General features: G+C 53.4%; 5 protein-coding genes across 13 annotated transcripts; 2 read left to right on the top strand and 3 right to left on the bottom strand.

The window, feature by feature from the left end:
• Positions 1-901: 901 nt before the first annotated feature.
• On the bottom strand, positions 902-25,646 carry DRAXIN (dorsal inhibitory axon guidance protein). Its single transcript, XM_079931289.1, has 7 exons — positions 25,514-25,646; positions 11,982-12,442; positions 9,407-9,597; positions 7,970-8,081; positions 7,462-7,551; positions 5,620-5,709; positions 902-2,006 (listed from the first exon to the last, which is right to left on the bottom strand). The coding sequence occupies exons 2-7, from the start codon at positions 12,430-12,432 to the stop codon at positions 1,894-1,896; spliced, it is 1,047 nt and encodes a 348-aa protein (XP_079787415.1). The 5' UTR covers positions 12,433-12,442; positions 25,514-25,646; the 3' UTR covers positions 902-1,893.
• Positions 25,647-25,765: 119 nt separating this feature from the next.
• Positions 25,766-37,706, top strand: MAD2L2 (mitotic arrest deficient 2 like 2). 3 transcript variants are annotated; one of them, XM_079912788.1, is made up of 9 exons: positions 25,766-25,893; positions 32,970-33,021; positions 33,116-33,234; positions 34,673-34,744; positions 35,340-35,440; positions 36,248-36,342; positions 36,666-36,739; positions 37,237-37,329; positions 37,570-37,706. In XM_079912788.1, the coding sequence occupies exons 2-9, from the start codon at positions 32,982-32,984 to the stop codon at positions 37,609-37,611; spliced, it is 636 nt and encodes a 211-aa protein (XP_079768914.1). In that variant the 5' UTR covers positions 25,766-25,893; positions 32,970-32,981; the 3' UTR covers positions 37,612-37,706. The 3 variants fall into 3 exon arrangements, with proteins under 3 accessions (XP_079768914.1, XP_079768913.1, XP_079768912.1); XM_079912787.1 differs by lacking the exon at positions 25,766-25,893 and adding an exon at positions 32,293-32,543; XM_079912786.1 differs by lacking the exon at positions 25,766-25,893 and adding an exon at positions 32,293-32,603.
• Positions 37,707-38,262: 556 nt separating this feature from the next.
• Positions 38,263-53,214, bottom strand: FBXO6 (F-box protein 6). Of its 7 annotated transcripts, none has more exons than XM_079912750.1 (8): positions 52,895-53,114; positions 51,391-51,524; positions 45,590-45,842; positions 42,518-42,813; positions 40,273-40,399; positions 39,697-39,792; positions 38,678-38,813; positions 38,263-38,437 (listed from the first exon to the last, which is right to left on the bottom strand). In XM_079912750.1, the coding sequence occupies exons 4-8, from the start codon at positions 42,780-42,782 to the stop codon at positions 38,264-38,266; spliced, it is 798 nt and encodes a 265-aa protein (XP_079768876.1). In that variant the 5' UTR covers positions 42,783-42,813; positions 45,590-45,842; positions 51,391-51,524; positions 52,895-53,114; the 3' UTR covers position 38,263. The 7 variants fall into 7 exon arrangements, with proteins under 7 accessions (XP_079768876.1, XP_079768879.1, XP_079768878.1 ...); XM_079912753.1 differs by having other exon boundaries at positions 45,590-45,825; XM_079912752.1 differs by lacking the exons at positions 45,590-45,842; positions 52,895-53,114 and adding an exon at positions 53,184-53,214.
• A 1,161-nt stretch (positions 53,215-54,375) lies between these two features.
• On the bottom strand, positions 54,376-60,221 carry FBXO44 (F-box protein 44). Its single transcript, XM_079912745.1, is given in 7 exon segments — positions 54,376-55,572; positions 55,575-55,707; positions 56,776-56,911; positions 57,019-57,114; positions 57,262-57,388; positions 58,826-59,097; positions 60,060-60,221. Coding segments are annotated over 6 exon segments (801 nt in total). The 5' UTR covers positions 59,091-59,097; positions 60,060-60,221; the 3' UTR covers positions 54,376-55,528.
• Positions 60,222-60,495: 274 nt separating this feature from the next.
• Positions 60,496-66,451, top strand: FBXO2 (F-box protein 2). Its single transcript, XM_079912738.1, has 6 exons — positions 60,496-60,742; positions 63,741-64,115; positions 64,575-64,704; positions 64,777-64,872; positions 65,323-65,461; positions 65,677-66,451. Exons 1-6 carry the CDS (start codon positions 60,721-60,723, stop codon positions 65,809-65,811), a joined length of 897 nt encoding a protein of 298 aa, XP_079768864.1. The 5' UTR covers positions 60,496-60,720; the 3' UTR covers positions 65,812-66,451.
• Positions 66,452-121,896: the final 55,445 nt, after the last annotated feature.

Raw genomic sequence — 121,896 nt, 5'->3', positions numbered from 1 at the left:
GGGCCTTTCAGCTTTGTCCTGATCGGTGTTTTCCATCGTTGATGGCCCAGGGCTAGCCTAACCGCTGCCCTCCAGACAAAAGCAATTCTGGGTTCCCCGCCTGCAGCCACCCCTGCTAGGGTTCTATCACTATCTCGAATCTGCCACTCCATGTGAGGCACACAGTGTGGGCCTTGTCTGGTCTCGAACAGACAAAACTGCCAGTGGATTCAGTTTACAAACAGCCGGCTTTGATCTCTTGCAGTCCCCCTTCTCCCCAAGATTCCCATGCCCGTCGAACTTGAATAGGGCAAAAAGAGCCAGTGTATTTGGTTTCTCCTAGATCTGTCTGCTTTCCTTGGTGCCGGACCCTTGACCCCCGACTGATTTTCCCAGTGGAGTAAACAGCCCTGGCATCTCGTGGGCGTGGTCCCCCGGCTGGGGTCCAGGCCAGCAAGGACTCTGGATGGAGAAGGCTTGCAACCTTCTTTGCCCTGGACCTGAAGGTCCTGAGTGAGATGCCAGGTGGGGGGATTTAAGTGGCTCTCCTGAGGTGGTCACTAGAGTCACATCTGCTCAGAGAGGTGTTTGGGGTAGGCATCGTGAGTCTGGCCTGTGGGGAGCTGTTAGGAGAGGTGCCCCAACTCCTCAGTGGGCTCTGCTGCCGAAGTGTAGGCTGGGGGTCCTGGGATGGTCTCTGCGGGGCCTGGGAACCACTAAGACGTATGCAAAGTGGGTGCCCACGGGCAATGTGCGTACTTTTTGAGTCCATGCTTGCCTTAGATTCTCAAAGGACATGAACTACAAAAGCCAAAGAACCCCCCTGGGGTGGCAGCTTTCAGGCAACTCCGAAGTGCATGTCCCAGGACGGGGTGAGCGGGGCCATAGAAATAAGAGACAGCTTTACTGTCTACCCCAAACACTTCATGTCTCAGAATATCAGCTCCCAGAGGGCAGGGGTCAATCTGCCCAAATCATGCCTTATAGGCAAGCAGGTGTTTAATGCACATTTTCTCTTGTTTTTTAAATGATATACCTTTGTCCAGGGAAAGAAGAGAAGAGTCGGTTATTCCAGCCTTCACCACAGTGAAAGGAACAACTAGAGAACACGTCTCTCTCACCGAAAGCCGTGGAGAACCTGAAATGCGTCCTTAGTTGTGGAGGAGCAAAGACGTGGGCCTTGGAGCTGGTCGGACCCAGGTTCAGACGCCACATTCACCCTGACACTTCAGGACCTGGTGTTTTCAGTGGGGTCTTGGGTCCAGCAGCATTGGCATGCCCTGAAGCTTGTTAGAAATGCAGAATCGACTGAATTGGAATCTGCATTTTAACCAGATCCCTGGGGATTCTTACACAGGTGAAGGTTTGAGGAGAATTGATGTGGGACCCTGGACAAGTCATAAAACCTTGCCTCAGTTTCCTCCCCTGTAAAATGGTGATTATGCCTACCTTAAAGGGCCATGTGACAAATGAGATAATGTATGCCCTTCATTTAGCGCAGTGCCTGGTACATAGGAGGTGCTTCGTACTCGTCTCCCAGGGAGTTTCCATTCTTTCCCAGCTCGAAAACCTCTTCCTTTTTAAACTTGAAACAATTGCAGTGCTGCGGTCGGAGGCTAGAGGGCGCTCTCGACATTGCCATCGCGGAGAACGCGGACACCGGGATGCGCTGGCGGTGTGGGTCTCCCATTGGCCGGGTGGTGGCTGCAGGTGTGCTGCTGCTTGGCTCCTGGGCGGGGGCAGTTCGCCCAGGGCTCCCCTCCTGGGGCTGAGTGTCCTGGGTCTGAGCCTGCAGCCTCAGTCATCTGCCTCCCCAGTTGATCTGCCACCGCGAGTTATAAACAAACTGCCCGGCTTCTCCAAGCCTCCCGCGCTCAGTCCCCTGGCCGGTAGGGAGGCGCCTCACGCGGCCCGCTAGACGTTGATGAAAGATCCCTGGTCGCCGTCGGCCGTTTCGGGCTCCACGCAGCGCCCCTTTCTCCGGGTGACCCTGCGGTTCCGGTGGAATTTGACGTAGCAGCGCAGCCCTGGGTGAAGGGAGGCAAGGGGGTCAGGGATGTGACCAGCCAGACCCCTCCGCGCCCTCTGGAACCCCCTGCATCCTCTCACCACGACCCCCTTCTTTTTTCTGTCCTACAACCAACCCATCCCCCGCAGAGCAGCCTGAATGGGCTTAAAAAAGCGAATCACAGATGGAGAAGGCAAGAGTGAACAGATGGAGCACAGGGGATATTTAGGGCCACGAAACTATTCTGTGTGATACTATAATGGTGGGTACATGTCTGCACATTTGTCAAAACCCATAGAATGTGCAACACGAAGAGTGAACCCCTAATGTAAATTATGGACTTTAGTGAATAATGTATCACTATTGGTTCATCAGTTGTAAAAAGTGCACCACACTAAAGTAGGGTAATAGGGGAAACTGTGTGTTTGGGGGGGCATGTGAGAACTCTGCATTTTTTGCACGATCTTTCTGTAAACCTAAAACTGCTCTTAAAAAATAGTCCATTAAAAACCTTTTGTTAAAGGGATGCAGATTCTGCCCTCCCCTATAAAACCTCCCACGACTCCCCATTGTACTCAAAAGGAGATCCAAACTTCCTACCCTGGCTTATAAGACCCTCTGGGACCTGGACCTGCCTCCTGTCTGCTCTCTTCACCTCCCACTCCCCTCCTCACTCTCTAACTCCAGCCACACCCAGTTTTCTTGCTTTTCCTCATACACCCATTCATTTTTGGCTCCAGGGCCTTTGCACTTGCTGTTCTCACAGCCAGCAATGCCTTCCTGAAGTTCTTGGCATAGCTGGCTCCTTCACAGCCTTCAGGTCTCAAAGGGACCCTCCCTGACCACCCCAATTAAAGTAGTCGTGGCCCTCCTGGCCCACCAGTGGGAGGGGTTCCTGGCTGTGGCTCTGTCATAACCACATGTCAGGCATCCCCTGACATACATGGGTAGACATGTTTTTCATTTAAGGCCACAGAAGGCCACATCCTCCTGACTGGGGGTGGGAAGAGATTGCTCAGTGTGGCCTGAGCAATCCCTACATTTCAGTTTAGGAGTGACCACGGGGAGAGAGGAGGACATCACCTGCTTAAGATCTGCTTACGTCACTGTCAAGAGAATAAAGGAATTGCTGTGAAGTTTGTGCTTTGGGGTCTAGAATTGACACCTGGATCGCAGCTTTCAGACCTGTGGCCACACAAAATACACTTAGGAGGGGGGCAGTGGATTATAAGCAGGAGTGGTCGGTAGCCACAGAAGCCCTTCTGGAACCCTCCAGAATCCAGGCTGGCCTAGACTGCTGGACTTCATCCCTGGAACCTGAGTTCACCATTTTGGGATTTCTCAGAAGTCCTCAGGACTCTTGGTCCTCAGAGGGTTCCTGACAGCCTCTTCCTGGACCATCTTTAATGAGCTGTCATTTCTACTCAATTTTTTTTTTTCTGGAGCCTGAGTCTCCACGGAGGAAGCAAGAATTTTGGTGGGGCCGACCGGGGTGGGAGAGACCACGGGAAACGAGGGATGGGCTTTGGCTGCGCACATATCTTTTGGATGCCTGGAAAGCGGCCCCCTCCTACCTGAGGCCCTGGGGAGGAAGGAAGGACGCCTTCCTGAGCAGAGGGGCTGGGCACCAGCTGGGTGTGTGAACTCAGTCGGGCCACGTCCCCCTCACGTGGGCAGGATGGATCTGGAGGCCCTGGCGCTACTCCGGGCTTCCTGGACCTCCGGGCCATTCTGCACCTCAGTCTCCTCCTCTGCGAAATGGGCCGCCAGCCCGGCACACGGGGAACAGAAGGCAGCTCCCCGGCATCTCCACCCCTGCCTGCCTCCATCCCCTCACCTCCCAGCTGGTCCTCTGTGTCTCCACTCCTGCCCCCAACAGTACTGCGGCCAGAGTGAGCTGTTACACTCGTAAGTCAGACCAGGTCACTCCCCTGCTTAAAACCTGCCGACACCTTCCCATTATAACTCAAAGTCCTGCAGGATCCTCCCCGCCAGCTTCTCCTACTTCCCCTTCTGCCACCTTCCCCGTTGGCTACTGTGTGCCAGGCGCCCTCAAACATGCCAGCCTCATTCCTGCCCGAGGCCCTTGGCTTTGCTCTGCCGCTTGCCTGGGACTCTCTCTCCCTCCCCCCACCCCTCATTTTCAGGTGGCTGGTTCTGCAGTCCGCTCCTGCCCACCCTTTCTAAAACACCTCCCAGACTGCTCACCAGGCCAGTCTGGATTATTTTCTTTACAGCCCCTATCCCTTTCTAAAGACATCTTGTCTACTTATTTGCTTACTGTTGTTCATCTCACTAGAATGGAATCCATGGGCGCAGAACTTGCTGGCTCTCTTTGCCGCTGAATCCCCAATGTCCTCATCAGAGCCCAACACACAGTAGGCACTCAATAAATATTTCTTGACAGACTGGATGAATGAATAATTGGACCTAAGCAGCTTTATCGCTCTCACAGCAGATAATTTTTGAGGCTAATGTGAGAAAAAATTGGGCATGTATCTCAGAATGGTCAACAGAGGGACTGAGACCAAATCCCTTCACTCAGGAAATGTGCGCCCTGGATGTGGGATGACACTGAGTAATTATTGGGCATTTTTGGTATTTTGTTTTTAAAAGAGCACTTATCTCTTAGATGTGTATACTGAAATATTCACAGATGAAATATCTACACTTCCAGGAGTGGCTTCAAAATCCTATTGCAGGGACGTCCCTGGCGGTCCAGTGGTTAAGACTCTGCGTTCCCACTGCAGGGGGCGCAGGTTTGATCCCTGGTCGGGGTAAGATCCCACATGCTGCGCAGCGTGGCCAAAAAAAAGATTTAAAAAATCCTATTGCAACGGGGGAAGCAGATGGGAGGGGAGACAGCACAGATTGGCCATGAGTGAGCATTACTGAAGCTGGGAGACGGGAAATGGGAGTTCATTATACTATCCTGACGACTTTAATATATGTTTGAAATTTTTCAGAATACAAAATTTAAAATGTTCTCCCACTTTTCTAGCTATGTAGGTTTGGGCAAGTGGCTTAACCTTTCTGTGCCTCAGTTTGCTCTTGGGTAAAATGGGGAGAACAATTGCTCCCTTCCTGGGATCGTTGGGAGGTTTAAGGAGATAATGGGTAAAGGGCTTAGCACAGAGCCGGGTACACCTGGACCCACCTGGGCAGGAGGGCACATACCGCTCCACGTGGGAGCTCCGAGGAGTTAAAGAGGGAGCCAGCCGGGCAAGTGCATCCTTCCCTGGGACAGTGCTGGGAAACCCACCCCCCACTCCTTGTTATCACGCTTGGAATGTCTCCCCTGGGATAGAATTCCGGTATGAAAGCACCAGGCTTCTCAGGTTTGATCTTATTTTAAAAGATACGCTCCTCTCTCCTCCCCTCTCCCGCCTCCAGATCATGGGAGATCATGCCAGCTTGTATTTCAAGAGGTGAGAAAAGCAAATGTGACCAACGATGCCAGGAATCGAGACTAAATGAGTTCACAGATTGTGGGCGCCGAGCAAAGCTGCCCCTGCTCGCTGTCTTCAGCCCCCCAGGGGTTCTCCCACCCCCTTCTCCGCCCACCCCAGCTTGGAGGAGAAAGGGAGGTTGCGAGGTCTCCACACCGAGGGAGCCCCCGATGTCGGGCTCACCTTCCACACACATGCAGTCGTCAAAGCATTTGTTGTTCAGGCCTCGGTTGTGGGGCGTGCAGAGGTGCTCCCGGAGGTCGCAGCAGGTCCCTGCCCACACAGCAAAAGCACACGCGGTCAGCCACGCCGAGCGGACCCTCCCTGTGCCCTGCACACGCTCCCACTGGACAGGAGATACGTCATCTCCACGGTGGGGCCATCCCGGGCAGGATGGACCATCTGGTGCGCAAGGCTCCCAGCTGGAACCACTGACGAATGTCACGGCCGAGGCCCCTGGGGGCGGGCGGCAGAGATCCCCAGATGCCCCAGATGGGCAATTGATTGATCATGGGAGGAGCGAGGGCGCTGTGGGATTCCCCCCCTGGGTGGAACGGCTGGGGGCTGTCAGGTGTGAAGTTAGCATGGAGCTGGGAGGGGCCTCAGTGATCATGGAGCCAACGTCCTCTTTGGACAGATGGGGAAACAGAAGCCCCCGAGAGGCAGGCCCTAGGCACGGCCTCGCCCACCATGGAGCCAACTCTCAGAGCCACTGTTCAGTTGGCCCAAACTTGAGCCTTTTCCTTCTGCTCAGGGTGAAAACAATGGTTTGGAAAGAAAACAGCCTTTCAGGGAGCTGGCGGTCTGGCTTATCCGATGCCAAATGGCTTGTTGGGTTGCTGTTTTGTAGAATATTCTGGTCACTGAATTAACGAGCATCGTGGAGGTGTGCAACTCAGATGTCCCTCCGGAAGGCACTTGCCATCCATCGGCCAGGAGAGCAGTTAGCTGCCAGCCTCCAGCTGTTAACACCTGCAGGAGCCTCCTGAGCCTTCAATGTCACACTGTTCCGGAGCAGAACAGCCCAGGCAGTCACTGGCTCAGCGGGGGTGCCAGGGCCGGGCTACCTGCCCAGCAGGGGCCTCTTCTAACAGGGAATCTTTGCTCTGGAGCTCCCCGCTGGGCTGGCAGGCGACTGCATCACAGTCTCCTGTCCATTCCTCCTTCGTTCCACTTTTATCGTTCACAGGCCTTACCCTACCCCCCACCCCCAGAAACCTCCTGCCCTTCTAACTCCCCCTCGCTATCGTCTTCTCAGAAGTTCCGACTGACCCAATCAAGGGCCAGCAGTTTAGACGATCAATCAAAACCCCAGGCCTTAGGGCTTCCCTGGTGGCGCAGTGGTTGAGAGTCCGCCTGCCGATGCAGGGGACACGGGTTCGTGCCCCAGTCCGGGAAGATCTCACATGCCGCGGAGCGGCTGGGCCCGTGAGCCATGGCCGCTGAGCCTGCGCGTCTGGAGCCTGTGCTCCACACCGGGAGAGGCCACAACAGTGAGAGGCCCGCGTACCACAAAACAAACAAACAAACAAAACCCCAGGCCTCTGTTTTCAGACTGTCTTAATGGGCTCAGCTGCTGGACAGGTCAGGATGTCATCAAAGTATCCCAAGAAGCCCAGCAGTGTCATGATGGAACAAGGACAGAATTAAGCCCAAAAAGACGTTAGGAGAGAGAAGTCGAGAGAAGGATCATCATGATTTAAGGCAGCGTGGGGCAGCGGTTCAGAACCAGGCAGACTCAGGTTTGAGCCACTTCCTAGCTGTGTGACCTCGGCTGAAACACTTAGCCTCTCTGAGCCTCAATTTCCTTGCATGGGGAATGATAGGGTCTCTTTCTCTGGGTTGCTGTGAGGATTAAATAGAACAAAGTATGACAGCAACTCTCAGTAAAGTGGTAGCTGTGGTTGTTATTATTTACCATCCCTAAAGAGTCCTGCTCATGTGTCTGGGAACACCCGCCCCCATCCCTACGCAGGTTCCCCCAGCGCCTGGCCTAGTGCCTTGAACACGATGCTGGTTCGGTACCTGGCAGGCAGTCCTGGTGATGGTCGCAGGGCTCCCCTTCAGCCGGTGATGTTTCATTCCCATCACTGGAGAGTTTGCCCCGGTGTTTCTCTGGGGAAAACAGGATCTGTGGTCACAGGCTGAGGCTCAGCACGGCAGAGAGATTAAGCACAGAACACCAGGGCGAGAGCGCCCACACCGCCACTCCCACAGTGTGGCTTGGATAAGACACAATACCTCTCTCTGCCTCAGTTTTCTCTTCTCTAAAGTGGGATCAACAGCAGAACAGACCTAACTTTTTTTTTTTTTTTAAGGTTAAGTGAGTAGCTACGTGGAAAGCGTTTGCCGTGCGATGAGCACTTGAGAGCAGCAAGTCCATTTCAGTTGTCCGTGCCATTGTAGACTCCAGGCCCCCTATCCCACCTTGGACATATGTAGGTCAGGCTGGGGTCACCGAGGCCCCTACCCCAATGGATGGTGGGAGAGGGGAGGGAGCCCAGCAAGGGGGTGGCGGGGTGGGTAGACATACCTTTCTTCTTCGTAGACGGCCAGACCTCAGGCTTTAAGTCTTCATAATCGGTCCAGTCAAACAAGGCCATGTCCAGTGTGGGCATCACCTCCCCGTCGGGCCTGGGATGAGCCTGCAGAAGGGGGTAGAGCGGAGGGAGCTTGAAGAGCCCAACAGGTGAAAGAAGAAATGTGGGGCCCCAGGACCAGAGAGCAAAGGAGGGGCTCCTCAGAGGCCAGCTCACCCTGTGCTGGACAGCCTGCAATCCCAGCCCGGGGACATCGAGAGGGCCGCCCAGAGCAGCCACCCCCAGTGTGGGACGGTGCCTACAGGCAGCTGATGTAGTCGGGCAAGTGGTCCACCAGGCCCTCTGGGGGAGGCGGGGGGAGGCAGCTGTGTCCGCTCAGGAGGAAGCCCAGCTGCGTGTTCCCCTGCCCCTTCTCTCCCCTGCAGACGGCATCAGCTCTCTGTGGCACTGTTGAGGCCACGGCCGTGGCTCAGTTCCACTCACAGCCCTGGCCACAGTAGGATGTGAACCCACCTTCAAGGGCTGGGTTCTCAACACATGGGCCTCAGGGGCCCTGCGACAGCACAGGTAACCATGAATTCGTCGGAAATGGCCCACAGTCTTATCAGAATCTCAGGGGGGTGTAAGACCCAGAAAGAGAATAAGAAAGATCTACTGCTAAAAAAAAGTTTTATTTCTTCTACACATATATTTATTTTTGATCATTTTTAATGATTTTATTTTGAAACAAATTCCAAAGCCCCAGAAGAGGTGCAGTGATGCACCTCACGTTAATTGCAACAAGTACCCTCCCTCTAGACTCACCAATGGTCGGTGTATTTGCCACGTTTGCTGGCCTGCTCCCTCTCTGTGTATCTTTTTGTTTCTGTTCTTGTTTTCTTTGTCTGTGCCACGCGGCATGTGGGACCTTAGTTCCCCGACCGGGGATCGAACCCACACCCCCTGCAGTGGAAGCGCGGAGTCTTAACCACTGGACCTCCAGGGAAGTCCCTTCCATATATCCTTTTTAAAGGTCTGAAGCAGATGGGTCAAAGTGTTAACTAAAGCTTGTTAATTCTGGATCATGGGGACATGGTTTTAAAGATTATCATTCTCTGTACTTTTCAGCATGTATGAAATTCTTCCCCAAAGGCCCTGCCCTTCCAGATGCAGAGACCAGTGTGCTGAGCCAACACTTGCTTCCTTGGCATTCCCTAGAGTGAGCCCCCAGGACCACTGCCTGGACAGTGGCAGCCCTCCCTGGCCAGTGGGCCCACTGGCCTGAGCTGGGCTGGACGGGCATCGGGAGACCTGGATTCCATCCAGCCCCGCCGGCCTGGACCAGCTCCTTCCTGCCACTGTGCCTCAGTCTCCCTAAATGTACTAAGAGGGCTTTGCATGACATCATCTCAAGGACGCTTCCATCTCCGAGGCCGCCCCGGGCCCCTTACCTGGGGCCACAGGGATGTGACGGGCAGGATCAGGGACTCTTCTGTGGCAGGTGCTGCCTTAAAGGTGGTGAGGTAGAGTATGGTGGGGGCCAGGCTGGTGGAGGATTCCTCCATCGCGGCATCTGGGCCCTGGTCTTCTGACAGCTCCACCTTCTTCATCAGGGAGCTGGGACCTCTGACCAAGGCTCGGCCTGAGACAAGGAGCAGGAAACACAGCAACTGTATCTGCTTGCCACCCACCACCCCGTATCGGCCCACAGCTGGACCCACATTTCCTGCTGCGAACAGGGGGGCGGCAGGAACCACATGACAAGCTATTGGCTCAGTCGACATCGCTGCTGCCCACCCTCCTGTGGGGGTGGAAGCAGGAGTCTGGGGGCAGGACGAGGGGGGAAAGTCTTGGATGAATTTGCAGTGCTGCTGGGGAGATGGCCCAGGATTCTTGCTCTAAAGCAATATTCCAGCAAGTTGCAGCCAGCAGTGTAAGTGCAACGAATGGAACTTAGTAAGATTAACCATGGAAGGCTTCCTGGAGGAGAGTAAGTTTGAGTAGGGGAGCAACGTGATGAGGCCGAGAGGCATTGCAGGGAGGCAGAGGCCTTTGAGAAGGCTGGGAGGTGAGAGCTCCCTACGTGGTGATAATGACCGTTTTATTGAGTACATGCTGTGTGTGCTGGGACCATGTTGTACGCTGGGTCCTGCTTTACAAGCACTATTTCACCTAACCTTTGCAGGAGCTCTGGCAGGGAGGTACTCTTTCAGCCTCATCTACAGGGAAGGAAACTGAAGCACAGAGAAGTTAGGCAACTTGCCTGAGAGCACACAGCTAGTGAGTATCAAAGTCTGAATTCGAACCCAGGTCCATTTGTTGCAAAACCAATACTTTTAACCACTGAAGCTGCCTTCCAAGATATGTGGGCAGGATGGGGTCGGATGAGTGTGAGGGGGGAGAGTGTGCAGGGTTGGGGGGTGGTCGGGAACCAGGGGGCTTCGAGAAAAGCTAGAGGCCCCATGCTCATCCTTGCCTCTTTTTCTCAGGCAAGATCTGACTTTAAGGTTGGTTGGGTCAGTTGGGGCCTCCCCACCATCCAGAGATGAACCCCAGAGAGTAGGAAGGGGACTTGGGGACCACTGAATCTGCTCTATTCATTTTACAGAAGGAAACGGAGGCCCCATCAGGCTGAGACCTTACAGCTGGTCAGCAGGCCTGGGCCTGAACTCCAGACCTCCACTCACCCACTCTCGTGGGAGCGCCCGGCTGGTCCACGGGAGCTGGGGCTGGAGCTGGGCTGGGCTGAGTCCACGCCCCGTGTATGCCTGCTTGCTTGCTGTCAAGGCTGCCACTGCCCCCACCCCACCTGACACGTGATCCCCAGGGGCGGGAGGCTGAGAGTCTAAGCTGGGCAAACTCCCCTGTGTCCTGTCCACTTGGGGGGTCTCAGCGGGCCTGGAAGGGAAGCAAGTCCCAGCTGTTTGCAGGAGAAGGTGGGGCTGAGGCTCCACCACCCCCCTCCTGCAAAGCCCCCCGCCCCCATCCATGCCTGTGGCACTCGGTCTGCCCCTAGAGGCAGTCATGTCACATGTAAAGACTTGGAAGCCGAGGTTGCCTGCCTGGGCTCTGGCCAGGGGAGACTGGGGAGGAGCCTGCTGGGTGGGGCTGCTGGGACACGTTTGTCCTGGGGAGGCTGGGACCAGTGGGTGGTTCGGCTCACAGGGGATTTGGGAACGTGGAGGGAACTTAAAGGAAGGTCAGAAAGACGAGGAAGAAACCCCATCAAACAAACAGAGCAGAGGCAGGAGAAATAAGGACGTGACCGCTCTCCTTGGTCAGCCGTGTCCAGGTCGGAGGACGCGACTCAGCACTGAGAGAAAACTGAGAATTAACTAGTAACAACCACTGCCCATTGCCCCTGCCACGTGCCAGACACCATTCTGGGTGCTTCAGATAGCAAGCCGGCTCTGAATCTACCCTGAGGGCAGAAGGGGCCATGACACTCACTTTGCAGAAACTGAGGCACAGAAAGATGACTTGCCAGTAAGTAGTGGAGCCAGAATCAGACCTGGGGCAGATCTGGCTTCAGAGTCTAAGCTCTCGGCCTCTGCTCTGTGCCTCGGAGTTGATTAAGTGATGTGCTTGGAGGGCACCGAACTGTCCCATCTCTATTCAGGACTTACAGTAGGATGGATTTAGGTCAGATACGAGGTAGAACTTCCTGATTTAGGAGGACGATCTACTGATAAGACTGAGCTCCTATGGCCACATGTCCTTCTCTTCCTCCCATGCTCCACGCCCAGGCCTTTCCCAGCATCCACTTCTTACCAGATCCCTCTGACTTCAGTGAGACCCCTCCCTTCCTCTGGGGGTCCACTACCTGTCCCCTTTGGGGACCCTGGATGTCCTCCCAGGGACCTCACACCATTGACACCGCCACCCCCCACTCCCCCCCCCCCCCCCCCCCCCCGCCGCCCTGTCCTGTCCCTGAAGTCCCCTTGGCCCTTTGGATCTGATCCCTCTCCCCCACTCCCCCTCCCCCTTTCGTTGCAGGGCCCCACCCCCTCGAAGACCTCCAGCTACCTCTGTGCAGTTTCAACCTCTCCTTACGTCTCTTGTGCTCCCTGCCTCGTTTCTTCACCCTCTCTGACCCTGGAGACCGGCTCTGCTTCTCGGGGTAGGGCAGTGTCAGCCCCAGGAGCAGATCCTTGTCCTGCAGCAGGCCTGCAGGACTCTGCCCAGGCAGCAGCCCCCCTGCCCCTGGCAGCCTGGAGGCCTGCCTGGTGGTGGCAACCACAGCCCCATCCTGGGCCCGGCCAGGTGTGCCTGGGTCACGCTCCTTCTTGCCCAGGCCCTGCCGGCGGTGGTGGCTGGTCTGGGGCGTCCACAGTGCTGGGCCCGGGAGGTCGATGTGATTCTCCGGGAGGTTCCGAGCAGAGCTTCCGGGTCCCAGGGAGACTGCCAGGCTCAGCTCCAGTAGCAGGAGGAGGGCGAGGAACAGCATGGGGGCAACGTGGGTGGTGGGCCCAGCCATGGGCGTTTCCCTGCAAGAAAAGCAGGACTCTAAGGGGGCAGCCCTCCTCCTCCTGCACGGCCCGGCTCCCCAGTCCCCTCACCCCCACTATTATAGCCTAGTGTTCCTCAACAGGGATGGAGGGGGACTTGGCCCCCTCACCCCTCCAGGTGACATTTGGCAACATCTGGAGACATTTTTGGTGGTCAAAGCTAGGCAGCACCACTGACTTTACTGGGTGGAGGCCAGGGATGCGGCTAAACACCCTACAATGCTCAGGACTCCCCCGTGACAGGGAATCGCTGGCCCAGAGAGACTCCAGCGCTGAAGCTGAGAAGCCCTGGTTCCAATAGTTGAAGAAGCGCCCAGGTTCCAGATCAGTCTAGATTCCTCTTTCTTTACAAACCTCTGCCTTTGGCTAAGTTCCCCGGAATGAGCTGAGTCCCTCCAAGCTCAGAAATAGGCCGACAGTCCCAGAGACTTGCCTCAAAGCCTACATTCAAACAGAGGGAATAATAGCACGTGAGCACGTGCTGTAAGCAGGAATCGTGTTCAGCGCTTGGTGTGAATGTCTATCCCTTGGTCCTTTCACCGAGTCTCTGAAGTGACGCCTATTCTTTTCTGAAGTGGAAATAAAGGCTCAGAGAGGCCGCCACACGGAGTACGTGGTACTTATGCAGCTGCTAGGCCTGTGCTCTGAGCTCCCACGTGCTGTCCCAGGACAGCCCAGGCCTTGCCTTTTCTTTTCCTCCAAGCTCCAGGCAGGTTCTGACAAGGCAGGCGCTGTCCCTGCTGGGGCTGGGGAGCTCTGGAGGCTGGACTCTGACCCTGCAGGGTGGGGTGAGCTACCTCCGACCTACACTGGGGACAGCCCATCTTTCTGCACCAGAAGTGGTGTCTCCTCAGGGGACCTCACTGCTCCCCCCTCTGCGCCAGAGGAAGAGTCGGAACCCCCAGATGCTCCAGGAGCACTTGGAGCTAAGGCTCAGGAGCCTTGTGGCTGGGGGACAATGGGAGTGTCCCACCCCCTGGGGCCCCTCCCCCATAGCCCTCCCCCCTACACCAACCTCACTGCATCCGGCTGAGCCGGCACCAGGTTAGCCAGGCTGATGGAATTTTCATGGCCTCCCTGGGCCCCCTGCATATTCCATTAGGTTCACAAAGGTGCTTACACAACCGTCTCCTTGTGATTTGTGGCCTTGTAATTGCCCAGGGCTGAGGAAAGGCTGGTGGCCTGGGGATGACTGCTGGCTCCCTCCCTCCAGCCCCCTCAGGTCCTGCAGCCCCCGCACTGGCCATCCCACCCCAGGTTCACCGTTAGCCAACGCTGAGTGAGGGGCCCTTGAAGTGGCTGGGGAGGACAGGCTGACCCACCCTGGGAAGAGCGAGGGGTCTGGGGGAGGGAAGCGGCTCCTCCCCAGCTCGCCTGGTCACCAGCCTCCTGTTATCCTGCTGTTCTATCATCCCCCAACTGGCGTTAGTGGTCCCCCGGGAGGTGCGGGCCTCTACTGCCCTGGGCTCTGCCCCACCAGCCTCAGCCCCAGCCTTTCCATAATGAGGGCCCGGGGGGCCGGTGCTCAGGCCGGTGCTCAGGCGAGGCCTGCACTCCTGCGGCAGCCAGGTGGGAGGAGGAGGGGCCCTTCGAGAGGCCTGTCAGTCAAGCATTGTTCTGCCCCCGGGGACCCCTCAAACCCTATTTCCAGGCCTCAGGCAGATGCCAGGCTGCATTGAACAGACTCCACCCTCCTCTCCCTGTGGCTGAGAAAGGCTGAGTCTGTGTTGGATGCTACCCTGACCCAGCCCCGCCCTTCTGTCCTGCGGGGACATCACATCGATAACCTGGGAGAAACCCACAGAACACCATCAACACGGGACCTTTGGGACACTGGCCTGGTGAACAGAATCCCTCCACCTTGAGAGTAGAGAGGAGCAAGGTGGGACACCCAGAAAGTGCAGGCAGGGGCTTCCCTGGTGGCGCAGCGGTTGAGAGTCGGCCTGCCGGTGCAGGGGACACGGGTTCGTGCCCCAGTCTGGGAGGATCCCACATGCCGCAGAGCGGCTGGGCCCATAAGCCGTGGCCGCTGAGCCTGCGCGTCCGGAGCCTGTGCTCTGCAACGGGAGAGGCCACAATAGCGAGAGGCCCGCTTACCGCCAAAAAAAAAAAAAAAAAAAGTGCAGGCAAGGGACCAGATGAGGCTTGGCAGAGGGGTGAGGGGTGGGCAGCCCCACGTCGTGTATGGGCAGCGTGCTGTCCCTGTGGACACACATGAGGCCGATCAGTGACCCCGAGCCAGCCTCTGAGCTTGGTGACCAGCCTCGGCACTAGTCCCAGAGGACAGCTCCTCCCCTGCAGAGCCAGGAATTGAAGCCCAGCCCCATCCCAACCCTACACCCCCATGCATCATGACCCCACCCATACTTGCCATCTCTCCCAATGAAGTCCTCTTACCAAGCCCTTGCCAGTGGCCATGGGTCTGTTCATCATACCCAGGAACCCCAACTTCAGTGCCATCTTTGTTCCCTCCCACCCTTTGCACCCCACAAATCATGTACGCAGCCAGCCTGGGGCAGGGAGCGGGGATTTCAGCGTGCAGGCTGAAGCACCTGACAGGCCATCCCTCTCCTGGATGGATATCAGCCCCGTCCAGGCCCCGGACCCAGCCCACACTGCTGCCAAAGTGCTCTGATCCTGACCCTCTCCTGCCCCAAACTGTCCATGGCTCCCTATCCCTTTCCCATTTAACCACAGACTCCTCGCTTGGGTACTCAAGATCTCGTATAATGTGGGCCCAACCTAACTCTGCAGCCCTGACTTCTATTTCCTCCCCGTCACAGCCAATAGAGACTATGCCCTGGGCCTCGAGCACCTCCCATCTTTCCTGTCTCTCTCTTCTCGCTGAGGCTGTTCCCTCTGCCTGGAACAGCCTCTCCTCTTCACCCTCATCTCTGTCTCTGTGGAACTCCTGCCCATCCTCTGGGACTCGTCCCAAATGTCCCTTCTGGCAGAAAACTCCCCCCTCAGGGCTCCCACACAGCTCTGCCTAGCTCATTTTCTGCTGGGGCAATCAGCCTTTTTTAAAGTCCCCGACTAGGAACCTCCCTGCTGGTCCAGAGGTTAAGGCTCCACGCTCCCAATGCAGCGGGCCCGGGTTCGATCCCTGGTTGGGGAACTAGATCTCACGTGCCACAGATAAAAGATCCCGCACGCCGCAACTAAAGATCCCGCACGCCGCAACTAAAGATCCCGCACGCCGCAACTAAAGATCCCGCACGCCGCAACTAAGACCCGGCGCAGCCAGATAAGTAAATAAATATTAGAATAAATAAACAAAGTCCCTGAGAAGATCTGGGGAAGATCCCTTTCCCCTCTGTCCCTGTCAGATTTACAAGACCCTGCAAATAACAGGCACTGACAGCTACGGATCGGGATGGAATCAAACTGACACCCGAGCAGAAGATGGTAAAGAGTTCCCAGGGAGGGTGTGCGTGTGCATGTTTGTGTGTGCGACAGAGAGAGAGAGAAGGAGGCAGCTAAGTGAGGGCTGGGGATGCTAGCACCTCTTTGCCCTGAAGACCGCATGGAACCCTGTCCCCAAGCCCACAGCATTTGTACTTGAATCTTGGCACATTCCAGCAGCCAAGTTGCCAGCCTGGCAAAGAGCCACTCGGGGAACACGGGCTGCTAGAGAAGCCGCAGCGAGGATCCACAGCGATGCGGGCTCCAATCCACTCCGCCCGTCTGGAAGCCAGCTGGAGGCGGCCTCCCAGAGCACCAAGCAGCCGGGAGACAAGGGGCAGCAGGTGCCCCGCGTGCCCCACCCCCATCAGCCTGGGATGGTTCTGCCCGAGGTTTGCGCATAAAGCCTGCTCTCTGGACGCTCAACAGCTTTCAGTCGCCCGGGACAAGAGAACCATCCACAGCCCCGAGACAGCCGTCTCACAACAGAGATCTACTAGTGACTCCTTAAAAACTAAACTGAACAAGAGCAATCGTCGTCATAGGAGCTGCCACTCCCTGAGCAGTTGGAAAGCCCAGGCTCTTACAAGCCTACTTCATCCCTTTCTTATTGCATCCTCTCAGTTGCCCTGCACAGGGCAGGTTGTTCTCCATTATTTTTAAAATGAGGAAACCCAGGCTCTGGGAGGGTAACCCACAAACACAAGGCGACAGCACTGGTGAGTGACAAAGCCCCACCTCAAGGCCTGGGTTCTCTCTGCACCCCATCGCCCGTCCACTGAGCTTCGTCGGGGGTCGCCTACCTCCCCCACGTAACCTCCTGCCATTGCTGCGAGTGCAGTCAGGGCCCCGGAGCGGGGACCAGGCAGCTGGGAAGAGGAAACTGACAAAGGAGGGGAAAGGGGCTTGTCTCGCGCCCTTATCCCGTCCCCATACTGTGCAGAGTTGAACTGCCGGCGTGGTCTCCATCCAGAAGCCTGCGGGGAGGCAGTGTTAATGCAAATGAGGGCAGCTGATGGAGCCCGGAGCTCGCTTTGATTCCTGAGCCCCCTCCCCCCTCCCCACAACAGCCTTGCATTTGGGGGCCGGGCGACTAGGGGAGCTCCTGCCCACCTGCCTGGCAGACAACAGGGAGGCCTGAATTCCTCCTTTACTGATCAGCTCACCCGATGCCTGATGGGCTGGACGGGAGAAGGGGGCAGGTAGGGGGGTGGGAGGTGGGAGCAGTGCTGGCTGAAGGGGGTCCGATGGGAATCCTGGGCCAGGAATATCAGTGATGCTCTGATGGAGCCTAGGGATTACGACGCTCAGTCCAGGCTGTGAGCCAGACAACCACCCCCCAGGAGAACTTGGCCGTCAACCCCCCTCCCTGACCCTGCGTCTCCTTCTCGCGTGTGAAAGTGACGCATTTGAGCCACCATATTTGGTAGAGATGTTTCAGGGGTTCTCTAAGCATTTGATTCTAACCTCACTTTTAAAAAACATTTGTGAAGCTATTTTGAAAACTGTAGGTAAAAACAACAGACACTCTCAAATGCGTCCTCTACACACTTTTAACTCGGGTACATCCCCACAATAACCTGGCCTCCTCCCGGGTCACTGCAGAGTCTTCCAGGGATGCGAGGTGAGCAGTTTAAAAGAACTGTTGCCATTTGCAGCTACTTATTGACATGTTCCAGGATTTTCTGGACACCAACGACCAAAGCCTGTTAGAGGCTCGGTCTCATATCGACAAATGCAACTGACATCCATAGCCTGCTTTTATACCATTGAAGACAGCTTCTTTTTTCTCTTTGACTTACTGTAAAATGGGCAATATTGTACATTGGGGGCATAACAGTGGTCACACGGCATCCCCATGGAGGAGAAGCTGAAGAGTCTGACGGCATGTAGGGCTTGAAACTGTATCTGCACGAAACGGAAAACGTTTTGGTTTGGGGAAGAGATTATTGGTGGTGTTGGTGAGGTGCTACACCGCTCATAAAAGGCTGCCTTTATTGATTTTATATGTTGGGATTATGGATAAGATTTCATGGGAAATGATTCGTACTGCGCAAAAAATAATGGGGGGGGCACTAGGGGAAGACCACTGGATCACTGGGTTAGATCAGATGGTCTCGAGGGCTCGGTCTGCCAAGGCAGCCTAGGAATTTATGATCTATAGTGACAAGACTCCTCCATCTGTCTGTCTATCCAACCGACAGCCCCCTGTGGGGAGGGATGACACATCATATCCTCCAGGTTCTGGAGTGAGCCCCCAGGGACCAGGGACAGGTATTGTGAAGTAGCATGAATTCAGAGGACATATTTGTGAATGTTCAAAGACAAAACATGGGAATTCCCTGGCGGTCCAGTGGTTAGGACTCTGCGCCTTCACTGCTGAGGGCACAGGTTCAATCCCTTGTCGGGGAACTAAGATCCCGCAAGCAGCTCGGCCAAAAAAAAAAAAAGACAAAACACAGCCATGCATGATGATAACAAGCCCATTCCTGGGCCGTCCCTCCCTCTCTCTCGCTTTTGGAGGAGCTCTGCCTTGCTTTGGTCACCTCTCTAACTGTGACTGACCCCCAGCTCCCAGATGAAACCCTAACCCACCGAGCCGCTGGGATGGGCATCCTGAGGCCAGTACAGGGGTCTCTGGGATGACTGGCACACTTCTATCTTTCAAGGGCTCTTCAGAAAGGGGTGCACAGTGCTGGGGGTCAGGGATCTGAACAGGAAGGGGCGCTGATTCCTGCCACTCCCCTGGCCACAGCTCAGGTCTTGAAAGGACCCTCCACATGGAAACATCCTAACCCTCTTTAGCTCATAAGAAACTGGAAGGTAGCTGCCTTCTGCTAAACCTGGACCAGAAGGGACTTCCACACCTGAGGGGCCAAGAAACATCTCCAAGGGGATCTTGCTCCCTTAAGAGAACCCAGCCTTCCTCTGGGGCAATCTGGGAGCCAGTATTCTTAGCCACAAGTGATGAGCTCTCCCGGCTCATGGGGGAAGTGGGTCTGGAGTTTTGTGGCCTGCTGGGCATCTCTGGGGACCCTGACACTAAGGGCTGAATTCTGTCCTTCACAGTAGCTGCCTCAGGCCAGACTGGGCTCTGTGTAGATGCCCCCTTATCACAGAACTCTTGCCACATTCCCTGCCATGTTTCCAGTAACACAAACATCCTTCGGTGCTGCTGTCTGCCCAGGCCCCAGCTCATCATCCAAACATCCTCTACTTTGTGGTCAGAAGAACAAATCGGACACTAGCTTTCCTGCTTAAAACTCTTCAGTGGACATTTCTGCAACTCATACAGCAGACAAGAGATTAACTCCTTAATATATAAAGAACTCTCACTCCACTCTCATCCCTGGGAGCCCTGGGGGCAGTGTTTGTATGCCCAGAACCCCAGGTCAGTAGTGCTTAGGACAGATTTTGTGAGATGCAGGAATTCTCTCTGATTTTGTTTCCATACCGTGAAGATTTTAGGAATGCTCTAACTTGGAATGATCTGCCTGACTCTGCCCTCTGGCACCCCCTCATGACTTGACTGGACACTTCCTGGAATGGCTGGAATCAGACAATGGAGGTGGCCATCCCCAGGTACCCTCTTCTGCTCTTAGAACAGTGGACAGTGGGGCCACCTGGTAGTCAGCTCCACAAACCTGGAACTCCAGTTGGGGTCTTAGAGCATCTAAGACAGCAGGTTCCTGTCTTCTTTAGGGGGAGTGGATTCCCCCAGGGCTGGAAAATGAGTAGTTGTAATTGTTCAATCAAAATAGTTATGTCCCATAATTCAAAAAGAGTCATGTACCACAATGTTCATTGCAGCTCTATTTACAATAGCCAGGGCATGGAAGCAACCTAAGTGTCCATCGATAGATGGATGGATAAAGAAGATGTGGCACATATATACAATGGAATATTACTCAGCCATAAAAAGAAACGAGATTGAGTTATTTGTAGTGAGGTGGATGGACCTAGAGACTGTCATACAGAATGAAGTAAGTCAGAAAGAGAAAAACAAATCCCGTATGCTAACGCATATATATGGAATCTAAAAAAAGAAAAAAAGGTTCTGAAGAACCTAGTGGCAGGACAGGAATAAAGACACAGACGTAAAGAATGGACTTGAGGACACAGGGAGGGGGAAGGGTAAGCTGGGACGAAGTGAGAGAGTGGCATGGACATATATACACTACCAAATGTAAAACAGATAGCTAGTGGGAAGCAGCCGCATAGCGCAGGGAGATTAGCTCAGTGCTCTGTGACCACTTAGAGGGGTGGGATAGGGAGGGTGGGAGGGAGACGCAAGAGGGAGGAGATATGGGGATATACGTATGCATATAGCTGATTCACTTTGTTATACAGCAGAAACGAACACACCATTGTAAAGCAATTATATTCCAATAAAGATGTTAAAAAAAACAAAAAACAAAAATGGTTATGTCCTCAATGACAGTGGGGGAGAGGAGGGGGATCCTAAATTCTTGGGCTGGGCTCTTCCCAAGTCAATTTGGGACTAGATTCTGTCTCCCGAGCCCCTCCCACGATCCTCCCACCATCACACCTCATCATGAGTCATAATTTCCCTGTCTGTGAAATGGGATTATTAGCCTGTCATGAGATTTGACTATTTAGGAAATGAGGACTTCTGTGTGATTGGGGAAGGGGAGGTTTCCAGGTATGGAAGGAACTCAGGCAGTGGAGGTGGGATGGAAGGCAGCAAAGATGAGCTTCCTGGAAGGGGGGAGGGGAGATAAGAGTTGAAACATCTGCCCTGTGGGGTACTCATCAGTGGATTGGCCTTGACAGTCCTGAGCTAGTCCCTACCCATCTCCCCTGCCGCCCTGAGGCTCTGTGCCCCCAAAGTGCCACCTGGCCAATAGGAAGGGGCCTCTCAGCCCCCCCTAGGCCTCAGAACAGCCAGAGCCCCACCTACCGCTCCACATGCCTTTGTGCCAACCTGGCCTCACACAGAGAACTCTGCCTCTTGACCCGTGGAGCCCCAGGGTGGAGACTGCCAGGGACAGTGAACCAGGTAGTCACCACTTGCTGAGCTCCTCTGGGTACAGGACCTGGATGCCATGCAAGGGAAACTGCTCTAGTCTGAAGACCTTGTCCCTGCTTCTGGAAATTGCCAGTCTGATTGGGGACAATAGCCCTGGCCCTGGGGAGCTCCCACTGTAACAGGGAAGATCTAGGTCTTGCCTTGGAGGACTCTTAGACTGATGAGACGTGGCTCCTGTCCTCAGGGAGCTCTCAGTCTGAGCAAGAAAAGCAGCCCCTGCCCCAGGAAGCCTCCAGTGTAACAGGGGAGACCCTGTTGCTGCCCTTAGGGATTTCCCAGTCTGATAGGGGAGACACAGCTCTGGCCTTGGACATTCCCAGAACATGGGGAAAACATACACTTCGCTGGAGGGAGCTTCTATTCTGTGGGCAAAGACACAGTCCTTGCCCTCCAGGTGTCCCCACTCTGACCTGGCAGGGAGGCCACAGACCTAATGAAAGATTGAGGCACAGATGTAATTATTATTGATTCAAACACAAAAATGTCAGCCCAAATCCATTAAGCTGAGCCATGGGAGAGCACCCCCTGACCAGAGCGGAAAGAGCTGTGTGACCTTGGGCAAGTCATTTGACCTCTCTGAGCCTCGGTTTCCTCTCCTGTAAAATGCTGGAGAATGAGGGGAGGCAAAGGTATACAGAGTGAGTGGTACCCAGTAAGAGTGCGATAAACAGTAGCTGTTGTTATTATGAGGAGGGGAAAGAGCGGGAGTGGGGCTTGGGGGTGGGTTCCTGGAAGTGTTTGTGCATCTGTGCCTGCGTGTGCATGGGGGCAGGCACAGGTGGCCACGTCCTCAGTGCTCGGTGGGGTGATGGATGGCTTCGGTGGGGCAGGTCAACACAGGCCCAGGCCAGCCTGGAGGGGACCATTGTCTTAGCAAATGAGGTTTGCCTTTCCGCAGGGGCAGCACCATCTGCTTTTATTATTTCCAACAGCAGCCTCGGGAATTCCCACCCCCCTGAGGCCTCACACCTCAAAAAAACTGATGTAGGGCTATTGTTTTGGGGCGAGGGAGTGGAGTCCTACCTCCTGCTACATTACAGGTACTCGACACCCCTCCTCCTCTCCTAAGCCATCCTCCTGGCCCCCTATTCTCCAAATGTCATTATCTTGGTTCCCAGACAATTTGGTCGCACCCATCACTTAATCGAGTGACAAAATGCCCACTGTCAGTTCCGGCAGAGGTCAGTGTGGAGTAGAAAGACACCTGGAGTCAGACAAGCCTGGGTGTGAATCCTGGCTCCAGCATTCAATAGCTGTGTGACCCTGGGCAAGTCAATTAACCTCTCGGGGCTTCAATCCCACATCTGAAAAATGAATGTTTGCTTGGGTGTCATTTATAGGGTATCAACTACTCTAGGCTTAGAGCTTTATATATTATCTAGTTTATAATTCAGCCCATTGAAGTGGACAATACTTTTCAGGTAATAACAATAGTAACAATGGTTCAACATTGGGACAAAGATTTGAAGGATTTGCTCAAGGTTACACAGTAGAGTGAGTGGTAGAGCTGGGATTTGAACCTGTGGCCACCTGACTCCAAAGGCAGGCTCTTTGACCACGCCTCATGCTAACTCGGTAACTAGTACGAGTACTGACGCTGTGACTTTCAGGGATGACACGTGGTGGGGGCCTTAACCCAGAGCCTGGCACAGAGGGGGCCCCTAAAAACTTGAGGTGTACAATTACTTTATCCCAACTGCTCTGGATTCCAGCACCAGTACCCCTACACTCACTCAGGGACGTGTCCCAGACGGTCAATGCCAGGCCATGGTGTTGCGGGGTGCGAGGCTGCCAAAGCTGGGAACTGGTATGAGGGGGGCAGGGCCTCTAGTGGCAGGGTCCTTCCTGGGGAGGCCTGTGTTCCATTGGCTACGGTGGCCCACGTGAGAGGAAGGGCTGGGGTAGGACAAGCAGAGGGCCTGGAACAGCAGGAGAGGTGGGTGGCACCTGAATGGGCCAGTGGAGAGATGTTAGTATGACACCTCCCCACCCCGGGAACATGCCCAGCTCGTGCTCTTCCCAGGCTGTGGAGTCAGGGAGGCCAGGATGCAAACCGCTGCTCTGCCACATTTCTGGCCGAGGCAAGTGAAGGTCCAGGTCACGTAGCTGCTAAGCTAGTCTGCTGAACTTGGGCAGTCAGTTCCCTGTCTAGCCGATTTCCTCTGTTCGCATCAGGCACAGAAATCCTCCTCATCTTCTGGAGGCGTGCAGAGCCCCCAGTACCACAGGGACTTTCCAGGAGGCTTGCTCCCCGCTCCACAACCTCACCAGTCTGCCCTAGGGCCAACTCTGCCCCTGGCCTGGCCAGCGGGACCCAGTGGAACCCACGGATAACCTGTGGCTTGCAATTGTCAGTTCATTCCTATCTCCTTGGCCAAGGATTCCATATATTAGAACAAATACGGACAGAGCACGTGCTGTGCTGCTGTGTGCCAGCTGTGTCTCAGGCACTGGGACCCCAAGTGGAACAGGACCCAGCCCCGCCCAGGGAAGTACAGACCACAGGAGAGACAGGGAGGCAAGGGGGGCAGGAGGGCTCCCCACAGGAGGGGACATCTGACCTTGGCCTGCAAGGGGAGACATTTTAGTTAGAGGGGAGAGCCTAGCAAAAGCTCGGAGGCAGTCGGGGCGTGGAGATGATCGGCCCTCCGTCGTGGCTGAAACCCAAGATGCCGACAGGGGGTGTGATGGGAGGCAGGCAGCAGTTAATTTAGTGGAAACAGGGAGCTATGGAGGGATGTAGGGATGCGAAGCACGGTGAATTGAACGGTGGGAAGGGAGGCAGAGAAAGTGGCAGAAAGGATTGTGAGCAGGAGTCTGGATGGGGTGTGTGTGTGTGTCTGTGTGTGTGTGTGTGTCTGTGGGTGTTTCCAGTCCCATTCTTGCCTCTCTAAAGAGAAAGGCACTAGTTGCTAGCTCTGGCTGTGGCTGAAAAAAAAGCTCAGCTAGGGGAACCCAGAACTTTCCAGCCGGGAGAAGATGTCCCTCTTCCAAAGTTGCCCTCATTATGGCCCTAAGCCCACATCACTGCCCGACTCCTGGGGTGGTGTGTCACCTGTCGCGATGACACAGACGATGGTCAGAGGGTTTGGGTGATTACACAACAGGTGCAGGGTCCAAAATACAATCCCCCCCAGAGGAAAGGAAATGGCTCGTGAGCGAGAGCCATTAAAAAAGAAATGGGTGCAAGACAGAGATTCAGAATTGGGAACGAGCCACGTGGATGCCTCATGATCAATGACCAGCTGTTGGCAACATCGACACAGCCACATTGATCTCATTTTGAAAGCAGACACTCTTTTCTTTCTGATTTTTAAGCTCCGATTTTAGGACAAGCAGAGAGGAGGAGGGAGAGAAAGAGAGAAGAGTGCCAGTAACAGTGTGTAGGGGGAGGTGAGCATGATACGGGAGGGGCCACAGTCAGGTTTCTCTGCAGTGTCTCTAAGCCTGAATTTTTGATCCACTTCCCCCTTTCTGTGGACCCCCTATCCCCACCCCACCCCACCCAGGGACTGGGACTGTAGAATCCCCCGTGGCCACCGAGTGTGTGCCTCGCTGGCATCCGATATGTTTTTTTCACTGCTTTCACATAGATCCCTATAGGTAGGTGCTATTATCCCCGTTTTATGAAGGGGGCACTGAGGCTCAGAGAAGTGCGTCCCTTTGTCCAAGGTCACTCCCTCAGCCTCCGTCTGCCTGACCCCAGGGGGGTGGTACTGAACCAGTACTGGGACACTTCTCGCATGCCACCAGGCTGGGAGGTGGGCAGCATGGAAGACGGCTCCATGCAAGAGAGACCAGACAGAGGCGAGGGCAGAGGGAGCACGCAGTGCAGTAAGGCAAGACTTGGCGGGAAACCCAAGAAGTCTCACCACTCAAACCTCGGGTCCCGAAAGAGCCTGAGACCCCGGCGTGCGGTTGGAGAAAAGCCAGCAGTGGAGAGGGAGGGAGCCTGAGCCGGGGCCAGAAGAGCGAGGCCAGCGCTGTCGGGGTTGCTAGCGCGAGGAACTGGGCAGTGCTGGCGGGGGACGCAGCCGGAACCTCCCTCTACCTGCAACACACCCCAGCCCCGTAGGCAGCCTCGAAAGAAGCAGAGGGCACTCCTGCCAGCTCTGTCCGGAGCTTAGGGAATCTTCCAATCTTCTTCAAACGATGTCAGATTGGGGTCCCCAGCCTGAGAGACCACCGGGAGACTCAGAGACAGAGAGACAAAGAGAGACCGGGTCCCAGAGGGAGAAGGCTAGTGCCGAGGAGGAGAGTGGGCGAGAGCCGCGTCCGGAAGAGGGCGGCAAGGGCGCACGCTAGGCAGTGTCAGAACGTGGAAAAGTGAGTGTCCGGCGGAAGGCGGGCGGATGAGGGGCCCAGGAGCAGAGCCAGGAGCCGAGGGGAGACGCGGCGAGGAGCGGAGGCGGTGGACCCACTGACCGACGGGTCCGAGGGCCGGGAGGGCAGGGAGGAAAGCAGCATCCTCACCTCCATCCTCAGTCTCCAGCGCGCCCCGCCCCTGAGCGCTCCAGGTAGCCCACCTTTGTCCCGGCGCGCAGCCAGGTGAGGCGGGAGGGTGGAGCCAGGGGCGGGCCAAGGCCAAGCCTTACCTGTCCAACCGGCGGGGCAGGGGCCGAGGGGCGCGGGGCCGAGCGCCTGCGGGAGCCGAGCGCAGCAGAAGGCCGAGCCGCGAAGCCGGGACCGCGCGGAGAGGTGCGCGGGCGGCAGGAGGATGTGCCGAGGCTGAGCTGGGCTGGAGGGAAGGGGGAGGGGGCGGGCGTGAGGGAAGGGGGCGGGAGCACGCGGAGGGGACGGGGGAGGGGCGGCGGCGAGCGGGTTCCACTGCCCTCAGCCGAGGGGCAGCCCCGGGCCGGGCCGGGCCCCGCGCGCTCCCAGCCAGCGCGCCCTCGCCAGCTGCGCTCGGCGTTTCGGGCCCCCTCCCCAGAGGCCTAGCTGCTGCCGCCGCGAAGGCGTGGGGCAGACAAAGAAGGTAGACAAAGGCGGGCGCAGCCGGGCGGCCGTGCAGGCACCGGGAGAGGCGGGCCCACTCCTCCCGGTGCGGAAGAGCCGCCTCGGCGCGGCCCGGGGCGCGTGGGACGGGCGGGGCGCGGGCAGCGGTGGCGCATCTGGAGCGGCCCAGCAGGGAGCGGGCGACAAAGGGCCGCGGCAGGGGGTCCCTGGCGGACCCCAACAATGGATCGGAGCTGAGCGCTCAGCTGCGGCAGCGTCTGGCCGCGCAGAGGCCGGCGGTTCCCCAAAAGGATTATTCCGCCTAGGCTGTCAAATGGGACGGAAGAAATGCCCTGTGCGAGGGAGGAGGAACGGGGCACCGCGGGGCCTCAGTAGCCTCCGAAAGTGCGCAGAGTTGGGGGCGAGGTTCAGGGAGGGGTCGGTCTTCGACGTGGGGGTCCAGGGGGGTCTTCAAAGCGCTACCAAGTGAGACTGGGGAGCACTGACGGCTGCGCTAGTGTCCGCTCCCCACTCAAACACCCTGGGAGGGAAGGGAAAAAGACAATACCCCTACCCAACACACACACACACACACACACACACACACACGCGCGCGCGCGCGCGCACGCGGTCCGCCTCTCGCCACGCCCCGTCCAAAGTAGGTCCCCAACCCGGCCCAGGCAGGACAAAGCCAGCGCTAGGGGTGGCTTATCCATCACAGAGCAGGGTGCCGCGTCCTGCCGACCCTGGGAGTCCCGGAATGCTGTGTTATGGGTCCCGCGGCCCCCATAACTCACCGCGGGGTCAGGGGGGCCGCAGGCGCTGCAAAGATCAGAGAGCGGTGGGGCGGGCCCGCGTTCGCGGGAAGCAGCAGTCTTGCCTGGCGCCCAGAGCTGGCCCAGCGGCTTCCATTTCGACTGTTTTCTTCTTTCTCCAGCGTGGCAAATTATGGTTCAGAGTTTTAAGAGCTCCGCTCTGTAGTCGGGTAAGATGCCTGGGCCCCTCTTCTGCTGTCATTCATTCCCCGTATGCTTGGTCAAGGGGCCTAACCTCTCTGAGCTCACCGTTAGCCGTAACTCTCAGGGCTCGAGGATTAAGTGCAGTGGCCTGTGTAAGGAGATAATGTTCCTAAGGTCCTGACCCCACAGGATATGCTCTAGAAAAATTATCTGCTATTGTTATCGTAATATTATCAGCCTGATGGGCAAGCACGAGGATGGATTGGGTTGTGAGCAGAGCAGAGACATCATCTGACTTAGGTTTTAACAAATTCACTCTGATTCCCAAAGTTGAGAATAGACTGCATTTGGCAAGGACAAAAGCAGGGAGACCAGCTAGGAACAGTGGCAGAGAAGAGGTGATGGTGGCTTGGGCCTGGGAGGGGGACAGTGGGTATGATCCTCTCTGTCAAGGATGAAGCTGTGGCCCAGCATTTACTGAACCGGAAGCAAGTTATTGGATCCTCTGGTTCACATGCTGTTGCGATGGCTATTCGCCAGTGGGGCGATCTTTCGCCACGCTTGGACTCTCTGTTCTCTGGGTCCTCCCAGAGCAATGCTGCAAGAAAAGGTGGATGTTAGGAGAGAGGCCTGGACTCCTATCCCATCTAGGTTATGGTGACTCTGGGTCTCAGTTTCCCCATGTTTGAATGGCCTAAGTGGAAACAAGTCAAATATCCATCACCTGATGAGTGGATAAACAAAACATGGTATATTCATACAGCAGAATATTATTCGGCCACAAAAAGGATGAAGTACCAGTACATGCCGCAATTTTGGTGAACCTTTAAAACATGAATGCTACGTGAAACAAACCGGACGTAAAAGGCCACATATTGTATGACTTACATGAAATGTTCAGAATAGGCAAGTCCATAGAGACAGAAAGTAGACGAGTGGTTGGTTGCCAGGGGCTGGCAGAAGGCGAGACTGGGGAAGTGGCTGCCAATGTATGCGGGGGGTTTCTTTCTGGGATGATGGAAATGTTCTGGAATTAGATAGTGGTGATTGACGCACAACTTTGCGACGATATTAAGAACCACTGAATTGCATGCGTTAAAAGGATGAACTTTATGGTTTGTGAATTATTTCTCAATAAAGCAGTTATTTTTAAAAAGTGACAGTTGAGTTGGATCAAGGGTTCTTACCCTGTGGTTGAGGATGACTTCAGAGGTCCCGGCAACCCCTAAAATTGTGGAAAACATTTAGTGTCTCTGTGCATTTCTGTGGATAAAAGTTCAAAGTTTAAAAAGAGATGACCTGTCAGGTCCCCCTGACCAACAAGGTGTCAATGATACTGCGGAGTCAGCAGAACTTCAGGGACGGAATGGCATGGGGGCTTTGCCCTGGTTGAACTATTGGAAGCCGCCCAGTGTTACTGGCCTAAGGTCAGGGCTCTGACCTGGGTCTGAGGTCAGCAGTGGACCCCAGGATCTGGGGCAGCTGGGCAGGTCGGGCCTCACACCAGAAGACTAGATGAGCCGGGAGAGGAGCTGTCTTCAGCCGCAGCCACTTGTCTTTAGGCATCTCGGGCCATGAGGATGCATGCCCACCTTAAGGGCATCTTGGGGGCTGCCTGCTGCCTTGGGGAATGGAACTGGCAAGAGGGGCACAGCTCTGGATGTTTTGGATGGGGTTTTGAAAGGCATGATGGCTGGTTCAGAGTGTTTGCTGTAGGGGCTTAGATAGTGTGTGTCGATCTTTTTTTAGAATTTTTATTGGAGTATAGTTGATTTACAAGGTTGTGATAGTTTCAGGTGTACAGCAAGGTGAATCAGTTATACGTACACATATATCCACTCTTTTTTTAGAAAAACGTGGAACGCTTCACAAATTTGCGTGTCGTCCTTGCACAGGGGCCACACTAACCTCTGTATCGTCCCAATTTTTGTACATGTGCTGCCGAAGCTGGCAAGGTGTGTGTCAATCTGAATATCATTGTCATAACAGCCAGTAATTAGGCATTTATGTGCCAGGTATTGTGCACGTTATAGTTTTACAAACATTATCTCACTTACTTCTTACTCAACTCTATGGAATTGGTGCTGCCATGATCCCATTTTACAGATGAGGAAACTGAGAATCAGAGAGGGAAGGCCTCACAGCAGGTCAAGGGGCAGTGGTGGGGAGAGAAGCAGCAGCCCAGTGGGTGTGAGGGGCACCGTAGTGAGTAATCCGCAGCTCTTGCTTCATTTGTGAAAGCAGCTTTTCTCTGCACACCACCACCTAGAGCCCAAGCACTGAAATCAGAGGTCTTTGCCCCTCATCCAGACTAAATGAGGATTCATGTCAGGCAAGTGGCAATGAGACACTGCCCACCATCATTTCATGCCTTCATTCTTTCATTCGCTCATTGGACACACATTCATTCAGAACCTGGATTTGGCCAGGCACTGGTGAGGTGCTGGACTAAGAGAATGAATGAGGCTGGGCCTCTGCTCAGGGGGCATCCCAGCGGGTTCCTGAATATCGTGGTATCAGTGGGATTGTCACCGGGCTATACGTGCTGACTCTGTGGCTCCTCCCACCTCCGTGTTTGGTGTCCTGGGAACCTTAGGCAGGGATGGGATGGATAATGTGTCCTGTGATCAGGATGGTGAGAATGGGAGGGACTCTGGAAGCATCTTAGGGGTCTGGACACTTCCTTGCTTGTTATTATACCCCATTCACTCACTGTGTGCTGTTCAGTGAACCCCAGGAATCTTCCTTCACCCGTGCAGTCTTTGCAAAACTTTCTTGCATCTCACCTTCTCTTAGTTTCAATTTAAATGTCTCTAGGGAGTGATTTGCTCTCCGTTCCCATTGCAGACCCTCAGGAACCTGCTTCAGTTGGCAAATAAGCTCTCTCCCCTCCTAAACATCCATCCTTCCCTCCCAGATGCCCTCCTACACATTGTTGTTATGGTGAAAGATATGCAAATACCTTTGAAAAACAGTCTCCCAGCAAGTGGGTATTCAAAAATGTAATAAATTAACCCCATGATGTAATCTGGGGTTGTAATCTGTAATCTGTAATCCGTGACCATCCATCATGCTGATGCGATTAAGATATGAAAAACCAGATGCCGAATGGATGGAAGTAACAGATGACTTTTCACAGAGCTCCCCCATGGCCCCATGCTGATTCGGCCCCCTACCCCTGTCCCATGCCCAGCTTCTTGGCCCCCATGGAACCCGAGGCCATCAGAGGTTTAGGGAACATCTGTCCAGCCTGTGCATTTCACAAATGAGATGGAGGCCTTTTGGGGGCTGAGGTCGATCAGTTTGATCCCTCCTCATCTGTCTCCTAGCCCCCCTTCCTCTGTTTATGGCTGGCTCCGAATCCAAAGCCCCGAATGTAGGTGTTTTTATCCAGGTTACAGTTGACAGGGTGGGTGCCCCAGTGTCAAACAAAGGTGTTGGGACCTCAGTGTCCTCACTGGAAAAATGAGAGTTTTGGGGTGTATGTCCACCAAGGTTTCTCTGAAGTTCTTTAGCTCTGTGTGGCAGGAGACCTATGGGTGACTTGCACTGTGTCGTCTCAGGGCGGGGGTGGGGTGGGGGGCTGGGGCTTAGGGCCCATGAAGGAATGCCTGGCATGAGCCCCCAGGTTGCTCACACTGTGCCTCGGAGGCCACAGGAGTAGCTGGGCTCTGAGTTTCTCCACCCTAGACCCCAATCCTAAGGGACCCTTTACAAAGAATTGCCCCCTTAAGACTGCCACTTTCTGTTACCAGTGAAAATGCTGCTTGAGCGGGTTCCAGGGACGGGCAAAGAGGGACCCTCAAATCTCTCCAGTTTCCAAAGCATCCTCAGTGATTAAATCTCAAGGAGCCAGGGGACACCTGTCTACAAGCAAGTGAGCTGCTCAGCTCTTTCCATATGGAAATGGTCCTCTTCTATATGACATGGGCAGGGTCCCCAGGCCTTGGAAAGGATTGCCGTGCCCCAAATGTGCCGCCAGGTGCATCCATTTCTGAAATAAATCATCCATTCCATTGGGTTAAGCACTGCAATTTTATGAAATGCAGACTTTCCCTGGAAAAGCCCAAACCACTGTGGTTGCAATTCCCACACTTTCTTGGGCATCAGGGCCCCTGGGAGCTTGTTAAAGGGCTAGTGCCCTGCTGTGCACCCCAACTGATCTGGTAGGTCCGGGAAGCCCAGGTTCCTGACGTTTAATGGGCTCCCTGGGGATCCTGATGCAGATTTCCTAGGACTGCTTTTGAGAAATGCTCTGCGGGCATTCTTGGCTTAATGGGCTAGGTTAGTTATTCTCTCCCCTGCCCCCACCCCATCAGAAGTGTGTAAATGCAGGTTTGAAAGCATCTGGGGTGAAGGAGGTGCAGGTCTCCAATACTAAGCAGAAAACGGTAAACATTCCTATAGCTATATCTGTGTACCAGCAGATGGGCATGACTCCTAACCAGCTTTTGTGTCCCTGGAGGTCAGAGACAAGATCCCCGGACTTCTGGCCCTGATTTGTTGCCATAACTCCTCAGCCACTTCTCTGAACTTAGTTTTTCCATCTGTAAAATAAAGGGGCTGAAAATAAGGTGAAGCCCTGGAGTTCGAGTAGGAGTCAGAACTGGGTTTGTATTCCAACTGTGTGGTTTTGGCAAATTAGGGAACATCTCTGAGCCTGTTTTACCATCTATAAAGTGGGACTGTAAAATGAAGGCTTAGCTCTTAGGGTTAATGAGAGAATTAAAGAAATCAGTGCTTGAAACATATTAAGTGCTCAATGCATGTTAGTAATTATTTTAATATTAATATTATTATTTCCCAGGATCCTCTCAGCCCTTCCAGAGTCCATGCCTCTGGGGGACTTCCGAGCTACAAAGTGTAGTGGCAGAAGACAACTATGCCCACCGCCTCCCCCAATAGCTGGGTAACCGGGCAGGTTACTTCACCCCTCTGAACTTCACTTGGCTCATACGTAAAACGGGGACAATCATGGCAACTGTCGCGTGGAATTGTTTTGAGGATTTAGTGAGCTGATCCACGAACACACTTAGCCCAGTCCCTGGCACATGGCTGGACCTCTATAAATGTCAGCTATTGTTATGATGCACGGCCCGGGAAGTTTTTACCTTCTTGGGAGGTAAAGACTGGCTGCATTTAGGCTCCGGGTGGGGGTGGGGACGGGGACGTCCCCGGTGCTCGCCGGCCCTCCCCTGTCCCCGCCCCGGAGCCGGCGGATTCGCTTTCGGTTGGGCAGCTGAGGTTCCGGGGATGGTGACTGCGGAGCTAGCGGTAGATGTCGCTGTCCATAGTGCCCAGCTGTGATCTCGAGCTGGCTCTCACCAGCAACACGTACGCTACCTCTTCCCGCGCCTCCTAAAGCGAGAGAAATGCCCTGGGGGGAAAATACGTTGCGATCCGATGTGGAGACCAAAGTTGTCTCTTTTCGCCCCCACCTAAAATTGAAAGGAAGAGGCGTGGTGCAGCATCGGCCCTGGGATCACACAGGCGCCCAGGCAGGGCCCCGCCCCTCCCAAGCCCCGCCCCTCTGGCCGTCTCTCCCTCCTGCACCCGTGGTTGGCTGCGCAGGGGGTGGGCGTGGCTGGAAGCCGGCGCTAGGACCCGCCGGAGCGCCGCGGACGTCATGGAGCGGCGCCTGGGCCTCTGGTTGAGCGCGAGGCGCGAGTGATCGGTCGGTGGATTCCCTCGCGGGGGCCTGGCCCCGAGTCCGGAATCGAGGCCGGAGCCGGTACCGGGGAAGAGGAGAAGGACGGGATTCCCTCAGGGGAAGAATCCAGCCTGGCAGGAGGTGAAGTCTTATTCCAGCCTAGTTTCGCTTTCCGCGTGTCCGGCTTCACGCTACCGGCCCTGCGCATCCAGCTGTACCCTCTGCGGCGGTGCCCTTTATGCGGGCACAGCTCTGGCCTTATCTACTCCCAGGAGACTGCAGGGCGAGGCGGCTAGTGCGCAGAGGCTGATCGCGCCGCAGCTGATGCCTCCGAGCTCTGACGCCAGCGTGGGGGGTCCTTCCCAGCTGCTCCGGTTCTGTGTGAAGGGAGGGGCGGTCCTGCCCAGATTCCCCCCAGACGGAGGAGGGGAGGGGCAGTGGAGGTGGGCGGGCCCTGCGGCTATAGGGGCCTTAGAAACTAGCTCCCGCTCCTGCCCCACCCCCTAGGTATCGGGAAGGATGACCACGCTCACGCGACAGGACCTCAACTTTGGTCAAGGTAGAGAGGCTGGACCTGCGCACCCTGGCGGGGGGCGAGGGAGGGCCTGGGCTGGCGGACTTCCCCGAGCGCACTGGGTTCTGCCCCCTCGCAGTGGTGGCCGACGTGCTCTGCGAGTTCCTGGAGGTGGCGGTGCACCTGATCCTCTACGTGCGTGAGGTTTACCCGGTGGGCATCTTCCAGAAGCGTAAGAAGTACAACGTGCCTGTCCAGGTGAGCCCCACATCCAGACTGGGTGCACTGGGTCACCCCCGTATCACAGAGTGGGTAGAGAGGACATTTTTAACTTTCTTCCTTCTTCAGGCTCAGCCCTCTCAGTTCCCAGCGGCCTGGCCTTGCCTTCTAGTTCCCGGCAGCTGCTGCTAGCCCGACAACCTCCCACCCCTCGCCGCAGTGGCGTTTCCTTCTGTCCCCTCTGAACTGGGAGTTCCCCTTGCTAGAAGTTAGGGACCAGGCCCTCCGATTAGAGCCCCCCAGCCCCCCATCTTTGTATTTTAAAGGTCTCCTGAAGCTGGTGAATGGTTGGTTTGGGGAGGGGATTCCTATAAACCTCAGGCACTCCCCTCTCCCCTCATTTACCCTAATTGTAACGGTTGCTTTAGGTTAAAAGGCAGACAAAGCAGTAAATATATGCTACTCTATCCCCAGCCTCAAGAAGTACCTGTCCCTTAGAAAGCACTCAGTAAATATTAGAATAAATGACCGAATACTGGAAGGTGGTGGAAGCTTAAAAGATATATAGGGGGGAAAAATCCCAAAAAACAAACAAACAAAAAGATATACAAGGAAAAGGAAAAAAGAATCAGCACTTACTGAGCACCCACCGTGTACTAGGTACTTATCTCACTTAATCCTCACTTTTTTAAATGAGATCTTCCACAGATGAAGTAACTAAAGCACAGAGAAGTTAAGCCTGAGGCCACACAACTCCTTAGTTCCAGATTCTTTTTTTTAATAAGTTTATTTATTTATTTATTTATGGCTGCATTGGGTCTTCGCTGCTGCACGCGGGCTTTCTCTAGTTGGCGGTGAGCAGGGGCTGCTCTTAGTTGCGGTGCGCAGGCTTCTCATTGCGGTGGCTTCCCTTGTTGCGGAGCACCGGCTCTGAAGGCACGCGGGCTTCAGTAGTTGTGGCTCGCGGGCTCTAGAGCGCAGGCTCGATAGTTGTGGCGCACAGGCTTAGTTGCTCCGCGGCATGTGGGATCTTCCCAGACCAGGGCTCTCCCCTGCATTGGCAGGCGGATTCTTAACCACTGCGCACCAAGGGAAGTCTGTTCCAGATTCTTAATGTTCGAAAATGGATTAAATTTCTGGATCCCCTCTCTGGAAAAATGCCTGTATGCTCAAACACTCACAATTTAAAGACTTCTCAGACTCTGGAGGAGCTCAGTGACCCCGCGTTAGGAACTCCTAATGCTATATTAAATGCTAATGTTGAGACTGAATTCTTAGCATCTTCTAACTTCTCTCCCTCTGTGGATAATTCAGTTCTTAGCCTCGTGATGGGAAGTCTGTCTCTTGGGTGGGGAGCCCTAGGGAACTGCTGCGCCTCTCTCCGAAGGCAGACAGGCCCTTGGGCTGCTGGAGGGGGTCTGCAATGGCTCCCCCATCAGTGCTGCAGCCTCACCAGCCATCATGGGGTTGTGTGCAGATGTCCTGTCACCCGGAGCTGAACCAGTATATCCAGGACACGTTGCACTGCGTCAAGCCGCTGCTGGAGAAGGTGAGGGCACCAGGCCCCTAGCCCACCCCACCCCCAGTGCTCCTCCATGCTCCAGGATGGGGTGATGCTGGGACCATACCGGGTCCCCATGACTCTTAACACCCAGAAGCCTGTGTCCTGCGCTCTGGAGACCACCCCTGCCCAGGGACAGGCCCCAGGGTATGTGGGCACGTTCAGGGCGTGCCGGACCCGGGAGCCCTGGTTAGTGGAGTTGGCTGACTGGGGCCTGCCCAGAGGGGTTTGGGTCCTTCTCACCTGTTCTTTTCTCCCCCTCTGCCCCCAAGCTCTGTCTGAGCTTGGCCCCTCAGGGCTTCCTTATTCTACCTTGTTCTGCTCCCTGGGACACGCTGGGACCCCTGTGGGGCCCAGGCATCCTCTCCTATCCGCGGGTACCACTCATGTCTGGGGGCGCCTACTTCAACTTCTCAAACCTCTTTCTGGGCTCTCAGGGACTCTGGGCCTAGAAGCTGAGCAGGGCCGTGAGTGCACCTTTCCCATTCTTCCCTGGGCAGGGAGCAGGGGGCAGGGGCTGGGGGGGTGGGGTAAGGGGGAGGCGGGTGTCCAGTTCTGGAATCGGGGCTTCCTGTCCTTGCAGAACGATGTGGAGAAAGTGGTGGTAGTCATCTTGGACAAGGAGCACCGCCCAGTGGAGAAATTCGTCTTCGAAATCACGCAGCCTCCGCTGCTGTCCATCAGGTGCGCTGCCTCGTCCCCCATCCACGTGCTCACTGGTGTGAGGTCCCTAGTAACACGGCCACCCTCACCCCTTTAAGGCAGCCCCTGAATGCCTTGCTAGAGGCCTGAGAGGAGACATGGCAAGGTGTGCTGACCCAACGAGGCCTGTTAGTGTCTGAGTCACAGCCGGCCGCCCAGTGGTCTCTGTGGACATCACACAGGTTACACGGAGACCCTCCAGTATCACACCTGGAAAATCACAACGTTGGTGAATGGCTAGTCCCAACCTCATTTTATAGATGGAGAAACCAGGGTCCCGAGAGATGATCTTGACCTGGTCACCCAGAGCCAGGACACAGACCCAGTTTCCTGACTTCCCAGTCAAGCATCCATCCAGTCCCTAGTCAACCAGATGTTGACCTTGGATGGGCGTGTTGGGCTGGTCAGCTGCCAGCTTCGTGTGGTGAGGTCAGGGCACTAGAATCTGTCCCTACTTGCTATGTGGCCTCGGGCAAACCCTGTCCCTTCCTGGCTTTGTGTCCGGTTCTCAGACTGGGCTGCATATTAGAACCACCTACTGGGGTTCCCTGTGCCCCTTCCCCCCGCCGCATTCTGACTTAATTAGCCTGGGATGGGACTCGGCTTTGGTTTTAAACTCCCCAGATGATGTCAGCTGTGTAGAGACAGGTAGCCAGGGCCTCAGAAGTCAATACACTCAGAAGCACTAGGGGGACTCTGCACCGCCAGGGCTGCTCCCAGAGTTGCTTGCCTGCTGGTGGGAGGGGGACACCTATGTGCTGGGAGACCCTCCTCTTCTCTGCTTCCCAGCTCAGACTCCCTGCTGTCTCACGTGGAGCAGCTGCTCCGAGCCTTCATCCTGAAGATCAGTGTATGTGATGCTGTCCTGGACCACAACCCCCCAGGTGTGCTCACTCCCACCCCCTCTTCCCTGGGCATTTCCATGGCTACCTGTGTTGGTCTGTGTCCTCAGATCCCTACTTGGCTGCACCAAGCTCCCTCTCTTCCTTCCTGCCTTTTAGAACTCTTCTGAAAGCCCACCTCCTCCAGGAAGCTTCCCTGATGACTCCACCTGGGCTTTAGTCTCCCTGTTGACTGTGACTTTTCTGAACACTGGGTTTACACTCTGCTTTGCGGGGCTGCTGAGCCAGCTAGGGAGGTGGGAAGAGGCTGTGCCACGCGGCAGGCATGGGGTGGCCCAGGCTTGACCAAACTCTGGCCTCTTTAGGCTGTACCTTCACAGTCTTAGTGCACACGAGAGAAGCTGCCACTCGCAACATGGAGAAGATCCAGGTCATCAAGGTGAGATGAGACTGGTGTGGGAGGGTGGGCAGGGAGACCGCTGGGAGGTCTGAAAACCGGAGTTCCATGAGAGCGAGGGCGCTGCCTACGGCAGGGCATTCATTACACTTCTTACGGCAGCGCCTGGCATCGGTAGGCTCTCACTGTGCGCTGGCTCTGTGGCCAGCCGCTTGTCATCGCCCCACCTGGGCACTTGGCGCTGAGAGCAGGGGGAGCCACCAGCTCATTGGGGGTTCTCAAGGGAGGGGATCCTTGATCCAGTTTCAGAACTGGTGTTTGGGGCTTGTTAAATCACTGGGGCTCCCAGCCCAGCTCAGATCTACAGACTCAGCCTCTCTCCGGTGGGGGAACCTAGGAATCTGCACGGCCAGCCATTCCCTGGTGACTCTGATGCTCCCCGAAGTCTGAGGATGCCAGCTCCGGAAGGGGAGAGGGCAGCAAAGTGAGGGCGGGCCATGGACCAGCCCCCTGCCACCCTTCCCTTGTCCCCTCCCTAGGACTTCCCCTGGATCCTGGCAGATGAGCAGGACGTCCACATGCATGACCCCCGACTGATACCCCTGAAAACCATGACATCAGACATCTTAAAGGTAAGCTGCTTGGGCCTGAGTGTGCTTTATTTCGGGTGTGCTGAGGCCCTGTCAGGCGGCTTCTGGATCAAGGCTCGGGGGAGATGACCAGGGCATGCCTGGCTTTATGCTCCCAACTCCCTCTTTCCCTTAAACCCTGGCTGGGGCCACAGAGCCCACCCTTGTCGGAGACCCCGTGGGTTCTCCAGAGTAGCTGCCCTGGCTGTCCACCTGACCATGGTGTTCGTTCCTGTCCATTAGATGCAGCTCTACGTGGAAGAGCGAGCTCATAAAAGCAGCTGAGGGTGTGCCTGCCCACCGTGGATGCCACAACTGTCGGACTTTGGGGGCCCAGCCTAGGGCAGTGCTGCAGGGTCACTCTGATTCCAAGTGCTCTTATTGCCTCTGTGTATGGACCACCCACCCTCCAGCCCGGGGCTGCTCAGGCTTGGTTGCCTTCATGGAGGAATCCTCCCCAGGAGGGCAGGGACAGGTGCTGGGACCTCAATTTCTCAGCCTCCTGGGATTCCGCTGGCCAGCGCTGCCTCAAATACTGTGCTGTGAGTTGTTTCAATAAAGAGCCCCCAGGGCTGAGCTGGGCTGTCACTCCCTGGAGGGGAGGGAGGCTGCTTCTCTACCAAAGTGCCGAGGACCTTGTACCCCGACCCCTAGACCCGACCCCAGGCTGGTTTTCCTGAAAACATTTATTACAACAAAATGTCAGAGCTACGTGATAATTAAGTTCACAGAATGGTGGGTTTGCCCCAGGTGGGAACTGGGGCAGGGGGCCTCGCTGCCCCCTACAGGCTCATGCCTTGCCTGGAGGGGACCTTTGGCAATCGGCTGGCCCAGATGGAAGACGGATGAATGGCTGTCGGAGGACAGGCTGTCAGGAGGGCCTGTGGAGGGGGAGGGGGGAGGGCAGGCGGGCCACCTCTTCTGGCCCCTGCATGGTCTAGCGCGGAGCCACGGAGGGGGCCGGGCTCCTGGTCACCCTGTGGCTGATGACGATGCTGCTGTTGGTGACGCGGGGACCGTACCAGCCTGCCCAGAACTGGGTGTCCTTGCCCCCGTGCTGGAAGAGGATGTGGCGGACACCTGGAGGGTAATCCGAGAAGGTGTGGGAGACCTGGGGGGAGGAGGGGAAAGGAAGTGACCACCAGGACTGAAGAGGGGATGAGACAGGATGACCACTGAGCTGGAGAGGGGACGGCTGGAGTCAGGTCCTGCAGGGGAGAGCCTCCCGGCCAGAAGGCAGGAACTCCAGACAGAGGACTGGTGCATTCTGGGCCCTGGGGCTGCCCCAGATTTCCTGCCATCCTGGCCTTGGGAGAAGTGGACGGCGAGGGGCAAGCAGGTGAGGCCTCACCTCTGTCCACCTGGCATCGTTCCACTGATGGACGGTCATGGGCGGGGGCTCGAAGGAGGCCAGGACGATGTAGTCGGCCGAGGCCAGCTGCACTCGGAGGTGGTAGGTGCAGCCGCAGTCCGCTCTGGCGGCGAACCTGGGGGAGGGGAGGGCTTGGGACTGTGCACCCCAGTACAGAGGGGGCCCTGGAGGCCACCATCTCTGGAGGCGGGCAGGCAGCAGGCCCACAAATCGGAGCCCCGAGTCTCATTTCCCTGCTCTGCCCACGAGGCCCAGCCGGCTCCAGGGCTCCCTGTGCCCCACTGTGCCCTGGGGCAAGCAGTCTGTCTGCGCTGGGCCTCAATAATCCCATCTGAGAAAAGAGGCGACCCTCCTGGGTGTTCCAGTGAAGATGTCACCGTAAAAAGCAAAGGCTCTCTACAGAGATAAAGTCCTGGGCTGTAGGATCTGTGTCGCCGCCGGTACATTACAATGGAGGTTCGGGAGGGGTGGCCTGTGTGATGGGGGCTGCACAGGGCTCCCCCTCTGGTCAGCCCTACTGCAGCCCTGCACACCTCTCAAGCCCCAACCCCCCACCCTCAGAGTAGTGGCCCTGGGGCCTGGCGGGCATTAGGGTCCTGCTTCTGCCCTGGGCCAGGCCAGACAAAGTTCTGGGCACAGAGTAGGAGCTTGGGATAGAGTCGTGGGATGAACAGTGAAAGGGGTAGGGGAGGCAGACAGGCATGTGAGTATCTGCGAGGTCCAGGGAGGCTGGGTCCTGGTGTCTCTTGCTCCAGGGCCTGTTAGTGACAACTCATCTGTAGGCCTCAGTCTCCCCATCTGTAAACTGGGGCTAACATCTGCTGATGCAGGGTTGGGGCAGGGGGCAGTGTTGAATAAGTGCTGGGCCTGTCGGTAGGGAGGGGGGCAGCCCTCGCCCCAGGACTCCGCCGGGCTCAGTGGGCACTCCCGAGAGGGGTTCTCAGGAAGAGCAGAGGGAGGGATGCAGAGTGTGGGACTCGGGCGCAGGCCCCACTCACCAGTCCTTAACCACGATGTCCGGCCGGAACTTGTCCAGTAGCTCCTCCCAGTAGCCCTCGGCTTTGAGGTCTATCAGCTGCGACTTGAGACACATCCTGCGGAGCAGAGGCGAGGCGTGCGTCCCCAGGCGTGGCCCGGACCCAGGGAGCTGGTGCAGGGGCTGCAGGACAGGACTCTGGCTCCTGCCTCCATGCAGGCCCGCGGGGAACGTGCAGGGAGTTTGACCCACTGGTGCCTGGGTGGCGATCATCCCAGTCCTTAGGCCCAGTGTCCCGGGCACCCAAGGAGGGCGCTTCCGTGAACTCAGGCCCCTAGACTGGGGACAACCTGTACCATCCCTGACTTACCCCAACCACTTAACGGGCTCCCAGCCTCCTCAAACTGCTCGCCTCCACCACTTGCCTCAACCCAGCCACTGAGTTGCCTCCTGCCCCAGGAAGAGGTAGGTGCTGAGCTGGCTTTGGAACCCCCTTTCTGGAGCTTCACACACAGGCCCTCACTTAGGCCTGGGATTTGGCAAAAGGTTGTCCGGACCCTTTTCCCTCCACACAGCTTCTCAATTCAGTTCGTCTTACTCATAGGACGTGGCAAAGTACTTCTTGACTTTGGGGTCAGGGAAGTCTGTGCCGTGCGCCCCGGGGAGGCTCTCCACCTTCCACTGGTCCCCTCCGTTGGAGTCGATTTTCCAGGATCTCATATCCTCTAGGGAAAACAGAAGCTGCAGTGAGACCCTCTGGGTGAATGTTCAGCCTGGCCCTCTCCACCTGGTCCTGGGAGGGAGCGGGTAAGGCTCAGATCTCAAGGCATGCACCCCACGGCACCTTGGAGCCGCCCTACAAGCCCCCCTCCCCGCCTTCCCACCTGTGCCCACCACAGCAATCCTGATCTGGGCCCTCTGCCTCCCACTTTGTCCCTGAGCGGGTCAACACTTAACGTGAAGCTGGAAAAAAGAAAAGAGTATGACCAGAAATTCTAAATGAACCTTTCCTCACTTCCACATTGCCCAGGGGCTCTGGAAATACCCAAGTTTCAGTTCTCGAACCATTAAATTATGAAGGGCCTGTGTGGGGAATTCTGGTTTTTTTTTTTGGTGGTACGTGGGCCTCTCACTGTCGTGGCCTCTCCCGTTGCGGAGCACAGGCTCCGGACGCGTGGGCTCAGCGGCCATGGCTCACGGGCCCAGCCGCTCCACGGCATATGGGATCTTCCCAGACCGGGGCACGAACCCGTGTCCCCTGCATCGGCAGGCTCTACTCTCAACCACTGAGCCACCAGGGAAGCCCGGTAATTCTGTTCTTAATGGCTAATGTGAGTTTGTCCCAACTCAGACCACTTACTAGACGACTGGCATTCCCCTGACGTCGACGTCCAGGAGGTTAACTACATACTGGGATCTGGGGGGCTTTGCTGGTGGGTCATGGGAACCTGCTGTGCCCACTCGGACCCCCTCTGCCCAGGGCAGGAGGGAGGACTGGGGGCCTGGGCATCCTCTGGGTTGGTGATGTGTAGTAACCCTGTATTGGTGGAAGGGTCCCCACCAGGTTGCCTTGGCAGGTCTGTAGGCGTAAGGCTGTCCCTCCCATCTCCCCCTTCAGACTGAGCTGAGAGGACCTCAGGAAACAGTGCTTCTCTACCCAGGCTTTCCAGAACAATCACCAGGAGAGCTTTTCCAAATTATTCCTTTGCTCCCTCTACTAGGAGCCCACATCTATCCCCCAGGTGCCCCGGGAGCCCCCCAGTAGAGAACCAGAAGAGGAATTCAGAAATCCAGAGCGGGACAGTACCCAGGGCAGGCGCAGGGGGAGAGCTGCGCAAGGCTGGGTGGCCGGCTCTGCAGGGCTGTGTGAGCTGCGCTGATGGCCCGGCCCGGCTGGGCAGCTTCTGAGCAGGATTTGGGGCAGGCCAGGAGACTGAGTGTCTGGGGCACTGTCTGTGGGGCCTCGAAGAGGGGCCTAAGGGCCTTCAGCAGTCAGGACTGGACCCCAGAAGCTGGGCAGTTCTAGATCTTTGAGCAAGACGCTCATCTGGGGGGCCTCATGCTCCCCATCTATAAAATGGAGCCAAACCCTTCTTATCTGGCTAACTCTCAGGATCTTCATGAGGATAAAGAGAGGAAGGGATTCTAAGTGTACAAACTATGCCTCTTCATCAACTGCTGCTATACCTAAACAGGAAGCATGATGCCTGGTACTAAATGAAGATGCTAAATGAAGGGGAAAAAAAGCCTGGCAAATATATGAGAACATAAGCCCAACAGGAGCCTCAAACCATGTGATCGTAGTTGCCTCTGCAGTTCATTTCCTTCCTCGTATCATGGGGTGACGGGAGGATGATGACATTTCTAAGACCTCAGACTAGTGCCTGGCACACAGGAAGCCCTCCCTCAACATTAGGCAGCACAGACTGAACTACAGGGGAGGGGGTCTGCAGTGTGCTTATTCATTCAACAAACGCTTCCTGAGCACATGCTATGTGGACACAGGGTGCAGAGTGGCAAGATCTGTCAGGCCCCAGGAACTTGAAATTTGTGGCAGAGAAAAAAAAAAAAAGATTCCGTTATTATAGGTTATGACCAGTGCTATGAAGGAAGGAAATGGGGTGATGTGACAGACGTGGGGAGCACTGTTTGCAGACGGGGGATCAGGGCACATCTCTGAACGGAGACCTGAAGAATGAGGAGAGGGACCAAGGGAGCATGACAGGTGTTGGGGGGAGTGGTGGTGATGAGAGAACATTCCAGGTAGTGTGGGAACAGCAAGTACAAAGGCCCTGAGGTTCAGGAAAGGGACAGAACCAGCCCAGCAGCAGGCCCCGGCCCACCTTCGGCACACGGGTTGCGCAGGAGGTTCCTGCGGAGGTTGCACAGAAAGTAGAAGACCTTCCAGTCAGCCACGGACTGGTCCCAGTCCTCAGTGACGTAGCCCTCATGCAGGCATTTGCGCTTCCAGAGGGTCACAAGGTCGATGAGGTCGCGCCAGAGGCTGCAGACAGGGCGGCAGTTCAGCAGCAGCTGGCGAGCGGGCAGGTGCGTGAACACCTCCAGCAGGATGCTCTCGGGCAGCTGGTTGATGCTGACCAGGGCCATGGCCGTGGCGGGGCGAGAAGCATGCACAGGCCTGTGGGGAGCAACAGTGCTCATGAGCTCTGACCAAGGAGGTGGACCCCTTAGACCCCCAGGGACCTGGGCCAGGGAACACTGGAGCCCCTTTCCAGTACATGGTAGACCCTCAAAATAAAGAGTGGCCACATGTTATGCACATTTGAAAGAGTGCAATCAAAATATTGATAAAGTCTTCAGGGACTCAGTTTTTAAGAGACCCCACCCCCCATTAAAAAATTAATTGCTTAATTTTCAGTTGGTGGGCCTGGAGAACTGTAAGATTTGCCAAGGCCATGCTGTTGTCTGTAAGCTCTGCAAAGGTTTTCAGTGATGTTATTTTAATACTATGGATTCACCGTTAGAACACAAAATCTTGGGACTCCCCGGTGGCACAGTGGTTAAGAATCCGCCTGACAATGCAGGGGACATGGGTTTGATCCCTGGTCCTGGAAGATCCCACATGCCGTGGGGCAACTAAGCCCGTGCGCCACAACTACTGAACCCTGCACACCTAGAGCCCAATCTCCACAACAAGAGAAGCCACTGCAATGAGAAGCCCACACACCACAAGGAAAAGTAGCCCCTGCTCGCTGCAACTAGAGAAAGTCCACACACAGCAACGAAGACCCAATGCAGCCAAAAATAAAAATATAATAATTTAAAAAAGTGTGAGGGAAAGAATATACATATTAAAAAAAACGTAAAATCTTTATTACATCCACAGACTAGCTCACAATTTAAGTGATGGGCTGAGAAACAAACTTTCTCTCCCCAAATTGCCCACTTTAGCTGTGATAAAACATCCCAATGAGGAGGCTCCCCACACAGTTCTGGGTTGGGCGTCAGGCCACTCTGAAATGCCCAGAAACGGAAAAGCACGTTGAGGGTGAAGCAGCAAGATCGCTTGGGTTTGAATCCTGGCCTGGAGTGACTCGCTGGGAAGGTAGTCCCCCCCAAAAAAGGTGGTAACTGTCCCGACCTCAGAAGGGCTGGGAGGACTGAGTTAGTACCAGGAAAGCATTTAGCACAGGGCTGGTTGAGAAGTGCTCCACAGCATCATTAACCACACTCCTAGCCTCAGAGCCAAACGATTCTCCAGTAGTTGCAGAGGTACCCGCCCCCAAGAACACATTCCTCCCTCCTACATCTGAATTGCACAGGGTTTTGGGAAAATTACAGTGCCACCACCTTGGCCTGAATCTTGCCTGGGGGGGATCCTGGTTATCCAGCTGTCTAAGGGGATTCCCTCAGTTGGGTGGGAGTGGGCCTGTAGCCACTGTCACTCAAGATGGCTGGAGCAGATAGGCCTTATCTGCTTATGGGTGGGGAAGGGAATATTCTCCTGGGACAGGTAGGGACACTGGGGAGACTTCATTTTTCATTGCGACTTGGCCAAAGAAGCAGTTGTTAACTTAAAACAATAAAACAGCCAGATATTTTACCAGCAAAACAGATTTATTTGGGAGCAGCAAAGAATTGAAATTTGGGACGTGCAACTGGTGAACCACTTGTAAGTCCTGTTAAGCAAAGCAGAAGGAATTCTTTTATAGAAGAGATGGGGAAGTTGGGAGGGACTGTTATAAACAAAAAGTCTGCTAGAGGAAACTGGGAGTTCCAAATATAGTGACTTTTCAATGGCTGAGTTGTGACAGTATACCATTAGCTAAGCTGTTGCCAGGAAAAGAGAAAATCTTTCTTCCTCCTGTTGCCACTAGTAGTGTTACTTCCTGCCAGAGATCTGTATTGATTCTTCCTGTATTGACTGTCAAGTACTCCCCCCTTCTGGCCTCCCGACTCCATTTCAGTGAGGTTTTGCTTCATTAATTTTCACATTTCCCCCTTTTGATCAAGATCTTTCTCCAAAAGCATCACTGATCAAGAGTCAGGGTTTTTGTCTGTTTTTTAAATCAGCATTCAGTGGCCTTTTGTCCCGTGATGCCAGGAAGGATCTTTTCTGGGTGTCCTGTCCCATGTCAGAGGGAAAGTGCACGGATTGGAAACCTATTGTGGTCACATTTGAGTAACAAGGAGGGGTAGGAGGGAGATCTCTCAGGAATTTCCCATCCAAAAGTCTGTATCTTAGAATAGTGAATACAGCAAGGGCACACTCAAAACTGAAGGAATTAAACAAGAATTTTGTAAAGAAGATGTGGTACATATATACAATGGAATATTACTCAGCTATAAAAAGGAACGAAACTGGGTCATTTGTAGAGATGTGGATGGACCTAGAGACTCATACACAGTGAAGTAAGTCAGAAAGAGACAAACAAATATCGTATATTAACACATATATGTGGAATCTAGAAAAACAGTACAGATGAACCAGCTTGCGAGGCAGAGATAGTGACACAGATGTAGAGAACAAACGTATGGACACCAAGGGGGGAAAGCGGGGGGGGTGGTGGTGGTGGTGGGATGAATTGGGAGATTGGGATTGACATATATAAACTAATATGTATAAAATAGATAATAAGAACCTCCTGTATAAAAAAAAATTAAATTAAAAAAAGAATTTTGGAATGACACAGTGTAGGAATAAACATGAAGTAATTAAACAGTATTGTTATCTCAAAAGAAACTGTTTGGAATCAGATGTTTTATCAATGATACAGACTGTAGGTTGAAAATTCAAGAAACTGAATTTGGATAAGAATCCAGAGTCAGTTTTATAGTCTAGATGAAAGAAAGACACTTCTGTGAATCCTAAACCTTCTAACAGGCCTGGTCTAGACATCTTGGGCAAGCTGTCTCATCAGATGTCGTCTGCTTCAAATCCAGGAAATCTTTACCTTCAGGTCACCAGATGGTGTGCAGGTCCAGTTAGGGTCTGGTGCTTTCTTAGATGTGTCACGTGAATCCAAGAGTCTGTTCTCTGAAGTTTGGAGGCACAAGGGTAGGTTAGCAGTACCTGATGGGGCCTTTCCAGCGAGGTTGAAGAGAGTCCTTCTCGATGTGTCTTTTCCAGTACATGAAATCTCCAGGTTGAAAGGTGTGATGCTTAAGGTCTTCGTCTCCCAAGAGCGCACTATGAAGAAGATCGCTCTACCAAGCATTGTTATTTTTAATAGATGCAATCAGGCCTTTACAATATTGAAATATATCTCCTTTCATCAGCTCTGGGTCAAAAGTGGGTGGGGCAAGGAACATTGGGTGTCCTGTGACTGCCTCAAAGGGTGAGAGTTTGACTTCTGAAAGGGGTGGATCTGAGATTTAGAAGGACCGATGGCAATGCTTTTTTTGGGGGAGGGTCTCTATGAATTTTGCCCACTAGGCCTTAATATTGCCATTAGAACGTTCCACTAACTGAGGATTGAGGGTAGAAAGTACAGTGAAAATGTTGTAAAACCAGTTAAAGAGCACAAACTTGTCGAAGCACCTGACCAGTAAAATGGGTTCCTTGATCACTGTGAAGTTCAAGAGGGGTTGCCCAGGTAGGGATAATCTTTGCTATCAAAATTGTAGCCACAGAAGAAGCAGTGGCCTGTCTGCAAGGGAGGGCTTCAATCCAATGAGAAAACGTACAGACCATGTAATAAAATATATTTATATCCATGAGATGGGGACAGCTATGTGAAATCCATCTACCAAACTTTTATTTTAATTGGAATATAGTTGATTTACGATGTTGCGTTAGTATCAGGTGTACAGCAAAGTGAATCAATTATACATACATGTATATCCACTCTTTTTTAGATTCTTTCCCATATAGGTCATTACAGAGTATTGAGTGGAGTTCGCTGTGCTGTACAATAGGTCCTTATTAGTTATCTACTTTATACAGAGTAGTATATATATGTCAATCCCAATCTACTGATTTATCCCTCCCCCACTTTCCCCTCTACATCTACCAAACTTCGAATGGCCCATTACGCAATTCAAAGTGTCTGGGAACAGTGCAAACAGGTTTCCCTGGATTGTATTTTGGACAGGTGGGACAAGAAGGGAGGTACTTTTTGTGGCCTTATTAATATTTCCCCACCAACATTCATTCATGAATGCTATCATTTTGTCACTGGACCAAGAGTTCAATGCATGTACAGTGCTGAGGTGTGGGAATCAGAATTTCTGGGAGGACCAGTTTGTTATTTGGCCCAAACCAGAGTTTTCTCTTTCTACTGAACCAGCAGTTCCTAGATCCCCAATACTGTTTTTCCTTTTCTGGGGCATTGGGCATTTCTAGATGGTTATCTTGGGGAGCATCCTTTTGGATCATACCGGAAGTTTGGTCATTGGTTCCTTCGAGAGCAGCATTTGGGGCAGAAATAGCAGCAAGGTGGTTTCTTTCAGCCTATAGGGACTCAAGCTTGGAATGCCCAGGGATCTTAATAATAGTCAAGGCAGCTGTCAAGAGTATAGCGCCTAACTGATTTTGCATATAAGAGCCATTTTTAATCTTTTCCCCATTAGAGGTAGGGAAACCTTGTTTCCATGTTATTCCAAAGTCATGGGTTGCTCCAAAGGAATACTGACTATCAGTATAAATGTTTGCAGTTTTGCCCTTGGCTAAACTACAAACCTCAGTGAGGGCATATAATTCAGCCTGTTGCATAATTAAGCCGTAGGTAAAGGCGCTGCTTCAACAATATCAAAAGGAGTTGCAATGGCATACCCAGCAGAATCTTTACCACCTTCTCCCTTTAAATAAGAACCATCAGTAAACCATGAAAAATCTGCATTGGTTAGAGGAGTCTCCTCTAAATTATTACACGGAGTCAAAGGGTGACCAGTAAGGGTCAGGCAGTGGTGAGGGGATTCGTCAGTGAAGGAGAGGAGAAGAGTAGCAGGGTTGAGGTTGGTGCAATGTGAAAGGGCTACGTGAGGAGCAGTTAGCAAAAGGATTTCATCAGAGGTGAGGCAACTGACTGAAAAATGGTGAGTGGACGAGAATTTAGGAGGGCTTCCACTGCATGGAAGCATGCAGTACGAAGATGGGGTACGAAGATGGTTAAAGGGGATCCCATGATTGTCTCTTTGGTGGCCTTAACCAGAAGGACAGTAGAAGGAATGGCTTTGAAGCAAGGGGGATATACCTGTGCCACAGGGTCCAGCTGTTGGCTACAATACCCTACAGTACCCTGTTGGCTACAATACCCTCAAAACATTTAGATAACCGGGATCCCATTTTTCAGGGGTTTTTCTCTAGAGCAAAAGAATCATTCTCAAACAGCCCACAGGCCAAATACCAGCACAGTTCCTACAAGCCCCCCGTTTTTGGGCTCCGAGGACACTCCCTGCCTTCTCACATACAAAGAGGGAAAAGGGAAGCTGGTAATTACGATGCCCAAGGGCAGGTAGTCTCATTAAGCTTTTCCTTAAGTCTTCAAAAGCTGTGTCATCTTGATTTCCCCAATTAATGGGGTCAGATTTGCTGGTTTTTAATAAAGCACGTAGGGGCTGAGCAAGAAGAGAGAAAATTGGACTCCGATTTCAACAGTAGCCAGATAGCCCAAGAAAACCTTCGGAGCTTAGTGTTCGATTCTGGGCAGTTCAGGATGTCATGGAGTCTATCTAGATCCAGTAGTCCCTGTTCTGAGATCCTGTGCTCTAAATACTGAACCTGAGTTTGAGCAAAGTGCCATTTTTCTTTGGAGACTTTACGTCCCTTTAAGGCCAAAAATTTTAGCTGGTGGATGCTGTCTTCCTGTGAGGAGGTTTGAGAAGGACAGCATAGGCGCAAATCATCTATATAATGTAACAAAGTAGAACCTGCAGAAAACTTTACATCATCCACATCAGCTTTCATGAGTTGTGAAAAGTAAGAAGGACTTTCTGTGAAACCCTGGGTCACTGCTATACGAGTATATTGTTGTCCGTCCCAGGTGAAGGCAAGAAGATATTGGCTAGCCTTATCAACTAGAATGAGTTGAAAAATACACTGCATAGATCAGTCACAGTGAAAAACTTGCTTCAAGTGGGAATGGATGTCAGTAGCATGCAGTGGTTAGGAACAACTGGGTGTTGAGAGATAACAATGTTTATTGCTCAGAGGTCCTGGATAAACCTCCATCCTCAGCCCTTGGGTTTTCTCACAGGTATAACAGGTGTATTACAGGGACTAGTGCAAGGGATAGTGAGGCCCTGAGCCTTGAAAGCTTCTATCATGGGTTTTCTATCTGAAGGGCTTCTTTACTTACAGGGTACTGATTAATTCTGAAGAGAGTTTAGAGGGATCTATTTGGATCTTAATGGGAGGTACACTGTGAATTTTGCCAATATCAGTTGGAGATTTTTGCCTATAAGGAGGGTGGTGGCTGACTCAATAGGGACAAATGATCAGTGCTTCAAGAATCGGCCCCAGCAGTGCTGGAAACAGAACAAATAAAAGATGTCGAAGGGTCTTTTAATTTACCTGGTTGGCTATTTAGATGGCTACTGTCAAATTCTAGAATTATTTCCCCCTTTTGGGAGAAAGAAATTCGGCATAATACTCTTCCAAGAAGTTTTGGCCTAATAAGTGAATGGAGGGAGACGAGCTAAGGAGAGAAAGTGTGTCTCTCTCAAAGGGCCTAAACAAGAGGGAAAAGGTTCAGAGACAGGAGCCTGTTGAGGATTATCAGAGATCGCCACTATGGGAACTGTATTAGGGCTCTGCAGTGGGGCTGAGCACCGAGAGTGTGGCCCCGCTGTCAGTAAGGACAGAGATTCCTTCCCAATCCGGAGAGTTGTTTCTTCGAGCTGATTAACAGGGAGGATTGGGAAGAGCCCCTGTAGTTCCTCAGGGCCCCCTCAATGGGCATTGGGAGGACACTGGAAAGGCTGAGAGGGCTGAAAACTCCTGGAACGCTTCAATTTGTAAGTCTTTTTTCCGATGCCCTGGCTTTTTGCAATAGCAGAAATTAGGTTTTTGGTTTTGTTTAGGGACCTTCATTTGCTGGAGTTGAAGATTAAGAATTTAGTGGTTTGGGCTTCCCTGGTGGCGCAGTGGTTGAGAGTCCGCCTGCCGATGCAGGGGACACGGGTTCGTGCCCCGGTCCGGGAAGATCCCACATGCCGCGGAGCAGCTGGGCCCGTGAGCCATGGCCGCTGAGCCTGCAAGTCCGGAGCCTGTGCTCCGTAATGGGAGAGGCCACAGCAGTGAGAGGCCCTTGTACCGCAAAAAAACAAACAAACAAACAAAAGAATTTAGTGGTTTTTCTTTTTGGTAACTCATCTAGGGTGCAAGTGAGCTGATCTGTCAAATGAATCTAGAGTGGACACAGTTTCCCATTCCATCCTGGTTCTTTTAAATAAAAGAAGAAGATCCTGGTTCAGCCCATTAATAAACATGGAGGTGACAGTTACCCTAGTGGACTCAACATCTGAAGGAAGACCAGAGTTTTCTTTAAAAAGAACCTGAAGTCGATGAGAATAGCCATGAACAGGTTCATCAGATTTTTGTATGCAAGGCTGACCTTTGTTCTGATCAACAGGCTTAGGAGAAGCTACTACAATTGCTCGGTGGAGGTTTTCACTGAGTGTTCTAGCCTCTTGCCAAAAGTTAGGGGATTGCCCTTCTAAATCCCCTCCAGAATGTTCCCATGGGCTAGTTTCATCCAGTGTTTGCTTGACTCTCACCAACAAGCACGTGGACTAACGGATATAAATCTGAGAAACCAGACTGGTAGGTTTGAACAAGTATTAACATCTTCAGCAAACCTAAGGGGGTCCTCAGTCACTTTAGGAACCTCTTGAACTATGGCTCACAATTTGGCTTAGTCCAGGGAACATAAGTAATTTGGGGTTTATTTCAATCCTCAGAAGATTAACTTTAAGGAGGAGGTTCTGATAGGCTCAGAGGAGGGAGCAGGGAGAGTCAGCGGAGCTGTAGGGAAAAAGGCAAGTTCAGCGAGAGAACTAGACTGGGGAGGTGCAGAAGGAAAGGAAGATGGCGCCTGGGATGGGCTTGAGCACAAGACAACTGCCAGTATCCAGAGACAAAGAAGACGGGGTAGGGGAAAAAGAGACCTCAGAAACCATTTTGTCTTATTTTAATATTTTATTTGCCTCAGTTACTTTAAAAATTGTATATTGCAAAGAGGCAATTTTAGACTCCTGACACGTTTTGGAAGCCTTAAAATACCAATCAAAATTGCTGTCCAATTCAGTTTTGACAACTGCAGACCTGTGGCTGTCTAACACAATTTTAAGAAAGTAAGTTTGGGGAGTTCAGAAGTTCCCCATTCTGGTCACTGGTGTTCTAAATTACGTCTGTTTCAATTGGTCCATTTAGTTAAAAATGTATATAAGGAGAGACAGCAGTTTTTAAACATAAAATTGCCCAGGGTCCCTGAAAAGGTTTAGATAACTGGGATCCCGTTTTTCAGGGGTTTTTCTCTAGAGCAAAAGAATCATCCTTAAACAGCCCACAGGCCAAATACCAGCACAGTTTCAATAGGAACAGCCTGGTTCCAAAAGTAGTCGGACTGAAAGCTAGCACAGTTCCAGTTGGAACAGCGTGATTTCAAGAGTGAGGCTAAAGTGCCAACCAAGTACTCACAGACAAACAAGGCCTTAACAAGAAAGGACGAAGCCTTCAAACAGATCCCAAAGAAAACCTGGAGAGCTTCAAAACGCAAAAAGCGCGGAGCTCAGATCCAGGAGAAAAACTTACCCTCAAACTGCAAAGTTGGTGAGAAAGCAGTGAGTTCTGTGGGATCTGTGGGTACCAGCACCTGTTTGCTCACCAGCCTCGGAGTTGTTGGGGGTCTTCTCCGGATGTCAGTGAAACCTCCGTGTAATGTTAACCTAAAACAATAAAATAGCCGCTTATTTTACTTGCAAAACAGGTTTATTTGGGAGCAGCAAATAACTGCAAGGCAGGATATGCAACTATGGCGAACCACTTACAAGTCCTGTTAAGCAAAGGAGAAGAGACTCTTTTACAGAGGAGAAGGGAAAATTGGGTGTGGCCATTATAAACAAAAAGCCCATTGGAAGACACGGGGAGTTGGAAGTATAATGGCTTTTCATTGGTTGAGTTGTGACAGTCTCTCATTGGCTGAGCTGTTGCCAGGCAAAGAGAAAATCATTTTTTCCTCCTGCTGGCAGTAGTAGTCTCACTTCCTGCCAGGTATGCTAAGTATGCCTCTTGATGTTGGGATTGTACTGACTGTCAAGTGTTCCTCTTCCTCATTTCCTGACTCCATTTTAGTGAGGTTTCCCTTTTTTAATTTTCACACAGCTCACAGTCTTCTCAAAGCTTTCATCCCATTAAAAAAATGAGGGTGGGCACACACTCTGGCACCTGCCCAGGGAGAAGTATTTTTCCATTATCAGAGAAAAAAACCAAAAAAAACCAGATAAGGTACTTGCAGCTTGTGCAAAATGCTATGATGGAAAAATACTCCATGCGGCCAGGAATTTTAAACATTTTTTAAATACATTGAAATCTGTCAAATTTTAAATGTTGGCAACTTCTAAAAGCATTGTCTAGGCCAAATAAAAGTCCCTGGGCTCCAAGTTAGAGGCGTCTTAGGTACAAACACCTGCTCGACCTATCGTCCAAAGTCTGGTCTTTCGCTCTGGTCGCATGTCATCCCTAGACTCCATCCCCAAAGCCTGAATGCAGAAGGGCGGAGGGGGTGAAGGTCATCCTGGGGCATTCTGAGGTGGAAACGTCCACATCAGCCCTAAGAAGCCACCTCGCATCGATTGGGCTTCCCACGTACTAGGCCCAGGGCCACATGCTGGCCTTTTCTCCATAGACCCTCCCTACAACCACTCGAGACACTGTTACTAAGCCCATTTCCGAAAACGGAAACTGCGGCTTGGGGAAGTTAGGCCCCCGTCCCAGGTCCTGCGGCCGTGACGGTGCCGAGTTCCTAGACTGTCCCCTGGTCGGGGCGCTGCACGCGAGGTTAAGCCGGAGTGGCCGCGGACGCCGAGGATACTCCGGGACGGCCAAGCCGGGAAGCGAAGCGTTCCGCGCCGAGCTATCAGACCCTAGAGACTGGCCCCGCCCCGCGCCCCGCCCCGCCCGGAAGCGGCTCCCCCCGGCTCCCCCCGGCACCCTTCCCGCGGCTGCCGGCTTCCCGGCCGGCCGGAGACAGCGTCTTCGGGCTCGGTTAACGTCCCGACGACCCCCCAGCGCCGAACATCCAAGCCCTCTCCCGCACCTGTCGCCCCACTACCCGTCCCCTGCCTGGGCCGAGATCTGGGCGCGGGTCGGAGCGCTCGGCGCGACCTGAGCTCGGGGTCTGCCTGGAGCCTACGGCCTCGGCGGCGCCGTCAGCTCTCGCCCCGCCCGGCGCCTGCGTCACGCGCCGCGCTCAGGCCGCCTCCCTCGCGGCCCCAGCCTGCTGCTCCTGCGACTTCGCCCCGCCCCACGCCGGGACCACTTTCCCAGGCGCGAGCAAAGAAATCTGGTGTCCGCAGGGTCGGGGCGGCGTCAGGGGAGCTCCAGACCTCGTTTCCTGAAGCTCAGTCTTTCCTTCCAGGCGGTGGGCGGCTCAGCAGTGGGGACCCAATTTCTCTCTGCTCCCACTTCCCTCCGGTAGGCCGGAGCCTCCTTCTGACCTAGCCCTTCCCCTCTGGGGGCCACTCCTTAGACCTCTATTCCGGTTCCATGCAGGGAGGGAGGTGGGCCCCCGCCTGGAGGGTGACTGCTGAAACTGGCCTTGAGCCTGGTTCGTACCGTCCCTAGGACTTACTCAGAGGTAAAAACCGCTCTGCGTTTTTGCTGGGATTAAGTTCATTAATTCCTTTCTTCATTCCACAAATAATTATCAAGCACCTACTTCAGCCAACCACAAGGGATCATGCAGGGTGTGCACTGCCCAAGGGTGCCTGATCCAGGCCAGGTTGTTAACTCAGGGCTGCATATTCTCCGAGGAAGAGTGTGTTTTGCTAACTTGCCATACAGTTAGTGGGTGGTGGTCCTGAGACAGGCTGGGACCTGGGACCCTTTGCTGCAGTGCTCACACCTGGACAATCTCCTTGAGCTGACAAGCTACAAAGAAACTATAAGGGACTAAAAATAACTGTGTGCATGTGCAGTTGGGGCAAATTATGGACAACAAGATACAAAAAGACCAAAAACCCAACTGCCACTTCTGAAGAGCCCCAAAACAGAGCATTGGGAGCAAAAGCAGGGTACTGCACATGCCCGCTGCACACACCACCACCAAAGGGGTGGGCAGACCACCTAAGCCACCCCTCCCCTCACCCTATACAAGGAACCAGCTCCTCCACTCCCCCAGAGTGAGCGAGGGATCCAGCAAGGGAAACTGTTGCTTGATTTCACTCCCTCTTGCGGCAGCAGGGGTTCCAGGAAAGCCTTATCTGAAACTCTTGTCTGGCTTCTTATCAATTTCTATTGATTAAGGAGGCCAAGAACCCTGGTCCGTAACAGTCCTTGCCCTGGTTGAGGCCCTAATCTAGCGCACTGTTGAGTCAGATAATGCAATTTAACAGTAGTTATTGAGCACCTACTGTGTGCCAGACACCATTATAAATTCTTTGGCTTTGTCTATTATCAGCAAAGCTCTGGGCAGTGAAAAAAACAACAGTAAGTAGTGCCTGGGATGGCAAGAGTTGCCCAAGATATCTGCACACTCCACTGCCAGCCTGCGGCCAGGCCTCCAGAGGAAGGTGGCAGTCCTGGAGGGCTGCTGCGTGCGAGATGTCTGCAGCTTGTCCAGGGGTCTGTCCCAGGACCCTCATTCTTCGAAGTCTGGCTCCTGAAATGTCAACCCCACTCTGTACCTTGGACAGAGCCATATAAGTTGCAGCTTCTAAGGCAAGGGGCAAGACCTCCCATGAAGTTTGCCTTTTCCCCCAGAAAGCACAGGGCACACGTTGGGCTGGGAACACCTTTTATTTGGCCACATGCATCAGGGGTAGGAGAACTGCTCTCTTTCCAGCAGGAAGGAGAGGCAGAAATGTGGTCCGACAGGGTGGGGAGGTCCTGGGAATGGCAGTTCCAAGGGTAGGGTAGGCGCTTGGAATGCTCTCCAAGCCAGAGTGCCTGGCCTAGGCATGGAGGTGGACAGGTGGTCCTTGAACCGCCCCCCCCATCCCACTCATCCAGGGCTCACACATCCCAGCTCTCAGGGCCCGACCCTGCCCCTCACCTGCCCTGGGTTGCCGTGTGCAGGATTCCAGGGGGATCTTTTGGAGAGCCCTGCCCTCACTTAATACACATGTGGCTTCTGGGGCTTCACTGACAGTGAAGAGAGTCCAGACTTGGCCGGGACCCCACCCCACCCTGGGCCTGCCTATCTCAGACCAGGCCTGAGCCTCTGGACCAAAGCCACCTCCCTAAGCAGGCGGACAGAGTGAGAAAGCCTGGGAGTGGCAGAGAATGGGGCAGAGGATGGGCCAGCAGAGCCATCCTTCCACTCCCAGACCTGTCTGAGCTACATCATCGCTCAGCATCTGCATTACGCAGGGCAGCCGCAGGCTTGCCAGATGTCCTGACTGTCCCAGGTCTGAGGGCCCTCAAAGAAGACAGTGAGAAATGACCCAGCAAGGGAAGGTAGACACATAGATCTAGGTTACCAGCAGAGCTTGGAGACCCTCCCTCAGAGGCATCTGGGGGAACACCATGCACCCCCCCAACCTCAGGGGCCCCCTCATTCAGGTTGAGACCCCCGGGCAGAGAGCTAGCTACCCATAACATATGAAGGCTGTACAAACGAAGAGGCTCCATGAAGAGGCAACTGGGGGGGGCAAGGATGAACTAGGAAGTCTGGGAGAGCCTGGCCTCTACCTCCCCTTCCCAAGCCCAGCCCATCTCTGACAGCAGTTTATCAGTTGGGGTTAGGTGGCTGGGGGCTCGGGGGCGTCATGGCAGTGGGGGCCCGATGGTGATGCTGCTGTTGGTGACCCTCGGGCCGTACCAGCCGGCCCAGTAGTGAGTGTCCACGCCGCCGTGTTGAAACCAGATGTAGCGGACGCCGGGTGGATAGTTGGAGAACGTGTGGGAGACCTGGGGGGCGGGGGCAGGCGGAGGGAAGGAGAGCGGTCAGGGGAGTTGACCCTGAGCGGGGTACTGCCTGAGGGGGTGAGGGGACCAGGATGGGCTGAGGTCTCAGTGCTCAACCCAGAGTCAGCAGAATGGAATTCTAGTCCTCAGTCTGATTTGGGGCAGACCACCTCCCCTGTCTGTGTCTCCTCAGTTTCCTCATCTGTAAAATGGAGCAAAATCCTGCTGGGTCCACTCCACGGGATTATCTAAGTGCAGATCAAATGAACTGAAGGAAATTTTGCAAGCTGCCGAAGGATGTCCAATACACTCATCACTGAGCACACGTGGCTATTTAAGTTAAAATTAATTAAAGTTGGATAAAATTAAAAATTCAGTTCCTAGTCGTACTATGAACTGGCTCTTATTAAGTTTTCAATTGTCACATGTGGCTCTTGGCTACCAAACTGGACAGGGCAGACAGACCATTTCTTTCTTTCTCTCTCTTTTTTTTTTTTTTGGCTGTGCTACACCGCTTGCAGGATCTTAGTTCTCTGACCAGGGACTGAACCTGGGGCCATGGCAGTGAAAGCGCCAAGTCCAGACCAGGGAAGTCCCAGACAGACCATTTCTATCACTGCAGAAAGGTCTACTGGAGAGCACTGGTCTGGATCAGAAGTTGGCAAACTATGGTCTAGGGGCCCACTGCCAGTTTTTGTAAATAAAGTTTTATTGGAACACAGTCATGCCCATTTGCTAAAGCTGCTTTCACAACACAACGGCAGAGCTGATGAGCTGAGTAGTTGTGATACAGTAAAACCTGCAAAGCTTAAACTATTTGTATCTGGCCTTTTAAGAAAAAGTTCACTGAACCCTAACCTAGATAATAGTAATAACTGATATTAGTAATTAATAATAGTCAATCTTTTTGAACATGGCTTTACCGGCATCATCTCACTGATAATCTTTGAGAGCTCAGAGCAGCCAAAGCCCAGGTAAGAAGCAGCAGAACTGGGATCTCAACTTGGGCCTGTCTGACTGCAGTCTCAGCCTTGGACAATGTGCCCCCTGTCCCCTTCCCGGCTCACACACCTCCCTCCACTTGGCATCGCTCTTCTGCTGGATGGTTGCTGGGTCTGGCTGGAAGGTCCCCAGAGGCGCATGCGCTGACGACAGGAGCTGAACACACAGCTGGTACTTGGACCCGCAGTCTGGCCTGGCTGCGAACCTGCAGGCGGAGGAAGGGCCCTTCAGGGCCTTGGAGATGGGGGGGCAGGGTGCGGGTGGGGCACCTGAGTGGCAGGGCCCCCCCAAACCCTCGCCCCAAGCACTCACCAGTCCTTCACCTCGATGTCTGGCCGTGTGGTGTCCATCAGCTCCTCCCAATACCCTTCAGCCTTGAGGTCCACCACCTGGGACTTGAGGCAGGTGCTGGGGGTGGGTGGAGGGGTGGGAGGGGCTGGGGCTCACCACTAGGGCACTGGGGGGCTAGGACTGCCCCTCCCAGAGCAGGAGAGACCCCAAGGTGCAGTGACTTGGGCTTCCCCCCACCCCGCCCCGAGACCCCTCGGATCTTACTAATAAGAAGTCACGAAGTATTTCTTGACCTGGTCATTGGGGAATTCCTGCCTCTGGTCTCCAGAGAGCTCCTCCACCTTCCACTCATCGCCTCCATTCACGTCCAGGCTCCAGAACTCAAACCCCTCTGGTGGGAAAGCAGAGTTCGTATCAAAGGGAAGCCCCTCAGTGGCCGCCTCCCAAGTGCCCCTTGCTCCTGGCACCTCTCCCTGGATTTCAGCAGCTGCCCTCAAGCCCCGCGCTGGGGAACCCTGCACATCAACAGTGCCTGCCTTGTACTAGGTGCTGCCTGTGTGCCAGGCACCATGGTAACTGATTTCTACTGGGAATCCTGATGATGGGAACAACCAGACTACTTCTGGGATGGAATGCTCTGGTGCCAGTCAGACAGATCTGGGTCTAGTCCCGGCTCCACCAATACTGGGCTCTGTGACCTTAGGCAAGCTACTTTCTCTCTCTGAGACTTGGTTTTGTCCTCTGTAAACCGGGGTCAAGAACAGGGGCCGGCAAACTTTTTCCATAAAGGGTCAGAATACTTCAGGTTTTGTGGGCTACATGCTGACTCTATCACATAGTGTCTTGTTTTGTTTGTTTGTTTAAGATTTTTTTTTTTTTTTTTTTTTTTTTTTTTTGCGGTACGCGGGCCTCTCACTGTTGTGGCCTCTCCCGTTGCGGAGCACAGGCTCCGATGCGCAGGCTCAGCGGCCATGGCTCACGGGCCCAGCTGCTCCGCAGCATGTGGGATCCTCCTGGACCGGGGCACGAACCCGTGTCCCCTGCATCGGCAGGCGGACTCTCAACCACTGCACCACCAGGGAAGCCCTTTTTGTTTGTTTTTTAAATAACCCTTTAAAACCATAAAAACTATTCGTAGCTCCTAGGCCAGATTTGGCTTATGGACCATAGTTTGTCAACATGCTGGTGAAGAACATGCCCGTTGGGGAGTCAAGTGAGGCAGGCATCTGAAAGCTGTGGACAACTTGGGGTTGTTTTACTATCATTTTGCTCCAGAATTTGGCCACATAATAGAGATTGAGGTTCTCATGCCGTCAAAGTGTCTACTTAGTCATTTACAGCACAGCAAGGGAAAAGAGGGGGCTCTGGATGACCGCAGAAGTTTTGTTTTACCTTTTGTTGGAATGTGCTGGGAAGAAGACCGGATCTCTCATTCTCTCATAAGCAAAGCCCCCTTTGTCTTCTGGGCAGTCCTAGTAGGCCTAGTCCTGGAGTCTGGGAGCCAGGCCAAGAAAATATGGCTCTGACTTCCTGGTCTTGTGTCTTGGGCACAATTCATTCCAACTGGCCAACATTCCCTCTCCTAGGAAAGGTCACTGGGGAAATAACCTTCAGAGTGGAATAAGAGTGGAACAATGCCACTCTTGGCCTCAGTTTTCCCATCTGAAAAATGGGTGCCTAATAGTACCTACCTCTTAGGATTATTGTGAGAAAGGAATTAAACCCCCCAAAGTGCCTGGCTGGCTCATAGTAAGTGCCTAATGAATGTTAGCTGGTATCACGACAGTCTGTGTGTTTGGGGGCACATCATACCCAGTCTGCACCCCACCTTCGGCGCACGGGTTATGCAGGAGGTTCTTGTGGAGGCTGCGGAGGAAGTAGAAGACCTTCCAGTCGGCCACGGGCTGGTCCCAGTCTTTGGTAATGAAGCCCTCACGCAGGCATTTGCGCTTCCAGAGGGTCACGAGGTCGATGAGGTCTCGCCAGAGGCTGCAGACCAGGCGGCAACGCAGCAGCAGCTGGCGGGCAGGCACGTGCGTGAACAACTCCAACAGGATGTTCTCGGGCAGCTCGTTGATGTTCCCCACCGCCATGGCTCTCCTGTGGTTGTTGAAAGCTACACTACAGACCTGATCCTCTCCCCAGGACCCAATATTCGCAGCACCCCGTGGTGGTGGAGGTTCCCTCCCGGCACTGCCATTGACTATCTCAGGAAAGTCACTGGGCCTCTCTGAGCCTCAGTTTCCTCCTCTGTAAAATGGGGCCAGGAACAATACTTACCTCCTAGAGGGGGTACAAGGAGCTTGGGACACAGCAGAAGCTCAGTAAAGAAGCTCAGAGCTCTGGTTGTTTTTACTGGCAGCTCACAATAGCCTCTAAGGGAGGCTAAGGAGGCAGAAGAGGTATCAGGATCTGCCCAAGGTCACACAGACAGGAACAGAGGGGAAAGGAGCCTGAGCCTTCTCTGAATCTAGAGCCAGCTTTTTTCAATAGGTCGGACGGTCTTTAGCATGGAAATCACAATTCGCAGCCCCGCAGCCTGTCTGGTACCTTCCGCATTCTCTCTCCCATCCTCAAAACGGAGGAGCGGAGATATGGGGGGGGGGGGGGCAGGGATAATTATCATTGTCTCCGACCGAGGTCCCAAGGGCCCTAGCCACTTTTTCGAGACCACGGAGTAAATGCTCTGCCTGGCTGGGACTGGAGAAGAGGTGGGCGATGGGGAGCGGGCTTTCCTATACCCCCACCCCCATCCCCGTGGCTGGGCTCCAGCCCCGGGTGTCCCCGCGCGCCTTCGACTTCCCATCCCTCCTCGTGGCTTTCAAATGTTTCCCAAAGTCTAGGCTTGGACCCCTGCGCATCGATGGCGACCCCAGCTCTGGTTCTTGCTCGCGCCGCCTCTCGAGGCCGCGCCGCGCAACCCCGTCGCCTGGGCCTTGTCCGCGCGGGCCTCCCTCGGCGCACTGCTGCTGGGCCCGGAACCGCCGAGCCCGCCCGCCCGCCCGGCCCCCGCACCCCGCGTCCCCGCCCCGGCGCTCCCCGCGCCCACTCCCGCCGGTCACCTGCCCTCTGCCACCGCTGTGCGATCCCGCTCCGTAGCAGGGGCTGAGCCAGCCTCCGCCTGCGGTCACCGGTGGATACAACCCCGCCCCAGTCCGCCGAGCCCCGCCCCGGCCCCGCCTCCACGGCCCGCTCCGGTCCCCGGCCCGCGGGGAGCACCCGGCTTGGGGTGCGCCCCCCACGGATGTAGGAAAATTACCTGGGGCGGGGCGGTGTCGTGCCGGGAGGAGCCTCTGCCCACACCCTCCGCATGACCCAGACTCTCCCAGACTCTCCCAGCCTCCTCCCAGCAGCCACCCCAGGAGGGTGCTGGGAGACGCCCCGAATCGGACTCCCACCCGCCCCCATTAAAAAAAAAAAAAAAAAAAAAAAAGAAACGACTCCCGACCTTTCTTGGCCTCCTGGGTCCGCCAAGGAACCGGGAGCCTCAGGCCTCGGGCCGATCGCTCCGGACTGTGGGGCGTCCCGGCGCGGGGCCAAAGGCGGGGCGGGGGCGGAGGCGGGGGCCTTTAAGAGGCGCGTCCGGCCGGGACCCGACCCAGACGTGAGCAGCGCCTGGACTCGCCGCCGCCGCCGCCGCCGCCGCCGCCGCCGCCGCGGGACTCGGACAGCCCGCCCGCAGCGCTCCGGGTCCTCCTCCTCTCGCGACAGCGCTCTGCAGCGATGGACGGAGACGGTGACCCAGGTAGCCGCCGCCGCCGGATCCACTCGCTCAGCCCTGGAGGGGTGACCGGGGCAGGCGGGCGAGTGCTACGGAGAGGGGGCATCAGAGAGCGAGGGGGCCCCGATACACAGAGCGACACACTTTCACCCAAGCAAAGCCCTTGAGACAGTCTCAAAGGAGCACAGTCCTCTGTCTGGTGTCTTGATCTGCTGGAGGCCTTGAGAGATGACAGGCAGAGAGGGAGGACTCCCGGGTCCCATTCACCCGGGAAATAGCGTATGAGTAATCCCACGTTCCCACCTCCTGAGGGTCTATTGGACCCGGGTCTGGGACCTATCTGGGATGGAAGAGGCCACAAGCCTTTTTATTCCATCAGCTTCTTCCATTTGCCAACTCTGGGCCGTGAGATGCCTGAATCTCCATGAATTTCTTGGGGTTACTGGCTTCTCCTCACCCCATCCCAGCCTTCCTCCTGGGATGCCTTGTCTGGAGGGGCTGTCCTTCCTTTGGGTGGCTGGATGCCCAGTGGGAACCAGGCTGGTGGTGAGGGAGAGTTGGGACATCAGCTCTAGCCGATGCTCAGGGCCCTTTGAGACTGCCCAGTCATCTTGTCTGGCACCAAAGGTCCCCCGCTCCCCATCTCTAGAACTCTCCGCTGGGCCTGTAGGGGTTGCCTGCTGAGTCGGGGTGGGCACAAGACCTGCCCCCACCCCTTCCTCACCAGGCCCATCTGAGAGTGGCCAGTTGCTTGGGGAGACAATGGGAAACAGACTGATGCTCACTCAGGCAGCCGAGCTCCCCACCCCGTCCCTCCAGCCCTGAAAATCCTACCTCCTTCCGCTCTTGCCCCCAATCCGTGGCCCCCTTGCCCCACCCTTTATAGGGCCCCAGAATGGGTTCCTGCTTCTTCCCAGGGCCCAGCTATTCCCTGGACTCAGGGGCCCAATCCAGGTGAGTGAATAAGCCTCGGAGGCAGCTTCCAGGGGCCAGATAACTTTCCGAAGGCAACAATGTGGGGAGTTGTGTGTGCTCAAGAGGGGGTGGGGGGGCCTGTAATCAGATCTGGGGCCTTGAGTGCCAGGCCTGGGGCCAGGAGAGGGGACTGGGCGAGGTGCACCTTTCGGGGGAGCATCAGGTGTCCACCAGGGCCAGGGCAGGGCAGGGCAGGGGGAGGGGTGGAGAGGTGAGGGCACTGGGCCCAGCTCCCCAGAGAGCTGTGGGCAGCAAGATGGGCAGGTGACATGGCTTCAGGGCAGGCATTTTCCTCTCCGCCATCCCACAGTTCTGTGGTGTGACTTGGGAGAAGTCAGTAAGACTCTCTGGGCCTCAGTTTCCTCCTTGCCAAAAGGGAAGTGTGAAGCCCCACATCATAAAGATGTGGCAAAAAAAACAAAACAAAACAAAAAACTAACAATGAAGGGACTGTGCTGAATAATAAGATTCACTAAATAAGATCTACTGAGGACTCACTGTGTGCTCTGGGCTCCAAAGACGTAAACCCTGATTGGGCTCTCAGGGGGCTGAGAGTGTGCGCAGTGGGGAAATGCTGCATATGAGGAGGTGAAGGGCTGGCCGCCCAGGTTCTGGCAACACCCAGTCTTGGGTCTAGGCCCTGCTCGTTCCTCCCCTGGTGCCTGGCCTGTTTCCACCACCACCTTGGCTTTCCAGGGCCCAGCACTTAGGACTCCCCCACCCCCACTGTCCTAGGTCTGAGAGCAGTGGCCTCCCCCATCACCCAGAGTGGCTCTGTCACCTCCACACTGTCTTTCCCTCCTCCACTCGGTATCCACTTATTCAAGACTTCAATGGCCCAGCTGAGGCCAGCCAGGATCCAGGAGACAGTCCAGCCCACAGCTCCTGATATCAGTCCCTCTTCTCATAATTTGGAATGCCCTTGCCCCCTCCTCAGAAGAGTTGAACATCAGATGACTGTCTGATTGGCCTGGGATTACCCCCATTTTACAGACGAGGAAGCTGAGGGCCAGGAATAGGAAAAGGAGTGAAGAAACCTTCTTTCCCGAGCACTTACTACATCTCCCTATTTGATATACATGTTCTCTTTTAACGAGCTTCCTTCCCCCATCCCCAAGCCCCTGTTCTCCTTTCCCTTCAGGCCTCAGATCCCCGCATCCCCTGCCTGAATACCAGCAGTGTGACCTTTGGCAGGTCGCTCCCCATCTTTGAACCTGAGCATTTTCATCTGTGAAATCAAAATCATAACCCTCAACTCAACGAATCATTTTCTCAGGGTTGTGATGGTTAAAGGTGGCTCTGGAGCCAGACTGCCTGGGTTCGAATCCAGGCTCCGACCACTCACTTGCTGCGTGATCCTGGGTGTTTTTACCTCTCTGTCCCTGTTTCCTCATCAGGGAAATAGGGATGGTGATAGGGACAACCTAGAAGAGATGCTGTGAGGATTTAAAGAGTAAAAATTAAAACGCTCAGAATGGTGCCTAACACTTGCTAAGTGACAGGGAGCCAGGCAGGGCGCCAGATGCCAAGCATGGGGGATGAAGCAGTGAGTTTCCCAGTCCCGGTTCCTGCCCTCATTCCCTCAGTCTAGTCCCCGGGAAAGGTGTTTATAAACCGTCAAACCCTTGGACAAAAGCTAGGAAGGACGGAACTCCCAGCGGTGAGGTGAGAGGATGCTGTAGTAGGGGAAGTTGGGGAGGGCTCCCCTGAGGAGGGGGCCGGAGCAGGGATCTTAGAGGGCCGTTGAGAGGGCTTCACTGTGTCAGGAGTATCATCAGTTCCTGCTGTCGGCTCAGGTATGGGGTTTACTGGCACTGCAGGGGAAACTGAGGCCTCTGAGGCCACTCTTCAGACTTGGAGCTGATCTGTGGCCCCGGGCTCCTGGGCCTCCTCCACAGGGTCCCAGGCTCTGGTCACGGAAACTCCGGCGCCCGCTGAGGACTGTCCGAGCGCGGGTGGGGGCGGACGCCTTTCACATCGCGGCCGTGGCGCGCGGCGGGGGCAGTCTGGGGGGAGTCTCAGCCGCGCCCCGCCCGCCCGCCCGCAGAGAGCGTGGGCCAGCCGGAGGAGGCGAGCCCGGAGGAGCAGCAGCAGGAGGCCGGCGCGGAGGAGGCGAGCGGCGGGGAGGAGCGGCCCGAGGACGAGGGGGAGGAGGAGGAGGCCGCGTACCTGGACGAGCTGCCCGAGCCGCTGCTGCTTCGCGTGCTGGCCGAGCTGCCCGCCGCCGAGCTGGTGCAGGCCTGCCGCCTGGTGTGCCTGCGCTGGAAGGAGCTGGTCGACGGCTCTCCCCTGTGGCTGCTCAAGTGTCAGCAAGAGGGTCTGGTACCCGAGGGCGGCCCCGAGGAAGAGCGCGACCACTGGCAGCAGTTCTACTTCCTGAGCAAGAGGCGGCGCAACCTGCTACGCAACCCGTGCGGGGAAGGTGAGGGGTCGCGCCCCGTCAGCCCGGCCTGGGGAGCTCAGCTTCCCCTTCTGTACCATGGGCAGTAACAAGGCCAGCCTGCTTTGAGGGGTGGATGAGATAAGGCGCTTGGCGCAGTGCCCAGCACAGAGTAGCCCCAGTACAGACTGTAGTATTATCCTCCTGTCCTGCTCCGGGGCGGGGGAAGTCGGGGAGGCGGGCGGGAGTTGTCTCTCTCCCAGATCCTTCCACCCCCCAGGGAGCTGGGGCAAGACAGTCCCCGCGGAGGACCCTCCTGGGAGGGAGAGAGAAGCTGGGGACAAACAGGAAGTGCTCACCATTCACGCCCACCATCGTCTGCCCACCGCGACACCATTCAAGGACCACGTTCATCCTCCCCCCCACGATAGGGGCAAGAGCCACCCTGCCACACCCTCGCAGGGGCTGGGTGACCAGCGTGGGGCTGTGGTGTTCCTACAGAGGACTTGGAGGGCTGGTGCGACGTGGAGCACGGTGGGGACGGCTGGAGGGTGGAGGAGCTGCCCGGAGACTGCGGGGTGGAATTCATCCACGACGAGAGTGTCAAGAAGTACTTCGCCTCCTCCTTCGAGTAAGGAGAAGGGGGATGGATGAGAAGGGGGGGGAGGGGACCTCCACTCAGTCCTAACCCCCAGTCTCCCAGGTGGTGTCGCAAAGCGCAGGTCATTGACCTGCAGGCTGAGGGCTACTGGGAGGAGCTGCTGGACACCACTCAGCCGGCCATCGTGGTGAAGGACTGGTGAGCGGCCGTGGGGGAAGGGGAGCGGGGTTCAGGGGCGAACTGGAACCGGCTACTCTGCTTGAGAGACTGCTGCCTCCCTACTCTAGAGCTTGCAGTCACGTGACCATGGGTTTTCAGGAGAAGGTGAAAATCCATCTCCCCTCCTGAGTTTTAAATGTTGGCAATTTTTTTTGTTTTTGTTTTTTAATATCCACCTGCTGTCCCAACAAAAAGTGTCCCTGTGGGCTGGCTTTGGTCCCAACACTGGGTCTGGCCCATCTGGGGTTTAGTCCTTGGGTTTGGGCAAGTCACTTTCTCTCTCCGGCCTCGGTTTCCTTATCTGTAAAATGGGAACATTGGTATTTCCGGTCAGCAGGGTTAACTCCTGTAGAGGATTGGGCCCAGAGTACCCGCTCAGCAGGGCTGAAGCCTTCCCTGGGCGCTTCCTCCCTCCCTCCCTCGGCGCAGGTACTCGGGCCGCAGAGACGCCGGCTGCCTGTACGAGCTCACGGTGAAGCTGCTGTCAGAGAACGAGGACGTGCTGGCCGAGTTCAACAGCGGGCAGGTGGCAGTGCCACAAGACAGCGACGACGGTGGCTGGATTGAGGTGAGCTTGGAGGCCCGGGGGCGGTGGGGCCGGGCTCGTGAATAGCCCGCCCACGGCCCGTGTGGGCGGGGCAGGGTTGGACTGGCCGAGAGGCTGCGCTGAGAAATCCAGGGGGCTAGATGAGGGTCAGAGCGCCGGGGTGGGGTGGCTGGGGGAGGCCTCGGGACTCCGAGCCTGACCCTCCCTCCCCCTTCCCCCTGACTCCCCACCCACAGATCTCCCACACCTTCACCGACTATGGGCCGGGCGTCCGCTTCGTCCGCTTCGAGCACGGCGGACAGGACTGCGTCTACTGGAAGGGCTGGTTCGGGGCCCGGGTGACCAACAGCAGCGTGTGGGTGGAGCCCTGAGTGACCCCTCCTCCAGCCTCCCCCAGCTGCCTTGGAGGGCCAGAGGCGCGGGGGTAGATAGGGCTTAGTCGGTAGCATCCTGACCTTCCGCACCCGGCGCACTCCTCTCCCGTCCCATGCTCGAAGACCAGCCCCCTCAGAGGGAAAGATGGGTTTTGTTGGTATATATTTGCATCTAGAAAATAAGATGGGTGAGGGCGTGGGCCTACACTGGGCCCGCCGCTGCTGAATCCCCTGCACCTAACACTGTGCCTGCCACGAAAATGGGCGCTCAATAAATATTATTTGTCGGAGGAAGGAATGAATGAACACAGGGATGAATGAACTCCCCTCCCTTTGTTCAGTCTCTGTCTCTTGAGGGCCCCTGGCCCAGCCTGGAAAAATACTTGGTGGGGTTCCAGCTGCTCTGGTTTCCAGGGGCCCTTGGGCGGGTGCAGAGCCAGCCGGGCCTGGTCCCGCTGGACAAAGGCTGGGATTGTGAGGCCAGGGAGCGGGGAGCTGGGCCTGGCGCCCGACTGACACCCAAGCTGCCCAGAAGCCAGAACCGAGTGTGTGTGTGGGCCCCCCCTCCTGGCCTCTCTTGATCCCTCTCCCCGTTTTTTTTTTTTTTCCTGAAGGCAGGATGGTGGGTGTTGGCAGCATCTCATCTAGGGTACCAATTCTCCTGGGCCCAGGGATGGATGCCAGTGGCTTGAGGTGGGGGATGGGGGGGTGACAGGCTGGGGGGCACAGGAAGGATCAGCTTGGTGTCCCTCTTCAGTTCATGCCCACTTCACGCTGTCCTCCTTGGCTTGGTATTGGATCGGACAAGAGTCATTAGCATCTGGTCTCATTGGTCATTTTCCAAGCCCTGCCCAGAGGCTGGCCCCTGGTACTGGTTTGAGGGGAGGGGTGGAGGGAAGGGTGTGGTGCTAGGCTCTGGACCAGGAACTCCCTTTCTGGCCTCCCCAGCAGCTCTCAAACCCAGCCCCCTCCCCAGGACTCTCAGCTGCTGGTCTTGGGGGTGGGTGAGGGTCTGAAACATCTTCTCTCCTCTCCTAAAGGATGACCAATAAAATCTCCGTGCCCCTCCAGCTTTCCTTTGATTCTGAGCCCTGATGCCACCTGCTGGTCAGGTGGGCTTGCAGAGTTTAAGCTGGAGCCTGCCTGCATTTGCTCATTGGCTCATTCATTCACTCATGATTCCTGACGCCCCAACCAGGGGCCAGGCCCAGCACAGGGTCCTAAAGTTGCAGGGGTAAGTCAGACACTCCTTGTCCCAGGAAGAGTCACCAGCTTGGCCACATCGAGGATGGGACCTCTGGGGAAGGGATATATCCAGTGTCACGGGGGCCTCCAGTCTAATGGTGGAGGCATAGCCCCTGCCCTGGGAGCATCCTGTCAGACAAGGAAAGACAAATCCCTGAGGACTCCCGGTCTGAAGGTGGAGGCACAGCCCCTTGTTCCATGAGCACCATTGGTCCTTTTAGGGGTTTTCACAGTCCAGTGGGAGGGGCATCCTCCACACCCACCTGAGTGGCCGATCAGACAGGAGAAGCGATGCTTCGCCCTGGGAGCCCAGTTTGATGAGGAGCCATGGAGGAAGTGGGTCACCCCCATGAGCTCCCAGGTTTATGTGCAGGAGTGACAGGCAAAGCAACGCTTTCGGGTGAGGAGGGCCTAGGATGAGCGTGTTGGGAAACAGGTGGGGATGAGTCAGGAGAGGACCAGAGCCCACGCCTGGGCTGAAGGAGGAGGCTGGATGGAGAGGAGCGGTGGATGTGAGAGGCCAGGAGTCTGGGTCCAGGTGTCCAGAGGACTGGATGTCAGGGCGGGAATATGGGAGGCATGAAAGGTGCTGTAGGTGGGGGGAGCTCTCCCCAGGAGGCATTCAGGAAAGAGGGCCATAAGGAATCTGCGGCTCTGGGCTGGAGATAGAGGAGTTGCAGTGTCTGTGGCCAGCAGTCAAAGCCAAGGGCACTGGTGAGAGCTGGGAACAAGTGTGGAGTGAGTCAGGAGAAGGCCCAGGGAAACCTCAGCTTCTGGGGTCACGACGGGGGAGACGCAGCAGCCAGGGAGGTGGGGGGCAAGTGTGTAGGAGGATGCAAGCCCAGCAAGGCCGCCTCCAGCCAGCTGCCGGCTCTCAGAGGAAAGAGCCAGGAGGCCAGGGGCCAGACTCTCCCCCGAGGGCATGGGGCCCACAGAGGAGACCTGAGGGGCTTGGATAAGGGGGTGGTGCCGACCGTCCCTGCGTGTCTGTCACTGGAGGCACCGCTGGATCCGCTGGTGATGTTTAGCTTGGGAAGACGAGACAGCTTCTTGTGGGTCATCCGAGGGCTGACGCTGGGGGAAGGGGGGCCCGCAAGGCTCACTGTGCACGGGGTATGTCCTGTCACCCAGTTGAATACGGGGAAGGGGACAAGGGTATGGCTACCCCCTTCTACACACGAGGAGACTGAGGACGAGAGACTTTCCTGGCATGTGACACCCAGAGTAACTGGAGAAGCGCAAGCTCTGATCCAGGTGCGTCTGGCTCCAGAGAGCGTGCTCCAAACCCTTCAGTTTACTGTCCCTACTCTAGAGGCAGAGCCAGGCAGGCGTGGAAACTTGACAGTTACAGGAGGCAGCTATCACCTTCCCTCGAGGAAAAACCTACACGCTGTCCAGCAGGGGGCGCCTCAGGGCCCCGAGGAGTGTGGAAGCCAGAGATGGCAGAGAGGTCGGCCACACGGCTCAAAGGCACCAGAACGTGATTAAGGAGAGAGAGGCCTGCATGGCCCCTAAGATCCTTTCTAATCAACCGATGTTTTTGAGCACCTACTCTCTGCCAGGCAGGGATAAAACAGACGAGGCCTCTGTCCTCCTGGAATATACAGTCTAGATGGAGAAACATAAACACATGCAGTTAAATAAATAGGATAATTACCAACATGATATAGCACTTAATAGACATGCCTGGCACTACTCCAAGACCTTTGTATATATATTGATTCATCATGATAACCTTCTGAAGTGGGAACCATTATTATTTCCATTTTTACAGATGAGAGAACTGAAGCACAGAGAGATAAAGCAAGTTATCTGAGGCCACACAGCTAGGTAGTGGTGGAACTGGAATTCTACCCAGCCACTTAGGCACTTGACCTCTATAGTACAGTAAACGAAGTAGAGAGTGAGGGTGGGAGTGCTACTTTGGTCAAGGTGATCAGGGAGGATCTCTCTGAGGACGTGACATTTGAATGATGATGAGAAACCAGATATCTGGCGGAAGAACACTGAAGGAGCAGTAAGTGCAAAGGCCGTGAGGTGGGAATGAACTTACTTACGGATCAGAAAGGCAGCCAGCATGGCTGGAGCTCAGTGAGCAAGTGGGGAAGTGGTTTGACATGAGGTTGGAGATGTAGGCAGGCAATCCTGAGGGTTTCCTGAGCACCAACTGTGTGCTCTGTCTTATAAGATATAAACACTACAAGAAGCAGATGCGATATCAGTGTCCTTTAAGGAAAAACCTTTATCTAGCAGGAGCTGGGTTGGGGAGTTAGATTTCAGAAGCTTACAGTTTACTTGATGAAACCAAATTTCCCATGAGTAGCAGGATGAACAGGATGATAATGATGATGGTAGTGAGGACGACAGGCGTTTGCTGAGGCCTTACTGTGCCGATTCCTGTGCTACGCACACAGGCTTATTTAATCTGCTCAACGGCCCTCTCTGGTAGATAGCGATATTCCCATTTTATAAATGAAAGAGCTCAGACTTGGATGTTGGATAACTTGCCCAGGGTCATATGATGAGTAAGTAGTTGAGCTGTCCCTAGCCACTTCTCTGTGGTACAGGGTCAAAGATGGGCACGTGCCAGAGGACAGAGCTAGGGCAGGAGGAATGGAAAGAGTTGGAAATGACAAGGACTGTGGGGCTCCAGGGCTTCTCTGCATATCATTGCCCCAGACAGAAGGAGGAGCTATTTTGATTAAGGGATCAGGGAAGGTAAAATGATTTTCCTTTTATTGATTGATTGATTGCCGTGCGGCTTGCAGGTAGTTCCCCCACCAGGGATTGAACCTGAACCACAGAAGTGAAAGGCCAGAATCCTAACCACTGGACCGCCAGGGAATTCCCGACTTTTCTTTTAGACTTCTTGGTGGAAATCTATTTAACCATTCTGAAATGGATAAAAGTCCCTCTTTCCCTTTCTGATCTGTTTACTTTGTAAATCTGGGTTTTTGTATACATGGTATAGCTTATCTGGGGACTTAGAAGGAGGAGGGAGGGAAGGACCAGTTCCTCTAAGCACCACTAGGTGTCAGCATTGTCAAGGGAGTCCCCTGGCGGGGCTGGTTAGGCCCAGTTCTCTGCAGAGGAAGGGGCCTCAGAAGTCAGGATTTGAATCCAAATCCTGATTGCTTTCCATTGACTGGGGCTAGGTCTCGGTCCACAGAAGCTGAGCCCCCTGCCCTGCTTTGGGGCTGCTCTATGCCAGAGGCTCCTGAGAAACATTTAGGAGGCTAAGTCCTCCGAGGCCGGAGTCCTCTAAGACTGGAAAGGGCTGGTGGTCTCCAGGGACCCAGCCTCAAAGGGGTCTGGGGGCCTCACCTCCCCCCGCGAGTCTGTCCCCACCTCAGCAGAACTCTGGGCCTTCCTCGTGGCCCCTTGCCTGCAGTGAACACAGAACACCCAGGCAGATCCAATCCTGATCTGGTGAGTAATGACTTTGCTATTTTTTTCCCCATAAATTAAACCTAATCTTGTGTTGACTCTGCTGAACAAGGAGAATAATGAAGATTAAGATGAGATGGGGGCTTCCCTGGTGGCGCAGTGGTTGAGAGGCCGCATGCCGATGCAGGGGACACGGGTTCGTGCCCCGGTCCGGGAAGATCCCACATGCCGCGGAGCGGCTGGGCCCGTGAGCCATGGCCACTGAGCCTGCGTGTCCGGAGCCTGTGCTCCACAGCGGGAGAGGCCACAACAGTGAGAGGCCCTCGTACCGCAAAAAAAAAAAAAAAAAAAAAAAAAAGATGAGATGGTATTCATTCTCCTCCAACAAAAGCCAATTAATTGTCAGCAGGATTACCGCCCTAAGCCAGGAGCCGCCACCAGCTCTGCAGATGGGGTGGGCAGTGCCGGGGGCATCTCCTAGTGCTTCAGCCAGGGTCTGTTCGTGATGCAGCGGGAAAGATTTCTGTTAGATGTAAGGAAGAACTGCCTGGATTAGGGAGGGGGCTGGAGGCAAAGAAGTGGAGATGAAGAGCATGGACCCACCCACCCAGGTGATGTTTGTAAGACACAGAGGGAGGCTCCGGGAATTCCTGACCCCCTACACACACCAGGCATTTGCTCCCTGAGGTCCCAGTGCTCTCTCATCACTCCCCCATCTCCATCCCAGGCCGCCTGGCACCCTCCCCTACTTTTCCTCCCACAGGGGATCTCTCTGTGACCTGTCTCAGCCGTGTGGGCTCCATTCTGGGGTCGCCTTTGATAAATGAACCTGCATGCAGGGGTCTCCAGCCTCCTTCCCACCCTGCTTTCCTTCCTCCCTTCCTCTCCCAGGAATCAGGGAGGCTGCTTGTCCACAGTTAAGAGCATGGATTTGGAGGCAGAAACATTTGGATTTCACCTGACTTTGCCCCTAATCCTTATCTGCAAAGTGGGACTTGCAACCACACCTGCCTACCTGCTTTGCTGCTCCGAGGAGCTAGGTTCCAGGCCCAGCTCCCGGTGCTGCCGAGGTTGCCTGCACAGGGTGGGAGGCCGATGGGATGAGGCTGACTGCTGCGGCTGGGGCTGCTCTTATTGAGAAGCAGGAGGGAACAGCTCCCTCTGCAACTCCTACACTGGCTACGTTATTGGCTCCCCCAGCAAAGCTCCATTTTGTCATCCCAATTTATAGACGAGGAAGCCAAGGCTCTGAGAGGTGGAGCTCATGGTCAAGGTCACAAAGCTGTAAGCTGCAGAGCTAGCTGAGATGAAGCCTGGGTCCAAGGGCCCCCAAGGCTCGTGCCCCTCCCCCCACCATGAGCCTTCAACGCACTTGAAAGGCGTTCGATACACACTTGCTGAATGACTGAAACACCCATCACGTGCTGTTTCAGGTGCAGTAAGTCCCTGTTTCAGACTCTCCCACATCTCGGTAACTCCCAGAAGCAAATGGATTGCGTGTGCTTTGCAAAATTCTTCTCGGTAATTCTTGGCAACTCACCCATCTTACTACTACTATTAAGAAAAATCCACCCTTCCATCCAGATCTCAGAGCTTGCTTCATTTACTTGGATTGATAAGGATTTGTTCTTTTTCTGAGTGTGGCAAAAGTATCCCCAAAGCCCTCATTTGATAGTCCATGATCTTTCACACCTACTGAGTGCTCACTATGTGTTCAAAGCGCCGTTGGTGCATGGCTTTATTTAATCCTCCTAGCACGCCTGTGTACTATTTTCATTCCTATTTGAGAGACGGTGACAGAATTGGGGCTCAGAGCAGCGCAGTCTCGCCCAAGGTCACACAGCTGGAATCCAGCTGACATCTGTCTCACTCCAGAGCTGGAATTCTCTCCACACCCAGGGGCTTTCCCATGTGACTTTCACGGGGATTTCAGTCCTGTAAGTGGTGGGATTGTTGGAGGGTTTGGGGCCTCTGGGTTTAGTGAACCAATGGGGTCCTTGTCCCTTGGGAGCTCACAGACTAAAGGACGAGACACCTGGATTCCAAGTTCTGGCCATCCCTACCCGTGTGACCTTGGCCAATCACATAACCAGTCAGTGCTTCAGTTTCTTCGCATGTAAAATGGGGCCAGTCATAGGGTTTCTACCATAGGGTTGTTATGAGGATCAAATGAATTAATATTTGGAAAGCACTTGGATCAGGGCCTGCACATAGCAAGTGCTATGACAAGTTTGTTAAATAAATAAAATGCACAGGTCTGTCGACTACCATCTAATAATAAAAGGTCTGTGAGGGGGAAGCCCACTGTATTTTGGGAACCCAGAGGAGGGGCGGCTAACTTGGACCTTAATCAGGGGAGGCTTCCTGGAGGAAGCAGTGAGTGGACTCTTGATCTGAGGAGTAGTAGGAAGGTAAATTACTTTCTTAGCCAGCGCTTAGCTTCCTGTCCCATCAGTTGGAGCTGTGGTACTAACTGGTCTTTTCCCCGGGCTTATTGTTGTAATTGATCAATGTGCTAAGCACCATAATGTCATCTAAATTCAAAGAGAAACCTCTGTCCTCAGGGACCCATGATTGAGGGGGAGTTGGGCAGCGAGGGAGAAGGGATCCTAGATGGGGTGGGCAGGTGCGGGGAAGTCTCTGGTCGCCTAGGGTGTGGCGAGGCTGAAAACCTGCACAAAGACAAAGATTTTGTTCCTGAAAAAAATAAAAAGGAAAAAAAGAAAGGAGGGGAGAAGCAGGCAGGGAAATGATTTTCTCTGCTGGCGTTTCTCGGGGAATTAAATCTTGTATTTCGTCACCACCGAGTGGAATAATCCAATATATTAAAGCAGAAGCCCTCCGTCCTATTTATTGCTGTGACTTTGACCTAACAGTCTCAGGGCTGCATTTGGAATCAGATGGTCCTGAGGAAGGAGAAAGGGAGGGAGGCATCAGCCCCGTGGGTCAATTACTCTCCTCTCCAACACCGGAAAAATGAATTATTCCCCGAAAAGCAGGCTCCTCATCTGATGAATTCTGCACTGCAGAGCTGCGGGATACACGAAATTGAATTTGGTATTTGAGAGACATTTAAAACCAGGTGGAGTGTGTGTGGTGGGGAGTGTCCGACAGCTGTGGGAGGCCTCTGTTGCCTGGCTGGGGAAGCCCCCTGCTTACAGACCTCTGGGGTTGGGGGCAAGAGGCAGCCATCCTGCCTGCCTGAGGGCCACCTGCGGTCTGCAGGGTTGAGACATTTTGTTCCCAGTCTGAGGCTCAGAGAGGTGAGGTTGCTTGTCTGGGACCACACAGTGAGCTGGTAACCATGGCAACCTGTTACCTTTCTGTACCTTGTCCTGCTGAAAATGGCTTCAGAGACTCCCCCAGTCCCCTTCCTCCAGGAACTTCAGGGGGATCAAGTTCCGGTTGGGAGCTTTTCACTCTGGAGTACTGGTTTGGCCCATCCATAGCTGTGTGACCTGGGGCAAGTAGCTTAACCTCTCTGGGCCTAGTTTCCTGATCCAAAAAATGAGGCGTGCTAAAATCCTTGCGCTTGTTGCTACTCTCTCAGCTATAAATCACAGAAATGCAACTCAAAGTGGTTAATTAAAAAGCAGACTTGGGGGCTCACCTAACAGAAAAGCCCAGGATAGGTTTCTTTCAGGTAAAGCTGGATGCAGAAGCTCCACCAGTATATTCAGAACTCGGTTGTTCTCTCTGTCTCTCAGCTGTATGTGGCTTCATCCCAGGCAGGCTCACCCCGAAAGGGGCTGGGCACCTGCCAGGCCTATGTATTTCCAGCATTAAGTCCAGTGGGTTCACATGTCCGCCTCTGAGCTAGTTACCATGGCATCCTGATGGGAAAGGCCTGGAGTGGAGTCACCCATTGAGAACCACAGGGCCGAGAGGAGGGGGCAGATGCTGTGGGGCTCGAAGAAGGGGGCCTGGGCGCTGGGATGAAAGTCTAACTTGGAGTCCCACCCCGAACAGCCTCGGGCAGGGACAAGTGGGTGTCTGGCTCAGTGTCTGGTGCAGGGCAAGCTCTCAGCTGACCACGGCCCTGCTGACAGCAATTGCTTCCAATTTTCATTGAGGGGGACCCAGTGTCCTTTGGGGCAGGATAGGAGGGGCCCTGCAGGGACTCCCTCTGGCTTCCTCATGGTCTTCAGCTCTGTCTGCTCTTCCAGCCCACCCCCAGGCCAGATCCCAGCCTTTAGTCCTCAGCCCGGCCAGGGGTCCCCAGGGAGCAGTGGAGGGATCATTCCTTACCCCACACAGCTCGGGAGCTGCAGAGGCTGCACTTTCGCTAATGATGTGGGGAAGGGAGGGAAAAGCCAGCTGAGATGGAGCTATTTTAGCTGAAAAACCCTCCCCCTGGATTTGAGCAGGTTTTTCAGGGCTAATGAGCTGGGGCCAGGGGAGCTGCCAGGATGGGGCCATGTCTGGTCCAGGCTGCGGTTCTGCAGGGGCTGGAGGCCTGGCTGGGGAGAGGAAAGTGGGGCCCTGGGGAGGGGGCCGATGGGGGCTCTCACCCCACAGTAGCTCTGCCCACTCCCCGGGTAACCCTACCCGCCTCATGCCCCACCACAGTCTGATCCACCAATGGCCGAGACAATTTTGCCAAGCTCGATTCTCTCTAGCCTGTGTTGTGAGAACACTGGGTATCTGTTTTATTTCCCCCCAATGTAAAGTCATGTTATAATATTGCAGCTGCCTTTTTATATTACAACCCCACCCCCAAGCTCATCCAGAGAGATCTACTCTGTCAACCAAACATCAGCCCTGGGGATCAAGAAAGGAGGAGGTAGAGGAGGGAGAGGAGGAGAGTCCTGTTTCACACCCACCTCAGTGTTGGCTCGTTCTGTCTTAGGGATTTGCACTCAGGTCACCCCCGCCCCCACACTTCACAATTTTCCAGTTACAGATGAGGAAACTGAGGCCATGTTGGGGGAGGGGATGATGTGCTTCTCTCGAGGGTCAGCCTCCTGGGTCCTGCCACCTCGGTTCTGGGATCAGCTGTGTGCACAGGTGTGGGAAGGGACGTCAGCATCCCCGCCCTGTTGCCTTTGGGTGGAAAGGAAGGGCTGAAAGGAGAGGGCCTAGGCCGGGAAGGGAGTGTGGAAACAGTGGGAAGGCTCTGGAGCCAGGAAGGAAATGAGGTAGGAAGTGGGCAGAGCTGACAGAGACCTGGGTTCTAGGGGTCCTCAAGTGCCTGATTGGACTGCCTGGCCCCTGTCCACCAGGGACATGGGATCTCAGGAGTCAGAAGGAGAGGTGATGATAGACACAGAGCAATGGACTTGGAGTTGGGTTCTGAGAGACAGCAGAGCACCAAGGTCTGCAGCTCAGGCCTGGGTACAGAGTGACCAGCTCCATCCCTTCTTTGCTCTATGATGCTGAGCCAGGCTCCAGACCTCATTGAACTTGTTGCCTCATTTGTCAAATAGGAAGAAACTCTGGGCCAGCGTGTTGGGCAGTCATGAGAATGAAATCGGTTGCTGTATGTAAAGCGCTCAGTGCAGCTCTGGGCAGTTAGTACTCAAAAGAAATATTAGATTTTATTAGTATTTTCCCCTGATACATAAAAGGTACTCCAGGCCTCTGGAAGAGGGGTCAGGGTGAGAGGCTCACAGGGGTTTGGGGAAGGGGCAGCAGGCATGTGGGAGTTGGGAGCACCTGCAGGGCTTATGGACCTAAGGAAGGGTGGGGTAACTGAGGCAGAGCAGAGGCTGGGTCCAGGGCAATTCAGAAGTGCTCTGCCTCCAGGGTACCTTTCCAGAATCCCTTCAGTCCTCTCTGGCCACCCCCATCTCACAGCTACCAGCCTGGAGCAGTGGGCATGGTTGGAAAAAGTACAGGCAGAACCTGAGTTTAAACCTGTTTCTACCACTGGCAAGCTGAGTGGCCTTGGGCAAGTTATTTACCTCTCTGAATCTTGATAAAATTTTTTTTCCTTAAATTGACATAATAATGCCCACTCCATAGAGTTAAGTTTATTCTGTGTCAGGCACCGGACACACCACAGGTACTCAGTACCCCACGTATTGATGTGGTTTTGAGGTGCACAGGGAAGGATTCAAATTCCCTACTGGATTCAGCATATAGTAGATAGGTGTCTCCCTGTATATGGGGCCTTGCTGGTCACAGCTGCCCCTGAAGGCTTGGAGGACAGAGGGCAGAGGCTTCGGTTAGAAATGGTAGAAAGGACAGCAAGAGGGTAAGAGTTGGTGCACTGCCTGCGAAGATGGTGCTGCTGCCTTACCTAAGGCCAGATATGCCAGTCTTGAAAGTACCGATTGCAGGTGTGCAGGGCTTAGGGGTGTGTGCGTGTGGGTATACACACCCATCTCCCTTCTTTGAGTCTGGCCCTGAATCCCTATAGCTTCAGTCTCAGGCCCCCACATTTTTGCACCGAGAGGGCCTCTGGCCCCCCTGTCTTCTGCCAGCTCCCCTCCCCTTCTGAGTAAGGTGGCCTGGGGCGTGAGAATAAGGAGAATGGGGCTTCCCATATCCAGAGTTCAAGTTCACCTGCTGCTGCTTTCTCCCAGGGTGGCCTTGGGCAAGTTACTTCACCTCACTGAACCTCAGCTTCCTTCCCTGTGAAATGGGAGAATAGTCCTTGGCACATGGGCCTGCTGCCAGAGCTAAGGAGGTGAGTGGTTGAGAAAGTGCTTTGTGAACTTTAACTGCTCTGCAAACAAATTCCTGCCAGGGCCAAAAAGTTTTCTTTCTTATAAAACCTTCCCTTGGAGATCCAGCCACGCCCCAAACACATAGCCTTGGGGACACTGTTTTAAGCAGATTCTAGGCTGCAGCCTCATGAGCCCCCTCCTCCCCGCCCAATCTCTCATTCTTTGGGAGAACATTCACCTGCTCTGCTGGCCTGGTGTTGACTGGGGAATTAGACCTGACCTGACACAGTGGGTAGATTTCTGGTTTTCTCTGGGCCTGTGTTAGCTGGACTGTACAGTAGGGGTGATACTCTCTGTTTTATCCTCCCCTCGGCCCTAATTCCACCTGATCAGAAACTGTTCTAGGGGGAGGGAACAGGCAGTGCATGCAAATACACAGTGATCGGCCACTTGCAGCTTCTCCAAAGCCAGCTTCCCCCGATACTGGAACCGGCACACATTGTGGCCAGAGAAGGCAGCCTGTCTACACCCTGTCCGGAACCCAAAAGGAGAGCAGGGGTCAACCTGGGACCATGAAAGCCTCAGCTACAACGTGATGGAGCCCAGCAGCTGGACTTTTTCTTGGCTGAAGTTGAAGATTTTCTGCGTCAATGGGGGCTGGAGGGCAGGGACCAGACATGTTGTTCCTTTGAGAGCCTCTGCTCCCCAACCTGGATTTTAGCCACTTTGGGATATGGGGAGGCAGAACCTTAGGAGAAGATGTGGACCTTTGCCACTCAGGTCACTTGTGGTAGCGACCTTGGGTGGGGGGAGATTCTCAGAGCAAGCGGACCAGGCTGGAGGAAGGAGGTAACTCACCTGGAACTGAAAGGAAGTGTTAGGTGTGGTTCAGCACCGTGGACAGCGCCTCACCACCATCTAGGCCTGGAGACCCAAGGAACTGACTCGGGAGAGCTCCAAGTTGACGGGTGACAGTCTAAGTAAGGGAAGGAGAGAGGGGAGGCACAAGGATTATTGGGCACTTATATCAGCCAGCACCAGTGCTGGACGCTTTAATACCTAATTCCAGCTTGGTCTCATCTTTATTCTCATTTTACAGCTGAGAAAACTGAGACTCAGCAAAGTTAAGTAAGATGCTCCAGGTCACGTAGTGAGTTAGTCGTAGAACACAGACCTCAGTCCAAGCCTGTATGGTTCCAGGATCTCTTACTGTTTCTTTGATCAGGTGGGAGAGGCCACAGGCTTCTGCACACTTGTGGCAATGATGACCCCAAAGCCACTGGATTTGCAGCTGGGAGTCTGGGTCTGTGTATGTACGTGTAGCTCTGTGAGTGCCTGTGGGAGTACATGAGGGTGAATTATTCAGTGGGGTGTGACTGTTTGCGGGAGGCTGCATGAGTCCCCATGGGAGCTAGAAGATGAGAGTTGTGTCATATTTCAGAGACACTCCCTCCTCCTGGGAAGGAGACCTAGAATTCACTGCGGGCTTTTTTTTTTTTTTTTTAAAGCACTTAAAGAACAGACCAGAACTGATAGCTAAATTAAACCTGCTGAGAGTGCCTGTTTAATTGAAAATGCCATCTGTAATTGAAATGTCAGAATCAGGATGGTTGTTATGGCCGCCTTGAAGACTGGGGCTCATTTCACAGTTTCAAAACAGACCAAGAAAAGCAGCAAATGGACCGTGGCCTGTGGCATCTTGGAGCGATTAATAGCTTCCCTAGTCTCGCTGAGATCTGGCTCCCACAGGGGTCCCTACAGAGGGAAAACTGGCTGGGAGCTGGGGGCTGGGGGCTGGGGGCTGGGGGCTGGGAGCTGGGAGCTGGGGGCTGGGAGCTGGGAGGTGGGAACTGGGAGCTGGGGGCTGGGAACTGGGGGCTGGGAGCTGGGGGCTGGGGACTGGGGGCTGGGGGCTGGGGACTGGGGGCTGGAAGCTGGGGACTGGGGGCTGGGAGCTGGGGACTGGGAGCTGGGAGCTGGGGACTGGGAACAGGGGGCTGGGAGCTGGGGGCTGGGGGCTGGGGGCTGGGAACTGGGGGCTGGGGGCTGGGAGCTGGGGGCTGGGGGCTGGGGGCTGGGAGCTGGGGACTGGGAACAGGGGGCTGGGAGCTGGGGGCTGGGGGCTGGAAGCTGGGGGCTGGGGGCTGGGAACTGGGAGCTGGGGGCTGGGGACTGGGGGCTGGAAGCTGGGGACTGGGGGCTGGGAGCTGGGGACTGGGAGCTGGGAGCTGGGGGCTGGGGGCTGGGGGCTGGGAGCTGGGAGCTGGGAGCTGGGGGCTGGGGGCTGGGAGCTGGGAACAGGGGGCTGGGAGCTGCGGGCTGGGGGCTGGGAACTGGGGGCTGGGAGCTGGGGGCTGGGGGCTGGGGGCTGGAAGCTGGGAGCTGGGAGCTGGGGGCTGGGGGCTGAGGGCTGGGAGCTGAAAACTGGGGGCTGGGAGCTGGGGGCTGGGGGCTGGGGGCTGGGAGCTGGAAACTGGGGGCTGGGAGCTGGGGGCTGGGGGCTGGGGGCTGGGAGCTGGAAACTGGGGGCTGGGAGCTGGAACCTGGGGGCTGGGGGTTGGGAGCTGGGAACTGGGGGCTGGGAGCTGGGAGCTGGGGGCTGGGGTCTGGGAGCTGGGGTCTGGGAGCTGGGGGTTGGGCGCTGAGAGCTGGGGCTGGGGGCTGGGGTTGGGGTCTGGGAGCTTGGGGCTGGGGGCTGGGGGTTGGGGGCTGGGGGCTGGGAGCTGGGGGCTGGGGTTGGGGTCTGGGAGCTTGGGGCTGGGGGCTGGGGACTGGGAGCTTGGGGCTGGGGGCTGGGGGCTGGGAGCTGGGGGCTGGGGTTGGGGTCTGGGAGCTTGGGGCTGGGGGCTGGGGGCTGGGAGCTGGGGGCTGGGGTTGGGGTCTGGGAGCTTGGGGCTGGGGGCTGGGGTTGGGGTCTGGGGACTGGGGGCTTGGGCTCTAGGACTCAACCTCCTGCCTCGCCTCCTCTGCTCCAGCCTCCACTCAAATGCAGGGTATTTTCAAAGTGCAAGACTCTTCTTGTCCCTCTTCAGGGTCTCCCTGGCACTTTTGGATGAAATCCCAACCTCTTAGCCTGGCATTCATGGCCTCTGGAAGGCAAGGCCCTGCCCACTTCTCCAGCTTTAGCTCCTACCAGTGCTTGCTGCAGACATTCTGAATGCCTCCAGGCCTTTGCACAAGCTGAGCCCTCTGCCTGCAAAACCGTGGCTTCCCTTGTCTACCTGGTGAGCACCACTTAGCATGCATGACTCAGCCCTAGTGTCACCACCCCCAGGAAGCCTTCCCCGACTACACCATGCTTCCCCAAAGCACCAAGCCAGTCAAGGTTAAGGACTTCCTTCCTGGTCTCCCATGGCCCCTTTGCTCACCTCTGTAACTAACTTACCATGGGGACTTCTCTGGCAGTCCAGTGGTTAGGACTCCATGCTGCCACTGCAGGGGCACGGGTTAGATCCCTGGTCAGGGAACTAAGATCCTGCATTCCACGCGGCACGGCCAAAAAAAAAAAATAAAGACTTACCACGGTGCTGTCTTTTCCCCATTCTCCTTGTACCATGAGCTCCTCAAGGACAGAGACGGTGCCTTGTTCATCTTGAGACCTGGTGCCCTGCCCTGAGCAATCACAACAGCCAACATTATTCGGCTCCTACCATGTATCGAGCACTGTTATCGGTCCCATTTTACAGATGGCAAAACTAAGGCATGGAGAGTCATTTGTTATAAGCCAGACAGCTACCAGTGGCAGAGCTGGGACTTGGATGGAGGCCGTCTGCTTCCAGAGGCCAAGATTTTAGCCACTATGCCCTGGTGCCTCATGCCAGGCCCTCAGCTTGGAACATGTTTGATCACGGGGTACATAAATTGCTCATCAGGTATGTTCCAGTCTACCTGGGGAGGACAAGCCATAATAAAATGGTTGAGCATGAAGTGCAAAGGGAGTTAAGCCAGCCCTTGTGATAAGCTCAAGCCCTGGTGCTTCCTCCGTGCAGGAGGGACCTGCAGGAAGGGGTCCTTGGGCCTGAGGCTCTTATGGCTTCCAGGTGGGTGTCCTTGTCCCCTCTTCGACCCCTCCAAAAGCAACTCTCTGCCAGCCCACGCTCTGCCTATGACCCCCAGTTGCATTTAACAAAGCAGTAAGTGCCGTGTGACAACCAGAGTTGATGTCCCAGCCTTCTGTTCACAGCCAGAGAAACTTGGCAGGACATTTCACGTCTCTCACCTCACTGTCTTCATCTGTGAAATGGGGCCATAACAGTACCTAACTCAGATTGTTGAGGATTAAATGAGAGCCTGGAGGTACAATGCTTCTCAGAGGCAGGTAGCAGAGGTCCAATGTATGATAGCCCTCCCTCCCTCCCTATCTTTTTCCCTTCTTTCCTTCCTTCCTTCCTTCCTTCTTCCCTCCCTCCCTCCCTCCCTCCCTCCCTCCCTCTCTCTCCCAGTCCATGTCCAGGGGTAAGAGACAATGCCCGATCTGTGTTCCTGGGCCCCCAACTTCCAGCTTTGGGGGATTTTAAGCTGCTTAGTGGAAAGAGAGTCTCCAAGATCACATTTTTGTTCTGTGACGGATGCTACCTCCATCATGCTCTCAGCGTGACCCCAGTCTCCCGATCCCCTCCGGCCCCCACCCCACCTTCACATTCTGTCTGCCCTCTGCCCTGCTCTATGCCCTGACCTCTTCTCTGGTGTTGTCTTGCGACCATTTATTCCCTCAGCCGAGAGAAAAACAGAGAAACTCACTCCTAATTCGATGCGTTTCCGTCTCCCCAGGTCTTCACTTCTTGCATGTTCTTGACTTGTCAGAGGAAATCGTATATCGACATTGGTATTGATTTGCATAATTCAGATATAATTAGGAGAAAGACTTGCCAGAGTGGCGGGTAGCAGGGCTGGTGCTACTGTATCCTGCTGACCCCAGGGAGAGTTTGGAACTGGGCCTTTAATCCTCACCAACTTCCTGGCTCCACGGGCACTGTACCCAGAACTTTACTTCCCCATGAAGTTTCAAGGCAACAGGAAAGCCCTCTGCCATCAAAGTAGCTCCTTGCCTGGCGTAGCATCTGGAATCCTGACTGACCATGAAGGCTATCCCGTGGGGGCCTGCTTAGACGTAGAGAGACATGCTGCTGGCCAGGAGGTCAGTGGACACAGGGGCCAGTTTGCTTATGATGCCCGCCAGGAGGGGGGAAGAGGACTTCAGGGCACTGTCATTTTGACAGCTGGAAGAAAGGAAGAAAAACTCAGCAGCGCTTAAGGTCAGAGCCTAGAAATTAGTGTGACTCAGTGAATTATATGGCTGCCGTGATGAAGTGTGGTGGTGCGTCCTTGAAAAGATTAGGAACATAACGAGGCAGAGAAATAGAAGAAAAATGCACACACATGCCTGTTCTATTCTGTAACCATTTCTTCACGCCTTCATTTATTCATCTATTCGTTCAACATATATTTATTGAGGGGCTATTATGTACCAGACAAATAGTAAAGAATTAGGTGTCAATGCTGGGAAAACAGATGTGATCTCTTACCACTGTACCTGGTGGATTGGGTTCCCACCCACTCCAGCCTAGAAGGGTGGATACCGGTATAGGATTTAGGGCCTGGGGGGGCAGGCTCTGGGAAGGACTAGTGCCCAGAAGACCATATGATGCTTCTTTGAATTGTGCCTCTATTTCCTGTGAGCTGGTTCTGTCCCAGGAAGGCAAGTGACAGCGCGGGGGTGGGTTGGGGGTACTTCCAATCCAGTGAGAACCTGGGAAGTGACAGCATGGGGGTGGGGTGGTATTCCCAATCAGGTGAGCTTCATGGGAAGCAGGAAGATGGGCAGGGAGTTTCTCTCCATTCCCAACACCTGCCCCCAGTCCTGCCCCAGAGTGACCCCTCCTCCTCCCACGAAGCACCTGCAGAGCAGTTATCACCAGAAGCCACATCCAGCTTCCCCAGGAAGCAATCTCCAGGCCGCTGATTTACTCGTTGGCTGTCACCACGGGCACTGAATAATAAGGCCTCTTCCCACGGAAAGGATATTAGAGGCTGCAATGGGAAGGCTAGGGCAGTATGATATTTATTTCTGGGGCATTTGCTGCAAGGAATCAGAGGGTTGTCTCTAACCTCCTCTCATGCGGCACCACAGGCCCATCCGCAGGCCCTCGAGTCCCGGGGGGTCTTGCCCGGTGATCCGTTCCGGAGCCCCATCCAGGATTCAGACTGCCTATTGTGCTCATGCGTGGACGGAGAGAGGGAGGAGTCTACCATCCTCCACTTGGAGAGGACTCTGTGATGCATTCATTCACTCATTTGGCAAACATTTATTGAACATCTGTGTTTCCTGCTGTGCCCTGGACTGGGGGCTGGGCATACAGGGTGAAACAGACAAGCTTGGTGCCTGTCCTGGGGACCCTAAGTAGTGCTATATTTTCCATCCCTCTGCTACCACCCAGTAAGCAAGACTCTGTACTGAGGCTGGCTGGGGTTGGGAATTGATTCTCCGTTCTCTTTCCTGCCCCCTCCCCTTCAAACCCACCCCACCTCATCTCTGCTCAGATGGTTAAACTAGATATTCAGTCCCTAAATGCTCCAGTAACGTTTCTCAGCTTTGTGCCAGGACTCCTCTGCTTTCCTTGGGTGGGAGAAGGACACCCTTACCTTTTTTTTTTGCGGTACACGGGCCTCTCACTGCTGTGGCCTCTCCCGTTGAAGAGCATAGGCTCCAGATGCGCAGGCTCAGCGGCCATGGCTCACGGGCCCAGCCGCTCCGCGGCATGTGGGATCCTCCCGGACCGGGGCACGAACCCGTGTCCCCTGCATCGGCAGGTGGACTCTCAACCACTGCGCCACCAGGGAAGCCCAGGACACCCTTACTTTATCAGCACTAACCTCTGTCAGGCCCTTCCCGATGGTGATGTTACCTACCTGATCTCATTTAATCTTCACTGTGCAGATGGGGAAACTTGCACAGGGTCACACCTAAAGCAATGGTGTGCTGGGCAGACTCACTCCAGCCTGCATCTCTTCTCAACTCAGCCTTCAGTGACGTCAGGTTGCTAGTTTGCCCAGGTTAGTTTGCGTTAGTTTGCTAGTTTGCGTCAGGTTGCCCAGGGTGGGGGTATTTATAGCATGGAAGCTGGCAGATGCTGCAAATCAGGGCTTTTCCCTCTTGGAGAGCTGGTTGGTAACCAGCCCCCTTGGAGAGCTGGTTGTTAAGCACACCACTGCACCTAAGCGCTTTGCCCAACACTGTCCTCTGCAGCAGCAGCAAAGGATGGGGGTCATATTGGAGCAGACAAGGATGTTCCCCCTGCCGGTAAGCGGCTGCTTCGTCCTGGGAGAACTGAGGGAGCGCAAAATGCGTTCCCATTGAGGAGAAAGGAGTTGTCAGCCCCTGGCCGCTTTGCAACATCACAGGTCGTTTTGGGAATCAGATGTGGTTCCCGCTACCTTCCCCTCCAACCACCCCCCCCCCCCCCCCCCCCCCCCCCCCCCCCCCCGGCTACTGATGGAGTTAAGACCTTGCGGCTAATTGAGGTCTGACTCAAGGTTAACTGGTACTTTTATTGGTGTGAGTGATAGCTTTTTGCAGGGCTCTGAGGACAAAGCAGGAATCTGGTGGGGGGAGTGCACTGAGGACCCTCCTCAGAGATAAACACAGACACATCCTCTAGAAGACCCTTTTTAATGGCTGGGTTTTTCCCCGCCTTTTATCCTTTTGATTGAATCTTAAATGGCCTCTCCTCAAGGAGACCCCGACCATCCTACCTACAGTATGTTTCTCTGCCTCCACAATCTTCTCTTTTAGTTTATTTTCTGTTTACTTCTTTCTTTGTTTCTTTCACTAGAATGCAAGCTCTGTGAAGATGGGAAACCGAGGCAAGTGGTTTTGGATGCTTTTTATTTCTATTTTTTTTTTTTGCGGTACGCGGGCCTCTCACTGTTGTGGCCTCTCCCGTTGCAGAGCACAGGTTCCGGACGCGCAGGCTCAGCGGCCATGGCTCACGGGCCCAGCCGTTCCATGGCATGTGGGATCTTCCCGTACCGGAACACGAACCCGTGTCCCCTGCATCGGCAGGCGGACTCTCAACCACTGCACCACCAGGGAAGCCCGGTATTGGATGCTTTTATTCTGCATTTCCTCACTGTGGCCTCCTGATTCCTGATCTGGGGCGGACATCGCTCCCAGCTGTTTTCATAACTTAGCTTGGATCCGCGTTAGGCCCCTGGGCTTGGTGGCAGAGCCTTGATTTTGCACCCCGGTTTTGGGGCTGACTAGCTGTGGGCTCATGGGGAAGGAACGGAAAGGACAGCCTGGAACAGAAGCTCTGGGAGCAGCGGAAGCCCACCGCCCTCTGGCCCCCAGCCCAGCACTCTGTGGCTTGATTCTCCCAGGTACAATTTTCCTAGACACTCTAAGACCTTCCCTGCCTTAATCTTTTTCTTTTTTACTTTTGATATGATAAAAATATGCGTTCCACTGGAGAAAATTTGGAAAATGCAGAATATTAAGACAAAGGAAAAGTCATCTTTTGGGTAAGGGAATTGTGTCAGCTTTATTCCCTTCCTTTCCTGAACTAGCCCCACCCACTTGAGCCCAAGACCCCACCTCCTCCAGCAATTATAAGTAATCTTAAAACTGCCCCTCTCTCTTTTTTTTTAACATCTTTATTGGAGTATAATTGCTTTACAATGGTGTGTTAGTTTCTGCTTTATAACAAAGTGAATCAGTTATACATATACATATGTCCCCATATCTCTTCCCTCTTGCATCTCCCTCCCTCCAACCCTCCCTATCCCACCCCTCTAGGTGGTCACAAAGCACCGAGCTGATCTCCCTGTGCTCTGTGGCTGCTTCCCACTAGCTATCTACCTTACGTTTGGTAGTGTATATATGTCCATGCCTCTCTCTCACTTCGTCCCAGCTTACCCTTCCCCCTCCCCGTATCCTCTTGAACCAAGTTATTACTTCCAAGAATAATAGTCTCTGTTACTACAAGAAACTAATTAACAGCATGCAATGAGGGGGAAAAATTCAATTCATTAGTGGCTTAATAAGCACTAGCAACGACTCTGGGCTTGGCTTGGGAGCTGGGGTTGGGGGGATGGCGACCCCAAGAGGGCTGGGGGCGGGGGCTTGAGAGGTGGGGATGAGCACGTGGCGGCTGGGGAGTGGGTGGGGTACTGAGGTAGCCTAGGAGGCTGCGTGGTCCATGGCGAGCGAGCCCTGTTTCTCATTTCGCAAGATTTTTGCTCCGCCTCCTGGGCTGAGGCGCTGGGTCGCAAGGTAGGGGTAGCGTGTTGGAAAGTTCTTCGTCTCGTCCCAGTGTGGTGTTTTGGTGGCTGCAGGGGAGGTCAGGAAGGAGTTCCCTTCTCTGCCCTGTGGGCCAGGGGTGGGAAAGGGAGCTAGGAACTCGGGGCCCCTCTCCTTGCTCACAGCCCCGCCCCGCCTCCTTGAGTCCTCCCATCCCTTTACCAGAAGCTTGGAGTCACCCGGACATTGGCCCTTCCTCAAGCCCCACCTCCAATCTGTCCTGAGGTCTTGCGGCTGCTAGTTTCTAAGTGGTTCTCCCAGCCCAGGCCCCCTATTCCTCTCCCCTCCCCATTGTCCACGTCCTCTTCCTGGGATTCTTTTTTCTTTTTTTTCTGGCTGCCCACGTGGCATGTGGGATCTTAATTCCCCCACTAGGTATCGAACCGGCGCCCCCTGCAGTGGAAGCGCGGAGTCTTAACCACTGGACCGCCAGGGAAACCCCTTCCTGGGATTCTTGAAATAACTTTCCCAGCGTCCAGCTCCCCACCCCTCCAGCCCACTCTCCCCCCAGCAGCTTCACTGTCCTGCTCACCACTGGGGAATCAGATGGGTTCAAGGTCCTGCTTTGAGCTTCAAGGTCCGGCTGGTCCGGCTCCAGCCCCCTGGCCCTCCTCACGCCCCCACCACTCCTGCAGGCCCTCTGTGCCCCAAGCACCACGCCTGCTTTGAGTTACCTGAATGGAGCAAGTGTGAATGTGCCACAAGCTCTGGCACTCAAGGCTCAGGGTCTTTCTACCGCACAGCTCCCTTCCCCGAGCATCGCGTCCCCACGGTCAAGCATGTGTGTAAAGTCTGCTGACGTCGATGATGTTAACTGCAGTCCGTTAAGACTACTGTCTCTGTCCACTCAGGCTCCTCTGCCTTCCCCCTGTCCTAGAATCAGGGGGATCTGGAGTGGCCATGGGCAGTTTTTAGAGTCCATCTAGGTCAAGGCTGAGTGGGGGATTCGTTTAGTGTGTGCCCCATGGGGGAAATATGTGGTCCACAGTCTCTGAGTCTAGTTAAGAAGCACTCCTACCACCCACCCGTGACTCGCCCAAGGTCGTGACATGAAGACACAGGGGCAGGGGTTGACATGCAAGGTGAGCATGTCCTGGGGGTCCTGGCCTGGAAGGTCTGACACATGTGCAGTGGGAAGCAGGTCATTGGATGTGGACGTTTTATTTTTACTTTATGTTTTAAAAATTAACCATTTTATTTATTTTAAGTTTTATTTTATTTATTTTTGGCCATGGTGTGGCTTGCGGGGATCGAACCAGGGTCCCTGGCAGTGAAAGTGCCAAGTCCCAACCACTGGACCGCTAGGGAATTCCCTGGATATGGGCATTTTAAACAGACGATTTAAAGGTTCTCATCGATGCCTCGTTAAGACAGGAGTTGTCTGCACTCAGGAACATACTTGAGAACATATCATGTACAAGTATAAATGCACTCTGTGTGTGTGTATTTTTTTTCCCAATGGCAATCATGTGAAATGGAATTGATTCTAATTCTTGTGTTTGTAGGTGTATTAGTTTCTTATTGCTGCTGTAACAGACTACCACAAACTTAGTGGCTTCTACAATACAAAATGTGTTATCTTACAGCTCTGAAGATCAGAAGTCCCAAATGGATCTCAAATCAAGGGCTGAGATCAAGGTATGGGCAGGGCTGCATTCCTTTCTGGAGGCCTTCAGGGAAACATCTGTTTCCTTGCTTTTCCAGCTTCTAGGGGCTGCCTGTATTCCTTGGCTTGTGGCCCCTTCCTCCACCTATGCTGGGCCGAATCCTTCTCATGCTGCCATCTCTCTGGTTCTCTCTCTGTCTCCCTCTTCCTTTTTTTTTTCTTTCTTTTTCTTTTTTTTTTTTTTTTTGCGGTATGCAGACCTCTCACTGCTGTGGCCTCTCCTGTTGTGGAGCACAGGCTCCGGACGCGCAGGCTCAGCAGCCATGGCTCACAGGCCCAGCCGCTCTGCGGCATGTGGGATCTTCCCGTACCGGGACACGAACCCGTGTCCCCTGCATCGGCAGGCGGACTCTCAACCACTGTGCCACCAGGGAAGCCCTCCCTTTTCCATTTTTAAGGACCCTTGTGATTACATTGGGCCCACCCGGATCATCCAGGACAGTCTCTTTATTTTAGGTCAGCTGATCAGCAACTTTAATTCCATTTGCGACCTTAGTTCCCATTTTCCACGTAACTGAACGTGTTCACTGATTATGGAGATTAGGGCATAGACATCTTTGGGGGACCATTATTCTACAGACCACAGGAGGGTATAAAGCTGAAGCAGCTCTACAGACAATGAGTGTGTCTGTGTGTGAAGCCATGTGTTTCGTGCATCCCATATAACAAAATATATTTATTATACATATATAGAGATTAATATACCTAGATGTGTTTTATGTGTGGGTGTATTTCATTCAACCATGCTAAAGGAATTATCTATCTTCTCTCTAGAAAATATTACAAAATCTTGACATACGAAGAGGGAATACAACAGTTTGTAGCCAAAAATGTAAGAAGAAACTATTATAGAGGCGCTAGGCAGGTAATAAAGATGCATAATTTTTTCCTGGATTTTGGAATGTTTGTGGTATTTGCCAGCTTTGAAAACTGTGTAAGTTGTGCTTTTTCATTCTAAATAAGCATTATTTCATGATAAACTTTATTTAGAGCTTTATTTCATTGTAAATAAACATTAACTTTCACACCTAAATTTGCATTCTTTTGAATTCACTCTTTTGAATGATGAATGCAATTTTGCATTTTTTTTTTAAAAAGAGCCCCCACTTCCCACCCAAGTTGTATAAACTTCAGGTCCACAAAATTAGGATCCCCTGCTGCTCCCACCCGAAGACATTGGCACATTCTCCGCCCTGCACTGAGAGCTGTTTACGCCTCCCCCACCCTCCTCTCTTGGCTCATCCTTCAGACCTCAGCTCAAGCTGAGGTCATTTCATGGGTGCCCACGTGGTGGGTGGCAGAGGCATGTGTCAGCAGATTCTAAGGTGGGAAGTTGGTGAAGAGCCAGGCTGCATTAGACTGTGGGGGTAATAGGGAGCCACGGCTGGTTCTGGAGCACTACTGGCTGTCATGGTCTGCCCTTGTGGGAGGCTCTCTGGAGAAGAGTCCCCTGGCCTGGCCCCATCAGCTCGGTGGGCAACTGTGTTAGAGTCTGCAGCCCCACCTGCAGCCCACCTGGTTGCACTGATCCATCTTCCCACAGTACCTCGATTATGCCTATCAAAGCCGGCCGCTGTGGGCCAGCCGTTTCCAGAGGGAGGCCGGTAAGGCATTTATTGAATTTATGATTTTAATTTATGACAATTCTAATCCCATTATGTGTTCCCTTTTGTCGGCAGCCTGCACGGTGGTAGAGTTTAATTACGGCCAAGCAAGATTTCCCCGGCTCGGGGTGGACCTTTCCTGCCAGTCCCGGAGGTCCACCCCCCATTGCTTGAGGGCATTTAGTGGCCTGGTGGGGGAGAGGTTCCCCGGTCTGCGGGAGTGACGGGCTGGGCAACAGTCCCCGCGGTTGGCAGCTGTACCATGCAGGACGTGTGGTGTTGCCTAGTGAGAGACAATTAGGACGGCAGCCCATGGGTGTGTGGGGGGGTGTGTAGACAGTGCCCAGCCGCACAGCTGTCTGGGCATCGCTGGGGGGCTCCGGAGTCAGGCAGAGGAAGAGGCAGCAGAATCTCAAGGATCTGCCAGGGCTTGTGTGTCAAAGGCTCCGAGAAAATGATTATCCTGGGGGGGTCCAAGACTCCACTGCCAACCCCAGAGAAGGGGGCGTCTCCCTCCCAAGTGGTGAGGGTCCCGGGAGGGAGGGCCAAGCCGGGGGAACGATCACAGTGGTAACGGGCAGAGGCCCTTCTCAGCTTCTGTGAAGGGCCGTGCAGCGTGGAGAGGGGAGCGTGGAAAAACAGGGGCTGGTCCCAGTTCTGCCGGCAGCAGCTGTGACCTCGAGTCACATTTAGCCTCTCTCTATGATGCTCCTTCTCCAGCTGGGAACTCAGGGGCAGAACCAGGCCCCGCCTGAGCCTGGGAAAAGAATATAGCCGGGAGGGCTGTAAATGGCGGAGGCCGAATGGAGGACCCAAATACAGGGTCAGTGGGAGCTCCAGGCTCGAGACCCCTGAGGCCCAGGTGAAGGCGAGGGGGGCCTGGACCTGGTCCTAGAGCTCAGGAACTACCAGGAGAGTCAAGGGTGACGAGGGGGAAAACAGCCTTGGCTGGGTGGCAAGGGAGACCTGGCACATGAGAGCAGCCTCGTATATTGCAAAGAGGGACCCAGAGTCTTGCCTCAGTTCCTTCATCTGTAAAATAAGCATGTGAACACCGCCAGACCTGTTTCCTGCCTCGGGGAGGAATGGGAGTTGCGACCGTGTTGGTGGGACGGGGCTGGATGTCTGGGCGAGCGTGGAGCAGAATTTCATGGCTCTCTGCATCCCAGTCTTTCATCTGTAAGTGATGAGTTAGGACCAGATGATCTGCAAGAATCCTCTTAGCTCAGGCCCTGCAGAATTGATGATTAAACAAGGAAGGCTTCCTGGAGGAGTTTGTCTGAAGCAAGGGGAAGGGTGGAACTTTTTTCAGATCTTCAGGTCTCAGATCCTGATTCTTTACGAATCGGATGAGGGTGGAGGAGGCAGCGTGGTATAGGGGTTGAAACCCAGACACCTGCAGGGATGGAGCAAGTGACTTAAATGAGCCAGGCATACACGGTGTGAAAATAGGGGGCGGTGGGGACTGTGGCAAAGTGGAATGTGCACGTCCCAACTCAAGGGGCAGCCGTTTCTCTGCTCCAGGGATCATTGCCATGCGAGGATGCTGATCTTGGGCTGTCAGATGGTCTCAGTCTCTGCAAGTGCCCCATCTGTAAAATGGCACAATGACATTATCTGTCTCACGGAGCTGGAATGAGGACGAAATGAGCTAGTATACGCAAAGTGCTTAGAGCAGCGCCTGGCACGTAGTAAGTGACGTTGACAATTACTATGATTATTGTTGTCATTTTCTGTCTGCACAAGAGAACAGCTGTCTCACTCCTCTGACCCCCAACACACTCTGGGTGGGAAGGTGGGGGGAGTCTATTCATTGCGGTCTTGTTATTTGGGGTCTTTGGGGCAATAAGCTTCCCTGGCCAAGATGGACTTGGCCTGAACGGTTACTGTAGACAAGAAATGTTTGTGATGTGGGGAGGAAGCCATTGCTGTTAATGCTGCTGTGAGCAGAACCCGTTAAGTTATCCGGAGTCACTTCATACGTGTTTTAATTTTACTTTGGGAGGTTGTGCTGAGCCTGAGATGTACACGTTTGCAGGAAGGATCTGTCAGGCTTCGCTGGGCCAAGAGGGCTGTGACAGAAAATCGTGGGGAGGGGGGAGTCACGGGAGGGGGGAGTCACGTGGGGAGGGGGAGTCACGTGGGGAGGCACAGAAACAGTGCCAGCTGGAGAAGGGGCTGAATTGTGAATCTAAAAGAGGTTCCCCAAAAATAAAAAAAAATAAAAGAGATTCCCAATTGTGTCCAAGGACAAGGAGGGAGACATTAGGAGCGGGAGTGGAAGGTGATTGTCTAGCCAGTCCTCAACTCTGCATGCATTGTTAATTCTGCCTGGGCTGGCAGAAAGGGCGGTGTGAACACATGTGTGTGCATACACGTGTGCACATTGGCACTGTGTGTCTCTCTACCAGCTGCTCCACCTCCTTCAAGACCCTCTCCATGGTTCACCCCAGCTGGCCTGGATTACACTTCATCCCTTTTCTCCATTTCCAGTCCTGGATCTTTGAATGACCAGCTGCCTGTCCTTGGGTGAGTCACTTACCTTGCTGTGCCTCAGTTTACCAATCTGGAGAGAACGTTCATCATTCTGGCCCTACCTGTTCAAAGGTATCATGAGGCGGCAGGCTGATGGCAGGGTCCTCAAACGGCTGCCTTTGGGTTTGGACACGCCTCCTCTCCTCTGCAGCGTCCTTTTCCAGTTTCCAGGCTCTTTACAGCATCATCACATCTGATTCCCGCCGAGACCCTGTGAGGCAGAGCGGGCGGATGCAACCCCAGGTTACAAATGGGGAAGCTGAGGTTCAGAGAGTGTTTTAAAGTAGAGTTGTATCATTATTTAGGTGGTGAGACCAGGAGATCATGAGGCAACTGCCATTGAAGACATGGTTTGTACTTACAGATCCAAGAGACGATCAGGGGGTTGAGAATGCTGGGCAGCCTGGTCCAGTCACACACCCTTCACGTGTGTGTGTGTGTGTGTATATGTGTGTGTGTGTGTATGTGTGCGCCTGTACGTGTGCATGCGTGTGCGTGTGTGTGAATGTGCTGCACAGAGCACTGTGACCAAGCTCCATCTGGACCACATGGAAGGGGGACAGATGGGCAGAAACAGGCACTGTCTGTCTCCAGTTCAATGCTCTTCATTTCCATCCAACAGTTCTCTGTGAAAGTCTCGCTCTTTCATGGCTTCCAGCCCTGAGCTAGAAGGACTTTCCCGCTGTTCCCACAGATGGCCTAGAAGAGCAGGCATCCTGGTCTGGGAGCCAGGACACCAGGGTCTGAGTCAGATCACCATCACTGAGTCACTCTGTGACTCAGGACAAGCACCATAAGCCTCAGTTTTCCCATCTGTACGATGGGTGGGCTGGGCTAGTGGGTCCTTAAGACGCCCCCAAGTTTGACCCTCTGTGCATGAAGTGCTCTGACCAGTGGTTCCCAAGCCCACTCTCCAGAGTGAGCTGAGTGGGAACAAGAGGCTTTTCAAATCCAGATTCCTGGGCCCTCTCCTTGACCTGCCAGGTCATACTGTCTTGAGAGTGGGGCCTGAGAAGCTGTATTTAAAAAATATTTTTTTATTTATTTGGCTGCGCAGGGACTTAGCTGGTACATGCAGGATCTTTGTTGTGGCATGCAGGATCTTTGTTGCGGCATGCGGGCTCTTAGCTGTGGCATGCGGGCTCTAGTTCCCTGACCAGGGATTGAACCCGGGCCCCCTGCGTTGGGAACGTGGAGTCTTAACCACCAGACCACCAGGGAAGTCCCGTGAGAAGCTGTATTTTTGAGACGCGATTCTGATGTTGTTGATTCATAAGCTGACATTTGGGCACCACTGCCTAAGAAATCTGGTTCCTCAAAAGGGACAATGAACTGATTCCCGTTTGTGGCATCGTTTGCCTCCTGTGTTAGCCTGAGGGCCAGCGGGGCGCGTCTCACGTGCAATCGGAAGGGACAGTGGCTGCCGAGCCAGGCCACGTCTAAGCTTCCTGGTGGTGACTGTCCTGTGTCCACAGGTGGTAGGCGGCCCATGCGGGGACTCGGCCCTGCCATGTGATGGAGCATCTTGGAGCTGGGAGCTCTCCCTGGAGCTTCATCTGGTCGTCTTACTCCATGCCAGTGCCTGGGATGAGGATGCAGGGAAGAGATGAGGGTGCCAGCTTGGGGTGGGCACCAGGAGGCTGTGGAACAGGCTGCTGGAGACCAGCGGGCAGTGGGAGGAGCCTGTGACCTTGGGCAGGTCAGGTCATCCCCTCTGGGGCCTTGGTCTCCCCACCTGTAGAATGGGCGTAGGAGTGGATGAGATGGCTTGCCAGATCTTTAGAGCTGGGACATGCTGCGTCTAGTCTAAGCCCTAGAGAGGGCTCAGCTGGGGAGAGGGGCCATTGAGGGCAGCTGGTGTTGGAGCAGGGAGGAGGGCTCAGCCTGCAGGAGCCTGCGGGCACCCATCTGGCAGGGTGGGGGCAGGGGAGCTAGAACTCAGGAGGGGAGGGAGGGGGTGATGAGGCAGAAATGCTTCTGATGGGCAGCCTGGGAGAAGCCGCAGGACGACTCCGGGGTTCCCTTGTCCCTGCCACGGAGGGGAAGGAGCTAAAAGCACAGACCCCAGAGCTTCTTTTTCTGGATTCAAATCCCAGCTCAGCCTCCTCCCAGCTGTGTGACCTTGGGGAAGCCACTCTACCTCTCTGTGCCCTTGTTTCCTCACCTATACAATGAGGGATGGTAATAGCACCTCCCTTGGGGGTCCTTATGAAGACTGAGGGCTTAAAACTGTGCTAAATGAGCATATAGCTATTGTTGGCATTACTGTTATTAATATTAGAGGACGGTGTCCCCTAGTGGTTACGAGCAGGCCTCTGGAGGCTAAGCCACTGACTGGTTGGCTGTGTGACTTTGTTGCCTGACCTCCCCATACCTCAGTTTCCCCACCTCTAAAAGGAGGAGAATGGTGTCTAGTTCATTACCGTGGGTTAACCCAGGTGAAAGCTTTAGCATTCGGTCCAGTACATAGAAACGCTCTAAAAAGAGCAACTCTTATTGTAGGTAGCACTGATCCAGTTGGACTGAGCTGATTATGTCAATGATGTTTCTGACTTGTTTTCTCCAAGCTCCAGGGGTGGAGGTGGGGCCCGGACCTCTAGGCAACCCAAGGCCCAGACGCTGCCCTCCAGGGGTTCATTTGAACTCAGTGTGTTTTGGTTTGATCAGCATCGTTCCTGACGTTTGTGCCCTGGTGTGAGGCAAGAGCTGAACTTTGAGTCCAAGGCCTGGGTTCAAGTCCCAGCCTCGGCCCTGGCCAGGATTTGCCCTCGGCTAATCTGAGCTAATCTGTGAAGTGTGATGATGATGCCTATTTTACCAGGATGCTGGGAGGTTTTAGAGCGAGCAGAGCGGGGAACCAACCCAGCAGAGCCAGCTGTGCAAACGGAAGGGTTGATGGCCGTGGTGACTCCGCCCAGCATGCCGCCAAAGGGACTTGACTTCGCTTCGCAGCCCCGCCACTCACGAGCTGGGTGACCCTGCGGCAGGTCCCTCCACCTCTCTGAGCCTCACCTCCTCACCTGTACAAAAATTGGGGCTATTTCGTGAAGCTTGCAGGTTATAATGAAGTTAAAAATGAGATTTCATTTGCCAAGCGTCCAGCACACAGGATGCAGGACAGGGTGCCCAGGAGGGATGAGCCACAGGCTGGACCTCAGTCTGGGGGGAAGGACAGGACAGCTTTCTCCTCTTCCTCCCCTCCTGCCTCCAAGCCTCCCTCCCCAAGCCTCTAATCTTTTTTGTTTTTGTTTTTTTTGCGGTACGCCGGCCTCTCACTGCTGTGGCCTCTCCCGTTGCGGAGCACAGGCTCCGGATGCGCAGGCTCAGCGGCCATGGCTCACGGGCTCAGCCGCTCCGTGGCACGTGGGATCCTCCCAGACCGGGGCACGAACCCGCGTCCCCTGCATCGGCAGGCGGACTCTCAACCACTGCGCCACCAGGGAAGCCCCCCCCCCCCCCCACCGCCGTAGTTTTTAAGATTCGACTTTAGTGCTCGTGTCTTGAGGACATGGATGGGACACGCTGGTGTCTTTGCAGATTTCTCCTCTGCCAGCCTCAGCCCCGGAAGTGACAGCAAGCACCGGATCCTCTCACTGCAGTAGACGCAGAGGCCGGCTGCTGCTCCTTACCCAGCTGTGCGGACCTGCAGTTACACGGGAGGGATTTTCTTCCTTTTGATTTGTACTTCTTGCCTCCTTATCCCCTGTGCTAGATGTGGTCTCTCCCCTTTTCGCGTGATGTTCAAGATTCTAATTAAGTGGAAAAGGCTTTTACTCCTTTTTGCAATTCTCCGGTTATGACTAATGATACTGGCTCATAAGTGAAAGCTGATTTTCTGTTGAAATTCTCTGTGTGTTTTTGTTTAAAAAAAGAAGGTAGGAAACCAGGGCTCTTGGGTCATTTGCAAGTTATTAATTTCAAGAGGAGCTCTTAGCTAGCTTATTAACGGTGAGGGTATTACAGCTGAGTTAAATAGCTGCGATATTAATTAACTTGCAGGCTTTCATGTATGGAGAAATGGCTCATTTCCATGTTGGTGGGTGGTCTAGGTGGAACTCCCCTTCTGAGAGGCATGAGAGGAAGTGAGTCCTGGTGAGATGCTCCTTGGGTAAATGCTGGGTCCCAAGAATTGTTGCTGGGAATGTTTCCCTGGGTTCTGGGGCAAGGTGTCTGGACATGCCATGGCGCTGGGGCCAAGTGTCTCAAAGACAGATGCAAGTGGGGGAATGGACATGTCTTCCCAACACACAGGACTGTGTCCCCTTGGCCTTCACCTCCACTGAAGACAGGCCAAGTAGAGGTGGATTGACATGGCGGCAGGAGACATTTCAATGAGTCCAGTGTTTCTAAAATCTCAGTCATTTCATCTGTTTTGGCTATATCGACCTACCGCCTGTTCTATTATTTACTTACTATATTTATTTCCATTGACTTACTTAAAAAAAACTTAAAGGGAAACTTTATATCACCACCATAAATGGGAAACCAGCATCACTAGTCACAAATTCAAAGCCACATAAAAATGAATGCATGACTATTAAAATAAAAAAGGTCCATTCGGTACCACCTGAAGCGAGTCCCACGTGGGCAGTGGTGCATTGACCACCTGGCGGGAAACCTGGACTTCTTGACCCATGGCACGTGTGGCCCCAGGTTGGGGGTTGGGAGACACGTGAAGGGGAAAGGTGATGAACCAGCAGAAGCAGTGCTCTCTGGGGTCCTTCCACACGATGCAGCTAAAGCTAGGAGGCTGAATGGGAAAAGGCAGTTCTAAGGAATTTCTATATATTTTGAACTTCAGGGAACAGCATGTAAATGACATGCAAATCCCATGCCAGCAGCATTTTTTCCGGGGGCCTATTACTCAGGTGTGTTAGGTTGGCAGTGTGGCTCACCTGCTTGGGGCTCCTGCTCTCATCTGGTCCCTGCATTCCCAGGAGCCATGGCAGGAGCAAGGGGATTGTCCAGAGAGCACTGGCCTGGGAGTCAGGATGGGAGCAGCCAGGCCCTGCTGCTACATTGCTCTGTGACCTTGGACAGACCACGGGGCCTTTCTGGACCTCTGTTTCTTCGTCTGTACATGAGGGTGTTCAAAAAGATGCATCTGGGGATGATGCTCTGGTGGTTTATTTTATGTGTCAGTTTGGCTGGGCCATGGTGTCCAGATACATGGTCAAACATTGGTATGGATGTTTCTGTGAGGGTGTTTTTGGATGAGATTAACATTTAAATCAGTGGACTTTGAGCAAAGCAGATTGCCCTCCATGATGTGGGGGGGCCTCATCCAATTAGCTGAAGGCGTGAATAGAACAAAAGACTGACCTCCCCTGAACAAACAGGAGTCCTGCAGCAGAGGCCTTCGGATTTGAACTGCAGCATCAGCTCTTCTCTGGGTCTCCAGTGGTAAGTCAACCTCCAGGGTTATTTGACTCAGCAGCTCAAGAGTATCACCAGTTGTCCAATTATTTTCCCATCTCTCCACTCTTTTCCATTCTGGGTGTTAGTTTTGACAGGAGAATGGCTCCCCTCATGGTGGCAAAATGGCTCCCCTCATGGTGGCAAAATGGCTGCACAGTTCCAGCCACACCTCCTAGAACAGAAGGAGAGAGATGTCCGTCCAGAATCCCAGCCAAAGTCCTCAGCGGAGGTGGGCTGACTGGCCCACTTCAGAGCCAATGCCTGTGCCAGAGGAATGACATGAACGGATCAGCTCAGACCTGGTTTATCTAAACCAACTACTGTGGCAAGGGGCATGGGACTACCATGTGACAAGGGGGATTGGGGCTAGACTGGGGTTAGCCTCATGCAAACAGGGTTTTTTGGGGGGGCATGTAGGGATGCTGAGCTCAGAGTTTCAGCACTGTGTGGTCCAGGTGCCACTCCCTTCCCTTTTTCCCCTGCACTTCCTTCTCTTCTCTCCCCTCCTCTCCTATTCCTCAACCCCCTTACATCTCCTTCCCTCTCCTCTCCCCTACCCTTTCCTCCCCTGTGGTCACAGGCTGCATCCTCGCCCTGGAAACTGCCCTGTCCCCCTTCTGGGAATCCCTGACTATCCAAAATATCCCTATTGTTTGTATCTGCCCAGCATCAGTTCCTCCTCTTACGGTAACAGAAGCCCCCTCCTTTAGGGGAACAACCCTCCTGTCCATTCTGTTTGGTTGTGGGGAGCTCTTCATCACTGGACCCCTTCCAGCTTACACAAGTGGCCATGAGACCCAGGAAGGGCCAATCAGAGTTCTTCTCTGGGATTTTATAGCCTCTCTTTCCTCTGAAGTCACTAGTTGGGATGATGTAAGCTGGAGCTGTCTGTAGCCTCACTCTCTCCCTACCAAGTGGAGGAAGCTGTGTGCAGAAGAGAATGAGAGAGAGAGAGAGAGAATGCTAAGAAGTCGAAGGACACTGTTTAGTGTCTGGACCCAGCTGTGTCCAAAGCTAGCTCTGTCATGCCTGGACTTTTCAGTTACTGGAGCTGCTAAATACCCTTTCCCTACGAACTAGCTTGGGTTGAGGTTTTGTGGCTTGTGACTGAAAGCACCTGACTGGCACGCCAGCTTTATTAACTTTATTAACTTTAATTATTAACTTAGCATGCATTCACCACTTCCTTTGGGCCAGGTAATTCTGGAAGATAGGCACTATTATTTCATAGGTGGGGAACAGAGGCATGGAGAATTTAAGCAACTTCTTCAAGGTAACGGTGGAGCTGGGATTTGAACTTGGCTTTGCTTGTTTCCAAACAGTCAGCTCTAGCCAGGAGCTGCTATGAAGCCATCCATATGGGGTCTGACAGAGATGAGAGGCCAGCTTTCAATTAGACACAAATAATAATAATAACAACAACAACAGTAGTAGCAGCAGCGGCAACGACAATAACATGTAATGGAAACTCACCACGTACCAGGCGGTGTTCCAAACACTTTCCGTGGACGATGCTCTTGAGGGGGGCATATTTATTTCATCTCCATTTTACAGATAAAAAACCTCTGAAATTCAGAAAGATGAAGTACCTTGCCAAAGATCATGCAAGTTGGAAGTGATGGGGCCCACATTTTCTCATGGCGACAATTTCCACTTGAGGTCAGGCCCAGGGCTGGGATTGGATCTCTTCTGTTCCAGAGGGAGGGAAGAGCCCCCCAGGCCATTTGTGGCGATAAGCACTGAAGTTAGTGCCCATGGGCCCATGCCTCCTTCCCTGGCATTCAGCCCCCTGGGCCAGGGGCCTGACCCATTTCCCAGAAGCCGAGTCGGTCATGCAGAGTAAAAGTGGCCTTGGCCTGTAAAAACAAAAGTGTCCAATGAACCTAACCTCAGACAGCGTTGGGGGGGTGGAAGTGGGAGTGGGGGGCAGGGGAAGAATGCAGAGGGGCTGCTGCTCAGGAATCCAGCTCTGCTCCAGGCTGGGGGCCAAGTGGTAAGTTGGGTCTTTGGTGGCAGACCCTCTTGGAGATGGCCCGTCACCCCCAGTTCTCCAGGGTCCTGGCCTTCCTGCTGTGTTGAGGGAGTGGTGGGAGGCTAATCTTAGCGTCAACACTCTCTCCCTCTCAGTAAGAACTGTGCATTATAACAGAGGCTTCTAGAGCCAAGGTCTTACTCCAAAGGAGAGGTAGAGCTGAAGCCACTAGAATAACTGATTCATCTTCCTGGGGGTCCCCATGGGGGCCAGGTCCATGGACGACCCCATAGAAATTGGGCAGTTTTTGCTGGATCGTGCGGGAGCTCCCCCCTCTCATCTCCTCCCCATGCTGCTTCCTCCCTACCTTCGCCTGGTCTGGGTGAGACACTCGGGATGAAACCTGCTGCCTCGTCTGGGATGCCTTCTTGGATGGGTCCAGTCTGCCTTGCTCTCCACCCACCTGGACTGGTCGCAGCCACAACTGTCAACGTTGTACACATTCGGTACGGTTATATTCAGTTCAGTGCTTGGTTAAACACTGTTATTTACTTTTTCTTAAAGTGCCTTATCTTTTCCACCTGATTTCAACCCCTACCTCCTGTGCTGGGACCATCCACTTGGTTGCATTCCACAAGTACTTTTGGGGTCCCTCCTATGTACCTGGCCCCAAGCTGCTTGGGCATGGAAGGGTCCAAACTAAACCTTTGAAGGGTTGGCTTGAACGACGTCTCTTCCACTGTCAGCCCCGGGCTCAATGCTGCCCTGCCCTTGGGCTGGGGGGCAGGCTGGGAGAAAACTGGCTGACCATCTGAGAGGCATCACACGGGGTGGGGTGGGTCGGGTTGTGCTGTGATAAGAGCCTCAGCATCTCAGTGGGTTCCCAGCACAAGGGTGTGTTTCTCACTCACTAACCATCCATCGTGGGTGCATGGGGGGCATGCTCCTGTCTTCTCCCCGCCAGGACCCAGTTGGTGGAGCTGCCACCATCCTTTTTTTTTTTTTGGCCAGCATGTGGGATCTTAGTTCCCTGACCAGTGATTGAACTTGCAGCCCCCTGCAGTGGAAGCACAGAGTCTTAACCACTGGACCGCCGGAGAAGTCCTCGACCACCATCTTAAGTGTTGTCATCAACCTCGACCAGAGAGAGCCCTGGAAGGTCTGGGATGCACTTCATTTCAGCCTGCAACTCACTGACCAGAACTGGCCGCATGGCCCACCTCACCCCATGGGGGCTGGAAGAGAAGGGCTGGGACTACGTGGGGAGCAGCACTGATGACACCCTAGAACCCAGAACCTAAGAATGTACAGCAGAAGCCTGCTTATCCCCCAACCCACCTCCCACCCCCATGCTGAGGCCCAAACCAGGAGTCACCCTGATCACTCTTTCCCTCCTTCCCAAACAGCCGGCTGGGGTGCAAGCAGAGGGACCTTCCCATTGTCACGTGGGCGCCGTCCCAGGATGACTGCAGTGTCACCTACTTCCCTGCCTGCGTCCTGTTCCCTCCCAGCTGCTTATTCTCCAGAGCAGCCAAAAGGATCTTGTCTTTTTTTTCTCTTTAGATATAATTCATACAACATAAAGATCACTATTTTAAAGTGCATAATTTAGTGGATTTTAGATCTTAGTATAGTCACGCTGTGGTACAACCATCACCACTATCTAATTCCAGAACATTCCATTCCCCAGAAAGTAACCCTGTAACCCATCAGCAGTCAGTCCCAATTCTCCCCTCCCCCCTTCCCTTGATAACCATGAATCTGTCTCTATGGATTGCCTCTTCTGGATATATTTCATATAAATGGGATCACACAGTGTATGGCCCTTTATGGCGGGTATCTTTCACTTGGTGTGTTCTCAAGGTTCATCCAATACGTAGTGTGTATCAGTACTTCATTGCTGTTTATGGCTAATATTCCATTGTGTGGCAGACCACGTGGTGTTGATCAAAGGATCTTAGAGACATGGATAAGATCCTACCGCATCCCTGCCCACAGCTCTCTAAGGGGTCCTTCAGCAATTAGAGTACACCCCACATTTCTTCACTGGCAGCAAGGCTCTGCCTGGTCAGGCCCCTCCTATGTCTCTGACCACATCTGACTTTCCCACCACCAGCTGCCATGCTCCAACCACATTGGCCTCCTTGAGCTGGTCGAGGTCAACCAGCCTCAGGGCCTTCGTAACAGCTGATAACTTCTGCCTAGAAAGTTCTCACCCCAAATGCTGTTTTGTTTGTTTTTACTTTTTATTATGGAAAGTTTTCAAACAAATACAATAGGAAAGACAATATAGTAATGAACCTTTCCTCTAGTCATCATCTAGATCCAATAATTATTAATTCACAACCAATCAGTCTTGGTTTATTTATAGCTCTACCCACTTCCCCCACTATATTATTGAGAAGCAAAATCCAGACGTGTCATTTCATCTGTAGCTATTTTAGCATTAGCTCTAAAAGAGAAACAGACTCTTTCCAAACACATAACCACAATACTATTATCACATCTAAGAAATAAACTATATTCCCTCCATATCATTCAACATCGAGTCAGTGTTCACATATCCCCCATTGGCCCATACTTATATTTTTTAAAAGCAACGTTTCAATTTATTTTCGTTGAGTTTTCACTTGGAACGTTGTTGGTTCCTGCCTACCTCCAGATTCAGGTGGCTTCTTAATTCAGCTAAGCATTCTTTTATTTTACCCTTTAAAAAAATTAATTAATTAATTTTATTTATTTATTTTTGGCCGTGTTGGGTCTTCGTTGCTGCGCGCGGGCTTTCTCTAGTTGCGGCGAGTGGGGACTACTCTGTTGCCGCGCGTGGGCTTCTTATTGCGGTGGCTTCTCTTGTTGCAGAACACAGGCTCTAGGCGTGCGGGCTTCAGTAGTTGTGGCACGCGGGCTCAGTAGTTGTGGCTCACGGGCTCTAGAGCGCAGGCTCAGTAGTTGCGGCACACGGGCTTAGTTGCTCCACGGCATGTGGGATCTTCCCGGACCAGGACTCGAACCTGTGTCCCCAGCATTGGCAGGCGGATTCTCAACCATTGCACCACCAGGGAAGCCCTTATTTTACCCTTGATCATGACTTCAGCCCCATTTGTTCTGTTTTCCTTGAGAACACATGTTATATTTAGGACGAAGTCTTCATGATTTCTGCAATTGCTCCCTTTCTCATTATTCTCTTCCTGACTGTTTTCTTCTGCATGCTAGAAGGATCTTCTCCAGAGCTTGATTCTTCATTGCCAATTTTGTTTCCCATAGTGGCCAGTCTGCTGTCATACATCTTTTAAAAGTTTGTAAATAGTTTGTACAATAGTTTAATAGGATAATCTGAATGTTGCCATTTGTTGATATGTCTCTTAAGTCTTAATTAATCTGTAGGTTGACCTGTCATCTCTCTTTCTCTCTCTGTCCTTGCAATTGATGTGGTGAAGAAACCATGTTGTGTCTATTTTAGAGTTTCCTGCTGTCTGGAGTTTGCTGGTTGCATCTTTCATGGTGTCACTGAACATGTTCCCTTGTCCCTCTAGATCTAGATCTAGAGGCTTGAACAGCATTAGGCGAGATAATTTAGCAAGAATACGTCAAAGGTAATGCTGTGTATTTTCACCGGGGGGCCCACAACCGCACATTTTCTCTCTTGTGAGTTTACCGCCACCAATGATCATGGCACAGATGTGTTCACTCATTAGGCTGGTATTCTGGTATTTGAATCCAGGGGTCCTCAACCGGGGGTGGTTTTGCACCTGAGGGACATTTATCAATGGCTGGAAACATTTCTGCTCGTCACAAATGGGGAGATGCTACTGGCTTCTGGTGGGTAGAGGCCAGGAATGCTGCTCAACATTCTGTGATGCCCAGGACAGCCTTCCCAGCAGTTATCCAACCCAAACGTCAGTATTCCCAAGACTGAGAAGCCCTCTCCTAATCTAGCGCCTTCTTTGTGGAGAGTGAATTTTTGCTCCCAATTCTTCATTTTTCTTCAAGAAACGTATGTGTCCCACAGGCTGAGTGGGACTTGTGGTGAGTGGAGAGGACTTCCTGCCCATCGACTTTGGGCTTGTTGGGGCCGATGGGGTGCTCGCAGACCTGATGTGAGCAAAGATTTGAACTGTTCCCTTCCGGTGCTTATGTATTTTCAACATGTAAGCCTGCAGTTTCTTAGATAAGTAGCAGCATGTTGTACACATCTTTTTCCACTCCGACTTCCCACTCAATAATATATCCTTAATGATAAGTCACTGAGTAGCGGTGTCTAGCGAGCCTTCTCATTCCTTCTTACAGCTGAGTCCCCGCCATCCCGTGGCTGTGACATCGCCATTCAATCCCGCTCCCCCCCCCCCCGCCCACTGATGTTATCTGGGTCATTTCCAGTCTTGCTTTTACAAACAGAGCTTCAGTGAATAACTTGTGCAAACTCCTTTTCATATTTTTGCCAGTGTATCTTTGTTACTGCAGATTTTTTTCTCGACCATCTTCTTACCATCCAGGATTCAGTTTAAATAAATGTCACCTCCTCAGAGTGGTCCTCCTTGATCACACTGGCCAAAGTGTCCACCCCCATCCCCAAGTCACTCTTTTTTTTTTTAAATTAATTAATTTTTATGTTTTATTTTTTGACTGTGTTGGGTCTTCGTTTCTGTGCGAGGGCTTTCTCTAGTTGCGGCCAGCGGGGGCCACTCTTCATCGTGGTGCGCGGGCCTCTCACCATCATGGCCTCTCTTGTTGCGGAGCACAGGCTCCAGCTGCGCAGGCTCAGTAGTTGTGGCTCATGGGCCTAGTTGCTCCACGGCATGTGGGATCTTCCCGGACCAGGGCTCAAACCCGTGTCCCCTGCATTAGCAGGCAGATTCTCAACTACTGTGCCACCAAGGAAGCCCCCCAAGTCACTCTTACATCTACCCATTACCCCCAGTTATTTTCTTCTGCCTGTGCTGGTGTGTGTATTTTCTCTCTTCAATCCCGTGTAAGCTCTTTAGGGCAGGGGCTTTGTTTTACTACCCCTGTAGGTTCACAGCTCAGCACCTGGCTGAGGGACTAAGGGTGGTCCCAGGGCACAGGACTTGCTGTCTTAAGGCCTTGGGCACACTGAGACAATATGGGTACCCTGTCTGTCATGTAGTGGGTGCTCATTAAATATTTATTGAATACATTTTTGTAAACTGGGGTAAGTATGTCTTGTTTCATCTACACAGCACCCAATTAAGTGTATTTTAATTAGATAACTTTTACAAAGCAAAGTATTTCATATCAAAATCTGGAAAAAATCAGATGACCTCACAACGTGGGGCCTGTATTCCTGCAGGGCAGCTGTCAACTGGAACTTAATTGGGGCCAAGTGTATAGATGGGGCGTGCGCTTGTCAGATTCCTACAGCACCCACTGCTTGCGTTCGCTCACCTCCGACCCGCTCAGCCCTGGCAAGCCTTTGTGGTTTTGGGGGCCCGATGGCCTCGTGGTTGGCTGCACAAACTTTTGAACCAGATGGACTTGGATTCAGGTGGGGGCCAGGACACCTACTAGTTCTGCCACTTTGGGGGGTTCCCCCAGCTTTCTGGCCTCAGTTTCCTCCACTTCACCTCCTTCTCTTGTCCTTGGGGTTAAGGCGTTGACACTCCCATTACAAAGTGAAGGTCTTACCAGGTTGGAAGATGTATTAACCCATCATTCCTCCCCTCCTGCCCACCCCCCTCAAACCAGAGAGCTGGGCCCTGGAGGGTCTAGTGTCCCTCGTTCCCCCCTTGCCTTGTGGGGTCACCGGGCTCAGTGCCAGCTCAGCCCAGGCTTGGGGTGCTGTGTAAGACCCAGTGTGCTCCTGGCTAGTACTGGGGGGCAGGAGCCAGGGTGAGGGTTACCATGGTGATCACCCCCAAAAGATGAGCAGCCAGGAGCTGAGTCTGGAGACCAGAGTGGGTAAAGGAAAGGGACAGGTTTGAGGCAAAGGCTCATCGAGGGGTGGAGGATGGAAAGCAGGCTGAGGCAGGGAATGGGTCTTTCTGTTCCAGGAGCCCTGATCCCTCTTAAAATGCAAATCCCCTGGGAGGACCAGTTTCTCCTTTCTTCTGCTGCCGTGGAAAGTGGAAGATTTGAGGCCCTGGCAGCCTGAAATCGGGGCTTAGAGTTGCTCTGGCAGCCTCCCTCTCATCCCGGAGATGCTGCAGCTAGAGGCAAGCATCAGGGGTCTGGTTCTTCCCCCAACTCTGCTCGTCAGGAGCTGGTTCTGCCTGCCCTGGGCTCTGATGTTGCCGAATCATGTATCTCATCCCTCTCTCTAGGCTCCTCTCAGAATCCCCTCCTCCCTGCCCAGCTGAGCTGTCCCCTCTTCCAGGAAGTCTTCCGGAACACTCGCTCCCCAGTCCTAGTGAGGCAGACCCACTGGGCCACCTGGCAGCCTGTATTTCCTCCATCAGAGCTTTGGGTCATTCTCTGTGACTGCCGTACTTGTCTACTCCAGTACGTTGTGAATTCCAAGGGCGCAGGGGCTGTGATTTGCTGGTGCACCGCAGCGGGCCTTCCACCTAGTAAATGTGAATAAATGTGCGTGAGTGGATAGAGGAAGACACGGTTCACTGTCACAGAGTTTAGATGGGGCTGCGGGGGAGGCGAGGAGGGCGTGCGGATGATTGAGGGAGAGCTCAGAGAGGAAGAGAGCTCTCTCCAGCTTGGACGGGGACTTGTTTGCAGAAGCCCATCCCCTTGGCAGCCGGGTGTGTGTGTAGCTGAGGCCACTGTCCCACATGTCATGGGTCGTTCAGGACCCGATCACGGTACCCCTCATGAGGGGACAAGTCTGCCAGGGCATCCCTTCCTCTCCTCTTCCCCTGGGCATGTCCCAGTCTCTTCGGCTTTTTCTCCAAACCTCCTTAACTTGGGTAGAGGCCACTGTGGAGCTGGCATCATCCAGCCTCACTGGCAGAGGAGGCACTGGACCCAGGCACCTTTACCCAGCAAAGCTCCCTTCAGGTGGGGGCTGGGCAGTGGGAGGGGTTTCCCTATTCTGGGGCCCTCTCCGTGAGGTCTAACCCAGATCACTTACACGGCACGTACCAGCACTTCCCTGGGGAGCTTGGCCTTGTGCAGCCCTGTCCTGCCCAGATGGGCCCCTGTCAGCTGGCCGACTGTACAGGGGAAATATTGTAGCCTTTTCCCCTTTCTTTTCCCCCTTTCTCTCCATTCAATCGAAAAAGGGAGGTCATGAATGTGGCAGGTTCACTAACTAGAAAATATACTCCAAACCACACAAATGAAATTCAAGCGACTGGCCAAACAACATTTTTTATTGCTTTGCTCTTCATGGGTGAGAGGGATGTCTTTGTATCTGTCTTCGTGTGGTTCTGAGCATTTCTGCACCGCGAGGCTGGCAGCCCTGTGGGGCTTGGCCTTAACTAAGTACAGTTCTAAAGTGTCGATCCCGGAGATGGGTCAGCATTGCAGCGTTCATCGATGGCTGGCAGGGCCCCCAGAGAGCAGGATGGGGAAACTGAGGCCCAGAGAGGTTTGGTCCCTTTCTCAATCAAGGTCACGCTAGCTCTTTGGAACTACAAGCTTTTAAGGAACCTGCAAAAATATCTGAGACCTTAAAATATTTATTGGCTATAAAATGGGGGGAAAAAACCCTGTGAAATCGAAATTAATAAATGTTAAATGTCTACCAAATGTAACATTAGGTCAACGACATTAATTACTGCATTTGGTATTCATAAAAGTGTCATTACACATGAAAACAATTTGTCAGCTACATTTTCTCAATCAGTAAGAGATCCCGGGTAGACAAGAGGATGGATGGGAAGGCATAGCCACCGCCAATTAAATCAGTGCCCGGCAGCTAAAGAAGTCCAAGAGCAACATTATAAAAATCCTTAAAAAAATCGTGGCAAAACTGTTCTATTTAATATGATGTGTTGGTGCCCTTTGCTCTGATGGAAGAGAGGGCATTAGGAATCCTCTTGTCTCGGGCTTGTCCCAGGTCGGGGACCTGCCCTTGGCATTTATGAGATCTCAGCCAGAGCCCTTCTGGCAACTTCACTGCCAGTAACCCCTCACTGCGAGAAGGAGGGAGGGCTTTCAGAGGACACGGGAAGGACCCGGAGGAGGCCCTCCTGTCCCTCTGATTCCATCGCCAAGTTCTCTCTGCAGGGCTGTCTGCCACCTCCCTGTGAAGAAGAGCTCCTAGGAGTCTGGGAACACAGTTGCAAACCCACAGCAGGGACAATGCTGGGATTCAAGCCACAGGCTTTTTGGGGAGAAGCGGGTCTTGGGAAAAGCCGGAGGGTTGGGTCTGGCTTGGCGCCAGCTGGGCAGCGGTGTCTCAGAACTGGCCTATGGAAGAACGCTTATGACTGGACTGGCGGCCCATGTCTGGTCCAGCACCAGACCTTAGCCTGGCTCTGCCACAAAGAGCTATGTGACCTTGAGTGAGACATTTTTGCTCTCTGGGCCTCAGTCCTTCACTTGACAACTAAGGGTATTAGACCATCCCTTTGAAATTTGAGAGCAAAAAGAGGTCTGCTAATGAAATCTCCCCATTTTACAGCTGGAAAGAATGAGTCCTAGAGGAGGGAAGGGAAGACAGTATGGTACTGGCACGAAAACAGAAATATAGATCAATGATTCAGGATAGAAAGCCCAGAGATAAACCCACGCACATATGGTCACCTAATTTACGGCAAAGGAGGCAAGAATATACAATGGAGAAAAGACAGCCTCTTCAATAAGTGGTGCTGGGAAAACTGGACAGCTACATGTAAAAGAATGAAATTAGAACACTCCCTAACACCATAAACAAAAATAAACTCAAAATGGATTAAAGGCCTAAATGTAAGACCGGACATTATAAAACTCTTAGAGAAAAACATAGGAGAAACACTCTTTGACATAAACCACAGCAAGATCTTTTTTGACCCACCTCCTACAGTAATGAAAATAAAAACTAAAATGAACAAATGGGACCTAATTAAACTTAAAAGCTTTTGTACAGAAAAGGAAACCATGAACAAGACGAAAAGACAACCCTCAGAATGGGAGAAAATATTTGCAAATGAAACAACGGACAAAGGATTAATCTCCAAAATATACAAACAGCTCATGGAGCTCATTATCAAAAAAACAAACAACCCAATTAAAAACTGGGCGGAAGACCTGAATAGACATTTCACCAAAGAAGACATACAGATGGCCAAGAGGCACGTGAAAAGATGCTCAACATCGCCAATTATTAGAGAAATGCAAATCAAAACTACAATGAGGTATCAACTCACACTGGTCAGAAAGGCCATCAACAAAAAACCTAGGAACCATAAATGCTGGAGAGGGTGTGGTGAAAAGGGAATGTTTGTGGGAATGTAAATTGATACAACCACTATGGAGAACAGTATGGAGGTTCCTTAAAAAACTAAAAATAGAACTACTATATGACCCAGCAATCCCACTACTGGGCATATACCCTGAGAAAACCACAATTCAAAAAGAGACACGTACCACAATGTTCATTGCAGCTCTATTTACAATAGCCAGGACAAGGAAGCAACCTAAATGTGCATTGACAGATGAATGGTTAAAGAAGATGTGGCAATGGAATATTACTCAGCCATAAACAAAAAACAAAATTGAGCTATTTGTAGTGAGGTGGATGGACCTAGAGTCTGTCATACAGAGTGAAGTAAGTCAGAAAGAGAAAAACAAATACCGTATGTTAGCGCATACGTATGGAATCTAAAAAAAATGGTACTGATGAACCTAGTGACAGGGCAGGAATAAAGACGCAGACATAGAGAATGGACTTGAGGAAACAGGGCGTGGGCAGGGGGAACCTGAGGCAAAGTGAGAGTAACATTGACATATATATGCTACCAAATGTAAAATAGCTAGTGGGAAGCTGCTAAAAAGCACAGGGAGATCAGCTCGGTGCTTTGCGAAGACCTCGAGGGGTGGGATAGGGACGGTGGGAGGGAAGCTCAAGAAGGAGGGGATATGGGGATATTTGCATGCGTATGGCTGATTCACTTTGTTGTACACCAGAAACTAACACAGCATTGTGAAGCAATTATACTCCAATAAAGAGGTATTTAAAAAAAAATACAAGAAGAAAAAAAAAGAAGAGGTCTGTTAATGAAATCTCCTCATTTTACAGCTGGAAAGAATGAGTCTCAGAGGATGGAAAGGATCCATCCAAGGTCACACGGGGAGCTAGGATGGAAGTGAGGCCAGCGCCCCCTCTGATTCCCACCATGTCATCCCACTTGGGTCTCCACTGCCCCACCACAGGGCCTTCCTGCAGGGACCCAGACCCTGTAGGGAAAGTACCCAGAGCCCTAGGTTGCTGGGAGCAGGTGACCTCATATCATTCCCCCAAGAGACTCGTTCTCCATCTCTTCCCCCACCCCTGAGAGCATGCTGGATTTGGAGTCAGAAAGCTGGGCTTCCTAACCTCCTCCCCACGTAACAGATGTGTGACCTTGGGCGAGGCACTCAATCTCACTGATTCTCAGTTTTCGAATCTATAAAATGGAGCAGAGATGGGCTCTGCCCACCTGGTGGGGTGGCAACAGTTGCCAACAGCCTTTTGCTCTGGAGGAAGCGACCCCCACCCACCCAGGAAACATGTCATTAGATCTATAAGTTGTCACATAAACGCCACTTCCTCTGGAGCCAGGAGGAAGAATCTGTTCCTTTCAGAGGCTGGGGAGGGAGGGGCCGGCCTGGTGCCAGGAGCTACAAATACCATCCCCCAGGACCCCTCCCTCTCCCAGGGGCCTAGGGGGACCCAGGGGGACCCAGGGGGGCTCAGGCTCGAGGTGGCAATGCTGCTGCCGGTAACTGGCTGAGCTCTGGCTCCCTCCTGTCCCCTCCCACCCTCGGTCTCCTCCCGCTCTGATCAGAAAGCCCGAAGGGTCCAGAGTCCCTGAAAGTTGCCAGGAGCCTCCCGATTGGGGTCTTTTCTGGAGTGAGGTCCTGGGTCCCCGGCGGAGGGGACGCGGAGGGGTGGGGCTTCCGGGCCTATGCCCAGGACCTTCCTGGTCCTATGCCCAGGACCGGGCACCTGGGCCGAGCAGCAATGAGTTTCCAGCCTTTGGTCAGCTGACTCTGGAGAATGTCGTGAATAACACGGAACACAGGCTCCCCTGAGCCAAACAATCTGGGAGGAAACGGAATTGGGGTTTATTCACGGGGGAACACCGTGACCCTCTTTTCTCCATCTTCATCTCATTCCAAACAGGATGACGGATTCCAATAGGGAAGACGGCTCCCCTCCCTTCTCGAGCGCTTATGTTGTGCCAGGCCCTGTACTGACCATTGTAAACGTGTCATCTTATCTAATCCTCACCACAGCCCTTTGGGAGTAAGTACTATTTATTATCCCCACTTTACAGATGGAGAAGCTGAGGCTCAGGTACCTGGCCTAAGGCCAGCCCTATCCCCTAACCACTAGGTAACACTGCCCTTGTTAACACTTTGTCTGACAATATTCTGGGAACTGAGGCTCTAACTGGGAACCTTGGTACAGCCACCCTCCTTCTCTGGGCCTCCTGGCTCCAGGAACTGGGCCTGACCAGCAGGGGGCACTCCAGTAGCCCTCCCCTTGGCTCCCAAGGCCCACATGCCTGGCCCTTGAAACCCACCCCCAGGTGCTCCCCGTTCAGGTCTCCCTAGCAGGGAGCCAGGGACAAGGAGAGATCAGGAGCCAGAAACCTGTGGGTTGAGTCAAAGTAGGGAGGCTCCAGGAGAGGCCCATGCAGTTAATGAGAAACCTGCCCCTGCAGACCTGGGCAGTGACACCGCCGTGATGGTCTCTCTGCCCGAGGCCCCCGGCCCTGCCCTGTTGACTCCATTCAGTGTCATTGATCGGCAGGGGCCCTGTAAGAGCCAAGGGGCAGGAGAATCGATGTCCCAGGGCCAGTGGGGCTGTCCCTGTGGAGCAGGGTGAAGAGAATGGCTTGGGTTGGGACCCCAACTGTGGTCCTGATGACATTTCAGACCTTTGTCTGCAGAGGGAAGGGGATGCCTTCCTAGGAGACCAGGCGATGGGGGTCCTGTTTTGTGGCTTCCTACCAGTCCCCCTCTGCAAGGACCACCAGGCGTGTTTCCCGGGGCAGAGACTGTGCTGCCCAGCTGGCTAACCCGACCAGCGCCTTCTCTCTAGGTCTTCCTACCGCTTGCTTGGACCATGCTGTGGCTCCCAACTACGTCCTGTGTTACTCTACCACCACCCCTCACTCTTCACCCCCTTCCCAGATTCCCGTCTCTGACTCTGAACACTTTCCTGAGTTCCAAACCCAAAAATCCTCTCCCCATTGGCATTCTCACCTGGACAATCCCAGGCCCCTTGGGCTCAACAAACCAAACAGGACTCGCCATCTTCCTTCTACAACCTCCCCGCCACCTGGTTTCCCTGCCCTAAGTTTCACCTCCCCAGTGAATGGTAGAGACGCACACTTTATGAACACGCAGGTGAACAGGAGTATCAGGTGGTGTTCCGTGTGATGTAGGGGAGCCAGCGGGGTAATGAGGTAGAAGTGACTGGGAGTGGGGTGGACTGTGTCTGATAGTCAGGGGAGGCCTCTCTGAGAAAATGAATGACCTGAGAGCTGAATGACAAGACAGAGCTGACTTTGCAAGGATCTGGAGGAAGAGTTTTCTGGGCAAAGGGGAATAGCAGGTGCAAAGGCCCTGAGGCAGAAACAATGAAGCTGGTGTGTCTGGGAAGCAACAGGAGAGCCAGTGCAGGGTGAGGGTGGTGGGTCACATGGAATGCTGCGTGGGCTGAAGTCAGAGAAATCCGCGGGCAAATAGATGGAATTTGTTTCTAGATGCAGTGGGAGCCACTGGAGGCTTTTAGGTAAGGGTGGGGGGCTCACATTATCTGATTCATGTTTTAAAAGTATCCCTCTGGCTGTTGGGTGGGTGCTGGAGCTGGAATCATTTAGGCAGTTGACTTGGAAAAGGCAGGTAAGGACAAGATGTATGAGGAAGCAGTCGGAACTGGGATGTGATTTGGAGACAGAGCCGACAGGACTTCTAATTTGAGGCAGGGTGAGGACAGAGAGTGGAAGGCAGGATGATGCCTGGACTTTTGTTCTGAGCACCTGAGTTGGGGAACAAGGAGGGAGGAGCAGGTGGAGAGGGAAATTGAGATTTCTGCTTTGAATTCCCGTCCTCGTGACAATTTCAAGAAGGCAGCTGGATGTATGAGTCTGGAGCTCAAGAGAGATGTCAAGGCTGGAGAGATCAGTGTTAGCAGATAAACGTGAGTCCAGCCTCCTGGCCTTGTGCTCACCCTTTGCTGCCAATGTCTCTGCTTCCTATTGGAATGTGAACTCCCTGAGGGCAGAACTGCGTTTTATTATTGTTATAGCTCCAGAGCTTTGGGGCGGATGTGACTCAATAAGTTGTTGAGCGAATGAAAGCATAAATATCTATTTCACGTATTCATTAAAATATTTCCTTAGCACTTACTCTGAGCCTGGCTCTTCTCTTGGTGCTGGAAATACAGTCGTGAATGAGATGATGTTCCTGCCCTCTGGGAACTTAGACTTCGGTGGGTGAGATGGGCCAAAACCAAACCAATGAATATGTAGTATAATGAGGAACAGTGACAAGAACGAGGAAGAAAGATTAAGCAAGATAAGGAGATAAAGGGCACTAGGAAATATTCTTTATGAGGGTAGTTGGAGAGGTCTCTTTAAGGAAAGGACATTTGAATAGAAACCGAGAGTGAATGAAGGGTAAGCTGTATAAATATCTTGGGGGAAGAGCATGTAGGCAGAAGGAACAGCATATGCAAAGGCCCTGAGGTTGGAACAGAGATGTCCCTATGCTGGAGGCTAATGGCACCTCAGGGCAGACACATTTGAGGGCTAATGAGAGTAAGTCAGAGTCTTCTTTTTTTAAAGTTTAAAAAATTTTTTTAAACTAAAAAAAATTTTTTTATCCCTCCCTGCCTTTCCCCTTTGGTAACCGTAAGTTTGTTTGCTATGTCTGTGAGTCTGTTTTTTGGTTTTTTTGTTTTTAGATTCCACATATAAGTGATATTTTTCTTTCTCTGTGTGACTTACTTCACTTAGTATGATAATCTCTAGGTCCATCCATGTTGCCGCAAATGGCATTATTTCATTCTTTTTTATGGCTGAGTAATAGTCTATATACACATCTATCTATCTATCTATCTGTCTATCATATCTTCTTTATCCATTCATCTGTCGATGGGTGTTTAGGTTGCTTGCATCTCTTGGCTATTGTAAAGAGTGCTGCTATGAACATGGGGGCGCATGTATCTTTTCACATTAAAGTTTTCGTCTTTTCCAGATATATGCCCAGAAGTGGGATTGCAGGATCATATGGTAATTCTATTTTTAGTTTTTAAAAAATTAATTAATTAATTAATTTTATTTATATATTTGGCTGCGTTGGGTCTTTGATGCTGCATGCAGGCTTTCTCTAGTTGCAGGCTTTCTCTAGTTGTGGTGAGCGGGGGCTACTCTTTGTTGTGGCACACGGGCTTCTCTTGTTGCGGAGCACGGGCTCTAGGCGCAGAGGCTTCAGTAGTTGTGGCACGCGGCCTCAGTAGTTGTGGCTCGTGGACTCTAGAGCACAGGCTCAGTAGTTGTAGCACATGGGCTTAGTTGCTCCGCAGCATGTGGGATCTTCCCAGATCAGGGCTCAAACCCGTGTCCCTGGCATTGGCAGGTGGACTCCCAACCACTGCGCCACCAGGGAAGTCCCTATTTTTAGTTTTTTTAAGGAATCTCCATACTGTTCTCCATAGTGGTTGTATCATTTACATTCCCACCAACAGTGCAAGAGGGTTCCCTTTTCTCCACACCCTCTCCAGCATTTAGTATTTGTAGATTTTTTGTAGATGGCCATTCTGACTGGTGTGAGGTGACACCTCGTTATAGTTTTGATTTGCATTTCGGTCAGAGTCTTCTTCTTTCCCATACTCGTGTGACATAAATTCCCTTGACTAGTGACTAAAGATAGAGGCTTGACCATTTGCTAGCTGAAATATTTTTTTCCTTTCCCATGACCTCTAGGCTCCTTCTAGGGAAGGAGCCAGTGAGTAGAGAGGTCAAGAGCCTCTTTTAGGGGAAAAAGAAAAAGGAAGTCCCAGTGTCTCTCGGGCAGGACACTTAGCCCCCAAGTGTTTGCTCTAGAATCCCTTCCTCTCACTGGGGGAACGGGTGCGAGTTAAATTCAGTGACACAAAGTACCTTCATGACAACACTGTGTAATAACTTAATGCCTTCCTAGAGCTATTATCTATAATCACAGAAGACTCCAAATGCCACTGCCTAAGAGTGCTGGAACGCAGCCTCCGCCCCAGAAAGTTTCATCCCAATCATGGTATTTTAGCCTCGTAACATTCCCACTTAGAGGTAGGGGGGCAGGACAGCACCCCCATTGTAACAATGTCACCTTCAGGAGTGGAGATGGACCTATGATCAGAGGCTCCAAACTCCTCATTCTGGCTCTTCCTCCTTCCCCAGGTGTTCTGGGGAAACGGAGGTCGCTGTCAGCTCCCCATCTCACCCAAGAAGCCCAGGCAGAGGTTGGGCTCTCTCCTCTCAGCCCCGCCCTCAGCTTTTCCCCACAGCTGGGTTTGGTTGCAGGACTCTGATCAGACCTCTGGCCAGAAGGAACCGTGAGAGGAATGAACGTGTGCAGCATCTGGGCCCATGGCCTCCAACCTCCCAGAGGAAAACATCCTTTTGTCTCTCGGCAACCGACTCTTTGAAGATGCTGTCCAACTCATGTCCTTATTTCCCACTGGCCACGCCTCTCCAGGGGCCTCTGACCCTTGGGTCTGGGTCTGTATCTGGCCTCTCCACCCTGCCCTTCCTGTCCCCGAAGCAGAAATCCTGGGGGAAGCTGCACACAAGTCTCTGGAGTCCTTGGGCTAGGAGAGAGAAATTCACAGCAAGGGACAAGACCACTCCATTTCAGACTCGCTGGACTAACAACAACAGCAATAATAATAAAGCGCTCGTCACATGCTGAATACTTTTCATACATGGTCGCATGATCGACGGTTATTTTCCCCATTTCCCGGCGGTGGAAACGGAGGCTTGGAGAGGCTGAGGGACTTGCCCAAAGCCACACATTCAGGGAGAGGCAGAGGAGGGATTTGAACCCTGGTCTGGCTGACTGCATTGCTCTCTCTGCCCGTGCCCGAGCTCCCACCTCTGTCACTCATCAGGGGGCCTTGACTGCCGCCTCTTCTTGGCCACCTCTGGGTGTGGATGTTCCTGACAGGGGCCTCTGGCGCTAGTTTTCCCTCCGTGGGCAGGCCGGCCTCTCCCTCGAGCTGGGCAGGCTGTTGACAGGAAGGAAGCTTGGGTTGCAGGGCAGGGCTGTGAGCTAGGCACTCCTCCCTGATGGCCCCGGCTGCTCCCAGGGGCCTCCCTCCCAGCTGTTTTCTAGAACCCCCTGGAACTGCAGGGAGGTGGCTCCTGGGCAGGACAGGCCTCACTGTCCTGCACGACCCCTGCCCCGGAGCCCCAGAGCTAGCAAGGCCTGATCTGTGTGTGCAGGGACCGGGGGCGGGGGACAGGTGGTAAGGAAAGGTTGTGGAACTTCAGATGCTCCGGGGGCCCTCCGTTTGCCCCTTCCCTGTGCCTGCCTCCACCTGCCTCTTCCCTCTCATCTCTTTAGAGGCTTCTGTTGCTTAGCCTCGACCCAGGAGGCCAGGAGGCCAGGAAGCATCACTTCTGCTGCTATGCTTCTTCCACGGTTTGCAGTTCTCAGAACTTTCTCACACACCTCTCTGGCAAAAGCCCTGGGACGTGGGAGGGGACATTCACAGCTCATCTGGGAGGGGTCTGAGGGGCCCAAGACCGCAGAGTGTGTCGAGGGAGAGCCGGGGCCTGGTCTTCCAGTGGTGGAAAGGGAGAAACAGATTTTACCGCTGGCCTCAGCCTTGACCAGCCTGTCCTACCTGTGCTGAAATATTTCCCCCTGGGGAGGAAATGGAAACAACAGTAATCAACATTTGTCAAACAGTTGCTAACCTGGTAGTTCTGAGGGCTTTGCCTGTACTACTAATTAATTTAATTTTGCCACAGTCCTGTGTGGTTGGCACTGCTATAATCTCCATTTTACAGATGGGGAAACTGAGGCATAGAAAGGTTACTGTCACATGGCTAGTGAATGGTACAGCCAGGATTCAAATGCAGGCTGCCTCCAGAGAACTGCAATGGTATTTGATAGTGATTTACAGAAAAAGATATTAAGTCTAAAAATTACATCAATGTACGTGTATATTTACACAATTGCCTTTATTGAAAAGAATGCAATAGTATGAAATCAGGACTATCTCAGAGCATCTGCTACATGTTTCTGCCTGTGCTGGGAGGCTGTGAGGGGCAGCCACAGGCAGGCAGGCTCTGGTGTCATGTCAGGAGGTCCTGGATTTAAGTCCTGCCTTCCCCGCTCACTAGCTGTGTGCCCTTGGGCAAATTACAGAACTGCTCGGAGCCTGTTTCCTTCTCTGTAAGATGAGGATAATGCTATTCTCCATGTCATGGGGTTGGTGGGAGGATGAAATAAGAAATCACGTATAAATACTTTGCCTAGTGCCTGAGATGTAGTAACAACTGGACAAATGAGCTTTTATTATTTAAAGAAAGCCACACCATGTTTGTGGTGGTTTGGTGGGTAGTCAGGTGGTGTGGTGGAGAGATCTCTGGGGTTGTGTCTCCGGTGTTCATGTTATCTCTTGCTGCATACAAAAGTCACCCCAAAACGTAGTGGCTTAAAACAAAAGCCTTTATTTTGCTCCATATGGGCAGGGCTTGAGGGCAACAGTTCATCTCTGCTCTGTGTGGTATCAGGAGGGGAGGCTGGACCGGGGATGGAGCACCCATGTTCAAGAGGAGCTACTCATATCTTGATGAGTTGGTGCTGGCTGACAAGTTGGGAGGGGTCAAGGGCTTCATTTTGTCTCCATGTGGGTCTCTCTGCAGTCTTCTTGGGCTTCCTCACAGCATGGTGGCTGGATTCTAAGTGTGAGCATCCCAAGAGAACCAGGTGGAGGCTGTCTCACCTTTAATGACCAAGATTTGGAAGTCATATAACATTGCTTCTATTGAAGCAGTCATAAAGGTCCTCCAGACTCAAGGAAGGGGACATAGAACCTGATACTCAATGGGAGGAGTATCAGGGTCTCATTATGAGAAGAGCATATGGGATGGGAGGTACGGTTTCATCCATCTTTGGAAAGTATGTTCTCCCACACTCAACCACCAGTATTTTCATTAGCCAGGACAGGTGAAGCTTTGCCTTGAATCTCACTGGAAGCCATACTTCTCACTCTACTGGTAGTCCATGCGGGTTGGCCTATGCCCATTTCCTGCCCTCCCACATGCAGGAAATAGGGGATCCTTGTTCCTTCTGCTTTACTACACTGCCATCCTAAACTTGTGCCTTTGAAGTCAGTGTATAAGAGGGAGAGAGAATATAGATGAAAATACAGGGGGTTATGGACAGACCTAGAAATGACACCCAACACTCAGCCTGCTTCTCCTTTGGCCAGAACCTAGCCAGATGGCCCCGCCCCCACTGCAAAGGGAGCTGGGAAATGTAGTTTTCCTGTGTGCTCAGGAAGAGGAAAAGGGATTGATGAGTACTTAGTTAGGCTCTGCCACACCCACCTTCTAAGACCTCACCTAGAGAGCACAGGGATTAAGGTCCTGGTGTTCACTGTTGTGTTCCCAGTACCCACCACATTGCCGGCACATAGTAAGTGGTCAATACATGTGTCTTAAATGAATGAATGGACAGGGAGATGGCTTCCACTTTGCTCCTGAGCTTCTGAGCTTTGGGGTTGGGTGTAAGAAGCTGAGTAAGTCTTAGCGTTGTTAAGGTTTGGAAAGTGGTGGTTCTCATGGTTTGATCTAGAGTTCAAGTTTAACCCCACCTTCATGAACCCACCAAAGATCCCCTGTGGAAGCTGTGCCCTGGGTGTGGCTGAAGCGGCCGCCGTGTCAGCGGGCACCCATGCTTTCCAGGACTTGGGGAATGAGTTGCAGGTGTTTGCAGGAGGTGAGTGCCAAGGGGCATGGGTGGGGCACCGACAGCATCTGTCACATAGGGAAGGGGGAGGATTAAGAGGGTTCCTGAGGTGAAAGATGAGTCATCCTCCAAATGTAAGGGATCGTGGTTAAAACTGATTGAGCAGGAACACCCACCCACCCCTGTCCTAACACAGAAGTCCTGGAACTTCCTCAACTCCTACAACACAGAGTGACTGGCAAAATGAGAAGCGAGATCTTGCTTGATTTCCAAGTGAGAAATTAGCTTCCTGGATCAGGAAGCTGGTCGAGGCTACCACCTGGGGGATGCTGGTGCTGCCAGGGACCCTGAAGGGCAGTAGAAATGGGGTGTCCATCAGCCTCCTGCGCTTGGAAGCTTACCCTTCTTACTCCCCCTGAGCGCCCTATCACCCTGTCCCTTGTCCTGGCTCGAAGTGTCCACAAGTCATGGATATTGGAGCCACTAGCAGGGCTAAGAAGTCAGGATGAGCAGTGTTGGGAAAAAGGTTGAGAAGAGGAGGATTTGAGGATGCTAAGTTTCAGGGGTTGGAGAGCATCCTGGTGCAGACGGGTTACAAAGTAGGCAGCGAGAAGATACTCCACAGGGGCTCCATGACTTTGGAAAAAATAGGAGAATCTTGTAAAGCACGCCCACTTTTATTAATGATCATGGTAATAATGAAGATAAAAGCAACGGCTGCCGTTTACTGGGCGCTAGCACCACCCACTTGCAAGGAGTAATTTATAAACATTTTTCTTATTTAATCCCCTCACCCCAATGAAGCTATAGGTGAGGCACACAGAGGGCCTCCCCAGGTAGCTTGTCATGTGTCAACTCCTTTGAGGCAATCAGGGCTGGATGGGGATGTGGGAGGGTGGCTGGTACCACTTCTCATGGAACCCGGGCACTTGTCTCTGAAACTGGACCCTCAGGGTCACTTGATTTGTGTCTGTTTTTCCTGCTGAACTGTAAGTCCCAGCAAAGTGAAATCAGTGCCTATTTTTCTCCCAGCTGTATCTTTACTGCTCACATGGTGAAACTTAATTCATATTTGTTTGATAAATAAGCCAAAGGGTCAGTTTCTCCAGGAACTCTCACAGGTTCACTTGGACCTGGGAATGGTGGGTCTCACGGGAGATCTAGAGTTCAAATTTAACCCACATTAAACTCGGAAGGAGGTGCCTGAGCACCCTAGTCTCCCACTGCTAGAGCTTTCTGACAACTCTCTCTCCTTCTGAAAGTCAGTTATATGCTGATGATAAACTGCTGTGTAAAAAAGTATCCCCAACCTTAGCAGCTGTATTAGTCAGCATTCTCCAGGGAAACAGAACCAATAGGAGATAGAGAGAATAGGAAGGGTGGGTATTTATTGTAGGAATTGGCTTACATGGTTATAGAGGCTGAGACGTTCCACCACCTGCCATCTGTAAGCTGGAGACCCAGGAAAGCTGGTGGTGTAATTCAGTCGAGTCCAAAGGCCCGAGGACCAGGGATGCTGATGGAGTAAGTCTGAGTCGCAAAACATGAGAAATAGGGGACCAGGGGTGTGAGTCCTGGTCTGAGTTTGAAGGCCCCAGACCAGGAGCACTGATGTCCACAGCAGGAGAAGATGGATGTCCCAGCTCAAGCAAAGAGAGGAAGTTTGCCCTTCCTCTGCCTTTTTGTTCTATTCAGGCCCTAGATGGATCAAATGATGCCCACCTGCGCTGGTGAAGGATGACCTTTTTTACTCAGTCTACCAATTCAAATGCTCATCTCTTCCGGAGACACCCTCACAGACATGTGAGGTAGAAATAACGTTTTACCAGCTATCTGGTCAACCCTTAGTCTAGCCAAGTTGACACATAAAATTAACCATTGCAAGTCCACCCCTGGTCAACTTGGCACCCATATACATCCCCTTAAACATACTTAATCTCCGAATAAAGACAATAACAAGGTCATAATCCCACCTAACGTGATAGAACTATGCTTCATACAACCAAAAATGCACTGATCCCTTTCCCAGAAGAGGAGGTAAAGTCCTTGAGTGATGTTTACTCTTCTCCTGATATGCCGTAACTTAAATACTACGATGTAAAATGAACAATATGTAAATACTGACATAAAGTCAGTACATTTTATGTTACATGATAAAAGAATAAGAGAGGAAAGAAAACAAAGATATTCCCTTAATATATGTATATACACACACAAAAGTATTCGTAACAAATAGCGAGGAAATACTCATGACAATTACAGTGCTCGATTTTTCTGTAACTGGTCATGTGGTCATAACTGGTATTTATAACTGCCTTTCTTTGTTATGCATTCTGTATTCCCTTTGCATTTGTCCCTCTGTAAGTAAGACCTCTGGGCCATAGAGTCACGGGAAGAGGAAGCAAACGTTTTCTAGCAGGTCGCTAGGGATAATAGTGGGTGGTACCACTCTCATTTCCATCCCTTGGTCCTGGACCATGAATCCTGGCTATTGGAGAAACGGCACCTTATATTGGATGCTGACTCAGCATATGCAGCCTTCTGGAGAACCTGGCCTCAGCCGTGTAAGCTATTGCTATCTAGCTGGTGCAATGACTCAGTCTTTAAAAGGCCATTCCACCAGTCTGTTAGACCAGCTGCTGCAGGAGCGTGGAGATCATGGCAAGCCTAGTGAATTCCCTGAGCACGGGCCCACTGCCACACTTCTTTTGCTGTGAAGTGAGTTCCTGGGTAGCAAGCAAGGCTGTGTGGGATACCGTGACAGCGGAGGAGGTGTCCTGAATGAATCAGTGTGTAATCACACATCTGCCATTTCTCCTTCCAAGAAAAGTGAATAACCAGGCGCAACGCCCAAAGTTCTGCACACTGGGAGGGCTTCTCTTCACCACTGTCCTTCATGATGTCCCAGAGGTAATGTGGCAGCTGCCCACTTTTGGGTGGTACCTGGGTGTTGTGCAGAATCGTCTGTAAATTAGGCCCGAGTCTTTTCTTCCTCTGTCAACTGATCATAGTGAGCTCCTCGTGAGGCCGTAGGTGCAGGCTGGGAGAGAGAGAGAAGGCAAGCGTAGCAGGAGTGGGGACCATGGGCATCTGGGCTATTTCTTCATTACTTACTGGTGCTCGGGCCTGATCTTGTATCTACCACGTCCATTTGCTAATGGAGTGTTCTTGTGCACACCCAACTTTCTGGCTTGGTGAGTCAGACAACCCCCAGAAATAATGTTTGACCAGCTATGTGGGCATCCCTTAGTCCATTCAGGTTGACACATAAACCATCACGTAACCATCACAGCAGCTGAAACAATAATTTATTATTAACGCTTGCATTTCTGTGGGTT

Source organism: Stenella coeruleoalba (genome assembly GCF_951394435.1).
Source record: "Stenella coeruleoalba genome assembly, chromosome: 1".
Classification (NCBI taxonomy): domain Eukaryota; kingdom Metazoa; phylum Chordata; class Mammalia; order Artiodactyla; family Delphinidae; genus Stenella; species Stenella coeruleoalba.
The sequence above is the reverse complement of the archived record's forward strand: the minus strand, read 5'-3'. Positions and strand labels throughout refer to the sequence as shown.

Excerpts from the sequence above, each read along its gene's own strand:
- DRAXIN (XM_079931289.1), bottom strand. The coding sequence starts at position 12,432 with ATGGCTGGGCCCACCACCCACGTTGCCCCCATGCTGTTCCTCGCCCTC. Across the intron at positions 9,598-11,981 it reads GAGGTTGAAACTGCACAGAG|GCCGAGCCTTGGTCAGAGGT; the intron begins GTAGCTGGAGGT and ends TCCTTGTCTCAG. Across the intron at positions 5,710-7,461 it reads TCACCAGGACTGCCTGCCAG|GGACCTGCTGCGACCTCCGG; the intron begins GTACCGAACCAG and ends CTGTGTGGGCAG.
- MAD2L2 (XM_079912788.1), top strand. The coding sequence starts at position 32,982 with ATGACCACGCTCACGCGACAGGACCTCAACTTTGGTCAAG. Across the intron at positions 34,745-35,339 it reads TCAAGCCGCTGCTGGAGAAG|AACGATGTGGAGAAAGTGGT; the intron begins GTGAGGGCACCA and ends CTGTCCTTGCAG. Across the intron at positions 36,343-36,665 it reads CCTGGACCACAACCCCCCAG|GCTGTACCTTCACAGTCTTA; the intron begins GTGTGCTCACTC and ends TGGCCTCTTTAG.
- FBXO6 (XM_079912752.1), bottom strand. The coding sequence starts at position 42,782 with ATGGCCCTGGTCAGCATCAACCAGCTGCCCGAGAGCATCCTGCTGGAG. Across the intron at positions 40,400-42,517 it reads GCGCAACCCGTGTGCCGAAG|AGGATATGAGATCCTGGAAA; the intron begins GTGGGCCGGGGC and ends TGTTTTCCCTAG. Across the intron at positions 38,438-38,677 it reads ACGATGCCAGGTGGACAGAG|GTCTCCCACACCTTCTCGGA; the intron begins GTGAGGCCTCAC and ends TCCTCCCCCCAG.
- FBXO2 (XM_079912738.1), top strand. The coding sequence starts at position 60,721 with ATGGACGGAGACGGTGACCCAG. Across the intron at positions 64,705-64,776 it reads TACTTCGCCTCCTCCTTCGA|GTGGTGTCGCAAAGCGCAGG; the intron begins GTAAGGAGAAGG and ends CCAGTCTCCCAG. Across the intron at positions 64,873-65,322 it reads GCCATCGTGGTGAAGGACTG|GTACTCGGGCCGCAGAGACG; the intron begins GTGAGCGGCCGT and ends CCCTCGGCGCAG.